Source organism: Prionailurus bengalensis, chromosome C2 (assembly GCF_016509475.1).
Source record: "Prionailurus bengalensis isolate Pbe53 chromosome C2, Fcat_Pben_1.1_paternal_pri, whole genome shotgun sequence".
Lineage (NCBI taxonomy): Eukaryota > Metazoa > Chordata > Mammalia > Carnivora > Felidae > Prionailurus > Prionailurus bengalensis.
This window is the reverse complement of record NC_057350.1, coordinates 67,707,343-67,826,297: the sequence shown is the minus strand read 5'-3', so window position 1 is coordinate 67,826,297 and position 118,955 is coordinate 67,707,343. Positions and strand designations below refer to the sequence as shown.

The window sequence follows — 118,955 nt, the reverse complement described above, 5'->3', positions numbered from 1 at the left end:
ATGGCCCCAGCCCTAATTTCAGCCCCAGTGATGAATGTTGGGTGATGAGGTTACTCACAAAATAGATTCTTTTTTGTATATCTCCATCAGCCAAGAAGCTTTATGGTGCTCTGTGATTAGTTAAAATATATAATCTCTCTTATGTTGTAGTTTACAAACCTTAAAACTGGGGATATTGATAGTACCTCCTTGTTGGGGTTGTTTTAATAATAAAAAAGTAAAGTAATGAGGATATATAAGTTTTTATATGTAAAGCTATTGAAATAATACTTAGTGCATAGTACTGCTTATATAAATTATATCTACCATTTCTAAATTTGTTAATGAAAACATTTTTTTGTGTCATGAAAATTAGCTTTTCATTTTGTAATTGTAAAGTTATATCATAATATTGGATATGTTTTTTTCCAGCTGTATAGCACCATTTCCTCTCAGTTCCTCAAACCAATTGAAAATCACTTTGAGAATTAAGGAATTAAGGAAAACTACCCAGGCTCAACCAAGTACACTTTAAGTAAATTTGAGGAGTGACTTGGAGATCTCACCATTTTCTGTGAGAAAATGTGATTTAAATTCCAAAGCAGATGTGTACCCAGGCATGCACTATCTTCAATTGTTTTTTTTTTTTTTTTAATTTTCCCATGCATTTTTTATTAAGTTTTCTGTGGTTAGGGACATTACTTATATTTCTTTTTATGTTTTTGTGGCTCCTGGCATTATGCTCCATGCCAAGTAGGTACTTTGAAAATAATTATTTATAGCAAGCAGTGAAGACTTTGCAAAAATAATACTTATTAACTTTCTAGTGCCACCTCAACAGACGAGTTTTGAGATCCTGTGGCAGTGTTTGTGGAAGGTGTAGCTAGCATTGACTTGAAAGATTGTTTTATTTGCCTGTTTTATTGAAGGCTGGCCTTGGCATGAAGCCTGATTTTTTTTTTCTTTTCCCAAATTGCTACTCATAATTCTGGTGCTTTATAAAACAATAGCAAGAGCATTTTTTGTCCCAGCAGTCACACATATTCCTTACATGAATTTATTACAGTGAATATGAATATTTTCCCCCATTTGTCCATTTCTGTCCTACAGTGAGCCTAAACAGAGGGGTAGATCCATCTTTTCTTCATTTGGCTTAAGCATGACTACTTTGTCTCTTTTGCCCTCAAGTTCTCAACCTTTCAACTACATAAAGCACTTAACTGTGCCTGAGATACCCTTCCCAATTACATTTCCACATTTTCCTTTTATGTTGACAGCCATACAAATCACTCTTGAATCATGGAGTCATAGTACTGGGCGTTAGAATATTTGTCAGTCTTCTTCACTTGAAGATGAGGAAACTGTAAGGTAACTTACCCAGCATAGTACAGCCTCTTTGTGTTGGAGCCAGAACTGAAGGCTCAGTTCCTGGCTCCCAATTTGGTGCTTGTTCCACTACTTCCTTTCTCATGGACCTGTCCGATTATTGTATCAATCTATGAGAAACTCCTTTTACTTTGACCTGAAATGGTACATCCTTTATACTGATCTTTCCTTTCTTAAAATGTACATATTTTTGAATGGTTATGTGAGGAAAGTAACCTATTTTTCCTTTGAAGAGCTTTTTATCTTATTCAGTAATGCTTTTTTAGTAGAGATACTTTGAAATGTATTCATTTCTCTTGAGTGTCAGTTTTCTTTATCTTAAAATGGCAATGATAATGATACTGATCTTGCAGATTTTGTGAGAATTATAGAGAAATTTGTATAAAGTACATATTGCTCAATAATTATTTCCAACAATATTATCATGATCCTTTGTTCATTTGTATGTATCTTCATGTGCAGTAATTTTCAGTAGGCTGCTGGTGGAGACACACTCTTCTCAGGAGGATGAATCAAAATCTCATGCATGGCAGTGGTGGATACCAATGGTGGGGAGAGTTTGAGAAAACGTTTGGGATTTTAATTGTATATTTGGGGAAAAAAAAAAAAAAAAAAACAACTTTCCCAATAGAAATTACATATCCCTCACAGTCTTCTTGGCTAATGGTGATATACAAAAGATTTGATTTAGGGCATACCACCTTCGGTATACATGTGTGCATACGTTTGGCCACAGATGATAACACGTTTTACATTTCTCTGAAGGTCCTATGGTTCTAAAATGGGAATGTTGCCACAATGTCTGAAATCTCAGTACTTTCTATTTAGTCCTAAAGGTAGTAGCAGAAGCAAGCAGTAGAATCCAAGCTAGTTAGAGCAGAAAGTGTGAGTACGAACAGAAGGACTATGATAGAGGTGGGTTGAGGATTGGTTTGAGAATCTGAAGTGAAAATGATGGGAAGTGTCCAGTGATTGAGGTATTTATAGGTCATGGTGTGTGACCAAGCCAGGGGTTAAGTTGAGTAACTCTGTTATAGATGGCTCTAACTGTTAATTGATTTTTTAAAAGACCTTTTTATTGTAAAATAAAACTCAAGAAGAAAAAAACACACACACCAAAAGACATAGAGCTTGATGAATTATTAGGAGGTAAGCATTCTTATCATAACTGTGAGGTCAAGAAATCTAACTTTGTCAGTCATCTGAGAAACTCCTCCATTTGCTCTCTCCTTCCTTTCACAGTAATCACTTCCTTGTGGTTTCTCTATGGTTTTATCACCCAAATGGGAATCTTTTCCCTCCCTTCCCCCCTTTTTAACTCAGTGTCTCTTAAGTCCTTTCCTTATAATTTTTGTTGAAGAACTTAGACTTTTTGCCTGTGGAGTTTCCCACACTCTGAGAATTTCACTTTCATGGGGCAATTCAGCATATTCCTGTATCCTTTGCATTTTCTACAAATTGGCAGCTGGATCCAGAGGCTTCACCAGACTGAGGTTTGATCTCTTTGTCAAGACTATAGATGGTGATAGAGTCTTTCATCAGAAGGTTCCTATATCTGGTTTTGTTCTTTTTGTTGTTATCAGCTATTGATGTTCCATGTCTACATCCATGAATTCATAAGGAGTTGCAAAATAGTAGACTAAATATTCCAGTTCTACCATTTTGTTTTCATTTGTTAGCTGAAATATTTTATATGGATATGGATCCCCTTATCTACTATTTGGTTCCTGAATGGTAAAGTTCAAACAGAAAAGTCAAGATAAATCCTTGACTTTGTTAGTTTTCAAGATACTTAGTTTACCTGATGAGTTTAATATGAACTTGTGGATTGAAGTATTTTTGGTGGGTTTCAATCCATTGCAATTGATATTCTTCTTAGAAACTCACTTGTTCCTTTGGCCTGTGAGAACCTTCTCAATTTGGATCCTGGGTCCTTTTTTTTCTTGTTGTTTTTTTTTTTGTTTGTTTTTTTAGGAAAAAATGAAATTCACTTTTATTAATGAAGATATCATTGTGTATACTAAATTTACAAAGAAAAATCTATCAAAAACCACATAGAACTAATGGGTACATTTAACAAGGTCACATGATACAAGGTCAATATGGAAGCATAAATTATATTTGTATGTAGAGCAACTATTTGGAAAATAATAGTAAAACAATATTAGAGTAGAATAAAAAATTTAAATACATAGGGATAAATTCAACAAAGTATGTGTAAACCCTGTACTATTAAAATTATAAAAAAAATACTGACAGAAATTTTAAAAGACCATAATAAATCCCTGTTTCTGGATTATAAAACTGGATCACATATTGGTTTTTTTTTTTCCCCCAGGTCCTTTTGACATGACTCTAGTTAGCCTTTGATTGCTTCCTTGCTATTTGTGTGACAAGAGGTTTTAGGCTTATTGTGTACATTTCCTATTTCAGAACAGGAATTAGCCATTTCTCTAAGAAGCTCTCCTACTTAAAAAATTTCTTAATGGAAAATAGTATTGCAAGACCCCAATCTAGCACTAGAGATGTTCATTGCCTCTCAGTTTATCATTATTTTTAAGCCTTTTCAGTGGACAAAGCTAGGAAAATAGATGTACTGAGGTAAAATGCCTTGTAAGTTTATACTGATGCTTTCAACTCAAATCCAAGATCAGTTTTTATCTTGAGGTTCTTAATTTCTTCTGTTTTACACCTGTATTACCTTTGTCACATTGAAAATATGATAGAATTACTACGCCTGTTAATTGCTCAGTTATTGCACTTTAATTCCACATGGTACATGTGGTACTTGTCAAGGAATAATAATACTAATACAGTCACCACTAATGTTGGTTATTGAAAATAGTTCTAAAGGTTTTTTTTTTGTTTTTTTTTTTGCATATATGATTCACATTCTTCCCAGGTTTTCTTCATGGTAGCCCTATATATTGTTAGAGCATGTAATTACTTAATATTATGTTCTCTCCATATCAGTGTTCTACAAATAACTATATATTTAGTGCTTACCACCAGTCTTTATGATGATGTTTCTTTAATCATTTTGGTCATCTCAAGCTTTCTCTTTAGTAGGCGCCTTAGGAAATGTTCGTGGGAAAATTTTTCATGAATTTTCTTGCATGCTTTTAACATTCCCTCTGTGCTTTTTATATCAAAAATGAAGGTCATTTTTGCTGAAAATAAAATCCTTGGCTCACATTTTCTTTCCCTGAATATCTCAAATGTGGAACTCTCAGATATTTTTCCTGGCAAAAACATTATAAAAAGTCTGATATTATTATTATTATTATTATTATTATTATTATTAGACAAGTCACATGATCTTTTGACCTAAATCTTAAAGATTATTTTTAAGTCCATTAGTTTTACTAGAATGTCTTCTTGGTCGTTATGGGTTGATAATCCCTGCTACATGGTAGACTCTTTCAATATGTAGCTTCAAAGTTCAAAATTTAAAATTTCAGTTAAATGCTCTTCAGTTTTAGCTTTTTGTGTCTTTTCTGTAACTTTGGTTACAGAAACTTTGGTTTTCTTCTTCAAGGAATTTGATTGTCCACAGTGCTTATCATCAATCTTTATCACTTTCTTCTGGTTCCCTTTGTATTGATTACCTTTAAAAAATTTTTTAAGAATAAAAAAATTTTATTGGGATGCCTGGGTGGCTCAGTTGGTTAAGCGTCTGGCTCTTGGTTTCAGCTCAGGTCATGATCTTGGGGTCATTAGATCGAGCCCCAAGTCAGGCTCTGCACTGACAGTGTGGAGCCTGCTTGGAAGTCTCTGTCTCTCTTTCTGTATGCCCCTCCCCTACTCACACATGTGCCTCCCCCCACTAAATAAATAATAAACAAACTTAAATAAAAAAATTATTAGGAATAATTTTAGGTTTACTATAGAAAATATGTAGACAGTTTAGAGTCAACTATACTCCTGACAAAGTGAATTTGTCAAAACTAAGAAACCAGTGATGATTCATAACTAACCTCCATACTTTCTTTTAATTTCATTAGTTTCAAAATTAATGTCCTTTTTTCTGTTCCAGGATCAAATTATAGGACATCACATTGTATTTAGTTCATTCCTTTTTCTTTCTTTTTAAAAATTGAGATAAGTGTAGAGTCATATGCACTTGTAATGAAATAATACAGAAAGATCCCTTGTACACTTTGTCTTGTTTCCCTCAAAGTTTAAAATTTTATAAAACTATTGTGTAATATCACAACCAGGATACTAACATTAATACACTCCCACCTTTATATGTGTGTGTGTAAGTTCTATACAACTTTATCACCTATCTAGGTTCACGTATCCACTGCTACGGTTAAGATATCAAATAGTTCCAACACAAGAACACTTTCTGTTGCTTTTTTATAACTTCAGCCACCTCCTGCCTTTCTGCTTCCAAACCCTCCATAAGCATGGGCAACCACTGATCTGTCTTCCATTTCTAAAATTTTGTGACTTCAAAAGTATTATATAGGTGTAGGATTATATAGTATGTAACTTTTGGAAAATTGGCTTTTTTTTCATTCAGCAGGAGATTCATCGAAATTATTGGTTTGTTCCTTTTGATTGCTGTGTAGTGTTCTATGGTATGTATATACCACAGTTTGTTTAACCATTTTCTTGTCAAAGGACTTCTTTGCTGATTACAGTTTGGGGCTCTTACAACTGAAGCTACTATGAACATCCATGTACAGGTTATTGCGTGAATTTAAGATTTCGTTTCTCTGAGACAAATGCCTAAGAGTAAAATTGCTGGGTCATAAGGTAGTTGCATGTTTAGTTTACAGGTAATTTCTTTTTGATTTATAAAATTATCCTTTATCTTAACTTTGTTTTTTCCTTAAGGCATGACTTATGAATGTTCATTTTCCTGGGTATTTTTTGTATGTTTTAGTTTTATCTCATTTTCAAAATGATTTTTAAAACTTTTCAATTATTTCTTGAGTTTCCTCTTCAGTTTTGGGTTTTTCTACTGGGAAGGTAAATTGATAAATATATTTGTTTTAATTTATTTCAAATCGAAGAAAACCTATACATGTGTTCAGCCAAGTTTGCATCATAGAACAACCTATCAAGTTTAATCTTTCTTTTGTAAAAGTAAATATGATACATATCTCTATCATATACTTAACTATTTGTGCTCTGGTGTGCTCTTAGTTGGTGTATAAAAATGTATCAATTATAGTTAGCTATTAATTTTTGTTAACAAAATGTTAATATTGGAAATAGATATTGTCATTGTTATTTTTGAGCTTTATTGAGGTATAATTGACAAAAATGTACATGTCTAAAGTACACAATGTAATATTCTGCTATACATAGACATGTTAAATGATGACCTCAATCAAGCTAATTGAAATATGGAAAGTATCCATCACCTCACATAATTACCATTTTGTGTGTGTAGTGAGAACATTTAAGATGTACTCTGTTAGCAAATTTCAGGTATACAGTACAGTGGGTTTTTTAAAAAATATTTATTTATTTTTGAGAGGGAAAGAGTGAGCAAGCTGAGGAGGGGTCAAGAAAGAGGAAGACAAGATCTGAAGCAGGCCCTGTGCTGACAGCAGAGAGCTCTATGTGGAGGTTCACTTGAACCACCCAGGTGCCCCAATACAGAGTTTTAAAAAAAAATGTTTGTTTATTTTGAGAGAGAGAGGGAGAGAGAGAGAATGAGTGTCAAGCAGGCTCCACGCTCAGCATGGAGCCCAATGTGGGGCTCAATCACACGAATGCAAGGTCATGCCCTGAGCCAATATCAAGAGTTGGATGCTTAATCGACTGAGCCACTCAAGTGCCCCTCAATACAGTGTTATTAACTGTAGTCACCATGCTGTACATTAGATCTCCAGAATTTATTCATTCTGCATAACTGAAAGTTTGTATCCTTTAACAAATATCTCTTTATTTCCCTTACCCACTTTTCCTTGGCAACCACTATTTTACTGTCTGCTTCTACAAGTTTGACTTTTTTAGATTCTGTGCATAAGTGAAATCATGCAATATTTGTCTTTCTGTACCTGGTTTTATTTCACATAGTATAATGTCCTCTAGGTCCATCCATGTTCTTGTAAATGACAGGATTTCATTATTTTTTTAGGGCAGAATGATATATATATATATATACACACACACACACACACACACACACACACACACACACACACACACACCACATTTTCTTTATCTGTTCAGGTGTCGGTAGACACTTAGGTTGATTCTATATTTTAGCTATTTGTGAGTAATGCTGCAATGAACATGGGATTTCAGATATCTCTTTAAGATACTGCTTTCATTTCCTTTGGATATATACCTAAAAGTGGCATTCCTGGGTCATATGGTAGTTCTATTTTTAAATTTTTTGAGGAACCTCCAGACCTTTTTGTGTAATAGCTGTATCAATTAATATTCTTACCAACAGTGTACAAGGGTTTCTTTTTCTCCACATCCTGGCCAACACTTGTTATACATTGTTTTTTTTGAAAATAGCCATTCTAACAGGTATGAGGTGATAGTGTGTGTGTGTGTGTGTGTGTGTGTGTGTGTGTGTGTGTGTGTGTTTAAAATTTAAATTCAAGTTAGTTGACGTATAGTGTAGTATTGGTTTCAGGAGTAGAATTTAGTGATTCATCACCTACATATAACACCTGGTGCTTATCCCAACAAGTGCCCTCCTTAATGCCCATAATCCGTTAAGGTCATCTTCCCATCTGATATTGTGGTTTTAATTTGTATTTCCCTGATGATTATTGGTGTTGAGCATTTTTTTTCATACAACTTGCCCATTTGTATGTCTTCTTTGGAGAAATATCTGGCCAGTTCCGTTGCCCATTTTAAAATCAGATTGTTTCTTGCTATTGAATTGTTTGAATTTCTCACATATATTTTGGATATTAATCCTTTATCAGATGTATGGTTTGCAAATATTTTTTCCTGTTCTGTAGGTTGTCTCTTTATTCTGTTGTTTCCTTTGCTGTGCAGCATTTTGGTTTGATGCAATCTCATTTGTCTATTTTTGCTTTTGTTGTGTGTACTTTTGAGGTCGTATTCAAGAAATTATTGTCAAGACCAATGTTAAGAAGCTTTTCCCCTCTGCTTTCTTCGCTAGTTCTACAGTTTTAGGTCTTGTGTTTAAGTCTTTAATACAGTTTGAGTTGATTTTTGTGTGCAGTATGAGATAGGGTCCAGTTTCATTCTGCATGTGGATACCAGTTTTCTCAGCACCACTATTAAAATAGGGCCTATCCTTTCCCCATTGTGAATTCTTGGCACCTTTTTTGAACATCAGTTCGATGTAAATGTATGGATTTATTCCTGGGCTCTTTATACTGTTCTAGAGGTCTGTATGACTGTTTTCTGCAAGTATCTTAATGTTTCAATTGTTATAGCTTTATGTTCTATTTTGAAAGCAAAAGTGTTATGCCGCCAGCTTTATTCTTGCTCACGATTGCTTTGGCCATTCTAGATCTTTTGTGGTTCCATATGATTTAGATTTTTCTTTTTTTAATTTCTGTGGAAAAAGGCATTGGAATTTTGATAGGCATAGCATTGAATCTGTAGATTGCTTTGAGTGGTATAGGCTTTTAATAATGTTTTTCAAGTCTGTGAACATGGGATACCTTTCCATTTATTTGTGTCTTCTCAGTTCCTTTCATCAATGTCTTATAATTTTCAGTATACAAATCTTTCACATCCTTTGTTAAATTTATTCCTTTTAAAAAATATATATAATTTATTGTCCAGTTGGCTTCCATACAACACCCAGTGCTCATCCCAGCAAGTGCCCTCCTCAATGCCCATCACCCACTTTCCCCTCTCCCCTGCCCCACATCAACCCTCAATTTGTTCTCTGTACTTAAGAGCCTCTTATGGTTTGCCTCCCTCCCTCTCTGTAACTTTTTTTTTCCCTTTCCCTCCCCCATGGTCTTCTGTTAAGTTTCTCAAGATCCTCTTTCGACAATAGCCAAATTATGGAAAGAGCCTAAATGTCCATCAACTGATAAATGGATAAAGAAGATGTGGTTTATATATACAATGTTAAATTTATTCCTAAGTATTTTATTTTTTAAAATGCTATTATAAATGGCTTTATTTTCTTAATTTTGAGGGGATAGTTTGTTGTTGGTACAGAGAAACTTAATTTTTGTATACTGATTTTATATCCTGAAACTTTATTGAATTAGTTTGTTAGTTGTAATAATTTTTAAAAGTTTTTTAAATGTTTTTTTTATTTATTTTTGAGAGAGACAGAGCACTAGAGGGGGAGGGGCAGAGAGAGAGGGAGACCCAGGATCTGAAGCAGGCTCCAGGCTCTGAGCTTTTAGCACAGAGCCCCACACGGGACCCGCTGGAACCCATGAACTGTGAGATCATGACGTGAGCTGAAGTCAGACCCTTAACTGACTGAGCCACCCCAGCACCCTGGTTGTAATAATTTTTTGGTGAAATCTTTAGGGTTTCTTATATGTAAGGCCATGTTATCTGCAAAAAGAAAATTTTGCTGCTTTCTGATTTGGGTGCCTATTATTTCTTTTCCTTGCCTCATTGATCTGGCTAGGACTTCCAGTACTATATTGAATAGATGTGGTGAGAATGGGCATCTTTATCTTCTTTCTGATTTTAGAGGAAATGCTTGTAGCTTTTACCATTGAGTATGATATAACTGTGGGCTTGTATATGGCCTTAATTATACTGAGGTACATTCCTTCTGTACTTACTCGGTTGAGAGTTTTTATCATGAAAGGATGTTGAATTTTTTTAATGCTTATTCTCCATCTATTGAGATGATTTATGTGATATTTATCATTCCTTCTGTTAATTTAGTATATCACATTTATTGATTTGTGGATATTGAACCATCCTTGTATCTTAGGAATAAATCCTACCTGACATGGTGAATGATCCTTTTAATGTGATGTTGAATTGAGTATGCTGGTATTTTGTTGAGGATTATTTCATCTATTTCATCAGGGATACTGGCCTATAATTTCCTTGTTGTGTCCTTGTCTGGATTCAGTATCCAGGTAATACTGTCCTCATAAAATGAATTTGAAAGTGTTTCCTCTCCTTCAGTTTTTTTTAGACTAGTTTGAGAAGGATTAGCATTAATTCTTCTTTCAGCATTTTTTTTAGAGTTTACTAGTGAAGCCATCAAGTTCTGGGCATTTCTTTGTTGAGAGGTTTTTGGGTCAGTCTCTTTATGTTATTGGTTTGTTCAGATTTTGTTTCTCATGATTCATTCTTGGTAAGTTGTATGTTTCTAGGAATTCATCTGTCTTCCAAGTTATCCAATTTTTTTGCATATAGTTATTCATGGTAGTCTCTTAAGATCCCTTATATTACTGTATTCTCAGTTGTAGTGTCTCCTCCTTCACTTATGATTTTATTCATTTGAATGTCTCTTTTCTTAGTCTAGCTAAAGGTTTGTCAATTTTGTTTATCTTTTCAAAAAACCAGTTACATTGAAAAACTTAGTTTTATTGGTGTTTTCTATTGTTTTTTTGAGTCTCCATTTCCTTTATTCCTGCTTTGATAATTATTTATTTCCTTCCTTCTGCTTTCACCTTAGTTTTTCTTTCGCTAGATCCTTGAAGTGTCAAGTTACATTGTTTATTTGTGATCTTTCTTTTTTCTTAATGTAGGAGGCTATCTCCACAAACTTTCCTCTTAAAACTGCTTTTGCTGTGTCTCATTAAGTTTCCATGGATATGCCATGTTTCCATTTTCATTTGTCTCAATATAATTTTTTATTTCCTTTGTGATTTCTTCTTTGACCCATTGATTCAGGAGCATATTGTTTAATTTCCACGTATTTGTGGATTTTCCAGTTTTCTTCTTGCTATTTTTTGCATATTAAAAGTAATTTTATTTCTTCTTTTAATGTTTTTTTTTCTTTAAATTTAATTCCAGTTGGTGATCATACAGTCTTGTATTAGTTTCAGGTGTACAATATGGTGATTCAGCAATTACATACATCACCTGGTGCTCATCACAAGTGCACTCCCTAATCCCCATCACTTATTTAACCCATCTTCCACCATATCCCCTCTGGTAACGATCAGTTCTCTGTAGTTAAGAGTTTGTTTCTTGTTTCTCTCTCTCTTTGATTTTTAGTTTCATACCATTGTCATCAGAAATAATACTCAATATGATTTCAATATTCTTAAATTTGTAAAGACTTATTTTGTGGCCCAATATATGATCTATATCCTAGATAGTGTTCTATGTGCGCTTGAAATGAATGTGTATTTTGCTGCTTTTGTTAATGTTATGTATATGTCTGTAAGGTCCATTTAATTTAATGTGTAGTTCAAGTACATTGTTTTCTTATTGCTTTCTTACGCTTTTATTGCTTTTCTGTCTGGATGACATATCTGTTGTAAGGCAATTGAAGTCTACCACTATTACTGTATTGCTGTCTATTTCTGCCTTCAGTTCTGCGAACATTTGCTTAATATATTTAGCTTTCTGATACTGGGTGTATATATATTTACAAGTATTATATCCTCTTGATGAATTGACCCCTTTATCATTGACCCCTTTACCATTGACCTTTTCTCTGCCTGTCATTACAGTTTTTAATTAAAAGTTTATTTTGTCTTTTATTAGTCACCTTTGCTTTCTTTTGGTTACCATTTGCATGGAATATCTTTTTCCATCTCTTCACTTTCAGTCTCTGTGTAACCTTAGAGCCAAAGTGAGTCTCTTGTATGCAGCATATAGTTGGATTTTGTTTTTAAATCCATTCAGCCACTCCATGTCTTTTGATTGTATAATTTAATCCAATTATATTTAAAGTAATTTTTGAAAGAATTTACTATTGCCATTTTATTAATAGTTTTCTGACTGTTGTGTGGTTCATTTGTTCCTTTCTTCTCTTGCTGCCTTTATGGGTATTTCAATTTCTGACGTATGGCTTTTCATGTCTTACATCATTTTAGTTGATTTAGTAGGTTGTAATTTTGAGTTATTTTGAGCATGACTCTTTGACATGCTTCCATTTTCTGTATGGATATTATTCTGCTATTTTTCTTAAAATGACTTTGTATGGAGACTGTGTTACTTTTCAGGTGCTCATTTTTGTGTTAATTTAATGTTGCTAAACTTTAGAAGGACATTTATTTTGGATAGCCTTTCTAACTTCACAGAGTTCCCTCTTACATTGTTTTCCAATATTGGTTCAAATATGTGGCCATTGGATTTCTGAGATTTCCTGACTCCTTTTCTACTACCCCCAGCTCACTCTTTATCTGGATCTTCCTTTGTTGTCTGTTGACTCAGTTTTGATGCATTTTGGTTCTACTCTTACTAGAGGCCCTGTTCTGAAAGAGAGCCATGACTCTTCAGTTTTGAGAGTTCATGGGACCCAGACTCTTTAGTCATTTTAAATCTTGCAGGCTCCTTGCTCTTATGTGTGTTGGAGTATGGATATACCTCCCTCTTTCAGCTGCTATTCTTTAATTGGCTCAGCACATTTTCCAGTGAATACCCACTGGCTCTTTTGTGGTTCTCTTGGTTTATCTGTCACAGTCTTATAGCTTCTGTATGGCAGCATTATTTTACCTCTTTCCTGTTAAGGTTTTTGGATGGAGAATTAAATATACATAGGACAGATTAACAGGGAAAGCATACAGATTTATTTAGTATAAATTTTAAGTGACACTGGAGCCCTCATAAGGAAATGAAGACTAAAAGAAGCAATTAGAATGGAACACTTATATATTGAGTTGGACAAGGAGCAGTAAATTGTGATAACAGTACAAGGCAAAGGGGTAGTTAATCATGGAAAAGTGACTAGGAAGATAAGGATTCACATACAAGGTTTGTTTGTACAGATTCCTCTTGGCTTCAACTCCCCATCCCTGGAGATAAGAATGTTACTTTCCTTCTAATATAAGGAGGACATCTTCCATATGAGATTTTGTATCTTGCTTTCAGGAAGAAAAAGGACAGGTCAGAGCATCCTTCTTGTACCTGCTATTTTTCAAGTGCCTTTAGCTCAAAATAATCTTTAAGCCAAAGTGACAGATTTTGGGGTGGAACATTCTGTCACTCTTCACTTCCCTTTTCCTCCCACATGGACAACAATGACATGCAGATCTTGGGCTGTTGGTGGTTTATCTATATCCATGTTTATTTTAGAGTTTGTGGGAAACTTTGTCACATTGTTTTTTTGGTAAAGCCTGTATATGGGTTTTTAGTTTTGTTATCTAGTTGCTTTGTCAATTTTTATGTGGGAAATCGGGAAGTTCCCATAATCTGTGCTGTTTGCAATCCCCATTTTTTCAGAGTCCCCATCAGTTGGTTGATTTTGTGTGTGTGTGTTTATTCCTGATGTGGTCTGAAAAATCTGAAGATAAAATGATCCTGTTTGATAGATTAGGTTCTGTTATGACTTTCTTTGATTAGTGCAAATCTATGTGCCTATTAGGCACATAGTTAATGGTGTTCATTTCTTTCACTAATGATTGCTATAGAAAATTCAGTCTTGAGAGTTGAAAACAAAGTTTAGTCTGTGTAATGGTGAGTTGTGATTTTTTTTAACTGACTATAGTTATAAGTCTCACAGCTTGAATGAGTGGTTATATATGGTCCTATATATTTATGTGTGGCCCTATGTTGCCTTTTTAGTAGTTATATATATAGTTATATGTGGTCCTATGTTGCCCTTCTAGGAGTGGTTTTCTTTTTCCTAAAGTTTCATGTACATCTCTTTTCTAAGTGTTATATGCTAGTTTGGTTATCCAAGATAACCTGTTATAGAAACAAAGACCTCACCACTTCTTTTTTAATTAAGGACCATGGTTGCCCTAAACATTATTACTGTTCTAAGTAGAAGAAAACTTTAGGGGTAATTGTTTTTAGTTCAAGTGCTTATTTTGTACAAGAGCTTTTATATTTCTCCCTGCTGAGGCTTTTGAAGGCCAAATAACATTTTATCATTAAACATAAAATTTAGTGTAATTACTTATACTAGTGTTATGCACAGTCCAGTTCTATTTTGATTTTTCCTATCAAAACATTAATATTCTCACTTCTATGGACTAGCAGTTGACACTGATCTGAATGAATGAATGAGTAAATAATAAATAAGGAATGTGTGGGTGTATGTGTATTTATATATTTGTGTGTATTATGTGTATGTATATTATTTTGTGTGTATTATCTATATTTGTCTTTTTCTTCTTTAGTGAGTTTTTTTAGCTTATATCTTTTAAGGAATTATCCCATTTCTTCTATGTTGATGAATTTATGGGCATAGAATTATTTGTACTGTTGCGTTACAATATTTTAATGTATGTTAGATCTGTACTGATGTCTCCTTTTTCATAACTGATATTGATAACTGTGTCTTTATTTATTTATTTTTTTCTTGGTCAGCCTGACTAGAGCATTGTCAATTTTGTTGATCTTTTCAAAGAACAAACTTTTTTTTTTTAAGTTTTTATTTTAATTCTAGTTAGCTAACGTATAGTGTTATATTTATTTCAGGTGTACAATATAGTGATTCAGCAATTCCATACATCAGAGGCACCTGGGTGGCTCAGTCAGTTAAGCATCTGACTCTTGATTTTGGCTCAGGTGATGATTTCACGTTTCATGAGATAGAGCCTTGCATTGGGGTCTGTGCTGTCAGCACAGAGCTTGCTTGGGATTCTCTCTCTTCCTCTTTCTCTGCCCCTCCCCCCTCAAAATAAATAAACAAACATAAAAAGAAAATTCCATATATTACCCGGTACTCATTACAATAAGTGCACTCCTTAATCCCCATCACCTAATTAACCCATCCCCTCACCCACCTCCCTCTGGTAATCATCAGTTTGTTCTCTATAATTAAGAGTCTGTTTCTTTATTTGTCTCTTTTTTCCCCCTTTGCTTATTTGTTTTTTCTTAAATTCTTCATATGAGTGGTATCATATGGTATTTGCCTTTGTTGGACTGACTTATTTCACCTAGGATTATACTCTCTAGTTCCATCCATGTTATTGCAAATGGCAAGATTCTGTTATTTTTTTATGGTGGCATAATATTCTTTTTTGTGTGTATATATATATACATACATACATATACATACATACACATATATATGTATGTATATATATACATATATGTATATATTTATATATACACACATACACATACACACATGTGTATACACATATATATGTATATATGTATGTATATATATACATATATATGTATATATTTATATATGCACACATACCATATCTTCTTTATTCATCAATCTATGGACACAGTTGGGCTGCTTCCATATCATGGCTGTTGTAAATAAACATAGGGGTATGTGTATCCCTTTGAATTAGTTTTTTGTATTCTTTGGGCAAATACCTAGTAGTGCAATTGCTGGATCATATGGTAGTTCTATTTTTAACTTTTTGAGGAACCTCCATACTGTTTTCCAGAGTGGCTACACCAATTTGCATTCTCACCAACAGTGCAAGAGTGTTCCTTTTTCTCCACATCCTTGCCAACACCTGTTGTTTCTTGTGTTGTTGATTTTAGCTATTCTGACAAGTGTGAAGTGATAAACCATTGTGGTTTGATTTGCATTGCCCTTATGGTAAGTGATGATGAACACCTTCTTATGTGTCAGCCATCTCCATGACTTCTTTGAAGAAATGTCTGTTCATGTCTTCTGCCCATAATTTAATTAGGTGATGATTATTTTTTTTAGTGTTGAGTTTTATACTAACCCTTTATAGGATATGTCATTTGCAAATATCTTCTCCCATTCTGCAAGTTGACTTTGCATTTTGTTGATATTTCCTTTGCTGTGCAGAAGCTTTTCATTTTGATATAGTCCCAATAATTTATTTTTGCATTTTCCCCCTTGTCTTAGGAGATATATCTAGAAAAAAGTGCAACAGCCAATGTCAAAGAGGTTACTGCCTGTGTTCTCTTCTAGGATTTTTATGGTTTCATATCTCACATTCAGGTCTTTAATCCATTTTGAATCTATTTTTGTGTAAGGTATAGGAAAGTGATCCAGTTTCTTTCTTTTTGCATGTTGCTGTCCCGCTTTCCTAATGTTTTCCTCTTCCTTATTGAAGAGAGTCTTTTTCCCATTGGATATTCTTTCCTGCTTTGTCAAAGATTAATTGACCATATCGTTGTGGGTTTATTTCTCGGTTTTCTATTCTGTTCCATTGATCTATGGGTCTGTTTTTGTGCCAGTACCATACTGTTTTGATTACCACAGTTTTGTAATATAACTTGAATTTCAGAATTGTGATGCCTACAGCTTTGTTTCTCTTTTTCATGATTGCTTTTGCTATTTGGGGTCTTTGGTGGTTCCATACAAATTGTAGAATTGTTTGTTCTAGTTCTGTGAAAAATGGTGTTGGTATTTGGGGGGGGGGGTTGCATTAAGTCTGTTGATTGCTTTGGGTAGTATAGACATTTTAATAATATTTGTTCTTCCAATCCATGAGCATAGAATGTTTTTCCATTTCTTTGTGTCATTTACAGTTTCTTTCTTCAGTGTTTTATAGTTTTTAGAGTACAATTATTTCTCTTCTTTAGTTAGGTTTATCCCTAGGTATTTAATTATTTTTGGTGCAGTTACAAATGGGATTGTTTTCTTAATTTCTCTTCTGCTTCATTATTGGTGTATAGAAATGCAACAGATTTCTGTACATTGGTTTTGTATCCTGCAGTTTTACTGAATTCATTTATCAGTTCTAGCAGTTTTTGATGGAGTCCTTTGGGTTTTTTATATATAGTATCATGTCATCTGCAAATAATGAAAGTTTCAGTTCTTCCTTACCTATTTGGATGCCTTTTATTTCTTTCTCTTACCTGATTGCTGTGGCCAGGACTTCTATGTTGAATAAAAGCAGTGAGAGTGGACAACCTTCTCTTGTTCCTAACCTTAGAGGAAAATCTCTCAGTTTTTGATGTTGGCTGTGGGTTTTTCATATATGGCTTTTATTATTTTGAGGTATATTCCCTCTACAGCTACTTTGCTGAAGATTTTTATCATGAATTGATATTGTACTTTATCAACTGCCTTTTCTGTATCTATTGAAATGATCTTGTGGTTCTTAACCTTCCTCTTATTGATGTGATTATCACACTGATTGATTTGCAAATATTGAACCATTCTTGTAGCCTAGGAATAAATCCTCCTTGATCATGAATGATTTTTTTAAAATACTAATTTGATTTGCTAGTATTTTGTTGAGGATTTTTAAATCTGTGTTCATCAGGGATACTGACTTGTAGTTCTCTTAAGTGGTGTCTTTATCTGTTTTTGAAATCAGTCTACTACTGGCCTCATAGAATGAATTTGAAAGTTTTCCTCCCTTTGCTATGTTTTTGCAAAATTTTGAGAAGAATAGCTAAATGGTATTCTAGTTTGGTAGAATTCACCTCTGACTTGTTTTGCTGGGAGTTTTTGACTACTGATTCAGTTTCTTTTCTGGTTATTAGTCTGTTCAGATTTTCTATTTCTTGTTTCATTTTTGATAGTTTATGTGTTTCTAGGAATTTATTTCTTCCAGGTTGTCCAGTTTGTTGACATATAGTGTTTCATAATATTCTCTTATAATTGTTTGCATTTCTGTGGTGTTGGTTGTTATTTCTCCTCTCATTTGTGATTTTATTTGAGTCCTTCCTTCCTCTCCCCCCTCCCCCCCCTTTGATAAGTCTGGCTCCTGGTTTCATTGATCTATGCTATTTTTTTAGTTTCCATATCATTTATTTGCTCTAATCTTTATTATTTCCTTCCTTTTGCTGGTTTTAGGTTTTGTTTGTGTTTCTTTTTTTTAGCTCCGTTAGGTATAAGGTTAGGTTGTTTATTTGAAAATTTATTACTTCTTGAGGTAGGTAGGCCCGTATTGCAATTAACTTCCCTCTTAGAACTGCTTTTGCTGCATCCCAAAGCTTTTGGACCATTTTCATTTTCATTTGTTTCCATATACTTTTTTATTTCTTCTTTTGTTTCCTGATTAACACATTCATTGTTTAGTAGCATGTTATTTAAACTCCATGTATTCGTGTTATTTAAACTCCATGTATTTGTGTTCTTTCCAGATTTTTTCTTGTGATTGACTTGTATTTTCATAGCATTGTGTTCAATAACAATGTATGGTATGACTTCAGTTTTCTTGAATTTGTTTAGGCTTATTTTGTGATCTGTTCTGGAGAATGCTCCCTGTGCACTTGAGAAGAATATGTATTTGGGGCACCCAGGTGGCTCAGTCAAGTTAATCGTTCGACTCTTGGTTTCCTTTCAGGTCATAATCTCAGGGTTCATGAGATTGGGTTTCTCTCTCTCCCTTTCTCTCTGCCTCTGCCCCACTCACACTCTCTCTCTCAAAATAAATAAACTTAAAAAAAAAATCTCTTGTTACAGTCTTTGTTTTAAAGTCTGCTTTGTCCCATATAACTATTGGTACTCAAGCTCTCTTTTGACATCCATTTGCATGATAAATATTTCTCCGTGCCCTATTTTCAATCTGCATGTATCTTTAGGTCTGAAATGAGTCTTCTCCTGTAGGCAGCTTACAGATGGCCTTATTTTTTTAAATCTGTTCTGTCACGCTGTGTCTTTTAATTGAAGTGTTTAGTACATTTACATCCAAAGTAATTGTTGATAGGTATGTATTTACTGCCGTTTTATTATTTGTTTTATGGTTGTTCCTGGAGATATTCTCTGATCCTTTCTTGTCTTTATCTCTTTCATAGTTTGCTGATTTTCTTTAGTGATATATTTGGATTTCTTTCTCTTTATACTTTGCATATTTTTTAGTGGTTTTTGATATAAGGGTACCATTAGGTTTGTATATAACCTCTTCTGCAGATAGCAGTCTATGTTACATTCAGCTGATTTTAGTTTGAACTTACTCTTTAAGAATCATCTTTTGGTTTTAGTGATTTTCTGTATTTTTCTATTTTCAATTTTATTAGTCTCTGCTCTAACCTGAATTTTTTTCTGCTTATATTTGTTTTACTTTGCTCTTCTTTTTCTAATTTCCTACAGAAGCAGCACAGGTTGCTGATTTAAATCCCTTTTCCTTTTCTAATATATGCATTTAATGCTATACATTTAAACAAGGATTATATTTAAATTTTAGCAAAACCACATAGGTTATCAGGAAACCCTCCTGAAAGAATGGGGTTCATGAGGGCACATAAAAAGAAAAATTTTGTTACATCACAGGATTTATTTGACAAAGTAGGAGAGAATAATCTTCTGGCAGGGGAAGGAATGTTAGAAGTTCATGTTTGTAAATGAAATTATGATGAAAGAAAATGGATTAAAGGTAACTTATAAGACATTTTTACTTCCCACAAAACAATTATGTATCTGTATTTTATTTAGAAAATGTTAGTGGTGGTTATTTGAGTGCAGTGCAGTTGCCACTGAAAAGAACACTATGTGACTACACTGCACATACTCAAATGCCTTTTTAAAACAATTTTTTTTAATGTTTATTTTATTTTTTTTGAGAGAGAGAGAGAGAGAGAGAGAGAGAGAACATGAATGGGGGAGGGGCAGAGAGAGAGGGAGGACACAGAATCTGAAGCAGTCTCCAGCCTTTGAGCTGTCAGCCCAGAGCCTGACATGGGGCTCGAACTCACTAACCACGAGATCATGACCTGAGCTGAAGTCGGATGCTCTACCCAGGCGCCCCTCAAATGCCTTTTTAAATACATCATCATGCTTTTCACTTATAGATGATATAGTTGCCAGTACAAGAGAAGCCTATGTCCATTTTACTGTTTATGTTTTCTTTTCCTGCAGAAATGCTGAGCCGATTGTCAGGATTAGCCAATGTTGTTTTGCATGAATTATCAGGAGATGACACTGATCAGAATATGAGGGCTTCCCTAGACCCTGTGAGTAGCTCCGTTCTAAATTAAACTGATGAGACATATATTCTGTGTTCTTCTGAGGAAAAGGAAGATAGAAGGTTTTGAGCAGCCTCCATTGTGCTAGGTGGAAGAGAGGATTAAGAAAAATATTGATACTTTATAAATGATCCTTCTCCTATAAGTTTGTAGCCTATAAGCCACAGTGATGGGAGTCAAGTCCTGGATGAGATTGGAAAGATCTTTCTCATTGTCCCCTGAGCCTTGTTTAGTGCTAGCTAGATTGTTTTAACTTCTCCTCAGGTATATATCCTGTTCCCTAGGAAAGGTTTGAATAATAAGTGGCAGTACTAGGGCACCTTTCAGGTTTGAAGATATGTTTGCTATTGTAAATTTATCCACACTTCTCTTATAGTTTGCATTGTATTTTCTGATGGTCACATAAGGAATCAAAAGAAGCCCTTTAGTTTTCTGAAAGACAAGCAGTATTGCCTAGTGGTTGAGAGAATTTTATTCAACTGCTCTCTTAAATTTAAATTTTGGGGTCTTCCACTTGCTAGTTTGTTATCTTTGCTTGCCTTTATTTTTCTCTTTGGTAAAATTAGGATACTCTCATAAATGAGATAATGTTTGTGAAATGCTTCACATTTCTAAAATACTCAATATATTTTCATGGCTATGATGATAATTATTGTCTCAGAGTTAGAAAGATTTCTTAAGTATGGAGGTGAGTTGGGGAAAAGATAAAATGATGTTGCAATGAAGGAACTCTTTTCTCTCGGTGCTAATGTCTTTTCCCTGGTGCATTGGCAACTTTTTGTCTAAATACTAGGCATTACCCCAAGAATCTGACATGGAATTTAACAATAGAACACAAGAGGATGTTCTGGAGCGCCTGGCTTATGCTGAGCAGTTGGTGGTGGAGCTAAAAGAAATCGTTAGACAGAAGGACATTCAACTGCAACAAAAGGATGAAGTTCTACAGGTACCATGGTTTTTCTCCTTTCCTGCCAAGCATTTGATAAAAGACAGACACAACATTCACTTACATTTTTCTTTTCACTTAAGTGATTAGAGAATGTGATTCTTATTTCCCTCATACTGTAAAATGATGCCTATTGAGAATAACTTTTTGTTATGTACTAGGTATGTGATGAATAAACATTTATATACTTACCATCATTGTTCTCTGACAGGAAGAAAGAAAAGCTGCTGATAATAAAATAAAAAAACTAAAACTTCATGCTAAGGCCAAATTAACTTCTTTGAATAAGCACATAGAAGAAATGAAGGCACAAGGAGGGACTGTCCTGCCTACAGAACCTCAGTCAGAGGAGCAACTTTCCAAGGTATGGTGACTGGATACAATACACATTTTCTGAGTGGAAAAGCCTCCCATTATAACAGATCTTCCCTAATCACAAAAATTTATGAAGTTACAACACTAAATGTTGTACTTTCTTATTGAGCTTGCAGTCTAGCTGGGCTCTGGGCCACACACAGATAGAATAAAAGGCCAACAGAAAATATAGAAATGAAATGTGACCTAGGCCTTCAGAGTATTAAAAAGGCTAACAGGAAAAGTATACTGGAGTGAGGAATTTAGATGGGAGAGGCACATACTTTTTGGTGGAATTTCATCTTTGGTTAGAATATTAAACTACATAGTCTGTAAGGTTTCCACCAGCTCTGAATTCTTTTAGTCAGTGACTTGACATAGAATATTCTGTATCTTCATGTGGCCATATATTAGTGGATTAATGTTTCATGCATTGTAACTGAATCAACTAGATTGCCTTGGGCTCCGTGTGAGGGGTGCTTTCTTGGTTTATGACTGTCACCTGTCACCAGCAAAACAATTTAAGATCAGGGTTAGAGGAATAAGGAAAGTGGTGCCTTTTAAGAAAGAGTATTGTCCCAACACATTACTATTGCTTTTCTATATGGTTAAACCCCAGATATTCACATTCAACCAGCCATTTAGTGAACAAGAAACTTCAGTTTTTTGAAGTCTAGCAAGGAGCTTTAGAATATAATGGAGGCCGGCATATCACATGTGCACATTGTAGTTGGCCTAGCCTTAACTCTGCCTAAGAGATCTATTTATTTTTATTTTCTTTTTCTTTTTCTTTTTTTTAAATGTTTTTTTATTTTTGAGAGAGAGAGAGAGACAGAGAGAGACAGAGAGAGACAGAAAGAGACAGAGAGAGACAGAGTGCAAGCAGCCAAGGGGCAGAGAGAGAGGGAGACACAGAATCTGAAGCAGGCTCCAGGCTCTGAGCTGTCAGCACAGAGCCTGATGCGGGGCTTGAACACACAGACCGTGAGTTCATGACCTGAGCTGAAGTCAGAACCTTAACCAACTGAGCCACCCAGGCACCCCATTATTTTCATTTTCTTAATTCCACCTTGTTCAATGTTTTTAGTTTTGGGAAATGAGGTTGTAATTGATTCTCTAGGCACAACCCTTGGGGTCACTGGTTAGCTTCCTAGTACCCTGGTTAGTCTTTTTTCTCTGGATCTAATGCTCAGAAGACATTACTTTTCCATAGCTTTATTTAACTTCTCAAAACTTATTTTAGGAGCTTTTCTTATTCTTCTCAGATTACTTGTTCATCTAGATTCTTTTCTTAGTTCTTGGTTTTTCCTCTGATACTTGTTTCTTCTCATAGTTGTGGTACCAGCCTGTCTCCCCACGTTGCTTTGTTTCTTCTAACTTTCCCTCTACTATGTTGTTAGATTTTTAAGTTATCCATTTTATACTCTGCTTTTTTTTTTTTTTTAAAGGCCTGAGACCACAACTTCATTTCCTTCTTCTGTTAAATAAGAGGGTTGAATTCAAATGATTTCTAAGTTTCAGCAATTAGTTATAGCAGCTTTATACTATTGGATACCCATTTACAGAGCTAGACAGTCTCTGGAAAGTATAGTCGAAGAAATGACAGCAATCCTCAGATGCTTGACAAAGTATTACGTAGAAGAAAGTATAAAATTATCTTGCGTAGTTCTAATAAGCAGACTTGGTTCATTTGAGGGTGGTGAATTCAGTAGGGAGGGAGAGTCTGGTTCAATCTGAGGAAGAACTTTTCGGGGGGAAAAAATAGACTTGAAAGATTTGGATTTCCCTTTACTGGGTCTTGTATGACGTTTTGCCCCTCACTTAACAGCACCTGTGTTTTCCTAAATTCTGTCCTCTGGTTTTTCAAGGCAGTGAGACTATGAATTTTCTATTAAGTTTGAGTCCTGTGTGGTGCTGACTGGTTTTGTCCTCAGACAAAAAAACCATAAAAATGGGAAACTCAGTATCATTCCTTCCAAGTATTGACTCCCTTCCAGTATCTTCCTGCTTTTGGTTGCCCTCTAGCATTTCCAAGTAGCTGTTTTCCTGTATTGTTCAGAGTTGATAGCTGTTATCTGATTGAGGATGAGTCTAGCAAGGAGCTACCTGGCCATACTAAAATGGGAAAACTCTAAGATTCCTTCCTGGTTGATAGGTCAGGTGTTATTTCTTGCTCCCATTTATGAAACTATAATCAAATAGTTATATAGGGCAAGTTAGAACAAAAGATCACATATGTATTAGTTGTAATTATTTTAAATAAATAACTTTATCTCCTGTATTTTCAGCATGATAAGAGTTCTACAGAGGAAGAGATGGAAGTAGAAAAGATAAAACATAAACTCCAGGAGAAGGAAGAACTAATTAGCTGTTTGCAAGCCCAACTTACCCAGGCACAGGCAGAGCAAACTACACAGGTAGGGGTGTTTAGTCACCTCATAATCATTAGGTTAATGAATCACTAAGGCCCAATGGATTATTATACCATAAATACATTTTTCTAGATACCCAACAGATGCTTACCTATGTATCTGTCAATTTTCTTTCTTCTTCCCTTTCCTTCCCTCACCAACTTCCCTTCCTTCCTGCCTAAGTCTAGTAATCAGTGTTTGCCATTCGTGGTTGACATTTGTGGATTCCTATTATGCTTTTTAAAAAAAAAAATTTTAATGTTTATTCACCCTTGACAGAGAGAGAGAGAGAGTGAGAGAGACAGAGCACAAGTGGGGGAGGGGCAGAGAGAGAGGGAGACACAGAATCCGAAGCAGGCTCCAGGCTCTGAGCTGTAGCACAGAGCCTGATGCAGGGCTCGAACTCACAGACCACGAGATCATGACCTGAGCCGAAGTCTGATGCTCAACCAACTGAGCCACCCAGACGCCCCCTATTATGCTTTTTTAATATATGGTTTCACATATTTTTTATTTCAGAAGAGTTTTCTTGAATTATATAGCTTGTAATATTTGGTATGTTTTCTTCTTTAAGAACTTCTATTATCTGTATGTTCCTTCTTTGATTATCTTTAGTATTTGTCACTCTTAGTTCCTTTTTCTTTCTTTCTTCACTGTAACTTTCTTTTTTTTTTCTTACTTCACTTAAGGCATTCTGTTTTGTGTTTGTTTACTTTTGTGTTATTTCTTGTTTAGATTTCTTTTTCTGAAATTTCTAATTTTGATTTATGTTGTTCTTCTGTGTTTTATATAATTTTCTTTATTTTTTAACAACTTTTGAAATACATGGCGGGTTTGGTTTTTTATTTTATTTTATTTTTAACATGTCTCAGTTCTGTTATTATGACGTTTAAGAATATTATTCTGCTCCTTAGTCTTTTTTTTAATAATAACTTTGTATGAAATTTAACCTTGATCCTTTTATGTTCCTTATTTTTGTGTGCAGTTAATTTGTCTAAACTTTTGGAGAGAGGCTTCGTTCAGGAGAACTTTATTTACTGAAGAGACTTTTCTCTCTCTCTCTCTCTCTCTCTCTCTTTTGTGTGTGTGTGTGTGTGTGTGTGTGTGTGTGTGTCTGTCCAAAGATCTGGCAGCTGGATTCAATAGTAATATAATGTAAACCACATGTATAATTTTCAAAATTTTGTAGTGGCTATATTACAAAAGATAAAGAACAGGAAGGTAAAATTAATTTCAAAAATATTTTTCATTTAGTCCAATATATTCAAAATATACATTTGAAATTAATATAGTTATTTTTGTGTATTTTTCTTTTTTTGCACTGTCTGAAATTTGGTGTGTATTTTTACATTATGTCTCAATTTGGGTTACTAAATTCTCATTAGAAATACTTCATCTCTGTGTAGATTTCATAAAATTTCCAATTGAAAAAGTAGATTCATTTTAAGTTGTTCCAGACATACTTAAACGCTCTCCAATAACTGAACTGAGGGCTGAAACATCATTTTTCGTATGATCTGCATAGGTATCAACTGTGACTCATGTTGTCTGCATAAAGGATTCAGATAAACACATTGCAGTGTTACATGAGTATGTAGGAAAAAAATCATTCAAACTGAGTGAATCCACTGACACTGACTAGATGATGTATTTATTGTAATACTAGGAATAGCACGCATACTTCTTACTTGTTTAACAATTCAAGAGTATATGACATGATGCAAAGAACTGAAATACAGTTGAATTTAATGGGAAATAATTTGTACTTTAATTAAAATTAAATTATATTTATAATTAAACTCCTCATTTGCATTAGGCATATTTCAGGCCTTCTGTAGTCACATGTGGCTAGTTGATAATGAATTATACAACATGTGTATAGACCTTTTTCTTCTGTTTCTGTTATCTCTATTCTGCGTAATTTTTATTTCACTCCTAGAAGTTTCTTCTTATTTCCGGTCTGTGTCTTGGAAGGCAGCCCTGAATCTTGGAAGGCAGCCCTGATGAGTCAGTTTTGAGAATTCAGAGAGGCTAGGCTGATCTAGCCTTTTAGTCCTTTTTCCTGTGGATCCCTTACATTTACCCAGTATTGGGGAATGGAAAAGCCCTGCCAATTTAAGCTGCTGTTCTTAGATTGGCCAACTGTGCTTTCCAGTAAGAACTTGTTGGCTATTTGGGGATTTTCCTGTTCTCAAGGCCATTACTGTTGCTCTGTTGCTGCCTTCTTCCTTTGAGTAGGCTCTTAATACCATGCAGGTCTTGTGCCTTCTGGTGGTTTGCTCTGCCTGCTTGTATTTTGGAGTTTGTGGGACTACCTTCCTAATTTCATTGTGAATATTATCTATGGGTTTTTGGTTTTACTATTTAATTGTGCTGTCTGTTTCAATGTGAGGATTCAGAGAAGTTGAAAAATTGCTGCTATTGCTTCTATTTTCCTCTGACAAATAATTCTGATAATTACTTTTTAAAAACCACTACGCACATGTAGTTCACTTTTGTGTTAAGTGGAAATTAGAAGGATATTGGTAGGTATTGGGGCAAATGAGACGGCGAGGTCAAAGAATTAAGCGTGCTAATTCTTTTGTTTAAATAACTATTTTTTTCCTTCTGTCTCTTCCATTTGATAAGCGCTCAACAGAGGTGGAAGAATTTTTAATTATGAAGCAACAGCTCCAAGAGAAGGAAGAACTCATTAGCACTCTGAAAGCCCAGCTCAGCCAGACGCAGGCAGAACAAGCTGCTCAGGTAGGGGGGAAGGTACCTCGTAATGGTTAGAATAAAGAATCATGAAAGTCTAATGGGTTATTACATGACAAGCCAATTCAGACACTTTTTTTTTTTTTTTTTTTAGTTTATTTCTTTTGAGAGAAGGAATGCAAGCAGGGGTGTGGCAGTCCAGGGAGAGAGGGAAAGAGAAAGAATCTCAAGCAGGCTCTGCACTGTCAACACAGAGCCCAACATGGGGCTCAAACTGATGAACCATGAGATCATGATCTGAGCCAAAATCAAAAGTCAGACACCCGACCAACTGAGCCACCCAGGTGCCCCAATTCAAACACTTTTGAAAACCTTAGTATATAAAAGTATAGTAACTAGAATGTTACAGTAGAAATGAGAAGGGTATGGTAGTAGAAAAATAAAAGTGTTACTATAAAAGTGTTACAATAAAAGTGTTGATAAATTTGCCATAACCTAATTGATGGCTGTTTCTAAGTTCTACAGTCCTGTAATTTGGTTTTAATAGCACACAGAAATTCAGTCTTTTATGATTTGGCTTGTGTTGTTTGGAGGGGACTGGTAAGGTAAACAAAAAGAAATACAAATGATTAGGTCCCTTCTTTCCCTATAGTAAAATCTTAATGAGAAGTTAAATTATAATCAGAAGGTTTCTTAGTATATGATGAGGAAGTGGTATAGGTTACATGATTCAATGTTAAAAGGCACTAGTATTTGACATTCTTCATATTTATTTCTGCTACCAGGACCAGACTGTTTGGACTGGCATCCTTCTCTCTGGCTGTTTTTCTAAATTTCCAGCTTGACCACCCAACCCTATATTTTTCCCTTGAGAATGCTTTTGACTCGTGAATTTGTTTTTTCCCTTGAAGTATCTTTGCATAATAGTTAATTTTTTCCATTGGGTGTTTAATTTTTTGATAAATTATAGTATTAACGGTGTTTTCTGTCCATGGATGGTCTGCTGCTATGTATACAGTTAATATTGTATATCCCGAAATCCTCACTTTTACAAAACTATTAGCTTTTATTGTGTCTGTTTTAGGCAGAAGCACTATATATAATGTAGCATAGAGAAATACAAAATATGTATTTTACTGAGTGGCATAAAACATGGAAAGCCAAGAATATAAATATATTATTAACAGATCCATCATAATGCAAACCATTCAGAATGAGTGAATAGCAAGCGTCAACACAAATGGACAGTATTTTGAGAGATGAAAGAGGTTACCATGAGATCCAAGGAAGGTACATGGAAAAATTAGGCAAAACTGTGATGGATAGATATTAATCTCGACAAGATGGGGGAAAGTATTCCATTTGTGAGGAATGGTCTGAGCAAAGTCACAGAGATTAAAAAGGAATATGGTACATTTATAGGAAAGGATACGTAGATGCATTTGGTAATGAAGGACTCCAATGCCTATATACTTGAACACAGGATTCCAGATTCATAGTAATGTCAGAATTAAGATAAAAAAATTACAAAGATTTTTTTCCTACCCAGAAGGAGAGCTGAGATAATTCAAGATGTCATAAATTGAAAAAATTAGCAGTGGTTGAAGGACCAATACAAACTGGGCAAGCTAAGATGTGGTCAGCATACTCAACTACAGATCTTAAGGAAATGAATAAGTAGGCATTCATATGCAGACAACACATGTGCACGTGCGCACACACACACACACACACACACTACAGATCTTAAAGAAATGAGTAAGTAGGCATTCATATGCAGACACACATGTGGACGTGCACACACACATAACTGCAGAACAGAACAAAACAAAAACACTGATGTTAAACAGCTCACAGTCTATTTATTTCCATTTTATTCTGTTAAGAGCCATTTACAAATAAGGGTGATCTAGAAGCTTGCAGGTAATGACACCTGAAAATAGTGGTGTCAGGAAGAGGTGGTAAGAGTTTAGAAATATACCAAGGTCTTTGGTAAAAGCAGTTCCTTGAAGATAAGACAAGTTGATATTCCTGATGAACATGGATGCAAAAATTCTCAATAAAATACTACCAAACTGAATCCAACCAATACATTTAAAAAATCATTCACCACGATCAAATGGGATTTATTCCAGTTGTAGAGAATTTTGAATAAAAGATCCATTAGTTTGAAGTTTGACTTAATAGGGCATGAGATTTTTCACTGAAAGTGTTTGAGCCTGAGTGTGATATTGATGTGCCTAGGACTTAACAGAAACCTAATTTCACTTTGTAGGTTTAATATTCTAATCTCTGCAGAACTTTTAAAAACTATACTTCTTGTATATTTAAACATTTTAGTAGCCATGCAAATATAATTTTTAATCACAATTTGTATTTAGGCTGATTTCTGAATTTGATAAGAGGATTTCTCTTACACTGGAAGTTATTGTCAGGCCTGTCTCTCTTTCAGCATTCTCATCCTTGACATTAAAAATTTAATTTAAAAACTCTATTGTCTATCAGTTCTCAGTGTCTATCTTTGGAGAATAGTGTGTGAGTTTTGTTTGTGCTATATTCGGGGAGTGTAACGTGTATAGTTTCTCTGGTGTGTGTCTTTAGTTGAGTTCCATGCAGCAGGTGGTCCGAGAGAAAGATGCCCGCTTTGAAACACAAGTTCGTCTTCATGAAGATGAGCTTCTTCAGTTAGTAACCCAGGCAGATGTGGAAACAGAGATGCAACAGGTGTGTTGCTAAAACTTAGTAGAATGACTGTCATTTGGTTAACTTTTAATTAAATTTTCTACCTTTGCATACTGCTCTCTACTTGGTCTTAGTGTGCTCCTTAATTGGCTTCTTTTTGGTGATCTTGTCTTCTGTTGCATATTAATTATTTATTTTTTCTTGTCCTTACCTTGCCTTTTATGCCTCTAACCAGGTTGTTGGTACTCAAAAGCTAAATTTAATTGGCAAATGTATGTGGTAGTCAGAAATTGGTTTCTCTTCAGTTTGCCAATTGTAGCTGCATTAAAGACCTGATCCAAAGCTTCAAATCAATGAAGCCAGTTTTAAACTTTCAAAAAATTATAAAGATGTAAAGGAGTGATTTTGAAGTCATAAAGTCTCTTATTAAATCAATTATTCTAAAAAAATTCATTGGGTATATTTTGGAAATTGGCTTCATTGTTTTTAAGTTTATCATCTACTAACTTGAAGGTATTTGTTTTTATTTAGTGTGTAGTGCAGTCTGGTAACTAAAAGTGCTCCAGTGGTATTTCATGGTTGATGCATTTAATTGTTTTTGAGTGAAAACTTCTTCCACGTTCTAAGTAATCCTTCAGAATACACCACTAAATAAAGTTTCAGAATATAGCACTCTTTGAAGTAGTATATTAATATATACATGTATCATTGATTTATTTATCCAACAAATGTGTATCGAGTGCATGTCCTGTGCATGAAGCTAGAAGAGAAATGGTTCTTGCCTGCAGAGAATGTTCTCTTTGGTGAGTGAGATATACATGTACTTATGTTACTTAGGAGTAGGACATTGACTATATAATTTTAGAAGTGGATGTTTAATTTTCTCTAATTATTAAAAAGCCTCCCTAATTCAGGGGCTTGCTTTTGTCTCAGTTTGGTTGTTGTCAGTGTACTGGAGAAGGCAATTTCGGAGATTCTTTTTTGTGCTGGAGGGGGAGCATGGCATGCTGGTGTCCCACTCTTTAATCTGTCATCTCAACATCCAAAAAACAGAAGTACACAAATCTACATAATATTTCGAAAGGTAAGCAGATAATGGTGCTCATTGGTTTAGCACATTGTATCTAAAACATTTCCTTCTCAGAAATTAAGGGTGCTGCAGAGGAAGCTTGAAGAGCATGAGGAAGCCTTATTGGGCCGTGCTCAGGTGGTGGACTTGCTACAACAGGAGCTGACTACTGCCGAAGAGAAAAACCAGGTACTGCCTCGTGATCTTTACTGCCTGTCTTAGGAGTGGAGTATTCATTTCCACTTTAGTTTCCCAGGCAGCACATATAACATCATAAGCCTTCTTTTTAAAGTTTGTTTATTTATTTATATTTTTTTTTAATGTTTATTTATTTTTGAGAAAGAGAGAAAATGGGGGAGGGCAAAGAGAGATAGAGACACAGAATCCAAAGCAGACTCCAGGCTCAGAACTGTCAGCACAGAGCCCATCGCGGGACTTGATCTCATAGACCGCAAGATCATGACCTGAGCCAAAGTAAGACACTCAACTGGCTAAGCCACAACCCGAGCGCCTCTCATTTATTTTTGAGAGATAGAGAGAGCGAGAGAGCATGTACACATGGAGGAATGGAGGAGGGGCAGAGAGAAAGGGAGAGAGAGAGAATCCCAAGCAGGCTTTGTGCTGTCAATGGGGAGCCCAGCTTGGGGCTCTATCTCATGAATCGTGACAGCATGATCTGAGCCAAAATCAAAAGTCAGACGCTTAACCAACTGAGCCACCCAGGCATTCCATAACATCGTAAGCCTTATGAGAATTGGTGCCATTTATTCATTCTTTCAACAAATACCCTGTGCTTACATGGTGGTGATATAACGATGAGCTTACCTTTTGTATCTTTTATTCTTGCTTTTATTTGTATCTTTTATTCTTGCTTTTTCCTTTGTGCTTTTAGGTCTTATGCAATTTTAGGTTTGGTCCTGGGTCTCTAGCCCCATGCTTCACCTATGCTTATTGAATTCACTATGCTTATTGAAATGAAAGAATGAATTTATAGCTCATGAAGCCTAGTTTCTGTAGAATGTCATACTGTCTTCTAGTGAGTTTCCTTTCTGTTAGTTTGCTCCTTTGGTATCTCGAATGGTTCTTGTGCCTGATTTTTACTATCCCTTGTTTGTTTTTGTTGATTTTCTGTTGGCTTGAAATAATCCCACCATGCAGTATTCCCTGAATCTAAAGTGATCAGACAAAGATGTTCTAAAATCTTAAGCTCAAGTATCCCATCCCAGGCTGTAACCCATCCTGTCATTCCCTTTCTCAGGCTGTCTTGACCTTTATTCTCATTGAGATCCTTCGGTCCTTTCACTTTGTTCCTCTGGTATGTTAGTTCTTTCTTGGCCTCTCTCCTTTCCCCATCTGCTGTTGACCCATGTTTGACCATTTGGAATACTCTTTTATCAGACCTTAGGTTCCCTATGTCCTTGTCTTATCACATTCAGGTAGCCAAATCCTAATGTAGAATCGGTGCTATAGTCCAGATTCTCTGCTTATTCATCTGGGTGCTGCGTGCTGCTGGAGAAAGTCAATCATCTTCTTTCTTCTTATTTTTCAACTCTTCTTGAGAAGGACGTCTTGCATAGAAACATGTTCCCAGATCTCCCATCCTAATAAAACCTATATCCTGATCCCGAGGCTCCTCTCACTGTCTTCAGGCAGTTAGGTTCAAATCTCAGTTGTGCCTCTTACTAGATAGTTACTATACAAATAGTTACAACTATGTGACTTTCGGCAAATTTCCCTTTTTCTCTGCTCCTGTTAATACCTAAGTATCTCTCTTATGGCCTCTATCACTTTTGAATTATAATTATCTGGTTAAATGTGACTCCCACTGAACTCTGAGTTCCATGAGGGCAGGAACGACATTCATTCATTCATTCGTTCATTCAATATTTATTGAGCACCAGGTACTCATTGTGACATGCACTATACTTGGTGCTAGAGAACAGTGACGATAAAACAAAGTCCCTTCACTTATTGAACTTATTTTGTAATGGGAGAGACAGAAAATAAAAGATGACGCACAAATAAGTATGTATGAATAGAAACTGTTGAAAGTATCAAGGAGCAAATACAGGGTCTTATGCAATTTTAGGTTTGGTCCTGGGTCTCTAGCCCCATGCTTCACCTAGAACAGGTACTTCACTATGCTTATTGAAATGAAAGAATGAATTTATAGCTCATGAAGCTTTGTCTTTTTTTCTTAGATTCTCTCTCAGCAGTTACAGCAGATGGAAGCTGAGCATAATACTTTAAGGAACACTGTGGAAACAGAAAGACAGGAGTCCAAGATTCTAATGGAAAAGATGCAACTTGAGGTGACGGAGAGAAAATTATCTTTCCATAACCTGCAGGAAGAAATGCATCATCTTCTGGAGCAGCTTGAGCAAGCAAGTCAAGCCCAGGCTGAACTACAGTCCCGGTACAGTGCTTTAGAGCAGAAGCACAAAGCAGAAATGGAAGAGAAGATCTCTCACATTTCGAGTCTTCAGAAGACTGAGCAAGAGCTACATTCTGCCTGTAATGCTCTAAAGGAGGAAAATTCAAAGCTTCTCCAAGATAAGAGTGAACAGGCAGTTCATTCAGCCCAGGCTATTCAACAACTGGAAGGTCAGTATTTGGTTGCTTTTCAGGTCTACTTGGTTAGCACCTGAGTGTCTCCTACTTCAGAATTTCAGGGATATGTTAATGACATCATTTGCTCAAAGCAATTGAATCATTAGCAGAATTACGAAAGACATCTCTTCTGAACTCTGTCATTTTTCCTATCTCTGGCTGAAGTTATAATCTGACTTAATATTATAATTATCATTACAGAAATAAAAACTATTGATAATGATGTGTCATGTATTAAAAAGAATGCTATGTGAGGGGCACCTGGGTGGCGCAGTCGGTTAAGCGTCCGACCTCAGCCAGGTCATGATCTCGCGGTCCGTGAGTTCGAGCCCCACGTCAGGCTCTGGGCTGATGGCTCAGAGCCTGGAGCCTGTTTCCGATTCTGTGTCTCCCTCTCTGTCTGCCCCTCCCCCGTTCATGCTCTGTCTCTCTCTGTCCCAAAAATAAACACTGGAAAAAAAAATTAAAAAAATAAATAAATAAAAAATAAAAGAATGCTATGTGAAACGTGACTGTGATCTGAAAGTTTCAGTAACTGAAATGAGTAGGATTTGTTTTTTGTTTTCTTCAAATTTTTCTTTAAATTTTAGTTAACATACAGTGCAATATTGGTTTCAAGAGTAGAATTCAGTGATTCATCACTTACATACAACACCCAGTGCTCATCATAAGTGCCCTCCTTATACCTATCACCCATCTAGTCCATCTCCCATCCACCTCCCTCTGATAACCCTCAGTTTGTTCTCTGTCTTTAAAGAGTCTCTTTTAGTTTGTTTCCCTCTCTCCATGCCACCCCTCATATGTTCATCTGTTTTGTTTCTTAAATTCCACATATGTGTGAAATCAGATGGTATTTGTCTTTCTCTGACTTATTTCACTAGCATACTACACTCTAGTTCCGTCCACATTGTTGCAAATGGCAAGATTTTGTTCTTTTTGATGGCTGAATAATATTCCATTGTATATATATGCCACATCTTTATCCATTCATCAGTCGATGGACATTTGGGCTCTTTCCATAGTTTGGCTGTTGTTGATAATGCTGCTATAAACACTGGGGTGCATGAATCCCTTCGAATATGATTTTTGTATCCTTTGGGTAAATACCTAGTAGTGCAACTGCTCGATCATAGGGTAGTTCTATTTTTAACTCTTTGAGGAACCTCCGTACTATTTTCCAGAGTGGCTGCACCAGTTTGCATTCCCACCAACAGTGTAAGAGGATTCCCCTTTCTCCACATCCTCATTGACACCTGTTGTTTCTTGTGTTGTTATTTTTACCCAATAACTGAGTAGGATTTGAATTAATTTTTGGGAAACTCAGGCTAGATCTAGGTACATAGGTAGGGAAACTGAATGGTGTGGAATCATCCTTACTTGTAAAGATGGATCTGAATGCTTTTCTTAAAGGTAAAAAGTTCTTTTTAAGGAAAATCTTTATCCTTTAAGAAGGTCTAATGAAAACTTATTTTTTAAAAAAGTTTTATTATTAAAGTAATACATGCTTCTAATTTAATTCGAAGAGATCGGCATACATTTGAAGGAAAGATTTTAGAAAAACTTAAGTTGAAGATCTGTATTGAGGAGTTGAACATTAACCAGAAAGCCTTGAAAGGCATTACATGGGAACAGTGTATTACATGAGCACACTGTCCTCTTAACTGGACCATATTTATATGCAGAGTTGTGCCATATTATCTTGGTGGGACTCATAATGATTCAGTGTAGAGTGAAGAAAATAAAATTTAAAAATACTAAAGGCATTTTCAAGGGGTTAAGGAAAAATGACTTTGTAAAAAATTCTAATCCTGTTTTATTTTACCTTTTAAGGAAGTGGTTTACGGAGATGCCTTTTGGTCCTTCAGAGCATGTGAACAGTTAAAACATGACATTGGCATAATTTTAATTAAGATAACTGGAGTAAGGGGTGCCTGGGTGGCTCAGTCGGTTGAGTGACTGACTTCGGCTCAGGTCATGATCTCATGGTCTGTGACTTTGAGCCCCATGTTGGGCTCTGTGCTGACAGCTCTGAGCCTGGAGCCTGCTTTGGATTCTGCGTCTCCCTCTATCTCTGCCCCTCCCCCACTCATGCTCCGTCTGTCTCAGAAGTAAATAAACATTAAAAGAAATACTTAAAAAAAGATAACTGGAGTAAGCAGCATGTGGTATATCTCTAGAAGATAACAATTTACCAAGTTTCAGACTTGCAGCAGAAATCATTTTTATTTACTTACTTTCCTTTCCTTAGAGCAAGTCAAATTTCTAAGCAGACCAACCTTGCAACAACATGAAGCAGCATCTCAGACTTCTCTCCCAGATGTTTATACTGAGGATACACAGGTAATTAAATGTTTACTTCTTACGAATATGATCTATCTTTGCTATATCTATACTTGAGTGCTCTAATGAGAATTTATTCCATAAAGTAGTATAAACTTTCTGTCTCTTCTGCCTGATAGGATGCTTTTAAAAAAAAAATTATTCATGTATTTTGAGAGAGACAGAGAGGGTGTGAGCAGGGGAAGAGCAGAGAGAAAGGGAGAATCCCAAGCAAGCTCCACACTGTCAGTGCAGAGGCCAATATGGGGCTCAAACTCAAGAAATTGTGAGATCATGACCTGAGCTGAAACCAAGAGTCAGACACTTAACCAACTGAGCCACCCAGACACCCTGATAAGATGCTTTTTTGGAGGTGATTCCATTTGAAAGGAATCATGAAAGCCATTAATTTAGTGTCTCAACAGTGATTAATGAGGAAATAATAGATAATAAGTACCATGATCTCAGGAGCCTTTCTGATTCTAAGGTCTTAGGATTCTGATTTGGAAAGAAATCATTATTTCTGATTTTATAATCCCTTTTTTTTTTTTTTTTTCTGAAATTTATTGACAAATTGGTTTCCATACAACACCCAGTGCTCATCCCAAAAGGTGCCCTCCTCAATACCCATCACCCACCCTCTCCTCCCTCCCACCCCCCATCAACCCTCAGTTTGTTCTCAGTTTTTAACAGTCTCTTATGCTTTGGCTCTCTCCCATTCTAACCTCTTTTTTTTTTTTTTTTTTCCTTCCCCTCCCCCATGGGTTCCTGTTAAGTTTCTCAGGATCCACATAAGAGTGAGACCATATGGTATCTGTCTTTCTCTGTATGGCTTATTTCACTTAGCATCACACTCTCCAGTTCCATCCACGTTGCTACAAAAGGCCATATTTCATTTTTTCTCACTGCCAAGTAATATTCCATTGTGTATATAAACCACAATTTCTTTATCCATTCATCAGTTGATGGACATTTAGGCTCTTTCCATAATTTGGCTATTGTTGAGAGTGCTGCTATGAACATTGGGGTACAAGTGGCCCTATGCATCAGTGCTCCTGTATCCCTTGGATAAATTCCTAGCAGTGCTATTGCTGGGTCATAGGGTAGGTCTATTTTTAATTTTCTGAGGAACCTCCACACTGCTTTCCAGAGCGGCTGCACCAATTTGCATTCCCACCAACAGTGCAAGAGGGTTCCCGTTTCTCCACATCCTCTCCAGCATCTATAGTCTCCTGATTTGTTCATTTTGGCCACTCTGACTGGCGTGAGGTGATACCTGAGTGTGGTTTTGATTTGTATTTCCCTGATAAGGAGCGACGCTGAACATCTTTTCATGTGCCTGTTGGCCATCCGGATGTCTTCTTTAGAGGAGTGTCTATTCATGTTTTCTGCCCATTTCTTCACTGGGTTATTTGTTTTTCGGGTGTGGAGTTTGGTGAGCTCTTTATAGATTTTGGATACTAGCCCTTTGTCCGATATGTCATTTGCGAATATCTTTTCCCATTCCGTTGGTTGCCTTTTAGTTTTGTTGGTTGTTTCCTTTGCTGTGCAGAAGCTTTTTATCTTCATAAGGTCCCAGTAATTCACTTTTGCTTTTAATTCCCTTGCCTTTGGGGATGTGTCGAGTAAGAGATTGCTACGGCTGAGGTCAGAGAGGTCTTTTCCTGCTTTCTCCTCTAAGGTTTTGATGGTTTCCTGTCTCACATTTAGGTCCTTTATCCATTTTGAGTTTATTTTTGTGAATGGTGTGAGAAAGTGGTCTAGTTTCAACCTTCTGCATGTTGCTGTCCAGTTCTCCCAGCACCATTTGTTAAAGAGGCTGTCTTTTTTCCATTGGATGTTCTTTCCTGCTTTGTCAAAGATGAGTTGGCCATACGTTTGTGGGTCTAGTTCTGGGGTTTCTATTCTATTCCATTGGTCTATGTGTCTGTTTTGGTGCCAATACCATGCTGTCTTGATGATGACAGCTTTGTAGTAGAGGCTAAAGTCTGGGATTGTGATGCCTCCTGCTTTGGTCTTCTTCAAAATTCCTTTGGCTATTCGGGGCCTTTTGTGGTTCCATATGAATTTTAGGATTGCTTGTTCTAGTTTCCAGAAGAATGCTGGTGCAATTTTGATTGGGATTGCATTGAATGTGTAGATAGCTTTGGGTAGTATTGACATTTTGACAATATTTATTTTTCCAATCCATGAGCAGGGAATGTCTTTCCATTTCTTTAAATCTTCTTCAATTTCCTTCAGAAGCTTTCTATAGTTTTCAGCATACAGATCCTTTACATCTTTGGTTAGATTTATTCCTAGGTATTTTATGCTTCTTGGTGCAATTGTGAATGGGATCAGTTTCTTTATTTGTCTTTCTGTTGCTTCATTGTTAGTGTATAAGAATGCAACTGATTTCTGTACATTGATTTTGTATCCTGCAACTTTGCTGAATTCCTGTATCAGTTCTAGCAGACTTTTGGTGGAGTCTATCGGATTTTCCATGTATAATATCATGTCATCTGCAAAAAGCGAAAGCTTGACTTCATCTTTGCCAATTTGGATGCCTTTGATTTCCTTTTGTTGTCTGATTGCTGATGCTAGAACTTCCAGCACTATGTTAAACAGCAGCGGTGAGAGTGGGCATCCTTGTCGTGTTCCTGATCTCAGGGAAAAAGCTTTCAGTTTTTCCCCGTTGAGGATGATGTTAGCTGTGGGCTTTTCATAAATGGCTTTTATGATCTTTAAGTATGTTCCTTCTATCCCGACTTTCTCAAGGGTTTTTATTAAGAAAGGGTGCTGGATTTTGTCGAAGGCCTTTTCTGCATCGATTGACAGGATCATATGGTTCTTCTCTCTTTTTTTGTTAATGTGATGTATCACGTTGATTGATTTGCGAATGTTGAACCAGCCCTGCATCCCAGGAATGAATCCCACTTGATCATGGTGAATAATTCTTTTTATATGCCGTTGAATTCGATTTGCTAGTATCTTATTGAGAATTTTTGCATCCATATTCATCAGGGATATTGGCCTGTAGTTCTCTTTTTTTACTGGGTCTCTGTCTGGTTTAGGAATCAAAGTAATACTGGCTTCATAGAATGAGTCTGGAAGTTTTCCTTCCCTTTCTATTTCTTGGAATAGCTTGAGAAGGATAGGTATTATCTCTGCTTTAAACGTCTGGTAGAACTCCCCTGGGAAGCCATCTGGTCCTGGACTCTTATTTGTTGGGAGATTTTTGATAACCGATTCAATTTCTTTGCTGGTTATGGGTCTGTTCAAGCTTTCTATTTCCTCCTGATTGAGTTTTGGAAGCGTGTGGGTGTTCAGGAATTCGTCCATTTCTTCCAGGTTGTCCAATTTGTTGGCATATAAGTTTTCATAGTATTCCCTGATAATTGTTTGTATCTCTGAGGGATTGGTTGTAATCATTCCATTTTCATTCATGATTTTATCTATTTGGGTCATCTCCCTTTTCTTTTTGAGAAGCCTGGCTAGAGGTTTGTCAATTTTGTTTATTTTTTCAAAAAACCAACTCTTGGTTTCGTTGATCTGCTCTACAGTTTTTTTAGTTTCTATATTGTTTATTTCTGCTCTGATCTTTATTATTTCTCTTCTTCTGCTGGGCTTAGGCTGCCTTTGCTGTTCTGCTTCTAGTTCCTTTAGGTGTGCTGTTAGATTTTGTATTTGGGATTTTTCTTGTTTCTTGAGATAGGCCTGGATTGCAATGTATTTTCCTCTCAGGACTGCCTTTGCTGCGTCCCAAAGCGTTTGGATTGTTGTATTTTCATTTTCGTTTGTTTCCATATATTTTTTAATTTCTTCTCTAATTGCCTGGTTGACCCACTCATTCGTTAGTAGGGTGTTCTTTAACCTCCATGCTTTTGGAGGTTTTCCAGACTTTTTTCTGTGGTTGATTTCAAGCTTCATAGCATTGTGGTCTGAAAGTAAGCATGGTATAATTTCAATTCTTGTAAACTTATGAAGGGCTGTTTTGTGACCCAGTATATGATCTATCTTGGAGAATGTTCCATGTGCACTCGAGAAGAAAGTATATTCTGTTGCTTTGGGATGCAGAGTTCTAAATATATCTGTCAAGTCCATCTGATCCAATGTCTCATTCAGGGCCCTTGTTTCTTTATTGACCATGTGTCTAGATGATCTATCCATTTCTGTAAGTGGTGTATTAAAGTCCCCTGCAATTACCACATTCTTATCAATAAGGTTGCTTATGTTTATGAGTAATTGTTTTATATATTTGGGGGCTCCGGTATTCGGTGCATAGACATTGATAATTGTTAGCTCTTCCTGATGGATAGACCCTGTAACTATTATATAATGTCCTTCTTCATCTCTTGTTACAGCCTTTAATTTAAAGTCTAGTTTGTCTGATATAAGTATGGCTACTCCAGCTTTCTTTTGGCTTCCAGTCGCATGATAAATAGTTCTCCATCCCCTCACTCTCAATCTAAAGGTGTCCTCAGGTCTAAAATGAGTCTCTTGTAGACAGCAAATAGATGGGTCTTGTTTTTTTATCCATTCTGATACCCTATGTCTTTTGGTTGGCGCATTTAATCCATTTACATTCAGTGTTATTATAGAAAGATACGGGTTTAGAGTCATTGTGATGTCTGTATGTTTTATGCTTATAGTGATGTCTCTGGGACTTTGTCTCACAGGGTCCCCCTTAGGATCTCTTGTAGGGCTGGTTTAGTGGTGACAAATTCCTTCAGTTTTTGTTTGTTTGGGAAGACCTTTATCTCTCCTTCTATTCTAAATGACAGACTTGCTGGATAAAGGATTCTTGGCTGCATATTTTTTCTGTCTAGCACCCTGAAAATCTCGTGCCAATTCTTTCTGGCCTGCCAAGTTTCAAAAGAGAGATCAGTCACGAGTCTTATAGGTCTCCCTTTATATGTGAGGGCACGTTTACCCCTTGCCGCTTTCAGAATTTTCTCTTTATCCTTGTATTTTTCCAGTTTCACTATGATATGTCGTGCAGAAGATCGATTCAAGTTACGTCTGAAGGGAGTTCTCTGTGCCTCTTGGATTTCAATGCCTTTTTCCTTCCCCAGTTCAGGGAAGTTCTCAGCTATGATTTCTTCAAGTACCCCTTCAGCACCTTTCCCTCTCTCTTCCTCCTCTGGGATACCAATTATGCGTATATTATTTCTTTTTAGTGTATCACTTAATTCTCTAATTTTCCCCTCATACTCCTGGATTTTTTTATCTCTCTTTTTCTCAGCTTCCTCTTTTTCCATAACTTTATCTTCTAGTTCACCTATTCTCTCCTCTGCCTCTTCAAGCCGAGCTGTGGTGGTTTCCATTTTGTTATGCATTTCGTTTAAAGCGTTTTTCAGCTCCTCGTGACTGTTCCTTAGTCCCTTGATCTCTGTAGCAAGAGATTCTCTGCTGTCCTGTATACTGTTTTCAAGCCCAGCGATTAATTTTATGACTATTATTCTAAATTCACTTTCTGTTATATTATTTAAATCCTTTTTGATCAGCTCATTAGCTGTTGTTATTTCCTGGAGATTCTTCTGAGGGGAGTTCTTCCGCTTGGTCATTTTGGATAGTCCCTGGCGTGGTGAGGACCTGCAGGGCACTTCCCCTGTGCTGTGGTGTATAGCTGGAGTTGGTGGGCGGGGCCGCAGTCCGACCTGATGTCTGCCCCCAGCCCACCGCTGGGGCCACAGTCAGACTGGTGTGTGCCTTCTCTTCCCCTCTCCTAGGGGCGGGATTCACTGTGGGGTGGTGTGGCTCGTCTGGGCTACTTGCACCCTGCCAGGCTTGTGATGCTGGGGATCTGGCGTATTAGCTGGGGTGGGTAGGCAAGGTGCTCGGGGGCAGGAGGGGCAGGCTTAGATCGCTTCTCCTTAGGTGATCCACTTCAGGAGGGGCCCTGTGGCAGCGGGAGGGAGTCAGATCCGCTGCCGGAGGTTTGGCTCCGCCGAAGCGCAGAGTTGGGTGTTTGCGCGGAGCGAGCAAGTTCCCTGGCAGGAACCGGTTCCCTTTGGGATTTCGGCTGGGGGATGGGCGGGGGAGATGGCGCTGGCGAGCGCCTTTGTTCCCCACCAAACTGAGCTCTGTTGTCAGGGGGCTCAGCAGCTCTCCCTCCCTTTGTCCTCCAGCCTTCCCGCTTTCTGAGCAGAGCTGTTAATTTATGACCTCCCAGACGCTAAGTCGCGCTTGCTGTCGGAACACAGTCCGCCCGGCCCCTCCGCTTTTGCAAGCCAGACTCGGGGGCTCTGCTTGGCCGGCGAGCTGCCCCTCCGCCCCGGCTCCCTCCCGCCAGTCCGTGGAGCGCGCACCGCCTCGCCGCCCTTCCTACCCTCTTCCCTGGGCCTCTCGTCTGCGTTTGGCTCCGGCGACTCTGTTCTGCTAATCCTCTGGCGGTTTTCTGGGTTATTTAGGCAGGTGTAGATGGAATCTAAGTGATCAGCAGGACGTGCGGTGAGCCCAGCGTCCTCCTAAGCCGCCATCTTGCCGCAACTCCTATAATCCCTTTTATCAGCTGAGAAGTCAATTTTGTTTTTGGTAGACTGAGATTTGATCAGCTTTAGTGTACACAATTTCATCTAACCAGATGTTTAAGTCTATTATAGAAATCATAATGCTCTCATTAAGTAACAGTAGAAACTTTAATTGCCAATTAGCTGTTGATTGGCCCATATATTCTCTTTTCCTTCTGTAAAAATCTCTGTGAGAAGCTAGATTGTAATCATCATAAGGCTGTTACGGAGCATGATTATCAGAACAAGGAGAGTTAGTTTGATGCTCTTAATTGGCTAGTGTCAAGCTGGGTTTAGTGTCCATTTAATGTAATTATTGATACGATTGGATTTAGCGTACCGTTTTTTCTTATTTGGGATTTGATAATTCATTTTTTCTTCTTCCATTGATTTTCCTTCTCACACTCTGGCAGGTGTGTTTGCCCCAAAGTCTGTTTCCTTGTTTTTCAAGATCTCATCCTGAGGCTTTTCTGTCAGTGTTTTACTTGCTCCTTGTAATGCAAACCGGGAACTTCCCTTAGAATAAGTCATAGAATCCTTAAACTCATCTCTTGCCATTTCTTTAAACATTAAGTGAATATTTGGGGCTGAGTAGGCTGTCAAGACTATCAAGGCTCAAAAATTCTACACTTTTATGAAGAATTGTATAGAAATCCCCTTGGCGGAGAAAAACCTGTATAAAACGACAGACAACTAAATGTGTCCTAATGAGATATTTGCCTCACTAGGAAAACAAAACCAATATGGATGCATAAATGAAGCACAAGATAATTTTTATTATCCTTGGAAAAAACAAAAACAGTTATGGCTCTTCTTCTTTTTAAAGATTATATATTAACTTTTGTCCCTGTTCTTCTTTGGGAGTCACTCTTCATGTTTAGTCTCCTACAAGAGAGTGATCTGGTTATCAAGTGGCATTAAGCAAACTTTGTAATGTTACTTATGGACCTGAAAATGTTTTTTCTTGTGCAATAGACTTGAGATTTCTGTCTTTGTAATCCAGTGCCTATTCTTAAATTTGAAAGCCAATGAACTAGAAGTTTGTGTGAAAATTTTTCTATCTTCTGATAAAAAGCATTACTTTAAAGATGAGCTAGGCAAATAAGTAGATGCCATATTTAAAGTATTTTCATGGCTGGAGAACTTTTAGAAGACAAAAATGCCAGAGGCTATCTGGGCATTATGTGAGGGTTTTTCACTGAGAATCATTAATTTGTTGTCTTTCTACATTTTAGGTAGTCACTGAGGAGAATATTGCCTTTTTGCAGAAGAAAGTGGTAGAACTAGAAAATGAAAAGAGAGCTTTGCTCCTTAGTTCTATAGAGCTGGAGGAGCTGAAAGCTGAGAATGGTACGTATAAATGAAAACCATAATTCTCTGTCTTCTCAACCCACATGCTTCTACTTTTATCACTATACATGTATAACATGTAGATTTTCTGATTCGATGACAATGATCTTAGCACAGCTGGTGGTTATTAAAGAAAGGATTAATACACAATGACCAATTAGAGCATCATACCCGTGTTTATGTAATAACATTTTACATTATGGGATGTAAATGCTGCAGGATATCAGTATTTTGGAGTGGTCAAGGGATCTTTTCAGGAGCATGGCTTGAATAGGACCTTAATAAGAGGATGAATTTTTAAAGAGGCAAAATGATGAGAGAAAGGGTATTCCTGGTAATACATTTTGGGGATGAAGTAACAGAGATCAGTGTAAAATAAAGGTCCAAAAGTAGAAAACATTTTGAGTTTTGCTCATGCTATATACTACTTACAACCCTATCCCTTTCGTTTAGTCAGGCTAATTCTTACTCATCTTTCAGACCTCAACTAGGGTACTTCTTTACCAAGTAAAGTTTGTACCATTTCTTTTTATTTTTTTTAATGTTAATTTACTTTTGAGAAAGAGAGAGAGAGAGAGAGAGACAGAGCCTGAGTGGGGGAGGGGCAGAGAGAGAGAGGGAGACACAGAATCTGAAGCAGGCTCCAGGCTCTGAGCTGTCAACAAGGGGCTTGAACTCACGAACTGTGTAATCATAACCTGAGCTGAAGTCGGATGCTTAACCAACTGAGCCACCCAGGTGCCCCAAGTTTGTACCTTTCTTAAACTCTAGAGACAGTATTTCCACCTTAACCATTTTTCAGTTCTACTTAGCTGGGGATTATATATCTGTATTAGACTGTTCCCACCATTGCTAATATATAAAGAACACCACAAATTCAGCTCATTAATCAACCCACTTAGGGCACTTTTTTGAGACTTTATCCATGATGCTTATTTTGCAGTTTTGCAAACAGTGCCTATCACTGTCATGTAGCTCATTATAGTTTAGAGGTGTTACACAAGTTCCATTCTCTTTGCTTTTTCCTGCAAGGATCACTGCCCTTAAGGTTTTCTGTATTAGTTTTTGTGTTTGGTTTTAGGTTACCTTTGCTTTATGTGTCATATTCTATTCAACTCCCCTTTTGCACTTCCGTTTCTACCACTGTACCTCTTCCTCAAATAATCTTGTGAGATGTCTGAACACATTATATACTGTCTCAAATTCATTTGTTTCATGAATTGTCATTCATTCATTTAGCAGATTTCTGTGGTACCTATTCTATGTGCCAAGCAGTAATCTAGTTGCTGTGATAACTTGCCTAACATATTACAGGGGAAGATAGGCCATGAACAGATATATAAATTTTAAAATTTCAGAACATGATAAGTATTAGGATAAAAATAAAATAAAATAGATAACTGCAAGTTTGCCTGTGGGAAGAGGAAAGCAACATTAGAGTCATTAGGGTAGGCCTCTCTGAGAACTTGAAACCTGAATGAAGAAAAGGGGACAGCCATGCAAAAAGGCCAAGCAAGAAGCATTCCAAGCAGAGAAAAAAGCAGTGCAAATACCATGAAATCTGAATAAACTTGATATGTTTGCAGACAGAAATAAAGCCAGTATTTTGGGAGGAGAGTGAGCAAAAAAGGGCCAGTGCAGAAGAAAAGGTTGTAGAATAGGTGGGGTCAACTCATGAGAGCCCATGTAGGTCATGTTAAGACATTTAGATGTAGTATAAAATGCTTTTTTTACCTTTAATATATCTGTCTTAGCTTCTCAGAAAGCGTATAAACTTCTTGGGGGGATGTTAATACTCAGTGTTTTTATCCTCCAAGGTATCAAAATAGAACATGGGGTAGAACTTAGAAGATTGGATTATGATCCCAGCTCTCTGTGAACTCGCTGTAGGTCATGTCATTTCAATGTTTCTTTATATGGTCATTGAGGAGATTAGATAGCTGTGTTCTAGTGCTAAAATTTGATGTCTTTATAAACATACGTGAAAGAACATTGAAGACCTTTAAGTGCTGTATGAATGTAAGATGTATATTATGAACACAGTAGGGTTATGGATAAATCAAGGCAAATTTATTACCCTAGAAGTCCCAAATTGTGCCACAGAAATAGCTGCTACTCTTCACATGCTCTGGTATCCTTCTCCTCTAAAGCCCTCCACTATTTATATACTCATTCAGATTAACTGTCATCACCTAGAACCATTATGTCTTTTTCCCCACCATTCTGTCTTATATCACATCTTCTCTTGCCATTTCTTTTTGATAAAATAAGCCTTTTATCTTCCCAAAACTATTTTGTTTATTTCTTTCCTCTTGGATTATATCATGCATCTCAAATTGCCTCACACACAATCATGTCTCTGTTTTCTCAAACACTCTACATAAATCATCTAAGGATATTTATTTTGTGACTTTCAGAAAAACTGTCTTCTCAGATTACTCTCCTGGAGGCTCAGAATAGAAGTGGAGAGGCAGATAGAGAAGTCAGTGAGGTAAGTGATATGTTCTTAAAATAACCAGAATGTGAACTAGATCAAGAGAAGTTAGCTTCAAACCTAAACATTTCAGCAACTTTCTAATGTTGACAGAGAATTACATTATCTAGAAATGAGGTGTATTTAAGAAAGTTATAATGGTTATTATTTCCCATTTGGTCTCATTTATATCAAAATATTGGATTTTTTTTTTTATTTGTCCTGAACCAGAATACAAGTGTAGTAGCCATTTGTTTGGGATTTGATAATTCATTTCTCATACTGGGTTATTATTTATCTCACCTTCTTTGCCCATCTTGGAAAAGTTTCTCAGTGAGGAGATTAGATAAAATCTCTAGTTCCCCTCCACTAAATTGGCCTAGTTTCATTTAGGATTATATTAAAAAGAGTATTTTTGAAGAATGGTGCTTTTTATAACCTGAAAATTACTATAAGAATGTGTGATTCCTAAATATTCTGTTGTTTTAAGAAGTCAGTGATAGAGTCATAAGTGGCCTTGAAGAATAATGTAACTTCTTAACAGAAGTGTCTGCTTAATTATATTAGAGTTCTTCAGAGAAACAAAATAGGGAGTGTGTATATATGTAGAGAGAGAGATTTATTTTAAGGGAATTAGTTCATGGAATTGTGGGAGCTAGCAAATCCAAAATCTAGAGGGTAGGCCAGCAGGCTAGAGACCGAGGGAAGAGTTACAGTTCGAGTCTAAAGGCAGTCTGGTGGCAGAATTCCCTCTGTTTGGAGGTGGTCAGTCTTTTTTTTTTTTTTTTTTGGTTAAGGCCTCAACTGATTAGATGAGGCCCACTTACATTGTGGAGGGTAATCAAAGCCTACTGATTTAAATGTTTATTTCACCTAAAAAATACCTTCACAGACACATGTAGAATAATTCCAGAATAATGTTTGACCACGTATCTGGGTACTATGCTTTAGCAAAGTTGACAATAAAATTAACCATTATACTTATATTTAGTATTTTTTTATGGGACTGCTGATGTGCTGTTCACAAACTTGGCAAAAAGAAACTAAAATTTGAAAGTTATAGCATTATATATATATAATATATATATATATTATATATAGATATACTGGCATATCTATATATATAGATCCATATATATATATACTGGCAGAGTAAAAATGAGTCGTGTTTGGCCAAGCAGGTGCTTAATGTTTTAAGATGCTTAGCAGTAGTATCTAGTGAAAACAAGATAACTTAGATCAAAAAAGAGGAACAGGTAAGAAAGATGGTAATTTCTTAAGAAAAAGAAAAACAGGGGCTCCTGGGTGGCACAGTCAGTTAAGCGTCTGACTTCAGCTCGGGTCATGATCTCACGGTCCGTGAGTTCATGCCCCATGTTGGGCTCTGTGCTGACACCTCAGAGCCTGGAGCCTGCTTCGGATTCTGTGTCTCCCTCTCTCTCTGCCCCTCCCTGCTCATGCTCTCTCTCTCTCTCTGTCTCAAAAATAAATAAAAACATTAAAAAAAAAAGAAAAAGAAAAACAGTACCAGAAGGGAGAACAGAAAAACAGAGAACAAGGGAAAAGAAAGGGGAAAACACACACACACACACACACACACACACACAAAGAAATTGCAAAAGGAAGGGTGCCTAAGATAATCCTTTGGGGTAAGAGAAAGTGAGTAGAAAAGGTGCATAGAAAGTGTAAGCTCAGCTGAAAGGGAAAGGCTAGTATTAGCAGAAAAAGTAATGAGAGTGGCTGGAAAAAAACAAAGTTCTCTGGTATAACATTGGGTATATATCTTAGGGATAACATTGATTTGTGAAAAATCAATCAATTGATTGAACTTGGTAGATCTCATGGAGAGCAGCAGAGGGTGTGACCAAGGGAAGGAAGAGAGTGAGTGAAGTGGCATGATGGAGAAGAGGAAACAAGTATACTTAGGGCGAGAGAGAGAACAAAAAAGGAATTATATTGAGGTCTTCTGGCAGAAAGTGATGTCTTGACTATATCAGGTCTTTAGTGTATATAGGGATGGATAAATAAGCATGTGACCTGAAGAAATTATAAAAGGAGCTTTTTCCATGTGCTTAAATACTCTGTCCAGTGTTCATCTCCAGAAATTTGATTATGAATAATGCAGACAGCAGAGAATTTTAAATGATTAAAAATAATGCTTATGAAAAATTATAACCTTTCTTGAAATAATAATTTTAAAATGATGAATATTTTTTCTTATTCAATGGCTGAGAATGTTACCAACATAGTAGCTAATATTCATTGGATACTTACTGTGTGCCAGCTTTTGCTAGTAAATGGCAGAGCTAAGATGTGAACTCAGTTGGATTGCAGAGCTTGTACTCTTGGCCACTACATTATTTGACAATCCTATGGGGATTTTTCCCCTCCTATCAAATTGGAATTTTTTTCGGGGGAAAAAAATGGTGCTGTTGGCAAAGGTGGAGATTTCATTGTGTACACTGTCTCCAAACTCAATTTAGTAAAGTTCTAATGAAATTTACCAGGAGATTCACTGATTTTGTTTCTGAGGAAGACAATTATAGAAACAATGTATATGGATTAAGCAGTCTAACACAGCTATCTTTGTAATAATAATGGTTAATATTTTGTCAGACAAGTCTGTAATTTCATACCCACCCCTCAGTAGAACTTCTTTTTGGTTATTTGATTATGGTAGTTTATCTCAACCTACTTGTTTAATAATCCACTTATCTGGTGGTAATGGCTATCTTATGTAATATTTCCCATTTCAACGGATAGTTTAGGAAAAAGGATCTCATAACTTCCTTTTTGGTGTGGGATCAAACAAAATTTAATGCATTTCCTGCTTTTCTTTTTATTTTTAAGCAATTCTCAAGAGAAACAAATAGGAATTTTAATCCAAAGAAAAAGTTTCCCAAATACGGGATATCCAGAGAAGGAGTTCCAGGCTACTATACAGGTCTTATGAATATGGCTTGACCTCAATATAGGATTGACAGGGTACTCTCACACAGAGGTCCAGTTTGGGAAATAATAACTGATTTTAAAAGTATTTAGCAGCTTTATGGAAGGAGGTTTGGACTAGAGATTTTCAGGTTTTGAAAAATGCCTGAAATATGAGTTTTTAGTTAGGCTCTTTCTTATAAGACATCTGATTGAGGCTTTTCCTTTCTTTTTTTAAAAATAGGTCAACATGGTTGATATTACCGGACTCAGCAAGAGTAGCTCTTCTGCTGAGGAGAGTGGACAGGATGTCTTAGACAACACATTTTCTCAGAAACATAAAGAACTGTCCGTTTTATTGCTGGAAATGAAAGAAGCTCAAGAAGAGATTGCGTTTCTTAAGCTGCAGCTCCAGGGGAAAAAGGCCGAGGGAGACGCTGAGGTCCCTGACCAGAAAGAAATGAAGCAGACAGAAAGTGAAGGAATACTTACAGTTAGCATGAAAGTATTGCCTGAAGATACAGGGCAACATTTTCCCCCAATGCCACATGAAGGGAGCAGTCTTCCAACACTTGAAAAAGAAAAGCAGATGAGTACTAAACATCAAAATAGAACATCTGAAGAAATATCTTTAAATGACACTGAAATGGAATTAAAATCAACCAAACAGGATGATGTTGATAAATCCCTTTCTGCTGTACCAGGAATTTGTCAGTGTCACCAGGATGAATTGGAAAGGCTAAAAAGGCAAATTTTGGAGCTCGAGATAAGCTCTCATAAAGCAGAGGAAATCTATGAGGAAAATTTAGATGAGAAAGCTAAAGAAATCAGCAACCTAACCCAGTTGATTGATGAGTTTAGGAAAAATGCCGAAAATACCAACAGTGCATTCACTGCTTTGTCTGAAGAAAGAGACCAACTTCTCTCTCAAGTGAAGGAACTTAGTGTGGTAACGGAACTGAGGGCTCAGGTACAACAAATGGAAGTGAGCCTTGCAGAAGCAGAAAGGCAAAGAAGACTTGACTATGAAAGTCAAACAACTCATCACAACTTGCTTACTGAACAGATCCACAGTCTCAGCATAGAAGCCAAATCTAAAGATGTGAAGATTGAAGTTTTGCAGAATGAACTCGATGGTTTGCAGCTTCAGTTTTCTGAGCAGAGTGCACTGATAAAAAGCCTGCAAAGCCAGCTGGAGAAGAAGGAAAATGAAGTTCTTGAAGGTGCAGAATGTGTAAGGAATATATCAAATAAGATGGAAGAACTTTCTCAGGCTCTTTCACAGAAGGAACTTGAAATAGCAAAAATGGATCAACTCTTATTAGAGAAAAAAAGAGATGTGGAAACCCTCCGACAAACCATCATAGAGAAGGATCAGCAAGTGACGGAAATCAGCTTCAGTATGACTGAGAAAATGGTTCAGCTTAATGAGGAGAAGTTTTCTCTTGGGATTGAAATTAAGACTCTTAAAGAACAGTTGAACTTATTATCCAGGGCTGAAGAGGCAAAAAAAGAGCAGATAGAAGAAGATAAAGAAGTTGTTTCTGGCCTTAAACAGAATTATGATGAGCTGAGCCCAGCAGGGCTCCTAAGTAAAGAAGAACTTCAGCATGAATTAGACCTTGTAAAGAAAGAAAGTGAACAGAGAAAGAGAAAGCTCCAGGCAGCTCTTATTAACAGAAAGGAACTTCTACAGAGAGTGAGTAGATTAGAAGAGGAATTGGCCAAAGTGAAAAATGAATCTACGAAAGAGATCCCACTCAATGAGAGTGAGAAGAGAGAAATGGAAGAAGACAAAGAAAGCAAAGAAGACTCAGAAAAATGTGTGACTGCTAAGTGCCAAGAAATAGAAATTTCTTTAAAACAGATAATATCTGAGAAAGAGGTGGAGCTAGAGCATGTAAGGAAGGATTTAGAAGAGAAGGTAGCAGCTGAAGAAGAGTTACAGGCTGTGATCCAACAGATGAATCAGAACCTGCAAGAGAAGACAAACAAAATAGATTTGCTGCAAGCAGAAATCATTGAAACCAAGCAGTTATCCAAAAGTTAACCACAGGTAACAAGGATGTAGGTGATGGAGACTCAGCAGCACCTGTAAAAGAAACAGTGGCCATCAGTACACCTGGTGTGGGCAGTGGAGAACACTGGAAACCAGAGCTGGAAGAAAAGATGCTGGACCTTGAAAAAGAAAAGGAGCAACTTCAAAAGAAACTACAGGAGGTGTTAACCTCTCGAAAGGCGATTCTACAGAAGGCACAAGAAAAAGAAAGACATCTTAGAGAGGAACTAAAGCAACAGAAGGATGATTATAATCACTTACGAGATCAATTTGATGAGCAGAGGAAGGAAAATGAGGACATCGGAGACCAACTAAGACAACTCCAGATTCAAGTAAAGGAGTCTGTAGACAGAAAATTCCTGAGCATCGACCAGCAGGATCCAGGACCTCCAAATCAAAGTTTAAAAGAACCTTTATTCAAAGCCACAGAGCAGCAACCTGCTCAATCTGTTTCAGAGTCTGGCTTGCTTTCTCCTAGAGATGCAGATGCTCTGCAGAGCAGTATTTCTGTTGTCCAGATTAAGAACCACCTGAAAGAGATAGAGGCCCAGAAAGAGGAGTTGGAATTGAAGATTAGTTCTGTGACAAGTGAGCTTACTAAAAAATCAGAAGAGGTATTTCAGTTACAAGAGCAGATAAATAAACAGGATTTGGAAATCCGGAGCCTGAAGACAGCATCCCATGAGGCTGAAACCCATGCAGAAAGCCTGAGGCAGAAGTTGGAAAGCAGTCAGCTAGAAATTGCTGGATTAGAACATTTAAGAGAATTACAGCCTGAACTAGATGAATTGCAGAAACTCCTAAGCAAAAAGGAAGAAGAAGTTAGATACCTTTCTGGACAGCTTAGTGAGAAAGAAGAGGCGCTTATGAAAGTACAGACAGAGATAATGGAACAAGAGGATTTAATCAAGGCTCTCCATACACAGCTGGAAATGCAAGCCAAAGAACATGATGAGAAGATAAAGCAGTTGCAGGTGGAACTTTGTGAAATGAAGCAAAAACCAGAGGAGACTGGGGAAGAAAGTAGAGCAAAGCAACAAATACAGAGGAAACTGCAAGCTGCTCTTATTTCCCGAAAAGAAGCACTAAAAGAAAACAAAAGTCTCCAAGAGGAATTGTCTTTGGCCAGAGAAACCATTGAACATCTCACTAAGTCTCTGGCAGATGTGGAAAGCCAAGTTTCTGCTCAAAATAAAGAAAAAGATACATTCTTAGGAAAGTTAGCTCTTCTTCAGGAAGAAAGAGACAAGCTCATTACAGAAATGGACAGATCTTTAATGGAAAATCAAAGTCTCAATGGCTCTTGTGAAAGTCTGAAATTAGCTCTGGAGGATCTTACTGAAGACAAGAAAAACTTAGTGAAGGAAATTGAATCTTTGAAATGTTCTAAGATTGCAGAAAGCGCTGAGTGGCAAGAGAAACACAAAGAGTTACAAAAGGAGTATGAAATCCTTCTGCAGTCATATGAGAATGTTAGTAATGAGGCAGAAAGGATTCAGCATGTCGTGGAAACTGTGAGGCAAGAGAAGCAAGAACTGTATGGCAAGTTGAGAAGCACAGAAGCAAACAAGAAAGAGGCAGAAAAGCAATTACAGGAAGCTGAACGGGAAATGGAGGAAATGAAAGAAAAGATGAGAAAGTTTGCTAAATCTAAACAACAGAAAATCCTAGAATTGGAAGAAGAGAATGACCGGCTTAGAGCAGAGGTACATTCTGGAGGAGGTACATCGAATGATGATGTGGAAGCACTTCTTTCTTCCAATTCCAACTTGAAAGAAGAACTGGAAAGGGTCAAAACAGAATATAAAACCCTTTCTAAGGAGTTTGAGGCTTTAATGACTGAGAAGGACTCTCTATGTGAAGAGGTTCGAGATTTAAAGCATCAGGTTGAAGGTACTGTATCCAAACAAGGTAGCCTGGAGGCCACTGAGAAACCTGATAACCAAAGGGATATCTTTGAAGGGACAACACAGTCTGTCCCAGGTGATTCTAATGAACAAAGCTCTCTGAACATGAGCACAAGGCCTGAATATTCAGAATCTGTTCCATCTGAGAACAGTGCCAAGAAGCCTGATGAAAATGAGAATGTCAGTTCACATGATGAAATTAATAACTGCCTGCAGCAGATTGATCAGCTCAAAGAAAAAATTGCTGAATTAGAGGAAGAGAAGCAGAAAGAAAGAGAATTTAACCAGACTTTAGAAAATGAGAGAAGTACCTTACAGAGTCAAATATCAGCAAAGGATGGTGAACTAAAAATACTTCAGGAAGAAATAACTAAAATAAACCTATCAAATCAGCAAATGCAAGAAGAACTTGCCAGAGTTACCAAGCTAAAGGAGACAGCAGAAGAAGAGAAAGATGATTTGGAAGAGAGGCTTATGAATCAATTAGCAGAACTTAATGGAAGCATTGGGAATTACTATCAGGATGTTACAGATGCCCAAATAAAAAATGAGCTACTGGAATCCGAAATGCAGAACCTTAAAAAGTGTGTGAGTGAATTGGAAGAAGAAAAGCAGCAGTTAGTCAAGGAGAAAACTAAGGTGGAATCAGAAATACGAAAGGAATATTTGGAGAAAATACAAGGTGCTCAGAAGGAACCTGGCAATAAAAGCCATGCAAAGGAACTTCAAGAGCTGTTAAAAGAAAAACAACAAGAAGTAAAGCAGCTGCAGAAGGACTGCATCAGGTATCAAGAGAAAATTAGTGCTCTGGAGAGAACTGTAAAGGCCCTAGAGTTTGTTCAAACAGAGTCCCAAAAAGATTTGGAAATAACCAAAGAAAATCTGGCTCAAGCCAATGAACACCGCAAGAAGGCAGAAACAGAATTGGCTAGCTTCAAAGTACTGCTAGATGACACTCAAAGTGAAGCAGCAAGGGTCCTAGCAGATAATCTCAAGTTGAAAAAGGAGCTTCAGTCCAACAAAGAATCAGTTAAAAGCCAAATGAAACAAAAAGATGAAGATCTGGAGCGGAGACTGGAGCAGGTAGAAGAGAAACACCTGAAAGAGAAGAAGAACATGCAAGAGAAACTGGATGCTTTGCGTAGAGAGAAAGTCCACTTAGAAGAGACATTTGGAGAGGTTCAGATTACTTTGAACAAGAAAGACAAGGAAGTTAAGCAACTTCAGGAAAACCTTGATAGTACTGTGGCCCAGCTTGCAGCTTTCACTAAGAGCATGTCTTCCCTCCAGGATGATCGGGACAGGGTGATAGATGAAGCCAAGAAGTGGGAGAGGAAATTCAGTGATGCTATTCAAACAAAAGAAGAAGAAATTAGACTCAAAGAGGAGAATTGCAGTGTTCTAAAGGATCAGCTTAGGCAGATGTCCATCCACATGGAAGAATTGAAGATCAACATTTCAAGGTAAATGGATAAGTTTTATGCTCTTCTAAATGTAACTGAAGGCAAAGAAAGTCACTATTTAAACTATTTCTATTGCCTTTGATATTACAGGACTCATTTTGGCTTAGACTTCTCTAGAAGCTATATTCTCCCTCACTTCTTTTTTTTTTTTTCCAGTGATTTTTGACTAGTATTAAGGTGAAATATCCATGTTTGCTTCTCTTCCCATCTTTCTATTGAGAGATCTCATTGATTTCTCCCTTTTCATTTTCATTTCCACTATCTTTGTCCGGGTTTTTACTGTGGTACTCCCAAATGACTGCTTTAGCTTCCTAAATGATCTCCTCTTTTCTCTTCCCTATATTTCACATTAATTCATACTGCATATACCTGTTAGAGTTCTTTTCCTCTAACACCAATTTTGTATCACTTTTCAAGCTCAGGAACTAACACTTGGTACTCCTCCACTTTTAATAGGATTTTTCTGCTCTGAGACAGGTTTCCTCATGGTCTGTCACACCAAGATAATTCCTTTAAGAAGCTAGACATTAGCTTGTCTTGAGCAAAGTAAAACAAAATAGAAAATATTGCTTTCTAGAGTGTGCAAAGTCATGCCACTAAAATCAGCAACATATTTGGGAGTTTATGACTGAAATACCCTTAGGTACAATATACCTTTAATACAGAGCACTCAATAGAACTAATATCTCTTCATTAAAAGGATGAGCACCTTGAATCATAAATATTGATTCATTTGTAGGTCTGAGTACTTGTTGTATGTGTTCCTTAGGCATCAGGTAGTTTTTCCTTGAAATCTGTAATTAATGACCTCCTCTCTTTTTTTCCAGGCTTGAACATGATAAGCAAATTTGGGAGTCCAAGGCCCAGACAGAGGTCCAGCTTCAACAAAAGGTCTGTGATACTCTGCAAGGGGAAAACAAAGAACTTTTGTCCCAGCTAGAAGAGACTCGGCATCTGTACCACAGTTCTCAGAATGAATTAGCTAAGTTGGAATCAGAACTTAAGATTCTCAGAGACCAGTCGACTGATTTAAATAATTCTTTAGAAAAATGTAAGGAAAAGAAAGAGAATTTGGAAGGGATCATAAAGCAGCAAGAGGCTGACATCCAGAATTGTAAGTTCAGTTATGAACAGCTAGAGACTGATCTTCAGGCCTCCAGACAACTAACTAGTAGGCTGCATGAAGAAATAAGCATGAAGGAGCAGAAGATTATAAGCCTGCTTTCTGCCAAGGAACAGGCAATCCAAGTAGCTGTTGCTGAACTACATCAGCAACATAATAAAGAAATTAAAGAATTGGAAAACCTGTTGTCCCAGGAGGAAGAGGAGAATATTGTCTTAGAAGAGGAGAACAAAAAAGCTGTTGACAAAACCAACCAGCTTATGGAAACACTGAAAACCATCAAGAAGGAAAACTTGCAGCAGAAGGCTCAGTTGAATTCCTTCGTTAAATCCATGTCTTCTCTCCAGGATGACCGAGACCGCATAGTAGGCGACTACCAACAGCTGGAAGAGCGACATCTCTCTGTCATCTTGGAAAAAGATCAACTCATCCAAGAAGCTGCTGCTGAGAATAACAAGCTTAAAGAAGAAATTCGATGTTTGAGAAGTCATATGGATGATCTCAATTCTGAGAATGCCAAATTAGATGCAGAACTGATCCAGTATAGAGAAGACCTGAACCAAGTGATATCAAGAAAGGACTGCCAGCAAAAACAACTACTTGAAGCCCAACTTCAGCAGAATAAGGAGCTAAAAAGTGAATGTGCTAAATTGGAAGGAAAGCTGAAGGAGTCTGAGGAAGCAAAGGAGGATCTGCGGAGGTCCTCACTTGCTCTAGAGGAGGAGAAACAAAGTTTGTCTAGAGAGATTGAGAGCTTGAATGCATCTATATCTCAACTAAAGAAACAGTTGACAGCCTTGCAAGAAGAAGGAACTTTAGGGATATTTCAGGCCCAATTAAAAGTAAAAGAAGAAGAAGTACAGAAGTTAAGTACTACCCTTTCCTCCTCTCAGAAGAGAATTACAGAACTGGAAAAGGAGTTGATTTGTGTTCAGAAGGAAGCTGCCAAGAAAGTGGGTGAAATTGAAGATAAACTGAAGAAAGAATTAAAGCATCTTCACCATGATGCCGGGATAATGCGAAATGAAACAGAAACCGCAGAAGAGAGAGTGGCAGAGCTAGCAAGAGATCTAGTGGAGATGGAACAGAAATTACTCATGGTCACCAAAGAAAATAAAGATCTCACAGCACAAATTCAGTCTTTTGGAAGGTCTATGAACTCCCTACAGAATAGCAGAGATCATGCCAATGAGGAGCTTGATGAACTGAAAAGGAAATACGAGGCCAGTCTTGAGGAGCTGGCACAGCTGAGAGAAGAACAGGGCCTCTTAAGCAGGGAGAGAGATGCTCTTCTTTCTAAAGCTGCCCTTTCAGCGAACTCCACTGAGGATAGCAGCTTGCCTCACCTTGAGAAACTTAACCAACAGCTTTTGTCCAAAGATGAGCAGCTGCTTCACTTGTCCTCACAACTAGAAGATTCTTACAGTCAAGTGCAGTCCTTTTCCAAGGCTATGGCCAGTCTACAGAATGAGAGAGATCACCTGTTGAATGAACTGCAGAAATTCCGCAAGTTGGAGGAGGGGAAGCAGAGGTCTGCGGCCCAGCCTGTGACCAGCCTAGCTGAAGTCCAGAGTTTAAAAAAAGCTATGTCATCACTCCAAAATGACAGAGACCGACTAGTGAGTGTCTGGTTCTCTTTCTGATCTTTGTTTGGGAGTTTTTGAGCCTTTCTTTATAATTTTCGTCTCCATAGAAAAAAAGATAAGCACATTCTTATACATATTATCTGGGAACTCTGAGACAGTATTATCCATCTCACAGATTCTGTGTGGTCTTAGAGAAACACAGACATTACTTAAATTACTTTAAATCTGCCATTCCATTTAAAAACAATTACAGATTTTCTGTGCACAAAACTCTCCGTTGGTTACAAAAGAATGAAGAGATGGAGGCTGTTTTATATATTTTAAACACACACAAATATTTCCAGAATTTGTCATAGTTCAGTGAATGAAGGTATAGGGATCATTCAGTGCCTTCTTACAGTGACAGTTTAGCAATAGGTCATCTGGTAGAATTAAGGGTAGAGAGGATTCAGTTCATCTCATACTTATATATAACTCAACCCTAATTTGTCACAAAAAAGTTAAATGTAAAAAGGGTTAATTTAAATAAGCTTAATACCCAACTTTTTTTCAATCTGAGAGAAAGCTAATGAGGATCTCTAATACTAAAATTTTGCTGCTTTTAGCAGGATCCAGTAGTTTAATCGAGGTCTGTTTTCTTAAAAACTTCCAGGTTATCAAGATTTAGAGGCAAAAATTGGAACTATATGAGCCAAGCCAGGTTCTGCTTTGTGACATTACTGCCTTCACTTTCATGACAGTTCTTGACTCTGTCAAGGCCATGTACTTAGGCCAAATAGGAAATAAACTGAGCTTCAAAAGGTTGGATTTTCCATTTTAAAAAGTGACCAGTGTCCAGAATATGAAAATTCTAGTTTTTAAAATTAGCCTGAGTAAAAAGATCATTTCTCCTACCTGTAAATTTTTTTTTAATGTTTATTTTTGAGAGAGAGAGACAGACAGAGACAGAGACAGAGCATGAGCGGGGGAAGGGGCAGAGAGAGAGGGAGACACAGAATCCAAAGCAGGCTTCAGGCTCTGAGCCGTCAGCACAGAGCCCAATGTGGGGCTCAAACCCATGAACCGTGAGATCATGACCCGAGCTGAAGTCAGATGCCCACCCAGGCACCCCTCCCCTACCTGTAAAGACTTATTCTAATTTTTCTTTTTCTTTGTAGATAATGTGTTCATTCATATTACACTTAATATCTAGCATTTATAGATAATTTTTTCATTTTTGTAATCCAAACAAATCCCTCTTTCCAGCTATTGTTTTGACAGCAATACAATGTGTACATATTTGTTTATATTTTAAAAATAGTTTCAGTTCAGCAGACTTTGTCCTAGGAGCTTAAACTTTTTTCATTGCTTTCAGAATGCAAATGTGAAAGGTTTTCATCAGGACAGTATATACCTCAAAGCTGTAGTTTATAGCACCCAGGACTTGATTATCTTCAAAGTCAAACTCTTTTTCCTGGAAGCTATTATGTTAGATTCTTAATTGACAAGGTTTTGTTTAATGAATTGCTCTACTTATCATAAACACTGGGGACTAAACTTGCTACCTCACAATGCTTTCTATCTCTCAATCCCCATTCCATATTTTTTTCTGCTGGATATTTACAAGCCAAGTCAGCATTTTATAATTTCTACATTTCTATAACTCATAGTAGTATTCTTCTGTTCCCTAAGGCTCATAGCTATCCATGATTTTATTTCATTTAATCATCAAGGTCTGTCACTTTACTCACAGTGGGCCTCAAATATCTTTTTCTTTTCCATCATCGATATCTTAAGATAAGTTCTTAACACTATACACTTAACTGTTGTGATACTGCTTCTTTGAGTTTGTCACCTTTCCAGTATATTTTATATATCATCACTGAATAAATCTTAAGCTCTTCTTTCTTATTACTATACTGCTCAAAAATCTTTAAAAGTTGTATTACTCTAGAATAGGCTTAGGATTCAAACCTCTGGCATTTGACACCCTATATCTTGTTCAGGTCCTTCTTTCCAGCCTTCCTTGTTACTACTCCATTACTCATAATCTTCATTGCAGCCAAACTGAACTCCTCATTATGCAGTAATCATATCTAGTAATTCCACATTACCATCCTCTGAACCAAAATGTTCTCTCAATTTTCCTTTCTTGGGCAAATATTTCCCACTATTTACATCACCCTGGAGCTCAAATTCTCTGGTTGTTATTTCCAAATCACTTAATTGTCTATTACCTTCTGTTTGTACTTCTCTAGTACTTTGATTTGTTCCATATTGTCTTGATGTATATATGTGTATGTGTCTGTGTGTGTTTAATTTCTATACACTTAATATTTCCCTGATTAGATTCTAAACTCTTGGTTAAGTGTCATGTCTTATACTTGTATGTATTTCCTATGATTTTTAGCATGGGGTAATTAATTAACTATATGGTAGATAATCAACATAGTTGGGGATCATTCTCTATTTTTGTGGTTGTTACTGAAAACACTATTTTTTCCATTTTGTAAAACTGTCATGTAGGGGAGTTACGGAAACATTTGAGACTGAGGTCTTTATTTCTGCCATGAATGAATCCTAAAGCCTAGGCAGGGTTATAAATCACATGAAAGCCTGACAGTCTGACTGAGTGATACTACAAATGAGGCCCACTGCAGTCTGCTGAGGTGCTTCAGCATACTTCTTGAATGTGTCATTAACTGTCCATCAACTCTTTTCCCTCATATCTTGTTCTCAGTCTATGTCATGGGCATTGAAGCATATAGTCTCTCAGTCACTGGCTGCATATACGATAGTTATGGGAGCTATCTTAAGTCAACCACTATCAGTTTCAACATTCAGCTGAGGCTAGCAGTTTATCACCTCTTTCTACAACACACTCCTTTTCCCTCAGAACCACTCCAGAAATGATTTAGATCCGAAAGGGATTTAGCTTACTTTGGTTCTCTTCTTTACTTAGTTATTCAAGGGAAGTCTGAGTGTCCTAGTGGCAGAGAATTAGCCCTGAGGATTCTAATACAATGTCACAAACAACTCTGAAAACATTCCATAGTTTTCAGTCTGTCTGAACTTCCTTAGGACTTTCCCGTAATCAAATAAGTACTTAGACAATGTTTACCTAAAGGGTAGAGAGCAAATCTCCAGAGCTGCCTTTATCTATACTCATTTCATTCTTTTTTTTTAAAAATTGTTTTTAGATTCCAGTGTAATTAATGTACAGTGTTACATTAGTTTCAGGTATACAATATAGTGATTCAGCAATTCTATACATTGCTCAGTGCTCATCAGGATAAGTGGACTCCTCGTCCCCTTCATCTATTTCACCCATCTCCCTGCCACCTCCCCTCTGGTAAACATCAGTCTGCTTTTTTGCCTCTTTTTTCCTTTGACTGTTTTCTTTCCTAAATTTCACATATGAGTAAAATCATATGCTTTTGTCTTTCTCTGACTGACTTATTTCACTTAGCATTATACATTCTAGACCCATTCATGTTACACATGGTGAGATTTCATTCCTTTCTGTGACTGTTATTCCATTGTATATAAATACATCTTCTTTATCCACTCATCTATTGATGGACCACTTGGATTCCTTCCATATTTTAGATATTGTGTTATTGCTGCTGTAAACATAGGTATGCATATATCTTTCTGAATTAGCATTTTTGTATTCTTTGGATAAATATCCAGTAGTAGAATTACTGGATCATATTGTAATTCTGTTCTTAATTTTTTGAGGAAATTCCATACTGTTTTCCACAGTAGATGCCATCAGTTTACATTTCTACCAGTAGTGAGTGAGGGTTCCTTTTTCTCCGTATCTTCACCAAAACTTGTTGTTTCTTGTGTTTTTGATTCTAGCCATTCTGACAGGTATCTCATTGTGGTTTTGATTTGCATTTCTCTGATAATTAGTGATGTTGAGCATCTTGTTATGTGTCTGTTGGCCATATGTCTTTTTTTGGAAAAATATCTGTTCACGTCTTCTGCCCTTTTAAAAATTGGATTAAAAGGGGTTTTTTTGTCGTTGTTTTATAAGTTCTTTATATATTTTGTATACTAACCCTTTAGTGGATGTATCATTTACAAATGCCTTCTCTCATTTAGTAGGTTGTCTTTTTTTGTTGATTTTTTCCTTTGTTCTCTAGAAGCTTTTTATTTTGATGTAGTCCCAATAGTTTATATTTGCTTTTGTTTTCCTTGCCTTAGGAGACATAACTAGAAAAAATGTTGCTAGGGCCAAAGAAATTACTGCCTGTGCTCTCTTCTAGGATTTCTATAGTTTCAGGTCTCACAATTAGGTCTTTAATCAATTTTGAATTTTTTTGTGTGTATAGTGTAAGAAAGTGGTCCAGTTTCATTCTTTTGCATGTAGTTGTCCAGTTTCCCCAGCACCATTTGTTTTTTTTTTAATTTTTTTTTTTCAACGTTTTATTTATTTTTGGGACAGAGAGAGACAGAGCATGAACGGGGGAGGGGCAGAGAGAGAGGGAGACACAGAATCAGAAGCAGGCTCCAGGCTCTGAGCCATCAGCCCAGAGCCTGACGCGGGGCTCGAACTCATGGACCGCGAGATCGTGACCTGGCTGAAGTCGGACGCTTAACCGACTGCGCCACCCAGGCGCCCCTCCCCAGCACCATTTGTTGAAGAGACTGTCTTTTTCTTCATTTGTCATAGATTAATTGATTAAATCATAGGTTTACTTCTGGGCTCTATTCTTTCTAATGATCAGTGTGTCTGTTTTTGTGCCAGTACCATAGTGTTTTGATTATTACAGCTTTGTAGTATAGTTTGGAATCTGGGAGAGTGATAGCTCCAATTTTGTTCTTTTTCAAGGTTGGTTTGGCTATTCAGGGTCTTAGTGGTTCCACACAAATTTTAGGATTATTTATTGTAGTTTTGTGAAAAATGCTGTTGGTATTTTGATAGGGATTGCATTTGATTAAGGATTGCTTTGGATAGTATAGACATTTTGACAATATTGGCTCTCCCAGTCCATGAGCATAGAATATCTTTCCATTTTTTTGTGTGTGTGTCATCTTTAATTTCTTTCATCAGTGTTTTTATAGTTTACAGAGTACAGGTCTTTCACCTCTTTGGTGAATTTTATTCCTAGGTATTTCATTATTATTGGTTGCAGTTGTGAGTAGGATTGTTTTATTTATTTCTCTTTCTGTTGCTTCATTAAGTAAATAGAAATGCAACAGATTTCTGTATATCGATTTTTATTCTGTGAACTTACTGAATTAATTTATCAGTTCTAGTAGGTTTTTGGTGGAATCTTTAGGGTTTTCTATATATAGTATCATGTAATCTGCAAATAGTGAAAGTTTTACTTCTTTCTTACCAATTTGGATGCCTTTTATTTCTTTCTCTTAATCTGATTGTTGTGGCTAAGATTTCTAGTACTATGCTGAATAAAAGTGGTGATGGTGAGAAAGGAAATCCTCATGTTGTTCCTGACCTCAGGGGAAAAGCTCTGTTTTTCCCCCATTGAGTATGATGTTAGCTGTGGGTTTTTCATATAAGACCTGTATTATGGTGAGGTATGTTCCTTCTAAACCTGCTTTGCTGATGGTTTTTGTCATGAATGGATGTTGTACCTTGTCAAGTGCTTTTTCTTCAGATATTGAAAAGATCTTATGGTTCTTATCCTTTCTCTTATTGATGTGATGTCTCACATTGATTTATTTGCAAATATTGAACCCTCCGGCATCTCAGGAGTAAATTCTGATTATGGTGAATGATTTTTTAAATATATTGTTGGATTCAGTTTGCTAATATTTTGTTGAGGATTTTTGCATCTATGCTCATCAGAGTAGTTGGCCTGTAGTTCTCTGTTTTAGTGGTGTCTTTATCTGGTTTTGGAATCAGGGTAATGCTAGCCTCATACAGTGAATTCGGAAGCTTTCCTTCCTTTTCTACTTTTTGGAATAGTTTAAGAACAGGGTTAACTCTTCTTTAAATGTTTGGTAGAATTCACCTGTGAAGCTGTCTGGTCCTGGACTTTTTTGTTTGTTGGGAGTTTGTTGATTACTGATTCAGTTTCTTTGCTGGTATTGGTTTGTTCAAATTTTCTGTTTCTTCCTGCTTCAATTTTGGTAGATTGTATGTTTATAGGAATTTATCCATTTTTTCTAGGTTGCCCAATTTGTTAGCATATAATTTTTCATAATATTCTCTTATAATCCTCTGTATTTCTGTGGTGTCGGTCATTTCTTTTTTCATTTCTGAATTTGTTTATTTGAGTTCTCTCCCTCTCTCTCTCTCTTTTATGAATCTCACCAATATTTTAGCAATTTTGTTGATCTTTTCCAGGAACCAGCTCCTGGTTTCATTGATCTCTCCTATTGTATTTTTAGTTTCTATTTTGTTTATTTCTGCTCTTTATTTTATCCTTTCTTCTGCTGGTTTTAGATTTTTTTTGTTATTCTTTTTTTAAGATCCTTTAAATGTAAGGTTAGATTGTTTATTTGAGATTTTTCTTGCTTCTTGAGGTAGGCCTGTTTTGCTATAAACTTCCCTCTTAGAACCACTTTTGCTGCACCCCAAAGATTTTGGATCATTGTATTTTCATTTGTCTTCATGTATTTGTAAGTTTCCTCTTTGATTTCTTGGTTGACTCATTCATTAGTAGCATGTTATATAATCTCTATGTATTTGTGTTCTTTCTAGATTTTTTCCTTGGGGTTGATTTCTAGTTTTATATGTAGCATTGTCAGAAAAGATGCATGATCCCTCTTCACTCATTTTGAATTTGTTGAGACTTGTTTGTGGTCTAACATGATCTATTCTGGAGAATATTTTATGTACACTTGAAAAGAATGTATATTCTGCTGTTTTAGGATGGAATGTTCTGAGTATGTCTGTTAGGTCCATCTGGTCCAGCATGTCATTCAAGCCACTGTTTTCTTGTTGATTTTCTGTTTGGATGGTCTGTCCGATTTCACTGGAGTGTTAAAGTCTCCTACTATTATTGTATTACTACTGATTACTTCCTTTATGTTGTGGGCTTCTGTATTTATTAGGGTGTGCCATGGTGGGTGCATAAATATTTACAATTGCTATATCTTGTTGGATTGTTTCCTTTATGATTATGGAGTGTCCTTCTTTGTCTCTTGTTATTGTATTTACTTTAAAGTCTATTTTGTCTGATGTAAGTATTGCTACCCTAGCTTTCCCTTGAAATCTATTTGCATGATACATGTTTCTCTGTCCCCCTCAATTTTAATCTGCGGGTATCTTTAGGTCTGAAATGAGTCTCTTCTAGACAGCATCTAGATGGGTCTTGATTTTTTATCCATTCTGTCACTGCATGCTTTTTGATTGGAGAGTTTAGTTCATTTACTTATGAGGTAGGTATTGATAGGTGTGTACTTCTTGCAAATTTGTTGCTTGTTTTACAGTTGTTTTTGTAGATCTTTTCTGTTCCTTTCTTGTTCTCTTCTCTCATGGTTTGCTGTCTTTCTTTAGTAATATACTTGGGTTCATTTTATTTTTTTACATATCTATTACCGGTTTCTTGATTTGTGGTTACCATTAGGTTTATATATAACATCTTGTGCATCTAATAGTCTGTATTAAGCTGATGGTCACTTAAGTTTGAACTAATTCTAAAAGTACCAAAATTTTCTCCTCTCCCCTCCATGTTTTAGGTATATAGTGTCATACTTTACATATTTGTATTTGTGAAACCCTTGACTGCTTTTTATAGATGTACTTGATTTTACTGCTTTTGTGCTTCCTACTTTTCTTACTTCTGCTTATGGTCTTTCCTTTCCATTTGAAGAGTCCCCTTTAACATTTCTTGTAAGGCTGGTTTGGTGGTGATATATTCCTTTAAATTTCATTTGTCCTGAAACTCTTTATCTCTCCTTCTATTCTGAATGATAGATAAAGCCTTTCTGGATAGAGTATTGTTTATTGCAGGTTTTTTTCTTTCAGCACTTTGAATATATCATGCCACTCCCCTGTGTCCTGCAAAGTTTCTGCCGAAAAATCAGCTGATAGTTTTATGGGCTTTCTGTTGTATGTATTGTTTTCTTTTCTCTTGCTGCTTTTAAAATTCTCTCTGTATCATTAATTTTTACCATTTTAATTACTGTGTATCTTGGTGTGGACCTCCCTGGGTTGATTTTGTTGGGGGCTGTCTGTGCCTCTGGATCTGGATTTATGTGTCTTCCCCCTGATTAGGGAAATTTTTAGCTATTATTTCTTCAAATAAATTTCCTGCCCCCTTTCTCTCCTTCTTCTGGGATCCATATAATGCAAACGTTATACTTGAAGATATCACTGAGTTTCCTTAATCTATTCTCATTCTTTATTCATTTTTCTTTCTCTTGTTTAGCTTGATTGTTTTCCATTACTCTGTCTTCCAGTTTACTGATCTGTACTTCTCTTTTCTCTATTCTATTTATTCTCTCTAGTGTAGTTTTAATTTCATTTATTGAGTTCTTCCTCTCTGACTGGTTCTTTTTTTGTGTGTGTTTTCTGGTTTTTTGTTGAGAGTCTCACTGAGATCTTCCACTCTTTTCTCAAGTTCAGTGAGTATCTTTCTGACCATTACTTTAAATCCTCTATCAGGCATATGGCTTATCTCCATTTCATTTCTCTCTCTTTGTCCTGTTCTTTCATTTGGGGCATATTCCTCTGATTCCTCAGTTTGCCTAACTCTCCATGTTTGTATCTATGTGTTAGGAACGTCAGCAACATCAAGTCAGCTGTGGCAAGTAGTGGCCTTATCAAGAAGAGATCCTGTGGTGCCCTGTAGTGCAATGTTCCTTGTTCACCAGGACCTGGCATTTCAAGGCGTTTCCTGTGTGTGTTGTGTGCACCCTCATGTTGTGGCTGAGCTGTGTTTGCCTTCAGTGTAGTGATCTACAATGGCTCCTTTTGCCTGTTGTGGGCAGAGTTTGGTCCCTGTGTTGTTAATGGGCCAGTCTGGGGCTGTCTTGGGCTTTAGTTGGGTCAGGCCAGGTGTTTGCCAGAGCTGTGATTACACTGAATTGCAGGGAGCTCTCCCTGTTTTATCCCCTGGTAGGTTTTTGTTAGTGGGTGGGGATTGTAGTCAGACCAGGTGTCTCCTCCCAGCCCATTGCTAAGGCTGCAGTCAACTACTGTGTGGTTATCTTCCCCTCTCCTTTGGACAGGAGTCACTTTGGAGTGGTATTGGCCCCTGTTGGGACTGTTTGCAGAATACCACACCTGTGGTGCCATTTTGGATATACTCCTACTGAGGCCAGGTTGCAGGGGATGAGTCTGCAGAAGAACCCAGGGGTGGGGCACAGCAATCCCAAGTGGAGAGTGTTTGTGCTGCACTGGTTCCTGCAGACATCTGCATATATAGGGTAGGGGTGGGAGGGAAATGGCACCTGCCAGCTCTTTTGTTCTTGGAGAAGTCTCCCAAAGATCCCTGGCCCTCCAGCATACACTCTGAGATTAATAGATAAATTTTCCTGTATACCCCAGGCATTTTTCAAATTGCTGCTTTTATGCTATATCTCAGCAGGGCTATTTGTTGTGCTCTTTATTGGAAAGGACTTAATTTTCTCTTGCCCTCCAGCTCTCCCAGAGCCAAGCTGTTCATCTGTAAAATTCTAGGTGGTAAGCCCCACTGATTGTAAAAACTCCAGATATTAGCTCCCTTTGGTTCTCAAAGTCAGTGTTACGAGGCTTTGTCTTCCCAGTGCAGGTCCCTGTGACTGGGGTGCCTGGTATGGGGTCTGCTCCTCTCCCTTCTCTGTTCTTGTGATGTCCTTCCTTCCCATGGACAGTCTCCTGAGTCAGCTTGGCTCCCGACTGTGTTTCTACCTTTCCTGCCAATTTTTGATGTGGTCTCTTCTGTATGTTTACCTGTGGAGTCTGTTCTGCCAGTCTTTGAGTCATTTTCAGGGTTGTTTACACTGATGTGATTGTTATCTAGTTGTATCCTTGGAACAAGGTGACATTAGGATCCTCTGACTCTGCCATTTTTTCTGGAAGTCCCCTATACTCATTTCATTCTGAAAATGACTTGAAGTAGCATATAAAGATATGAGCAGTTTTTCACGATAATATAATGCAAGTAACTGGGAAGGAAGAGAAGATGAGGATAGGAGAGAAAAAGATTAAACCAGGAGTAAATTTAGTATCCCAAGGAGATGTCACAATATCTTTTTAGAAAGATGGGTCATCAGATTTTTTTTCAGCTTTCTGGCAGCCATCAGAAATAGGGAATTAAAAATCCATATACATGAATTACAATATCCGTGTTTTAGGGAAAAGGAAGAAAGAAAAACTACTTTGTTCAATATAAGAATAGTTTATTGAGACCTGCAAGAAATTTCTTTTGTGTTTCTATAGAGAGGACCGTATGAAATTGTGAAATATCCTTTACTTCTCTACAGTAAATATAATAGTTATTTCATAGGGGTTAAAAAAATTTTTTTAATGTTTATTTATTTTTGAGAGAGAGAGAGAGAGTGCAAGTAGGGGGAGGGTCAGAGAGAGAGGGAGACACAGAATCCGAAGCAGGCTCTAAGCTCTGAGCTGTCAGCACAGAGCCCAACACGGGGCTCAAACCCACAAACGGTGAGATCAGATCTGAAGTCGGACACCCAACCAACTGAGCCACCTACGCTCCCTATTTTATAGGTTTAATTTAGCCATTCCTTGCTGTAACTGCATAGCAAAAGAATTTTGTCTAGTTTCCTAAAGGTACTTATACAAACAGCTAAAATGCAGTCCCAGACACACAGCTTCCTGATGATCTAGTCTATTCCAAGATTAATATTTAGAGTATCTGGATTAGAGGAGTGAATAAAGAATACATTTAGTGCATAAAAATGTTTTTGTTTGAAAACAAAATACTTTTCTTTTTTGTTTAAAAAAAAAAGTTATATGCACATCTATGTCACTAAATTCTGCATATCACTCAGTTCTACGTGTTTGATTAGAAAAACAGCACTCCCAACTCTGATTCTCCTCCTCCCAAGACACTTTGCTTTTAACTCTCTTATTATTTTGGTGTTTTCTCGATATCTAAATATCATGCTGGTAATGCATCTTGAGTTTTAATTCTTTGTATTAGCTATTGACTGTCTTTTATGCTAACGGGGATTTATTTAGGTCTCTTTCCTCTCTCTGCTTCCATGGTACATATGCACATTTTCAGTATACAGCCCATTTTCCATTCTACTGATGTAATTTGCATTCTGGTTAATTCAGTATTCAGTGTTTACATTTTTTTGAAAATTTTTTTTAACGTTTTATTCATTTTTGAGACAGGGAGAGACAGAGCATGAACAGGGGAGGGTCACAGAGAGGGAGACACAGAATCTGAAACAGGCTCCAGGCTCTGAGCTGTCAGCACAGAGCCCGATGCGGGGCTCGAACTCACGGACTGCTAGATCATGACCTGAGCTGAAGTCGGCCACTTAACCAACTGAGCCACCCAGGTGCCCCGGTGTTTACATTTTTATGACTACAAGTAAGAGCTGAGACATGTTACTTTTATTTTCCTCAGCATCTTTTTTCCCCCTTAGAGTTAATAGCTGTATTTTTGTTGTTGTTACTAGTTTTCTTTGTATTTATCAATATAATTTACCTCTAGGTTTACTGCCATTTATCCACATATCCTCTTAAGGTGTTTATTCCTATCAATTTTGCATTTATGAAGAAAATTCTGGAGTTTTTTTTCTCGCTCTTACATGAACCAGTTGCTGTGCACTGCTAGTTTTCATCCTAGGATCTCTCCCTTCACCTGTTTCTTGTATTCGATCTCCTGTTTCTTGTATTCCAGGTCTTCCTTGTCTTGGTTTTGTGTCTTCATTTTGTTGGAAGAAATCATTTGGTAGCTCCCTAAGAAAAGATACAGGGGAGGTAAATTTATTGAAAATGTCTTTTTATCTCTCATACTTGATTGATAGTTTGGCTGGCTATAGAATTCTAGGCTGAAAATAATTCCCCTTCAAAATTGTGAAGACATTGGTCTATTGCCTTTTATATTACATTGTGGTTCAGGAGTCTAATGTTGTTCTGATTGCTGATCCTTTATCTATAATCTATTTCTTTATCTCCTTTTCTTTTTGTCTCTCTCATTTCTTTTTGGAAATGTGTAGAATTTTTAGTCATGTATTCTGAAATTTCATGATAATGTACTTTGATGTGGATCTATTTTTATTCATCATTTTCTCTAGTCCTTTGAATCCAAGAAGTCATACTCATCAATTTTGGGAGATTCTTTTGAATTCGGTTTTACCATTTTCCCCATCCTTTTTCTCTGTTGTCTTTTTTTCTGAAAAGCCTGTTATTTAGATGTAGGACCTTCTGGATTGGCTCTATAATTTTCCTTTCTATTCTTTTTGCTATATTTTGGGAAGACTTTCTCACTTTTATCCTTAGAACCTTATATTGAGGTTTTCATTTTTATGATCATGTTCCTAATTTCTAAGTATTTCTTTTTTTTTTTTCTTTTTCTTGTCACATAGATAGATGTTCTTAACTTATTTCTCCAAGAATAGGGGTGGTAATTTTGTTCTTTGATGTTTTCTTATAATGAATTTTTCTTTATTTTTTATTTCTGCTCTAATGTTTCTAATTTCCAATATTCTCTGTTAAATCTTCAAGTGTATTATATTCTTCCTCCTGCTAATCTCTTCTGAATTACTTTTCTTTTAGTTCTTTTCATCCCAGACTTAATGATATCCATTCTTCAGATGGGGGTTAATCCTTGAATTACTCTTCATGTTTAAGGGTAAGGTCTAAAAAGCTTGTGGATGGGGCTTACCAACTGTGAGGTTGGTGATTGCAGGGTGATCTTGCTGAACTTTTTGTGGGTAGTCCCCATGTTGTATCTTTAGTTCCTCTTGGGCTGGTCAGATTTTCTAGAGAAGACTTCTCATTTCCTGCATGGATGATAAAGGCCTGGGTGCCAGCATTGTCCAAGCTGAGTAGGGGAAAGACTTCAAGCATTCAAAAGGCATACATTGACTCAATCACCCTTGTTTTAGAGCAGTACTTTTCCCTTCAGTTGTGCCTGGTATTTGATGGCCCAGAGATACTTCTTTTACCTTCTCCAAAGAATAACACTCTAGTTGTCTGTTAGAGTTAACAAAAGGTATGGAACTAAGAGGAGTATTTAGGGATGTAATTGTTTTTTAAGCAGCTTTCATCTAATTCTCCTTATTTCAGCCACCACCTTCTACCTACCCCCATCACTATCTTTTCCAGAGGTACCTGGTGCTGTTAATTCCTGAGCCTTTTGAAGATTCTACAGAGTAAGTTCCATTGGTTCTTGGCTTTCCTTACTGCCAGCTTAAGATTTGGCTTTCCCAGATCTGTTAAGTCAGTTACCACTTACGCATCTGCTTTTCAGCTTCCAAAATTAATTTTGTTGTTGCTGACTCCTCTCTTGTTCTTCCTGTTCTTGTGTTTTATGCTTATAAAATGATGCCTTTATTGTACTTTAATGATGTTTCTAAGAGTGGGTGAAAGAGACATGTGTTCAAGGCAGGCACCCTTTTAGCCCAGGTGTGCTGACATTATTTCTTACTACCAAGCTTTTAAAGAGTACTGGGGATAAATAATTTGAAGATATATCTGGAATGTAGGTAGAGATTTTTGTTAATTAAAGGCAAGTCCACCATCATTATATGACCATCATCATTATTACCATCACCGCCATAACCATCACCACTACCACCATTAATTTCGTCAGTTAATTCTCATAATCTAATGAGAAGTGCTATAAGGAAGGTAAGGGAAATTTTATAGGCAAGGGAAATTAAGGCTTAGAGGGTGTGAGGAATGTGCATAGGGTCACATAACCTATGTGGGCGGGATGTTGGACCCTCAAAGCCTAAGTACTCTTATTAATCCCTGGGCCTGGGCATCACTGCCTTCTTTTCATAGTCAACATTAGCTAAGCTAGAGTTAAGGTTGATATCCATGTAATAAAGTTTTAAAGCCTAAGCAGGGCACAGGGCTAAATAGAAAGTCAGTCCATCTTTACATTTCTTGTTCTGGGGAGGTACCACCCATAAAGAAATTGTAGGTCCTCTAGGTCTGTCCTATGTCCAGGTTGTAGATCTAGAATCAACTGGGGACCTCAGGAGCAGGAGGCTGGGGTACAAGTTGCAGGAATGGTCAGGCCCTATAGCCTTGATGGCAGCTCTGTGGGGTGATTCCCACCAGCCTGGCTGCCTATATTTCACCATTTTAGAGATTCATGTTGCAAATATATGTCAGTGAACCTGTTAGGTGCTGATAGTCTGTCGTGGTGTGTGACTGACTTAGCAGGGAGCTGCTGATGACTTACAGCTGGGTGAATGAGATGTGATGAATCACCCTGTTACTTTCCCTTTGGTTAAAGCTGAAGGAATTGAAGAATCTGCAGCAGCAATACTTACAGATTAACCAAGAAATCACTGAGTTACGTCCACTGAAGGCTCAACTTCAGGAGTATCAAGATAAGACAAAAAATTTTCAGATTATGCAAGAAGAGCTAAGGCAGGAAAATCTCTCCTGGCAACATGAGCTGCATCAGCTCAGGTATGATAATCCCTGCTTTTTGACTGTTTTTCTTTTAGTTTTCTTTTTTTTTTTTTAGCTTTTTATTATAAAATATAGTTTTATAAGAAGTTACAAAAATAATACAGAGAGCTCCTGTATACCTTTCACCCAGTTTCCTCTAATGGTAATATCTACTATAGTATACCCAAATTAGGAAATGACATGGGTGTGAGTCATAGACCTTTTTCAGATTTCATCAATTTTATGTTCACTTACATATGTATGTGTGTGGTATGTGTGCATGGTTCTGTGCAACTTTATCATATGTGTAAATAAATGTAATCATCACTGAAAATAGTCACTTCCTCACCCTCCCATGCCAATATCCTACTCTGGCAACCACTAATCTGTTCTCCACCTCTATCATTTTGCCATTTTGAGAATTTTTTAAAAGTTTTTATTTAAATTCCAGTTAGTTAAACATACATCATTTTAAGTGGAATCCTACAGTATGTAACCTTTTGAAATCAGCTTTATTCACATATCATAAATGCCTTTGAGGTCCATCAACATTGTGTATCAATAGTTCATTCTTTTTATTGATGAATAGTATTCCATGGTATGAATATACTGCTTTAACCATTCACACGTGAGTGTTGCTTCTCATTTTTATGTGTTATTAATAAAGCTGCTATAACCATTTGTGTATAGGTTTTTATGTGGAAAATAAGTTTTCATTTCTCTGAGATGTTTGTCCAGGAGTGCAAATGCTAGGTTGTATGGTAAGTGTCTGTTTAGTTTTTTAAGAAATTATAAAACTATATTCCAGAATGACTGTACTATTTTATATTCCTAGCAGCAATATATGAATGATCTAGTTTCAATATTGAATGCTGTATTCTTGTCAGCATTTGATATTGTGACTGTATCGTAGTTTTTTAGTAGATACGCCATGCTATCCCAGTGTGGTTTTAATTTGCATAATGGCTAATAATGTTGAAAATTTTTTTGTTGCTTATTTGACATGCATATGTCCTTTTTAATGAAATGTTTGTTCATGTGTTCTGTCCATTTTTTATTTGGGTTGTTAATTTTTTTTTACTGTTGAGTTTTGAGCGTTCTTTATATGTTTTAGGTACAAGTTCCTTATCAGATACGTGGCTTGCAAATATTTTCTCCTAGTCTGCAGCTTATCTTCTCATTCTTCTCAATGTCTTTTTAATTTTGATGAAATCCAATTTAATGATTATTTTTCTCTATTTGCAAATTCAGTAATTTCAGTTGTTCTAGCTTCATATTCACTGATTCTTGACTTTTTTTCTTCATCACTTCTATTCTGCTGTTGAGCCCATTGAGTTATTAGCTTTTGTTTTGGATATTATATTTTTCAGTTCTAAGATTTCAGTATTCTTTGTATCTTCTATTTCTTTGCTGAGGTTTTCTCTTTTGTTAAGTGAAGTATAATTGACATACAATGTTACATTAGTTTCAGCTGTACAACATAGTGATTCAACAATTATATACATTATGCAGTGCTCACTGTGATAAGTGTAGTTACCATCCGTCACCATACAAAGTTATTACAATATTATTGATTATATTTCCTATGCTGAACTTTTCATTCCTGTGACTTATTTGTTTTATAACTGGTAGTTTCTGCCTCTTAATCCTCTCACCTATTTTGCCATCCCTCCTCCACCCCCTCCCCTCTGGCAATCACTGGTTTGTTCTCTGTATTTATGAGTCCATTTCTTTGTTTGTTGTTTTTCAGATTCCACATATAGGTGAAATCATATGGTGTTTGTCCATTTTCTGTCTGACTTACTTCATTTAGCATAATACCCTCTAGGTCCATCCATGTTGTTGTGAATGACAAAATTTCCTTCTCTTTTTAGTTCAGTAATATTCCTCTGTGTGTGTGTGTGTGTGTGTGTGTGTGTGTGTGTGTGTGTATACCAGATCTTCTTTACCCATTCATCCAGCAATGGACACTTGAGTTGCTTCTATATCTTTGCAGTTGTAAATAATGCTGCAGTAAACATAAGGATGCATATATCTTTTTGAATTAGTGTTTTTGTTTTCTTTTGGAAAATACCCAGAAGTGGAGTTACTGGGTTGTATGGTATTGTATTTTTAATTTTTTGAGGAACCTTTGTACTGTTTCATATAGTGGCTGTACCAGTTTATATTCCCAGTAACAGTACATGAAGTTTCCTTTTTCTCCACATCCTCACCAATACTTAACTATTTCTTGTCTTTATGATAATAGCCATTCTGACTGCTGTGAGGTGATACCCTTATTGTGGTTTTGATTTGCCTTTCTCTGAAGATTATGATGCTGAACATCTTTTCATGTGTCTGTTGCCCATCTGAATATTTTCTTTGGAGAAATGTGAAGCATTCTGTATTTTCATTTGTTTCCAGTGTGTTAGTAATTGCTTGTCTAAGCATTTTTGTGGTGGCTGCTTTAAAATCCTTATATAATTCTATACATTTAATTCAACATCTGTGTCATTTCAGTGTTGTAATCTGTTAATTTTCTTTTCTCAGACAAGTCATAACTTCCCTGGTTCTTAGTATGATGAGTGATTTTCAGTTGTATCTTGAACATCTTGGAGATGATGTGACTCTCAATCTTATTTAAATTCTCTGCTTTAGTAGGCTTCCACTGCTAGATGGAGGGTGCAGCCCAGTGGGCTGTCTACTCAGCCTTCATTGTTACCCCAGGATAAGAGGTGCCTTGATATTGCCAGGAAGAGACAGCTGCCCAGGTTCCCCATTTGTACTTCATTGACACTGCACTTGGTGGGGAGTAGTGCATCAGTATTGTTAGGTGAGAATACAAGTCCAAGGTCCATACATGGACTCCATTGATACCATTGGGGGTGGCAGGTTTTGGAGAGAGGCATTTCATTATCACTGGACAGTGGGGGAAAATATAGGTTCCTCACTCAGTCCCTACTGACATTGCAGGAAGGTGGTTGAATAGGTAGACATCTACTCCTCTTGTTACCCCTGGTCCAGAAGTCCAAAGTCCAAACTTTCTGTTGACCTCTTCTGATACTACCTGCACAGGGACAGGGAACCTGTCTCTGATACTACCTCTGCTTTGTTACCTTGTTATGGGTAGAGGTAGATGTCTAGACCCCCATGTTGTCTACATTGACACTATAGTGGGGTGTAGGTGGGGGCAGTCAGAGTCACCTCTTTTCCACTGGGTAGTGGTGATAGTCCAGGGTACTTTGGCCTTTTCTGACACCACCCAGCAAGGAGGGTGAATTATACCTAGTTATCTCTAGGCAAAGATATAACTCTGCTCTTTCCACTAGGATTTTGTTGATTTGGGGTGGAGGGAAGGTGCTGTGGTTTTTCCATGATGTTCACCTAGAATAGAGTGATTACTGTCTTTAATATTTGCCTCACTAGGCTTTTGGCAAGTGGTCTTTTGGCAAGTGGGAACAAACTTTACTTGGTACTCACTGGTGTTTCTGGATTGTTGGATCCTTCTTCACCCAGTTTGGGATATATAAAATTCAAAAAGAAAAACCAGCAAATTCAATGCTGTGCCATTTCTCATGTCCTGGGGTCCCTAGTTGGTCCAATTTCTTCTCTCCATGTTTCTGGGTCTTCCTGTGTTTGTTTTTATACATAATTCCCAGGGTTTTTATCTATACTTAGTGGGGGAAATAAGGAGATATGCATCCACTCCTGCTTGTCTGTATCCAGAAATCCAAGCCCTTTTCTTTTAAAGATGAATAATAGTGTTATATGGTACTATTAGAGCAGAAAAAAATATAATAAGAGCTGTACTTCTGGCTGGTTTTTAAATTCAGTGTTTCTAACAAATTTGATCCAAAAGGAAAGGTAAAGAAGAAATGCTTAGCAGTATGTAAAAACAAATCCTGTTGTTGCAACCTCACTGTTGGGACTTTATTGCTGTTTCAAATCCAAAACTTTCAAAGTTTGGTACTAAAAGAAGAATCTCCGTGTTGGAAAGTACTGCTAATCATGCAGCACCTGTTTTGTCTCACCTGCTGCTATCGGCAAGTGAATACAGAGAATACAGGTGGAGTCTAGATTCCTATCCAACTTACAGAGGGGCTACCATCGTGGCAGTTAGCAATATAATAAAAGTATTGTTGGAATGGCGCTAAGGCAGCTCTTAATGTGCAGACACAAGAGATTTGTTCCTTCACCGATCCTAGATAACATACATTTTGCTAACGTGGCATTTCAAAATAAACCTTAAGCCAGCTTTACAGAGCTTTGTACAACTTGGTAATTTAAATTTTGCACAGTAAAATTACATCTAAAAGGTTTTCATATTTAACATCTTATTGACTTTTCTTGTAAGTGAACATATATATAACCTATTTCATGGAGTTGATAGCCTCTCCAAATAATAAAAGTACACATTTTTAACCAAATGATGATTGCAAAGGTAAAAAAATTGAATTTTTGCTCTCTGGGAACACAAATTTCTTCTGTTTATTCTTTCTGGAGTTGAATCTCAAGAGAAAAAATGAATTGCTCCGTTTCAGCTTTATCTCCCCCCACTCATTCCCTGCCCAGGGAATAGCTACCCTGAGTTTATTCTGTTAGAGTCTTTTAGAATCAGTGCATTATCAAGAGATCAGGATCTCGGTGTATCTTTTTCCAAATGCATAGTAAAACTGACCTTTGAACTTAGGGATCTCCAAAGATGATTGGAACCATATGGGAAACATCAAGTTGATGCTCCCATATTATCTCCAGGTCACCTGGAACTACAAATATATTAAGTGTCCAGTTACCAGTATAAACTTAAGAGCTGCAAAGCTCTAAAGGCTTATTTTCTGTAGACACCTCTTCCCTTTTAAATTTCCTGAAAGGGCATTCTAAAAGGATACTTTCCTTATAGAGTTGAATCTTAGAGAAGAGAAAAAAATAATTTCTGGTCTGTTGATTTTTTCCCCCCTCATTCTGTCCCCATGTACCTTTCTCTTAGCCTTTCTCTCTTGACCTTCCACAGTTGAGCAATTTTGAAGAAAAGTAAAATTATATCTCAAGTGAATGTGAGTAAATTGGGGGGAGGAAAGGAAGATATTTTACTTCACATTTAGAAGGAAGAAGAAAATGAAGACACAGGTTTGATTCCCTGACTTTAGGACCGGGTTTTTTTAGCTGAATATCTTCAGGGCTCTCTGTCTTTTGCTCTTGATATACTTGGGGGAAATTAGCTTTTCAAATATGAAAAGGCTGGAACATCTTGTTTAAACCTGTTAGCCTCAGGGTTGGCTTATTAGGAGAGCCTGGATTTATACCATAACCTTTCTCTTCCCCTTGTAGCTACTGGTTTGCTCATTCTGCTCTGGTTCCTGTGGTCTCTTACATAAGGGGTAAGTGAGGTATAACCCTGTAATGGCTGAGTTACGTGAATAATCGGCTTTGTTTCTTAGGCCCTATTCTCCTTTGAGCGTCTCTTTCCATGCCATCACCACCTTCCAGAAAAATGGCAGCTTGAAGCTTTTTATGGAAGATTATGGTCTTTCTTCTGCATTATGCTCTTAAATTGTTCTCTCTCATTTTTTCACAAATATCAAAGAAAGTGTTGAAAGTTCCTGTGTCTTTTACATATAGTGACCTTGTAATAAAATTTCATTTTAGTTTCTAAGTTTTGGCTCTGCCTTTTTGAAAAAATTTTGACTGTATTCCAACTCACTTCTTAGCAAAGCAGTATTATTTCATAACAGGTATTTGCCATTTAGAAAAGAAGGGACCATTGTACCTTTTTTCTAAAGTGAAAGACAAAAAAAAAGTCAGATTCAATTCAAACAAAATCTTGTATTATTGGGACAAATAGAGACATGGGCATTATTTAAAGTGAAGAGACACTGAAGAAATTTGATTACAATTCTAATGAGTTCTTCTAGACAGTACAGAGAGAAGTAGAACTAAAGAATATGACAGAGACGCAGTTTTTGCTAGTACTACAAAAAATTAGCTGGGATCAGAAAGAAGCCTTCCTCTTGGCTAAGTTTAGGGAATAAAAATATCAGCAGCTCATATTTGTTGGGTGATTATGATGTGGCAGGCTCTGTGTCTGGTGCATGGCATATAGTGTCTCATTCAATCCTCAGAATAATCTTCAGGAATAGATATGTATTCCCATTTCACCAGTGAAACTCAAAGAGATTAAGAAACTTTACTCAGGGTCTGATGCCTAGTTTATGATAGAGCCAGCATTTGAACCCAGTTCCTGCAAGACTCTACAGTTGTATTTTTGTCGCTATGACATTAGACTGAATCTGGCATTACCTTTCCGAAGAATTACAGTAGTTTCCCATTGCTTATAAAGTAAGCTTTATTTAGCATGCACTCAGTGCCCCACATGATCCAACCTCACTTCTCCATCCTCATTCCTACCCTATCCACTTTACATGCTACTCCACTTCCAAATTCAGTGTGTGTGTGTGTGTGTGTGTGTGTGTGTGTGTGTGTGTTCATTTTTGTGCCTTTTGTTCAGTATGTTCCTGGAACCTGGAATGTTTTTCTATAAAATCATCCTTGGTCTTGCCAGTTGAAATTCTTTTATTAGTTCAGCTTCATCATCTTGCTGTACAGTTCAATTTATAATATAAATTTCAATTTGGTTACATATTTACTACATCTCTACAGCCCATGCTACTGTTTTCAATATGTAATTATTCATCCTTGTCTCACAAATATTTTTTGCCTATGATCATTTCATGTGTTTTGTAGGGTGGAGAAGAGCTCCTGGGAAACCCAGGAGAAGAGAATGAAGGAACAGTACCTTATGGCTATCTCAGATAAAGATCAGCAGCTCAGTCATCTGCAGAATCTTATAAGGGAATTGAGATCTCCTTCCTCCCCTACTGAGGCCCTCAAAGTACAGTACCAAAGACAGGTGAGTAGTTTCAGTGCTGATTGCTACTTAGAGATAACCACCACCCAGGAAGAATCAGCTTCCTGCAAGCCAAGTGCCCATCTACCACTCTTGGACAAGCTGTCTTGTGACCTCCTATGAAGTGGACAGAATTTACTGAGGGAAGGAATTAAGCATGAACAGCATTGGGAGGGAATTTCATCAGTGTTTGTATCCTGGCAGGCATCCCCAGAGACATTGGCATCCCTAGATGGATCACAAAATCTAGTTTATGAGACAGAACTTCTTAGGACTCAGCTCAATGACAGCTTAAAGGAAATTCACCAAAAGGAATTGAGAATTCAGCAACTAAACAGTAAGGTAAGTGTTTCCTACTAGACTTAAATTCAATTTCTTAGTTCCATGACCAGAAGCAAGGTCGTAAGTAGGAACTGATTAAGCCTGAGTTTTAGCTATAGCAATTCTTAGGGCGCAGAAGATTTACCTTTCTTGGAGCCTGGGTTGCTCCTCCCAAAGCACAGATACGGGACCATATCCACTTCCTCATCCTTGGAGTGTCCTTGGGAATGATTGGTGAAATCTATTTAATAAGAATAAAAAAAAAAAAAAAATCCAACTCTTTTAGGAGGGTTGCTCCCCAGCATTCTCTCCCCATCTGTATCCCTTGTTAGTAATATTGAGGTAACTCCCCACAAATCCTCCAACACCTTCCTCTCTGTTTCCCATCAATGTGCATCAGGAAAATGTCTCCAGGAGGAAGCTTTTCAGATGTGATTAGATAGCAGGGATAGAGGTGAGAGGGCTGCTCTTTGTTCCACTCCATTTGTAGGCTTCTTCACTGGTGTCTAACATTCTGGAACTAAAGAAGCCAGATTTTCCCCAAACCCCAGCCATGCCATTCTAGACACTCTAAGGAAGCATGCTGGAGTAGATAGGATGTATTTCTGTAGGGAAGAGCCACTTTGCCATCTGGTCCCTAGAGACAATCTCGCCAAGGCAAGATTTTTTTTTTTTTAATGTTTTTTTAACGTTTATTCAGTTTTGAAAGAGAATGAGACAGAGCATGAACAGGGGAGGGGCAGAGAGAGAGAGGGAGACACAGAATCTGAAGCAGGCTCTAGGCTCCAAGCTGTCAGCACAGAGCCTGACGTGGGGCTAGAACCCACGAACTGTGAGATCATGACCTGAGCTGAAGTCGGATGCCCAATCGACCGAGCCACCCAGGTGCCCCTCGCCAAGGCAAGATTATTCTTGGAAGAAAATTATTCTTGGAAGCCTTTTTACATCTGTGTCTTCTCTCCTCATTCATTCTCTGGCTTCTCTTCCTCCTTGACCTGCCTCTCCTTCCCCATCTTCTTATGAATCATTATATTCCTGTTGCTTTCTGACTTCAAATATTCTCTGGTGGCAACTCCCTAGTTCTGACTTCTTCAGAGGAACCCAGCTAGGTAGTTTATGTTAGAACTAGAAGGGATTTAAGAGGTCATTTAGACTGTAGAGTACAAAGATTGGCTTTGAGGAAAGCTGTGAATGTCCAAAAAGTATATACAAAATGGTGTGTGTGTGTGTGTGTGTGTGTGTGTGTGTGTGTGTAAGTTTCTCATCATGAGAACTCATCAGTTCACCAAGGGATCTATGATCCAAAAATGGTAAAGATTGGTAAGCTGTATTATAGATGAGGAAACTAAGGCCCAGAGGTATTAAGTAATTTACCTTAAGTGTCAGGAGGAGGTCATTCTGAGATAAAGATGATAATAGTATGTGGAAAAGCATAGTACCTAGCTTATGTAGAAGGTAGTTATTAAATGTTAAATTCAACTAATTGACATTGAAGTATCAGGCGCTGATAATGCTATTAACTTTGGCAAACAAATTTGCATTTTAAAAAATAGGTTTGTTGTTCCAAAAGAATGAGTAAAACTATAGGGCTTTTATTGGGGTAGTTGTCTGGGAGTGGTTATTTTTTCTTATAAAGTAAGTGTATTAAATTTATTTATTTTGCAGGGGGCAGTGGTGGAGGGGCAGAGAGAGAGGGAGGGAGGGAGAGACAGAAACCCAAGCAGGCTCCACAGTGTCAGTGCAGAGCTCGATGCAGGACTCAAACTCACGAACCATGACCTGAGCTGAAGTCAAAAGTCAAATGTTCAACCGACTGAGCCACCCAGGCACCCCTGTCTGGGAGTTTTCAAGGGGGCTCCAGAGCAGCTCCTATCCAGTTCCCCTTTTTTCCATAAACTAGATTCCATCTCAACCTTGTTACATTTGCTGTCCTGAAAATCACTCTAAATCACTTTGAGCATTTGTCTTTCTAGGACAGTATTTTAAACAGTGATTCAGGGCTATTAGTAAATAATGAGGTCATTTTAGTGGGTAGCAACTAAAAAATTTTTAATATAAACTTTTTTTAATGTTTATTTTTGAGAGAGACAGAGAGAGAGAGAGAGAGAGAGTGCACATGGGGGAGGGGCAGAGAGAGGGACAGAGGATCCAAAGCAGGCTCCATGCTGACAACAGCTAGCCCAGTGCAGGGCTTGAACTCCCTAACCAAAAGATCATGACCTGAGCTGAAGTCTGACGCTCAACCAACTGAGCCACCTAGGCGCCCCTAATGTTAATGTTTTATTGAGTAAAAATACAAAAAAGCATACAAACCATAAATTCAACATGGCATATTTTCACAAGGTGAAGACACCTGTATAGCCAGCACCCAGATCAACAATCAGAACATACCAGAACCCTAGAAGTCCCTTGTGTCCTTTTCTGTTCACAACCACCCCCTTCTTAGAACTACAGGTGCATGGAATCATATCTTCTCTCTTATGTTGCTTCATTTATTTTGTGAGATTCATCCTGTTGTATATAGTGTGATTTTTCCTTCTCTTGCTGTGCAGTATTGATTGTAGGCTTATACCATAGTTTCTCTGTTCTGCTGTTGAAAGGACTTTTGCGTTTTTCCATTTAGGGCTATTAGAAGCAGTGCAAATAGTGTTTCGTAAAAAAACACAGTAAAAAAGATTGGAAATATGTATGTATTATGTAATATATATAATAAAGGATATATCTTGTTTTGGGAAACTTTAGCTTCAATTATGTATATTTATGTACTGGTTCTGGGTCATAATCACTGTTATGCTTTCTTTAACAACTTTATTGAGATATACTTCATTTACCACTTAAAGAATGAGAAGCACTACTTTGAGTCACTATCATTCTGGGTGAGAAGAGTACTTCCTTTAGAAATCAACTGTAAAGTATCTCTGTCCCTAGTGTCATTCATTCATTCATTCATTCATCAAGCAAATAACTATTATTTGCCTTCTATGGGCCTAGCTGTATGTTAGGATACACAGTAGTCCCTCATGGAGCATATTATCTGATGAGTTTAGAGCCTCACTCTAGATGGGTCCCAGCTACCAAGGAGAATTGCTTCTTGGGCCCTAGGATGGAGCACAGTAGATGGGCTGTCAGCGTAGAATGGCTCCTCTCCAAGCCACTGCCCTAATTCTTTCCATGGATGCTCAGACTTTATACATATAATTCTGCCAGCATGGTTGGATGTTTGTACATAATGCAAACTTAAAAACACAAGAGGAATGATTATTGGTATAATGTAGTCTAGATCATTCCCTCCTGTATCTGTTTTTATAAGTATAGATATGATGAAGTACAATAGCTTATGAGCTAGAACAGAGGTCAGCAAATTCTTCTGTCAAGGCCCAGATGGTAAATACTTTAGGTCTGTAGGCTATGCCGTCTCTGTTACCACTATTCAGCTCTGCAGTTGTGTCACAAAAGCAGCCGCAGGTGGCACATAAATAGAGTGGTCATGTTCCAATAAAACCTTATTTACAAAAAAAGGCAGTAGACCCTGGATCAAAGTTTGTCAATACCTGAGCTATAGGGATCTGTGTCTAATCCTAGAAAGAATAATGCAAACATTAGGAAAAGTGCTCTATATAAGGATGGCTGGCTAATAAGCAATTAGACTTTTTCAGTGAAGAGGGGTTTTGCTTCCAGTGAGTTTTACAAATCGATGTTTTCTCCTTCAGATTTGTGAAGGAAAAATAAAGTGTTGTATTTTTCAATATTGAGAGGTGTTTGTTTGTTTGTTTGTTTTTGTACAGTTTGAACTGTTCACTGTTGCCAGGAAAATTAATTTTTGTTTTTTAGGAGACTATAATACTCTGTCTCAGAACTCAGTAGTTATCATTGTACCCAGTAGTCATGTCTACCCCTGTCTTCAAATTAGTATTGCTTCTCAAACGTTTATATCCTTTTCTTTGCTCACTTGTCATACTCCCCCCAAAAAACCATAACCTGGTTCACTTCCCTTGCTGAACCCGCAGATGGGATGCCATCATGTAGTAGGGAGACCTTAGACTTGGAATCAAGAACCATACTTGAGTCCTGGTCTGTCATCTATTAGCTACATGTTGTTGGGCATGTCACTGATCGTCTCTTGTTTGTCATTTATGAACGGGGACAGAAATCATTCCTCTACCTCTCTCAAATCAGATGATACTTTAAAAAGTACTTGGTTGGGGCGCCTGGGTGACTCAGTCAGTTGAGTGTCCGACTTCAGCTCAGGTCATGATCTCATGGTTCCTGGGTTTAGGCCCTACATTGGGCTCAGTGCTGACAGCTTGGAGCCTGGAGCCTACTTCGGATTCTGTGTCTGTCTCTCTCTCTGCCCCTGCCCCCTTTGTGCTCTCTCAAAAAATAAATAGATATTAAAAAAATTAAATTTAAATTAAATAGATGAAAAATAAAATAGAAAATAAAAAAAATAAAAATTACTTTGTAAACTTGCTTTTCAGAGGTAAGGTTATTTGTTGTGATTTTTATTTTGGCTATGCAAATATTTTTGTTATACCATGTGGATTTCTTATTCTAGTTTTCTGTGAGTGTCAAATGGCCTTCCCATCCAGCCAGAGTATCTCTAGAAAAATTTATCTTCTCTTTGAACATTGAGTCCACTTTTTCACACAAGTACTAACTCAGAATAATTACAAAAGGAATACTCAGGGAAAGATTGAACATGCGTCCAGGTACACTGGTTTCCCTTCACATAATGCATACAGTCCTACAGCAGGGACTTTGGAGAAGTATCTCTGATTATTAATATTTCTAGGTGTTAATCATAACTAAAACTTGAAACCTGACAAGCCTGCAAGTGAGGAATTAGAATTGTAGTTCCAGGGGATTGAATTCAAGTCATCGTAGGAGCTACAGTGGGTAAATTTTTCATTCAATAGAAAAAATAATTTTCTGGTTTTTGACCTGGTAAAAACTGGCGTGGGCTGCTCTGTCAGGTGGTGAGCACCCCTGACACTGGACATGTTCAAGGAAAGACTGAATAACTACCTCTTAGGTAGTAAAGGAAGGTCCTGCTTTGAGTGACTGAAATATTTTCACCTGTGAGAGTCTGTGCTCCCAGTATAGTTTCTTACATGTACATAGAAATTTAGGATTTCTTCTGTGTCTCCCATCTACCACCCATGATAATTTCTTTTTCTACCTTCTTGACAACTTGTAACTCTCTGCAGCATTGAGGAATCTGCCCAGTACTGTGGTTGTGTGAATTTTTAGGTGACAGCTCTATCTCTTATCGACTTTTAAGGATTATAGTCATTTGTGAGTTATTTCATCTTGGACCCAACCTGCTATCTTTCTCCTTTACATACCTGGAATAGTTTGTACTATCAGATTGCTTGTGGGTTTCTGCTTTCTGGTTTCCCAGTCAATGTACTAGGCACCACAAATAGTTTCCTACCACTTCTCCAGAATTATTTTCCTTTTTCAGTTGAAAAATTCTGAGTTTTCTCAGTTTGAAGGAACACACAATGCTCTTGTTACTATTATTGAAATAAAGGTCTTGGATTAAAAAAAATTAGATCCTTGAAACTCCAAGAGTCTTCCTAAGCACTGCTTCTTGTGAAACAGTCCTTCCCCTCTCCACCGTTGCAGTTCTCTCAACTACTCGAAGAGAAAAATACCCTTTCAATACAGCTCGGCGATACCAGTCAGAGTCTTCGTGAGAACCAGCAGCACTACACTGACCTTTTTAATCACTGCGCAGTCTTGGAGAAGCAGGTCCAGGAGCTGCAAGCGGTGAGCTGGAAGGCGGCGAGAGGCTGGGAAAAGTGTTACAAAATTGAGTGCAAATGGGAAAGCATAAAGAGCAGCATGGGAGAGGCTGGTGCCTCAGGCTGAAGATTAATTAGGTTGATGGAAGAGAGGAGAGCATTCGCTGAGATGGGAATAAGGCCTAGAAAAATTAAAGAGTGAAGGGATTAGAAGGACAAAGATCAGTGAGATGGTGGGAGAGAAATCAAAAAGTGAGTGGGAAACTGATGACTGAGGCTTTAACTCTGTCACTAAGACTGTGGATTTGGCTTCAAGAAATAAGAAAGCTGTAGGAAGATTTGGCCCTGAGAAACAAAATAGGTGGGGCTGGTGACACAGCCTAGTGGTGTGTACTGTTGAAGCTGGGAGGTAGTGAGAATTAGCATGGAGATGAATAGGACAGGGAAGGAGGAGAAGGTTTGGGAGTAGTCGAACAATGGAAGGATCAGAGTAGCTTTTGGAAAATCCATGAGCCTCCACTAGAAAAAAAGCAGATTTCAGCGGTAAGCCTTTAAAATTTTAATAAGAGACATTAAAAAATGATTATCTGGGAGAAAATCTAATCAAGAGTTTCAGGTAGGAGATTAATCTCTTAGAGCAGAAGATTCTCACTTCTGACTCTGTACTTGAAGAGAACGACAAGAGGAGTGTTCTTCTCCAGGGTGTCTCATTCTCTCTGGTGCTCAGTGAGTTCTCATTTTGCCCAAGCGGTTTCTTAAGTGCTTTCATCTCTGAATTACTAAACTTATTCTTCTTCTAGGGGCCACTGAATATAGATGTTGCTCCAGGAGCTCCCCAGGAAAAGAATGGAGCTCACAGGAAGAGTGATCCTGAGGAACTGAGGGAGCCACAGCTCAGGTAGGGGAGCAGCCCTCAACCCTGGTGCACACACTAGTGTACAGAAATGGACAGTCATCTAGATGGAACTGGAGCCCAGAGTATGGGCTTAATATGACTTCTTATCAGCCTCACCGGATTGGTGTGAGGATTAAATTGTACCAACTATAATAACAAATTTGTAAAGTTGAAAGTTTGTCAGGCAATAGGAGCACACCTGCGTGCGCGCACGCGCACACACACACACACACACACACACACACCACTAATCCTGTGGTATTCAAATGAAAGATATGCAGTCAATCTCTAAAATCTCTAAGGCATTCTCTGCAACTTATTTCAACAGCTACACTTTTAAAATGTTCTTTTTTTAAAAAAATCTTTTCCCCTTCCTATTTTTTGTTTGTATAAACGTCTATACATTTTCCTGCTTTATAATCTTACGAAGGCTTTGAATCCCTTGTGTCAGCAACTATGTTCTGCACCTACTGATGCTGTTTGATGTCCTTTTATTTTGAAGCTTTTCTGAAGCCCAGCAGCAGCTGTGCAACACTAAACGAGAGATGAGCGAATTGCGGAAGCTGCTGGAAGAAGAACGAGACCAAAGAGTGGCTGCTGAGACTGCCCTTTCTGTGGCTGAGGAGCAGATCCGGCGGTAAAGGACTGAGGGAGATAACCTCTGTTCACTTCTCATCCTTTCTGATTACACTGGGTACACTTCAGTGGCCAGACTTGGGAATAATTAGGATCTAATCCCATCTTGAGATGGGTGCTGCAGTGAAGTTTGGGGTCAAGATAAGCTACATTAGTCTAAGCTTAGCCCTTCCACAGTGTCCTCTTCGGCCCTGATGCAGAATGCAGATGTAGGCAGCTGATCAAGTGCAGCCTGCCTAGGCCCCACACTCTGCCATGTTAGAGCTTCTTTCACATGTACTGTGTAGTGTATGTGGAACTAAGCGCACTTGTTATTTCTTTTTAAAGAAATTTATTTTGAGAAAGAGTGAGTGAGTGGGAGAGGAGCAGAGAGAGGGAGAGAGAGAATCCCAAGCAGGCTCTGTACTGCCAGCATGGAGTCCAATGCAGGGCCCCGAACCCACAAACCGTGAGATCATGACCTGAGTTGAAATCAAGAGTTGGACGCTTAACAAACTGAGCCACCCACGCACCCCCAGTGGACTTGTTATTTAAAAGCAGCCAATGCTGTTTGGTTCACCAATATTTACGAACATTTCATTTTTCCTCGGCCTAGCCTACAGAAGCTGACATACTGACCTGCATAGTGCCAGACTTTGCTGTTCCAGGTCAGGGCTGTCCCTGAAAAGCTTATCATCTGGAGGAACAGACACAGAAGGTGTACTGTGCAGTCAGCCTGACTCTCAGAGGAAAACTGGCATGATGGAGCTAGACTGTACTCACTCAGTTTCTCCTTCCAGACTCACAAATCAGATTAAAATATTCTTTCTTTCCAGGAGAAAATTCGGTCACCTGCAATGAGAGGCCAGGAGTGTTAGACTAATGGACATCCCTTCATATGGAGGAGTGGAGAGTTCCATCCTTCCCACCATGATTAAAAAGTGCATACCTATAGGCAAATGTTTGTTCAAATGTGCTATGTTACCGCAGCTCCTTTGATGCAGTTCATGTTTTTTGAGAAACCATTGAATGGGAAAAGACAGCTTCTTCATTACATAGAGCAGTGCCAGTATTAAATCAGCAAAAAAATGAAGAAGCAGTAGAGGCTGGCAGTTCAGTTTCATTCTAAGAACCTCACAAAAATTTTTCTTGGATGCTTTTGCCTAATTAGCCTTTGGTAAATGAAAAAACAATTTAATGAGTTTCTCTGGTGTATTGGAAAAAAAAATAAACAAAAAACAGACATGAGGTTTAGAGACAAACCTGGGTTTTGAATTCTGGCTTGACCTGTTACTGGCTGTGCCACCATGGACAAGACAACATTACTTTGAAGATAGTAACACCAACCTCTAACCTGAGGATTAAATACATGTACAGCACCCAGTCCAGCATCTGATACATAGTAGGCAATTAATTCCTGGTAGTTATCCTCACCGTTTACTGCTGCTGAAAGAAACCGATCTGCCTGCACACACACTGCTTGTGTAGGGACAGGAACTATAGTAGCAGCCTTTGCTGCAAGTCTGTCATGCTACATCACACAGCAGGATGGCTGGGAAGACTTCACCTCATCAGCTGCTTGTGCTATACACCAAGCCATGTCTCTTTTTTTCCCTCAACACAGGTTGGAGCACAGTGAATGGGACTCTGCACGGTCTCCTATCATTGGCTCCTGTGGCACTCAGGAGCAGGCACTGTTAATAGATCTTACAAGCAGCAGCTGTCGAAGGGTAAGAAGGGGAGAAACTAAGGAGAGGGTACTAAGCTATCAGACAGGGCTGGCTGCATTGAGGGCAAGGAGTCAAGGAAAAGGAAGGTGGAAGTCCAGGCACGGAGTACCTGATGGATCTAAGACTAGAAGGGTATGGAAGGTGAGAGGAACCTAGTGGAGTTGGCCAAGTGACCCTGAAGGAGCTTTCTCTCGGGATACCTCTTTCCTGCAATGTTGGGAGAAGGGAAAGGGACATATCCCTGTAGGGCAAACCTCTCTGACTTCCCAATTTTTCTTTCAGACCCGGAGTGGTGCTGGATGGAAGCGGGTCCTGCGTTCACTCTGTCATTCCCGGACCCGAGTGCCACTGCTAGCAGCCATCTACTTTCTGATGGTTCACGTCCTACTCATTCTGTGTTTCACAGGCCATCTATAAACTGAGTTCTCACCTTTGTGACTACTCCCCTCAGAACTTGGAATTCCCTCATCTCTAACATCCAAACCATCAATTTTGCTAGTGGAACAGTCTTCCCACTTACAGGTCTTCTCTCCAACTCTCCACAGAAAGTGCCTGCACAAACAGAGGTGGATGTCAGCCCAGGGCAGAGCTGCAGGGACCAGCGGGTCTGCTTTCTTCTCCTGCCCGGGGTCGGAACACTTCTGCATAATCTGAGGAGGCCCCACAGTCGGTTGTTGAACCCAGTATTTGTTCAGGTTTTTCAGGGCCCTGATTTTTTGTGGTCCTGTGAAGGATGATGAAGAATGTCTTTCAGCTTAGAAGATGGTTGTAATAAACCTAATAATCTGAAGTCTAGTATCATTTTGATTGATACTTTCTTTGCCTCAGTTACCTTATATTTTCTCCTGCTTCAGAGGGAAGGTGGACCTGCCATTAACAAAGTTTTGGGGAACAGTATCTCATAGAATAGCTGGTTAGGTCTCTTGCAAAATAGGGTGGGAACTGAAGAACTCCCCAGGGTTTCAGTTGACCAATCACAGGGTAGGACACTGACTCCTTCCCTGGTTGTTCAGACATAACTGGAGTTAGATTTGAGGTCCTGGACTATAGGGATAGAATCCTATGTGTGTGCCCTTGATCACATATATACTGAGGTATTAAATGGCCCGTGCCTTTCCTTTCATTGAAAGGAAGAATTGGCTATAGACAGTGGAGATCAGATTCTTGTCATTCCGATGTTGTCTGGATATGCCTTGAGTGTAGACCCTAAAGCAGTATATACTAGGAGCTAATCCTAGGTGAGGCATTGACTCCCTCCAGGGAGATCTGACTGGTCTGATGACCACTCCTAGCCTCTGGTTGTACGAAGCTACTCTGCTGTTGGTGATAGTTAGCCCAGTTTCTCAGCCCATAGTCATCTGCCCTCTGTGGTACCAGAGCTGAGGAAAGTGGAGGGCGAATATAGAGAAGACAAGATATCTAAGTCTAAGCCTGAGAATGGCAGCCAGGATTGAATTCCATTTGTGCCTGTTCCTTGCCTCCCCTTCCCCCACCCTTACCTGCTGGTTAGTTTCTCATTATGCACATGATATGTTCCCTGCCTGCTCTCACCACCCAAAGAAGAGAGAAAACTGGTGGACTGATTGATCTGCTGTGATCCTTTGTTCTTTGGTGACCAAATCTTGGTCATGGCAACCCAGGAACTTTCCTGAACAATTGTAAAATAATAAAATTATTTTCAGAATCAAAACTGGTGGTGGTGTGTACATGTGTATGAATGTATGTAGACACAGGTGCTTATGTACATGTGCTTGCATGCTGGGCAAGGAAGGGTAGATAGGAGACAGAGGGTTGGGCAGCCAGGAGTGGATTCAGGGGTAGTAAGCTCTACCTGTTTAGGCTTCCTTCTCCTTGCAGTAATGGCTGCATGTGTCATTCTGGCCTTAGCCTCTAGACTCCAGGGTGATGAAGCGGAGTGAGGAAATTCATTCTAGTGTTGAACCAAACAAACTGGGCCTTAGGGCCTGAGATTCATGCAGCTCATGCCTGGGCCTGAGAGAATACTTATCTGGGGTATAGTGAAAACATTAGGCCCTTAAGGATCCCTATGAATGGGAGTTGGGGGAAGAGAAATCTAAGAGGGTATAGCAGAATAAGCATTGCTATGTTACAGGTTTTTAAGTTTATTTATTTTGAAAGAGAGTAGGGGAGGAGCAGAGAGGGAGAGAGAGAATCCCAAGCAGGCTGTATGCTGTCAGCATGAAGCCCTATGTGGGGCCCAAACTCCTAAACCATGAGATCATGATCTGAACTGAAGTCAGACGCTTAATCAACAGAACCACCCAGGCACCCCTACTATGTTATTTTTATATTAAGTTGCTGCTTAGGAAAAGCTAACTTAATAATAAAGTACAATGAGTGAATCAAACCAAGATTTTATGGCTTGAAAGTCCATGCTATTTATTTGTGTGCTCCATCTCACTGTCTCTCATCAGAAATGAACTTGGGGGCAACCTGGGTGGCTCAGTCAGTTAAGTGACCGGTTCTTGATTTCGGCTCGGGTCATAATCCTATGGTTTGTGGGATAGAGCTAGAGTGCAGAGCCTACTTGGGATTCTCTCCCTCCCTCTGCCCCTCCTCTGCTCATGCTCACTTTCCCTCTCTCTCCCAAAATAAATAAACTTAAAAAAGAAGAAGAAGAAATGAACTTGAGACTTTGCTAAAGAGTGATAGGGTTAGAACTGTACCTGGATGGTGTGCCACAGTATTTGGTCTGATCATTCCCATTTTTGACACTGAATTAGGATCCCAAATGATCTAAAAGATCTTTTCCCCTTCTACGAATGATCTTTTCCTTGAAATGATTTTGGTGCTGCCATAATAAATAGGTCGTGAAGTAGGAGAAATACACTACCACCACCACCCACCAAACTGACATAGAATTCTTAAGAGTGACTAAGGTCTTATTATTTCTAATGCAGAAATCACCTCCACTATATCTTAGACCACTTTCATCTAGTCTCTGTTTGAGTCTGTTGGGAAACTCAAAACTGAGCAAATCAGGTTAGAACTCCATATCATCAGGGTTAGGAGAGACTAGGTCAGATACAGTAACAAACACCAATTTTTAGTAGCTAAAACAGCAAAGATTACTGTTTAGTCTACTCGTGTTGTCATCGTTCTCAGCTGGGGACCCAGGCTGCCAGAGGAGCCACTGGAGAACTGCACTTTGCCTTGGTGAGCAGGGGGCAGAAAAGCATGGCAAAGCTTGCACTGGTCTTAAAGTCTCCACCAGAAAGTGATGTATTTCACTTCTCACATTTGATTGGCCAAAATCAGTCACCTGAGCAAGTCTGGCTTCAAGAAGGAAAGGAAGGAGGGGCAGCAAATCTTGAACAGTAATACAAAATGCCACAAAAATCTTCCAACATCTGGTAGTAGTATCTAGTTCTTTCAGACTTTTTTCTGCTAGTTAGCTCAGACCCCACTCCCCTAAACAACGTCTGAAACTTTCTCCCTCCATGGCTTGCCTTTCCCGTGACTGATTCTGTTCCATTGTTCAATTGATCAATGCTTATTTGAATATCTGTATGCAAACCCCAGGTTTAAGTGCGAGGGGTAATGTAGAAGTGAGTTTCTTTTTAAATCTTACCCTTCAAAACCCACATAAAAATCACTTTTCTCATTAAACCTTTCTAGATTACTTCACCCCATACCAAATTACTTTTACCACAAATTCCTTTACCATAGTAGATGCAAGTGCTTACCTATTTCAAACATGAATGCTGTTCTACAACATTCTTTTATGTGTTTTCTGTGAATGCTTTGCTTCCTTGACCAGATATAAACTCTGAGAGTAAGAGCAGCATTTCTTATAACTTCTCTGTGACTCTCAAAGCGTTGCAAAAGACAAGGCACGGCGGCATTTTTTTTTTTTTTTTTTAAGTGCCTAAGCAGAAGGAACTGACTTAAACTTCAGGAAGTAGCTGTGAGGACAGGGTGTCAGGAAATGACAGAAAACCTGCTGAATACGGAACTGAAGCAGCAGCTCAGAGTTTCTTGCTCTGAAGTGGCAGTAGAGAGGGGAGCCCAGTGGACGTGAAGAGCTGGGAGCTTAGAGCAGACACTTGGCTACTGGAGGTGGGTACTCTGAGCAGTGGGAAAGTTGGGGAGCACAGGGCAAGAGCTGAATTAAGAGGAACCTACCTGGCTCTTAGTCCTCCATGAGAGATAAAGTCCTTTCTCATAGGCTCTTAGACTTTTATGGCCAGAGGCCTGGGGGTGAGTGATTGTGACTAATGAGCATATGGGGATGGAAACTGAAATGGGGGTCTGGAGCCCAGGGCACATGATGCAGCAGCCACCCAGGACTCTTAGTTTCTGCTGACAGTCTACAACCTTCTCCTAAGGCCTGTTGCTCCTAGGCTCTGAGGCAAGAGGAGGACCACAGGAGATGAAGACAAAGTCTCTGTCCTTAGAGAGCATATGGTCTTTCAAAGAGACAAAACTCACATAGGAGACACTGTGACACAGCAGGAAGTAGTTGCTACTTATACCAGTGCTGAGCACCAGTGCGGATGGAGGCCAAACAATGGTTCGACTAGGGCTAGTTTCTGTGATTGTAGGATCCCAGAATCCCAGAATGTCCAAAATGAAGGGGACTTGATGAATTAGCTACATTAACCTCTTCATTTATTTTCCCCTGGGGAAAATGGAGTATCAAAGATGTTCAGTGATTTACCCAATTAATATTTTTAATTGCCTACTCTGGTACCTGACAAATAAGAACATATTCCATGTTGATTCCCTTACCCCTGTTCCCACAGGGGCTTAGTAAGAGAGCTGGGGTGATCTTCTGGCTGAGGTCCATGTACTTTACTGATGCTGTCAGGCAGCTTCGTGATGAGGCCCTTAATTGTGCCTGCAATCCTGGGCACCATTCCTCACCAAGTTACTCCCCAGTCCCCTACCTCTAATAGCCCCTCTTGGCTTTTCTATTTCTGGCCAGCAGCTTAAGGACACTAATAGTCTCTGCGTCAGAAACTTCCCTTTGTTTTAAAAAATACATGAAGATGGGAGGATTTTGGGTGAGTTAGGCTGAGGCCCCAGAGGAACAGCAGGAAAGAGGAGAGGACCATCAGTCCTCATTGCTTCCTTTTTGATCATGAATATTTCAGAAACTTCTCCTTTCCAGTTTTCTGTATGAAGTCATTTTGTCAAAAAGCAGCCCAGGAGCCAGGACCATAGGCCTTATCTCTTCCATAATTGTTACCCCATAAGGAAAGGCAGAGCTGTTCTGGGCAGGGACTCATCTCACAGTGCAGCTGACTCAGTCACTACTTCTCCAGTGTCCTCTTTGCATCTCTTTAACCACCCTTCCCCCCAAATCCTTGGGCTAGTTTCCAAGGAGGCTATCAAATAGCATGGAGAAAGATGGAGCTTCCAAGAGGAAAGGGAAATCGGAGAGTCTGAGAGACTGTGTGGAGACATTGTGGAGTCCTAGGAGCAGTTTTAAGAGGTCTCATTTAAGAGACAGTGAAGAGTATCGGGAAATACACCAGTGGGATGAGGAGTCCAAGGAAGGATGAACAGGAGAGTTGCTAGTTAGCAAGTAGTAGCAGGGTCAAGAAGTGTCAGTGTCCCCCCAGAGCAGATAAGCATTTGTCAATGGACATACAGAGATCCAAGATCCCACACATACAGAGCAACTTGCTGCTCCTCATGCATAAACTGGCAGAGCCAATGGAAACACTGGGGATGTCACAGAATAACAATTTGGCTCCCCTTCATCCTCATGTTCTCTAACAATTTCTTTATTACTTAATAAAAAAATCTAATAACTCTCAGTGTTCAAAATAAGGGATTTATTATATGCTGTTTGAACCAGTTATCTTCTTTAGAAATATAATTGAACTGTTTTTAAAAATTAAAGAATAGATGATTCATTCCCAGTAAATGATACTTCCTTATGTGTTGTTCAGGGCAGGAATTTCAGCTGACTGCCCTACTGACCTCATGCACCTATTCAGTAGCTGCTCTTAGAATGAACATGGGATAATGACTTGCACTGGGGTTGGAATTTTCTCAGTAGAATTATGCAGGTGGTAGAGAAGAAAGTGTAGGTGTTCACTTTATTAGGGGCTGGCCCAATGCAGCTTTCAACAGCTGTAACAGGAGTCATATGTAGAAACTGAGAGGCATGGTGCTTTAATTTGAAGGGTACCCTAGTACTCCTCACTGATTGCCACTTTAAGCCACTACCCTGCTGCCTTGCAACACAAATGAATGTTCCCAGCAGTTTTGACACCCAGATTATTTAACATTACCTACACCCATGATGGCCTCTCTCCAGACTCAGTAGGCCTAGACCGTGTTAATTTGTCTTGAATAAATCCTCCCCCTGCTCCTCTAACTGAGCAAAAGTGTTTTCCTAAAATTTCCATCTGCTTTGCTTCAGCTTCCATTTTGTTCTAAGAAAAAATAGCAAAACCACTGGACTGCTATAACATTGACTTCAGCATTCTTGTTTTCCCTCTTCTTGATTTTCTCTCCCTAATTCCCATTTTGTCATCCTCAGATGTGGAAGTCTGTAGTAGGGCATGATGTATCTGTTTCTGTGGAGACCCAGGGTGATGATTGGGACACAGACCCTGACTTTGTGGTGAGTTTGGAAATAACTGCGCTTGGAAAAATCAATAAAAGGTGGAGGTGAGGGGACAAGGGAGAGGCACCTGGGCTACTCTGTTATTACTTACCTTTTAGGGGGCTTAGAAAGGACAATCTGGGACTGAAATAGCACTCATGGTAGAACTGACTGGTAGGACAGTTGGCTGTCATGAGTGGGGGTGTGCATGATAGCTGATGTTGAGGATGGAAGGGGACAGGTGTAGAAGAGTTTAACATTGTGATTGACGGGCTATGACAAGCTAGGCAGAAGCTGAGGTGCAGGTTAACCTGGGTCTCCATTGACCTGTGAGCAGGATATAAGCTAGGCCTGTATAATTTGTGGAGATTCAGAAGTTGTAGAAGACCTAACGGGGAAGTGTGGGGGATGCATAGCAGAAAGGGAGGCTTCAGAACCCACCTTAATTTTAACATGGGGGGGCAGGGTGAGGAAAATGTAAAGATCGTGACTGAAGGAAGCAACAGTTTCAGGGGACCTAGAGGGCATGTGTGTCAGCTACATAGCCTCTCTCAATGTGGCACATCTCTTGCCATCACTTATTGCTGATGATGTCTTTTGTAGAATGACATCTCTGAAAAGGAGCAACGGTGGGGAGCCAAGACCATTGAAGGCTCTGGACGTGCAGAACATATCAAGTAGGTGCCAAAAGGATTGGGGAGCAGAAAAAGGGTGTGGGAAGAGCCTGAGGAGAACTTGGACACTCAGGGGAGGGTGAGGGAAGAAGGAAGGAAGGAAGGAGAGAAGGTAGTTAATGTCTACGTGTCTTTGCATTTGTTTTTTCTTGAATCTATCCCTGTGTGTCCCTATGTGTATCATTGTGGGTTTCTGTTTCATGTCTCTCCACTTATCCCCGTAACCTGTATTCTCTCTCTCATTTCTAACAACTATGCTATTTCCCCAAGTGGGTCTATTATAAGGGATTCAGAGATGAGGTGGCTCAAATACTGGTTGAGGTTGTATCACTTTATCTCTCCAACATCTCTCTATCATCTATCTATTCATAGAAATAGAAATGTGTGTCTACAATGTAGGTGACTTCAGATAGACCAAGAAGGATTCAGTGAAAGATCAAGGTAAATAACTCAGAATAGATATTGTAAGAAGAGGACAATATCAGGTCTCATACCTGGCCTGGATGATTTTTAAAATAAAAATTTGTATTTGGCTACTTGACAGAAGCTGGAAACCATGAATGGTAATATGAAGAAATGTGACAGTTAGAAAACCTATTGATTAAAATTATTTTAGTAATAGTGTTTAAGGGTCTTAAAGATGATAACCCAACGTTTTATCAGAAATAAGAGCAAAACAACAAAACAGTCTGATACTGTAAGAGAGAAGGAAGTTACAGACATATCTAAGGGTTTCTGTGGGATATATTGTATATTCATATTGAAAGATTCCCTCTTCTCTTCCATAGATTATTCAGGATCATTTAAACAGGGCTGTCTACTTTGGATGTCAAATATTAGTAGCAGGGTAGACACAATAAACTGCATAACAAGAGCAAAAATAAAAAAGCAAAAATTGGGATGCCTGGATGGCTCAGTTGGTTGAGCATCTGACTCTTGATTTTGGCTCAGGTCATGATCCCAGGGTCATGGGATCAAGCCCCACATTTGGCTCCATGACAAGCATGGAGCCTGCTTAAGATTATCTCTCTGCCCCTCTCACCTGCTCACTCTCTCTCTAAAATAAAAAATTTAAAAAATTTTTTAAAGCAAAAATTAACAATTACAAATAAATTGGCAAAATTAATACAATTTAAAACTCCATTTTAACTCCCCCATACAGAATTTAACAATAGTGTTTTTACCTCTTTTCCCCTAGATTTAAAAAGTGTCAGCAGATGACCACATTGTATAAACAACACACTAGGAAACTTAGCATGTGTTTATATAATTTGATAATATTCAGTAATATGCATCGTTGTTTGATAAGACATAATGATTTATCTCAAGAAACTGTAATGAATATTGTTCTTAAACAAACCAACCAATTCTGGAAGCAGTTGGAAAGATGAAAAAAATGGAACAGGTTCATTCAGGAAGTTTCTTGATGCTCCTTTCCAATCTCATATATCAAAAAAAAAAAAAAAAAAAAAAGATCCTTTTCCTTTACTGAGTAAAGGCTACTCAGCCCTAGTATCCCGAGAACTCTTAAGATGAAGATACCAATATTCTAATACCTTTCCCAACCAGCTTGTCTCATGCATAGTAGGAGCAAAATATTTTAAGGAAGACTGCTAAATCTTTGCCTTGATCTTATAGAAAGAGCTTGAATTTGTTAGGTTCGACTAACAGCTCTGCAGCTACAAGTAATGTGAATTTAGACATATAACCTCTCGGAATCTCAGTTTATTTGTTTATCAAAGGGGAATAATAATAGCTACCCTGCAGAGTATGGTTAAAATTCAAGGGGCTAACATGTATCAACATTCTAGTGCAGTATTTAGCACCTCTTAGCAGCTCAATAATATTTCTCTTCATTTTTAAAAAAAATGTTTATTTATTTTTGAGATAGAGAGCATGAGCTAGGGAGAGGCAGAGAGAGGAGACAGGATCCAAACTGAGCTCTGCCCTGATAGCAGCGAGCCCAATGTGGGGCTCAAACTCACATACCCTGAGCAAAAGCCTGAGCCAGAAGTCAGATGTTCAACCAACTGAGCCACCCAGCCACCCCAATATTTCTTTCTCTTGTTAATATAGTTTATTTTTATTTATTTCTTATTTTCTTTAACGTTTATTTATTATTGAGAGACAGACAGAGACAAAGCGTGAGCAGGGGAGAGGCAGAGAGAGAGGGAGACACAGAATCCGAAGCAGGCTCCAGGCTCTGAGCTGTCAGCGCAAAGCCGAAAGTGGGGCTCAGACTCACAAACCGCGAGCTCATGACCTGAGCCAAAGTCGGATGCTTGACCCACTGAGCCACTGAGGTGCCCCAATATAGATTAGTTTCAATTATATTCTTTCTTCCTAAAAACCTAACATAAACATGTAAAAAAATTAGTCTTTCTTCTTTCTAAGTGCTGTTTACTTGGACTGTTGTGTTGTACAACTCAGTATATCCATTACTCTGTTGACCCTTGGAATTATAAAATGTAGTGACCTTGAATGTTACCTTATTAACCTAACTGGATCTTTTAAGGAAAACGTACATGGTAGAGATATTTACACAAAAACCCACTTCCTTCCCATTCACCCAAGCTACCAAGATGTAAAAGCCCCATCTCTGCTAGTAACTAGCCAGGTGACCTGAACAGGTCACTTTTCCTCTCTGATTCTCAGTTTTCCCACTGGGATCGAAAAGACCTCTAGAGGACCTTCCATTATTAAGTCTCTAATATTCTAGGATTCTCTCTGGCTAACATGGGCTAAGCCAATCTTTAAGGTTAGATGAGAATCACTAAGGGCTTTGGAAAGGAGGAGGAAGTTGGAGAGGAGAACAGTAGCTGCAGAGTTGAGATCACTCAGAGCAGGAAAAGGAAGTGATTGTGGTTCTCACTAATCTCACTACCTTCCCCCACACCATAATCTTTCTTTTTTAAGTCTACCTAAAATATACTTAGTTTGGGGAGTGACTTGGTAATTCCGTGAATAGCTCGAAGGATAATGTCTGTCCCTCATCTATTGTATAGAGAAGCCTGGGCCAGGCAGCTGCAAGCAACCTAGTGTTTCCTAGTAGCTGCCTGATTTTCAAGGTCTCTGGCCCTTTTTTCCATCTTCTTTTTGCCACTCTTGCCCTCTCATGCTCATGTGCCTCTTTACAGTCCATATATCCCGTGTCCACCCCTGGCTGGATGTAAACACTGAGCTGCTTCCTGTCACTATACGTTAGTTATGCCTATTCTAAAATTTTTTTTTTTTTCCTCTTTCAACGTTTATTTTTATTTTTGGGACAGAGAGAGACATAGCATGAACGGGGGAGGGGCAGAGAGAGAGGGAGCCACAGAATCAGAAACAGGCTCCAGGCTCTGAGCCATCAGCCCAGAGCCTGACGCGGGGCTCGAACTCACGGACCGCGAGATCGTGACCTGGCTGAAGTCGGACGCTTAACCGACTGCGCCACCCAGGCGCCCAGTTATGCCTATTCTAAAATTTTATGTAAATGCAGTAATACAAAATATATTCTTTTGTGTCTGTCTTCTTTCACTCAGTATAATTATTTGAGATCTAACTATGGTCTTTGTGTATCAGTCTTTTGTTCCTTTTTACTGTCCAGTGGTTTCCCATTATATGGGTATATCTTAGTTTGGTTTATCCATTACCCTGCTGATGGATATCTGGGTTGTTGGCAATTTGGAACTATTAAAAATAAAGCCGTATGAACATTTGGGTCCCAATATTTTTGTTGACATGTGTTTTTATCTCTCTTGGGAAATATCTTGGAATAAAACTGCTGAGTCATATAATAAGTACGCATTTATTTTTTTAAGAAATTACCAAACTGAAAGGAATTTACCATTTTTTATTCCTACCAATAATGTATGGATTTCAATTGCTCCACATGCTTCTCTACACTTGGTATTGTTAGTATTTTTAATTTTTATCACTCTTGTGGGTATGTGGTCATTTTAATTTGTATTTCTTTGATGCTTAATTTTATTGAGCATCTTGTTATGTGTTATTCATGTATCTTTATATGTCTTCATTTAAAATGTGTGTTCAAGTGGTACCTGTGTGGCTTAGTCAGTTGAATGTACGACTCTTGGTTTCAGCTCGATCATGATCCCAGGGTGGTGGGATTAAGCCCCGTGTTGGGCTCTGGGCTGAGCATGGAGCCTGCTTAAGATTCTCTCTCCCTCTCTCTCACTCTCTCTCTCTCTCTCTCTCTCCCCCCCTCCCCAACTTGTGCTCTCTCTCTAAAATAAAATTTAAGGGGCGCCTGGGTGGCTCAGTCGGTTAGGTGGCCGACTTCGGCTCAGGTCATGATCTCGCGGTCTGTGAGTTCGAGCCCCGCGTCGGGCTCTGTGCTGACAGCTCAGAGCCTGGAGCCTGTTTCGGATTCTGTGTCTCCCTCTCTCTGACCCTCCCCTGTTCATGCTCTGTCTCTCCCTGTCTCAAAAATAAATAAAATGTTAAAATTTTTTTTAAATAAAACAAAATAAAATAAAATAAAACCTTTTTACTATCCCAGGACTTTATATTCCTACATATATTTTAGAATAAATGAGTCAATTCCTACAAAAATGTCTGATCATATTTTGGTTGAAATTGCATTGAATCTATAGATCATTTTAGAGAAAACTGGTATCTTAATGATCTTGAATTTTCCTATCCATGAACATGGACTTATTTATTTCTTCTTCAATTTTTTCAGTAATATTTTTCGATGTTCAGGTCTTGGACATATTTTATTATTAAATTGATGCTAAAATAGTTCATGTGATTTCATGGGATAATAAATAGTATTTATTTTTAACTTTTAATTTTCAAATGTCCATGGCTAGTATAGTCATACTCAGCAATATTGCAGGTTTGGTGTCTGGCCCTCACAATAAAGCAAATATCAGAATAAAGCAAGTAAAATGAGTTTTTTTTATTTCTCAGTGCATATAAAAGTTATGTTCACATTATATTGTGGTCTATTAAGTGTGCAGTAGCATTATGTCTAAAGAAATAATGTGCATACCTTAATTTAAAAGTACTTTGTGGGGTGCCTCGGTGGCCTTGGTTTTGGCTCAGGTCATGACCTCACAGTTTGTGGGTTTGAGCCCTGTATCAGCATGGATTGGGATTCTTTCTCTCCCTCTCTCTCTCTGCCCCTTCCCCGCTCACTCTCTCTCTCTCTCTCTCTCAAAAAAAAAAAACCAACCATTTTTTAAAAATAAAAATACTTTGCTAAAAGATAGTAAGCATCATCTGAACATTCAGTGAGTCATATCTTTTTGCTGGTGGAGGGTCTTACCATGTTGATGGCTTCTGATGGCTTCTGACTGATGGTTGCTAAAGTTGGGGTGACTGTGGCAATTTCTATGGAAAAATTTTCTGTATCAAAATTGGAAGTTTGCTACATTGATTGACTTTTCCTTTCATGAATGATTTTTCTGTAGCATGTGACACTGTTTGATAGCATTTTACCCACAGTAGAGCTTCTTTCAAAATTGGAGTCAATCCTCTAAAACCCGGCTCCTGCTTTATCATGTAAATTTATGTCATATTCTAAGTCCTTTGTTGTCATTTTGACAGTCTTCACAGCATCTACACCAGGAGTAGTTTCCATCTCAAGAAACCGCTTTCTTTGCTCATCCATAAGAAGCAACTTCCCATGCATTCAAGTTGTATCTTGAGATTGCAGCAATTCAGTCACATCTTCAGGCTCCACTTCTGATTCTAGTTCTCTTGCTGTTTCCACCACAACTGCAGTTACTTCCTCCACAGGAGTCTTGAACCCTCAAAGTCATTTATGAGGGTTGAAATCAACTTCCTCAAACTCCTGTTAACCTTGATATTTTGATCTCTCCTTGTGAATTATTGAATGTTCTTAATGCCACCTCTAATGGTGAATCCTTTCCAGAAGGTTTTCAATTTACTTTGCCCAGATCCATCAGAGGAATCACTATCTATGGCATCTATAGTCTTAAAGGATAGATTTCTTAAATACTGTCACAAGACTTGAAAAATGAAATTATTCCTTGACCCATGGGCAGCAGAATGGATGTTGTGTTAGCAGGTTTTGAAAATGACACTAACCATGTGGTCCATCTCCATCAGAGTTCTTGGGGGGGGCCAGGCGCATTGTCAATGAGCAATAATATTTTGAAAGGCATCTCTTTTCTGAGTAGTAGGTCTCAGCAGTGGACTTAAAATATTCAGTAAACCATGTTGTAAACACATGTGCTGTCATCCAGTCTTTGTTGTTCATTTATAGAGCACCAATAGAGTAGATTTAGTGTGATTCTTAAAGGGCCCTGGGATTCTCAGAATGGTAAATGAGCATTGGCTTCAGCTTAAAATCACCAGCTTCCTTAGCCCTTAAGAGAATCAGCCTGTCCATTGAAGCTTTGAAGCCAGGCATTGACTTCTCCTCTTTAGCTATGAAAGTTCTAGATGGCATCTTTCAGTAGAAGGCTGTTTTGTCTACATTGAAAATCTTTTGTTTAGTGTAGCCACCTTCATTAATTATCTTAAGTAGATCTTCTGGATAACTTTCTGCAGCTTCTACGTCAGCATCTATTTTCACCTTGAACTGTTATGTTATGAAGATGGTGTCTTTCCTTAAACCTCAAGAACCAACCACTGCTAGCTTCCAGCTTTTCTTCTGCAGCTTCCTCACCTCTTTCATCCCTCATGGAACTGAAGAAAGTTAGGGCCTTGCACTAGATTAGGCTTTGACTTAAGGGAATGTTGTGGTTGGTTTGATCTTCTATCTAGACCACTAGAACATTCTCCATATCAGCAATAAGTCTGTTTTGCTTTCTTATCATTCATACGTTCACTGGAGTAGCACTTTTAATTTATTTTAAGAACTTTTCCTTTGCAACTGGAAGGTATTATGCTGAGTGAAATAAGTCAGTCAGAGAAGGACAGTTATCATATGTTTTCACTCATGTGGATCTTGAGAAACTGAACAGACCATGGGGGAAGGGAGGGGGGAAAAATAGATACAAACAGAGAGAGGGGGAGGCAAACCACAAGAGATTATTAAATACAGAGAACAAACTAAGGGTGGATGGGGGTGGCAGGTAGGGGAGAGGGAAAATGAGTGATGGACATTGAGTAGGGCACTTGTTGGGATGAGCACTGGGTATTGTATGTAAGCCAATTTGACAGTCAGTTATATACATAAGAAAATTAAAAAAAAGAACTTTTCCTTTGCATTCACAACTTGGCTAACTGTGTGGCATAAGAGACCTACCTGTCTTTGGCCTGTCTTGACTTTTGAAATGCCTTCATCATTAAGCTTAATGATTTCTTTTGAAATGATTTTGAAGCTTTTGATTTAAAGGAGAGATGTGTGACTCTTCTTTCACTTGAACACTTAGATGCCATTGCAGAGTTATTAATTGGCCTGATTTCAAAATTGCTGTGTCTCAGGGAATAAGGAGGCCTAAGGCAAGAAAGAGAGATGGGGAAATGGCTGGTTGGGGGAGCAGTCAGAATACATGCAACATTTATGACATCTCAAAAAACCACTTTCTTTGCTCATCCATAAGAAGCAACTTCCCATCCATTCAAGTTCATGGTGCCCCCAAACCATTATAATAGTAACGTCAAGCAGCACTGATCACAGATCACCATAATCAATATAATAATATTGAAAAACTTTGAAATATTGTGCAAAGTACCAAAATGTGACAGATACATGAAGTGAGCAAATGGTGTAGGAAAAATGGTGCCAATGGACTTGCTCAATATAGTGTTGCCACAAATCTTCAATTTGTTAAAAACACAATATCTGCAAAAGTGTAATAAAGTGGCATGCCCCTAAAATGAGTTATGCCTGTGTGTAGAAATGAAATTGATTTTGATCATGCCCTTTTATCCTGTGAACTTACCAAATGTACTTAATAGTTCCAGTAGTGTATTCTGTAGATTCTTTAGATTTTCTGCATCTATGATCATATCATCTGTGGATAAAATCTTATCTGTGTGACTCATCTCTGTGCTTTTATTATTGTAACAAAAACAAAACACTTGGTTCCCATAAACTGCATCGCTTTATCAAATTCCAAGGTATTTTAAAACTTAAAATAGGTATCTGAGACTTAATGTGTCAAACGTTTCTTAGATATGCTGCTTAGCACATTGGATTGTAACTTTTTCTATCTCTCCCACCTGACCACTATCTCCATATACATTAATAATCTTTGTATCCTCACAGCCTAAAAGTGCCTTATACTCAAAAGTTTAATTAATATTTATTGAGTGAAGTACTAATATGATCAAGGCCTATTTAGAGTGGCTTCAGCTATATTCTAAAGAATTTGATAAGAAGTTGGCCTTTTTTGGCGCCAACATTTTTATTTAAATTGTATTATCTATTGCAATCATCCTCTGATTAGCTTTGCTATCATCCATTAGGTGGAAATTCCTGAATTTCATTTTCAAATCCCCTTTAAAAACTTGTTTTAACAATGATATAGTTATGACCCATGTGGCAATCATTGGACGCATTAAAACTTTGCACATTTTGCTCATTTGAAAGTAATGTTTGGCATCATTTTTGTCATTCTTCATCTGAATATTTTGGTTGGGAAATAACAGTTATTTACATGTTCTTGGAACCAGTAGCTTTTTTGACACAGACATTTCTAAAGTGTCAGTGTTAATGAACTAGCAACACAGGATCTCTGCCTCCACTGCTGCCAGAGGGTTTAGAGCAGGCACGGAACAGATGGTCCTTCCAGCTCTTAGCTTAATTTCATCTGGTTCAAAGCCAGCTTTCTAAAATTAACTATGACTAAAGCTGAGAGGGCTTTAAAAAAAGGCTTTGGTGGGCTTATACTAGAAGGCCACCAGATGGATCTATTCTTCCATGAAAGAAGAGAATTTCTGCTGTGGGATGGCCATTCTAACCTGTAACCAGTGTATCTGGTTTTCCCGAGCTGGTGAAGTCCCAGTAACATCACTGTCTCAATTCCCTAAACCTCTTTTTCTTGCTGCAGGAAGTGAAATTTTTTAATTTAGGGTTCTCTTGTCCAAATGTTTCTAAGAATCCCCAGAAGTGCCTCTATGTGACCAAGTATACATACTGATTGTCCCTTATTGGTGCTAGTGCTGACCTGTCACTTCATATCCTCAGAGCAGACAGATCTGCAGAGGTGCTCTCTACCCTCATAGTGAAGATGAAAGTGAAGTAAGAAGGAGAAGACTTCCTTTTGGTGTTACATTCTCTTAGTGACAGAGGTGTCCCAAATCAAGTTTATTTGGGTCTTCAGGTGTTACAACAATTAGTGATAAGACTGAATTTTGTTAGTTTTTATTAGCTTTTTTTTCATTTCAGTATAGTTGATACATAATGTTACATTCATTTCAGGTGGATAACTTAGTGATTTGACAAGTTTATACATTATGATGTGTTTACCACAAGTATAGCTACCATCTGTCCAGTTACATAGCTATTATAATGTCATTGACTACATTCCTTGTGCTTTGACTATTACTTCTGTGACGTATTTATTCTATAACTGGAACCCTGCATCTTCTACTCTCCTTCTTCCATTTTGCCCATCCCCTCTGGCAACCATCAGTTTGTTCTCTGTATTTATAGGTCTGATTCTGCTTATTGTTTGTTTTATTAGATCTTAGTGTAAGGAATTTCAGATTTGGGGGTGGAGACAAAGGGCATTCATTTTTTACCAAAATATAAACCAAATACTTAACGTATAGATAAATCTCCCAAAGCTACATCTTTCCTAACCGTCGTTAATGACTTCCTAGTATGGCATTGAAAGGTAATATTGCAATTTACTTAACTGTTCTCCAAGTATTAGCCCTATAAATTGTTTCTTAGTTCTTGCTATTATCTTCAGTGTTTCAGTGAATATCGTTAGATATTAAGACTTGCCATATTTAAAATTATTTCCTTGAGGTAGATTCTCAGGACTAGAATGTGGGAATAAAGGGGTATATAAATATTTTTGTACTTCTGGGGAGAGAGTATCTAATGCTAGAAAGCAGACCCATTCAGAAGGAAAATAACTTCCCAGTTACTAGAATATAATTGGTATCACTGTCCTCTAATATTTAAGAACATGAAAAACGGGACAAGTTTCAGAAGTTTATTTAGTGGACAAATTAACAGACTAGAGGAAATATTATTGGCTTGTGGAGAGTTTAAATCAGACTATGGTATATAGGCCACACTAATCTCTTACTCCCAGACCCAGCATTGATATACTTTGGGAGCTCAGGTTATTGCTAAAAATAAAGAACACATCTCAAGACTTCCATTTTTCTGGGAGGGAGAGTTCATTGACTTGTGCTAGATGAGTCTCTGTCATGTGGTTACTTCCAGTATCCACCAGCTGAGGAACAAAGTGTCAGAGGAGCATGATATTCTCAAGAAGAAGGAGATGGACTCAGGGCCCAAAGCATCCCATGGGTATGGAGGTCGGTTTGGGGTGGAGAGAGACCGAATGGACAAGGTGAGTTGAAAGAAAGATGTTTGCTTAAAGATAAAAAATTGATTCATTTGTTGGTATTGTAGTTTAAAACTTATTCAAAGTACAGCATTAATTTGGGCTTTAAAATAGAATGTCCACATACTATTTGTATCATTTTTTTCCTGATTTCAACACATAAATACAGATGGTAGAAAATGTGGTCCAAGAATTTAAAAGGGCTAGCCTGTGGTAGACCCAGCCATGCTGTAACTCCTAGACTGAGGAGACAGGGTCACAATTAGAGAAAGGAAGAATATGTCTTAAAATCATTTACTGTTTTCAAATGTTTGTATAGAATGTTGATATTGCAACTTATTATTATTTTCTTTACTGTGTATTTAGTGTTCTTTGTGTATATATATATTATACCTTATATGATATGTGCATGGGAAAAATATTGATGTGAATTTATTCATTAGATTCCATCAAATACAAATATTTTCCTTTATCCATTAGCTACCACTAAAGTATGGTTAAAAATGCTTGTCTTATTTATTTATTTTTTTAATTAAAAAAAATTTTTTTTAATGTTTATTTATTTTTGAGACAGAGAGAGACAGAGCATGAACGGGGGAGGGTCAGAGAGAGAGGGAGACACAGAATCTGAAGCAGGCTCCAGGCTCTGAGCTGTCAGCACAGGGCCCGACGCAGGGCTCGAACTCACTGACCGTGAGATCATGACCTGAGCCAAAGTCGGACGCTTAACTGACTGAGCCACCCAGGCACCCCTATGTGTTTTAAATCATAGTTTCCATTGACTTTGCTAATCTCAAAGATAGAGATATATTCCTGTAACAACAACAACAAAAAAGATTTTATCTCTAAGGAGGAAAAAATAATTCAATGAAAAGCCTTTAGTGTACCCTCAAGAAGTGTTTTGTTTTGTCATTGTGTAAAGTGAAATGTAGGCATTGTATTCTCCACAAAATTCCTAGGAAACAACTAAAATAGATAAGCATTCATGCATTCTTAAATTCACAAGCAAAGTTGACCTACACAGACCTAAAAATACTGTAAAATGAGTTCCTAGGAGCTCATATACGGCAATGCTTCACATCAATCTCTATATTGATGTTTGTCCCAGCATGAGATTCGAAATACAGGAGAAAGGAAAGCCTTTCTAATTTCTTTGTATTTGGGACTCTGCATTGTTTGGTTTGAAGTACTAGTCAGTTCCCAGATTATTAAAATAGCCATATCTAAATATTAGAAGAGATAAACCTTTCAAAACCAAATAGAAAATAAAACAATAGATGGAATAAAAAGTGAAGGGGCATAGAAAATTTATATGCCCTCTTGGACTACTTACAGTATTGTCTACCAACCCCCTTTGGTGCAGAGTCAGTCACTGTTAAATATCAGGGCTCAGTTGGCACTTCTGAAATGTGATGGTCACACAGAAACTATAATCCAGTTTCTGGCTTAACCACTGTTCTACCTACCTCGAATCTATTATTTTTTATTTATTTTTTAATTTTTTTAATGTTTATTTACTTTTGAGAGAGAGAAACAGAAGCACTTGGCTGTTTTAATGAAATATGCAATCTTGGCTATGGTATAAAGTTAGTCCCCTTTGATCTCTCTTTACTAACTACTTAATTCTATTTTGACCCATAAATCCCTTGTTTTTACCTTTCTTTTTGTTTCTGGCTTAACCACTGTTCTACCTACCTCGAATCTATCCTGATGGTTCCAGCCCATCCTACAGGGGTTTCCTAAGTGATGGGTTCCTAATGTTATTAAAGAAGACTCAGGATGTGTGAGCCTCTAGAAAAAGCAACCTTGCTCTCTCCAGTCATATACTCCTTACATGATACACTGGTGGAGGCTATGAGACAGACCCAGAATGGAATTTCTGGTATTCTTAAATCCCAAACCATATCTGTATCATTTTAATTTTTACAGTCATTTTTGTCTTTCACTCTTTCCATCTGATTTTCTTAGAGTGCCGTGGGCCATGAATATGTTGCTGAGGTGGAGAAGCACTCTTCTCAGACTGATGCTGCCAGAGGCTTTGGAGGCAAATATGGAGTTGAGAAGGACAGGGCAGACAAGGTAAGTATCTCCCTGTGCCACCCAGCTCAAGTCCTGTGGGATTTACCAGCACTCACTGTTGAATGTGGGTCTATGCTTCTCCTATGGAAAGATGGCAGTGGCCTCAGGAGGGTCCATCATGACGATAGCTCCCATAATCTTCTTCGGCAAGTTCCTTTGTGCCACTTTTGGAGGCCACATGCTGAGCTCAATAGTGTTAATATAAATGATACAAAGATTCTGAAACTCTGTTTTGATAAGGAATCAAACATTGATAAGGAAGTCAAACCATTGATTTCTTCATTGTCATGAAGAAAGACAAGGGAAATTCCAAAGCTCCTCTTTTGTTCAAGCATCAAAACCTTATCATTATGCCTTTCAGGAGAATGTGGGAGTCAGCTTAAGTATTATGACCACAGGAGCAAACAATCAAGTAAAACAGCTAATTAGGGTTATAATGCTTTTAGAAGGTAAAGGTTACTTTTCACATGATGTAGCACCAAAACCCTGAAGCCCAGAGGTTTTAAAGACTCCTTTGTGGGGGAAAAAAAAGGTAGTTTTAAAAAGAAAAAGCACAGTAGGATGGAATTTCCCTTCTATCTTGTCTTTTCCTGACCACTCCTTGTTCTTTGTTTCATCTTCTGCCTCCTGGGTCACAAGTTGAATTACCTAAATAGTCAGTATGTCATGTAAACCAAGAAACAATACATAGTAATGGCTCTTGAGATGCAAAATCTAGTCTTGCCTAGAAGACCTATAGGTACTCAGCCAGATGGGGATGTAGCTATGAGTGATGTTAGGTATTGGCCAACATATCCAGTCCTAGAGCAGCAAAGATCCAGGTTCTCCTAGTTGCCTCTCATCCCATCAAAACACATCTCTGGGTTTGGGCTGCCATTTAGGGAAAGAGAAGAGAGGCACAGTACAATCAATTAGGAATAGGATAATATCTCTTACATGTGCGTAGTGCTTTATAGTTTACAAGGCACATTCCTAACTATTATCTCATTTTAGTATCGTGAGAGTTAGGAAGAAAAGCACTAATTTACTGAGTGACACAATGCAAACACTTTACATACCTTGACCCACTTATTACTTACACTGTCCCAAATAAAGAGGGATCATTTCTCCATTTCATACTTGAGGTTAGTAAGGAGGTTTACCTAGTTTCATTTCATATTTGAGGAGACTGAGGCTCAGTAATGTTAAAGGACATGCATAAAGTTAAACAACTAAAAATAGGTCAAGTGGGGTTGGGGGTTGAATCAAGAGCTGATGAGCCCATAACACTCACGTTCATTGCTCTGTAGCACACTGCTGCTCCACCAGCCTGTCAGGTCAGGGTGTCATCTGTTTCTAGGTCAAACTCTCATTCTCAGCCCTAAGCTCCTATAAACTAACCTCTGGCCTGAGCTAGGGGGGAGGTATGTGAGGGAGAGGGAAAACTGTCAGCTCCAGTTCTAATCAATCCTCTCTCCTTTTCTCTGTAGTCGGCAGTTGGCTTTGATTACAAAGGAGAAGTGGAGAAGCATGCATCTCAGAAAGGCAAGGACCCTGTGCTTCAACCTTTGCAACCCAATTGACCTATTCAGCTCAGACTTCACCTCCCAATAGCTGTCATCAACTCCCTTTAGTTCCATGACCCAGTTCCCCACTATTGTATTTATTTTTAAATCCAATCATGTACTTGCTTCTTTCTTCTTTATCTCTTCCTATGAGATTGTTTAGTCCCCTTTTCCATCTGGATTGAAAATAAGGTATTCTATTCCTTTATTTTAGGAAGGTATCCCTAAGTTTTAACTCTCATTTTTTACTTAAGTTTAAAATTAATCACTATCTCATTCTGAGTAACAAAGAAAATGTAGAATAATTTAATTGCATTCCTTCTACATCCTATATTCTTTGTACCAACTGGCCAATTGCTGCCCAGTGTAAGGATTCCATGTGTTTTTAAACCCCCCAAAAATGAATCACTATTATTATTTAGTGAATGCTTATTTATTTTTTATTTATTTTTTAATTTTTTTAATGTTTATTTACTTTTGAGAGAGAGAAACAAGAGTGTGAGTGGAGAGGGACACAAAGAGAGGGAGACACAGAATCCAAAGCAGGCTCCAGGTTCTGAGCTCTCAGCACAGAGCCTGATGCGGGGCTCAAACTCACAAATTGCGAGATCATGACCTGAGCCAAAGTCGGACACTTAACCGACTGAGCCACCCAAGTGCCCCTAGTGAATGCTTATTTAAATTGTCCAACATATTTACCAACTTCCTAGCCCATTCCTGTTTATTATATTTCGCTGTTTCCTCATTGCTTTTATTTCCTTCTTACTAAAGTATATCCTTTGATAATTCTTTCAGTGAGAGCCTATGAAAGAACTCCCAGGTTTTGTCTGAAAAATATATTTTGCTCCATTTCTCATTGTTACTTTTCCTTCATCACTTTGAAGGTATTATTTCATCCTCCTTGGCATCTCTCTTGTGTACTCTAACCATCATTCCTTTGTGTCTCTATTTTTTTCTGTGAGAGGTTTTCCTTTTTTTAAAATTTTTAATGTTTATTTATTCTTGAGAGATAGAGACAGAGTGTGAGCAGTGGAGAGGCAGAGAGAGAAGGAGACACAGAATCTGAAGCAGGCTCCAGGCTCTGAGCTGTCAGCACAGAGCCCAATGCAGGGCTTGAACCCGTGGACTGCAAGACCGTGACCTGGGCCAAAGTCAGATGTTTAACCGACTGAACCACCTAGGTGCCCTGAAAGGTTTTCTTTTTGTCTCTGATATTCTGAAATATCATTAGGATATATCTAAATGTTGGACTTATTTCTCTTTCCTGCATGAGACTATTGTTCCTCTTCAACCTGAGAAATAACTTCAATTATAGAAAATTCTCAGGTTGGTTTCCTTTGGATAGTGGCTCTCCTCTCCTTTATTCTTTCTTCTGGAACCCATATTAGATGCATACTGGAACTTTTCCTTCTCTTTTTAATGTATCTTTCTCTCTCTCTCTCTCTCTCTCTCTCTTTCTTTAAAGCCTTTATTTATTTATTTATTTATTTATTGTTTCAAGTTTTTATTTAAATTTGAGTTGGTTGACATAGAGTGTAATAATGGTTTCAGGAGTAGAATTTAGTGATTCATCACTTATATATAACAGTACTCATCACAAGTGCCCTACTTAATAAATATCACCCATTCAACCCATCCTGCCACTAACACCCCTCCAGAGACCCTCAGTTTGTTCTCCATAGTTAAGAGTCTCTTATGATTTTCCTTCCTCTTTTTTTTCCTTCCCCTATGTTCATCTGTTTTGTTTCTTAAATTCCACATATGAGTGAAATCAAATGGTATTTATCTTTTTCTGACTGACCTATTTCACTTAGCATAATACTCTCTCTAGCTCCATCTACATTGTTGCAAATGGCAAGATTTCATTCCTTTTGATGGCTGAGTAATATTCCCGTGTGTATATGTGTGTGTGTGTGTGTGTGTGTGTGTGTGTGTATACCACATCTGCTTTGTCCATTCATTAGTTGATGGACATTTGGGCTCTTTCCATAATTTGGCTATTGTTGATAATGCTGCTATAAACATCTGGGGGCATGTGTTCCCATTGAATCTGTATTTCTGTATCCTTTGGGTAAATACCTCATAGTGCAATTGCTGGGTCAGAGGGTAGGTTTATTTTTAACTTTTTGAGCAAGATACATAGTGTTTTCCAGAGTGGCTGTACCAGTCTAGATTCCCAACAATAGTGCAAGAGGGTTCACTTTTCTCTCCATCCTTGCCAATACCTGTTGTTTCCTATGTTGTTAATTTTAGCCATTCTGACAGGTGTGAGATGGTATCCCATCATAGGCTTTGTATTTTTATTTTTAACTTTTTAAATGTTTATTTATTTTTGAGAGAGAGAAAGAGAGAGTGAATGAGCAGGAGAGGGCCAGAGAGAGGGAAACAGAGGATCCAAGGCAGGCTCTGACACAGTGAGTGCAGAGCCTGACATGGGGCTTCAACCCACGAACTGTGAGATCAGGACCTGAGCTGAAATCCAGAGTCCAATGCTTAACTGGTTGAGCCACCCAGGTGCCCCTAGACTTTATATTTTTAGAGAAGTTTTAGACTTACAACAAAATTGAGAGGAAGACACAGAGATTTCCCATACACTCCTCCCTCATCACCCCCATACATGTAGCGTCCTCCATTATTAACATCACTCACCACAGTGGTACATTTTTTACCAAGGATGAACCTACATTGACACATCAAAAATCACCCAAAGTCCATCCATAGTTTATCTTAGGGATTACTATTGGTATTGTACTTTCTATGGGTTTGGACAAAGTATAGTAACATGTATGGGTACTTAAAGTTATATACTTCCCTCTAAACAAACTTTTGCTGCATTCCACATGTTCTGTGTGTTTTAATTTTTATTAAGCTAAAAATGTGTGTTCTAATTTCCCTTTTGATTTTTTTCTTTGACCCATGGGTTATTTATAAATGTGTTATTTATTTTCTAGGTATTAGAGAATTTTCTAATTTAACCCTATTGTGTTAAGAGAATATGATGTCTAATATCAACCTTTTTAATGTATTGCAACTTATTGTATAGGCAAGCATATAGTCTATCTTGGTGAATTTTCTATGTGCATAAAAAATAGTATATTATGCAGTTTGGGGATATAATGTTCTGTAAATGTCAATTAGGTCTTGTTAGATGATAATGTTGCACCTTCTATAATTTTAGATTCTTTTTGTCTAAATATTCTATCAATTAATGTGACAGGAATGTTAATATTTTCACCTAGGATCACAGATTTGTCTATTTCTTTCTGTTTCTGTCAGTTTTTGCTTACATATAAATCTGGATTCTGTTAATTGGTTATACCAATATACATATTCCTCATAAATGATGATTTGTTCTCTTGTTATTGTGTTGTAGCTCTCTTATCTCTTATAATGCATTTTCTATTGAAGTCTACTCTGTCTCATATTCCTGCCATCTTTCCAATGCTTTTTCTTTCAGCGGTATATATTTTTCTAGACCAGCATGAAGTTAATTTCTCCTCTTAGAATTCCTGTGTAATATAAGTAGTGTATAACTGGAAATTTGCATTCTACACATTCAGGGTAAGCCTGGAGTTTCCAAGTCCCATAGGTAAAATTTCCCACTACCAAGTGCTGAACAAATGACAACCCCCTTCACCATTTCCCTGGAAAAATAAGTAGAATTTTTCTAGAACGCTTTTACAGAAGCAGGTAGAGTGTCATTTCTTGCTCCCCATTCCCCTGTTCTTGTATAAGAACCCCTGACCCTAGATCCTAATCTCTAGACACTAAATTCGGGGCTTAAAACATCCTTGGGTTTTCTCAGTCCACTCATGATTACTCTCATATCTACTGCTTTGATTCATCTCTTTGTTTCTGGAGCCATGATTTTTTTTTTTTCATTTGAGCTTCACTATTAAAAAAAAAAAAAAGATTGTTGTATTTTAGCAGATATTGCTAAGTGTTTATATAGGAGTAAGAACAGGCTACATTTCATATGTATTTGCCTTTTTTTTTTTGCCTGAAAGTGTCTCTTTACATTCTCTATACTTTCCCCTTCCTTGAAGAAGGGAGAAGATTGAAATGCTCTTCTCATCTTGAGACAAAGTAAAGGTGAAGAGGAAAGGAGGGAACAATGTTGAATTACAGCTTCCAAAAGATGGCTTAGGACACTCTTTGTCTTTAATTCACTTAGATGCTGGCCCATCTTTCTTCCCAGGCCCCTATCCCCCCTGCACCCACTTAACCTGACTTCGCTCTTCCACAGTACCTTCCTTTGGGCTGAGTGGGCTCTCATGACTACTTCTTCCACCACAGATTACTCTCATGGCTTTGGAGGCCGTTATGGGATAGAGAAGGATAAACGGGACAAAGCAGCTCTGGGATATGACTACAAGGGAGAGACAGAGAAACATGAGTCCCAGAGAGGTGAGTTGGGATTGGAGAGGAGGGAGGTCACACAGTAGCCTAGAGCCCTCCTTCCTTCCCTGCTGGAAGCTGACACAGAGGACCCAGAGTACAAAGGTGCAGATGTGCAGTGGTGGTGTAAAGGGTAAGTGTATGTATGTGGGGTGGATGGGGAGAAAACAAGAGGATAGAGAGGAAAGAAGCAAGATTAGGAGCAGGACAGAAGAGGCCAAAGAGAAGGGGTCACTGAGCAAGAGAAAGATAAACAGTCTGGGTGATGACAAGTGAGTGATTTGGCTTTGAGTCTCACAGGCCCCTGTGCCTCACAAAGACAGAGAGGTCTCTCTCCTCCCTGGGAAATATAGGGGATGGCTGGAGGAACCCCCTTATTTTTTTCCCATTTCCTCCCTATATTACTTCCTTTTCTGTCACTTCTCTCTTTTATCTTTCCCTCTTCATATCTATCTCCAATCCATTTTCTTTTAACTGTTTTTCTCCCTATCCTTTTCTTTCTCTTTCCATCCAGGCTTTTCTCTGCCCTCTGATTCTCACTCTTCCTCATCCATCTCTGTTTGCCATATTCCTGTTGTCTGGTCTTTCTTCCATGACTCCCCTACCTATACATTCCTAGCATTTTAACTCCTCTTGTGACTCTCAGACCTTTCTGTCCTGCAGATTATGCCAAGGGCTTTGGTGGTCAGTATGGAATCCAGAAGGACCGAGTGGATAAGGTAAAGCACCAGAACACCAGTGTCTTGAGAAAAGGTCCCTAAACTGCACTTGAAATGCATTGAGATAAGAGAAGCTAAGTGTCCTGAGCTGTTGTCCTACAGTCCCCATTGACTGCTTTCAGCATTTAATGAGCAAGTCTTCCAGAGCCTGAGCTTCAAAAAAAGAGAATGGGGGGAGTCAGAGAAAGAGACAGAAACACAGATAAACTTCAGAGAAAGGTGATGTTTGAAATTTCATTGATTGCTAGACATTGCTTAATTCAATCTATAATCTATTTCTATTCCATGCACACAAGTTCCTCTTCATGCATTGGCTGGGCCCTGCTGCATTCTAGGCAACTGGACTTAGAGGTGTGAGGTTCTAGGTTCTCTGAGCTTTCAAAAAGGGGAGCTGAGCTCACCAGTTTAGAAATTCTTTACCCCTCTCTCTACCACAAAACAATATAGGAATATCCTGTTTAACTATTAGGCACCAAATGGTTAGGGATACCTCCTATAGTGTCCCTAATATCCAATACTGACTTTGGGTTATCACCATTCCCTTCTCCTCCCTCCCTGCATACTGTTCTCTCTACAGAGTGCTGTTGGCTTCAATGAAATGGAGGCTCCAACTACAGCTTATAAAAAGACGACACCCATAGAGGCTGGTGAGTCTTAACAATTCCTTTTCTCTATTTTCCTCAACCACCTCTTCCTTCTCATTCTTTCTTATGCCTAGACTACCCTCTCCATGCCTTTAACTACTTAAACTAGCTGAGGTAGACTTGATCCTGCCTGTATATTCCCAAATTCTCTCTCCTAGAAAAACTGGATTAAGTGGGTAGAGAGATAGAGTGACATTAGGAAGAAACTGTGAGCAGAGAACATAGGAAGGGAGGGTTGGGGAGACATTTGGGAAGAATAAGAAGGATAAGAACTTGGGACTGGGAAGGAGAGGGTGGGTGGTGGCCAGAGGGCATACAGGTTTAAGGAATGTGGATAGGGAAGGATGCTGGTTAGGAAAACAAAGCTTATAATTTAGAAAGGACAAAAGTGTGAGATTCCATGGCTTGGCTATATGGAAATCTAGGCTTCAGGGCTATATTCTCTTCCTAAAACCCACTTGTTCCTCCATCAGTACCTCTTACCTTCCCTCCCATGAGTTCCCTCTCCATCTGCTTTCCACCTGGATATTTAACCAATTCCTTCTCTTCCTTCAAGTGCCATCCCCACCATACCTGATCCAAGACAATCCTAATTCTTCTTGCCTGTGTCTGCAGCTTCTAGTGGTGCTCGTGGGTTGAAGGCAAAATTTGAGTCCATGGCTGAGGAGAAGAGGAAGCGGGAGGAAGAAGAAAAGGCACAGCAGATAGCCAGGCAGCAACAGGAGAGAAAGGCCCTGGTAAAGAAGAGCCATGAGGCTAAGCAGCCAGTAGACACTGTGGGAGAGCCAGAGGTGCCAGCCCCATTGCCCAAGAAAATCTCTTCAGAGGTGAGTGCTTGGTCTTCTGGGGTTCACATCCAAGATTCCTTGCCCAAATAAAGTAAGGATTCCAAATCATTGGTAGAAAATAAGGCACAGTCCTCCCTGGTGTTAGGCAAAGTTGATAACTCCTGTCTCCATCTTCGGGAAGATTTCAGGCTGAGTGATTGGGCCTCATATATACCAAAATGTTAGAGGGAAAAAAAAAATCAAGATTTATATAGACCAAGATTTGCATATTTGGCCATGCAGCCAGTCATTACTACAGGAACAAGAAGGAGCTATCACTTCAGGTTGGAGCCCATCTAGAAGGATGATTGATTTGGATTGGCAGAGACAGGAAGGGAAGTGTAAGAGAGAAGACAGAGGTTTACACACTTACAAGAGAGATGCTTCATTCTTCACAGGCCTGGCCTCCAGCAGGGAGCTGTCCACCATCAGAGCCTGGGCCTGTGAGAACCAGTAGGGAACACCCAGTGCCTACCCTGCCCCTGAGGCAGAATCCCCCAGAGGTGAGTAGAGCCCCAAAGATCCTCTATCCCTTCCCCATCTCCTCATGGGAGGAAAGGTGGGCCATATGAAGTGACCAACCACCCTGGTTTGTCTGGTACTGTCCTGGTCTTAGCACTGAAAACCTTGCATTCTGGGGGCTACCTAGTCCTGGGAAGATCAGGAGAGTTAGTCATCCTAGCCGTGGTATTCTCAAAAATGTGTTTTGCTTCAATCTTTTCCTGGTCATTCGAGGAATCGGACTTGCTTTCCATTTCCTTCTCTTCACACCTTCTACATTCCCCTCCTATCACCTCCTGGTAGATGTTTTGAGTGGGTAGGTATGGGAGGAAGTCAAGGAATAAAGATGGATGAAAGCTTGTGTTCTCTAGGAGAGTCTATTAGGTAGAGGTGAGGACGAGGGTAGAATTGGTAGGATGGTGATGGGTGGGGTCTTAGTACCCCACCCATGGGTGGAAGTTGTTCTGATCCACACTGTCCCTTCTCAGGATGAGGAGCCCCCAGCCCTGCCTCCCAGGACTCTGGAAGGCCTGCAGCTGGAGGAAGAGCCAGTGTATGAAGTAGAGCCTGAGCCTGAGCCTGAGCCTCAGCCTCAGCCTCAGCCCAAGTCTGAGCCTGAGCCTGAGACTGAGCCTGAGACTGAGAATGACTATGAGGATATTGGAGACATGGACAGATGTGAGCAGGATGGTGATCCAGATGGGGACTATGAGGATGTACTCGAACCTGAGAATCCTTCTTTTGCCTCCACTATGGCTGGTGAGTGGGGGGTAGGGGGTGGGAGAAGCAGCTCCTGTATTGGGTCCAGTCCAGGGGAGGGCAAAAGGAAGAGGAATTCCCCCACTACCCAGAAGGACCTGTTTTCCTTCTCCATGTTGGTGAGACCATGTTTATATTTCTCTTCATGCAGAATCATCTGGCTACCCAGCTGGGGCTGGAGCAGGGATCTCAGCCATAGCCCTGTATGATTACCAAGGAGGTAGGTTTGGAGTGGCCTGAGGGGTCTGGTGCCTGGAGGCCCTTACTACAAGAGAGGGAGATGGATTCTGAGGGTCAGGGGAGGACCCAGGATTAGCATCCAGAAGAATAGCACCCTTCTTTCCCTGAAGTTTAAAGTGGGGACAGGAATGGAAGGATTATGGTCTGACCATCCTAACATCCCATCCATTTCCTCCCCAGAGGGAAGTGACGAGATTTCCTTTGATCCTGATGACATCATCACTGACATTGAGATGGTGGATGAGGGCTGGTGGCGGGGACGTTGCCATGGCCACTTTGGACTCTTTCCTGCAAATTATGTCAAGCTCCTCCAGTAACTGGCTCTCCCTGTCTCCTCTACCATGACTTCCCAAGTCCAAAGTGTTTCTGCCTTCACCCCCACCCTATTCTTACTGCAAGTGTCATGAGTTGCCTGAGATTCTAGAGAGACTTTCCTCTCCCTCTCCACTAGGGGTTGGGACAGAGACAGCATGAGGAAGGGGTCTTCTTCCCCTCAGTGTCCTTTCTACCCTAGATGTGCTCACGGACATACATTCATCGTGTGGTCCTGTCTCCTTCCTCATGAATACTCCCTCAAATACCCCAAGTTCTGCCTTCCTCTGTTTGTGAGCTCTGAGCTTCCTGGTTTGCTTACATGGAAAGGTATGTCTAGATTGTCTGATTTGCCTGGCTATACTGTTTGCCCACTTTCCTTTTCTGCAGAGATTTTTTTTAACCTTCTGTCTCCTCAATCTTAAATCAGAAATAAAGTGGGACTGTGGTTCATTTGTATGCTGAGGTAAATAGTACTTTTTATGCAGGCCTCAGTTGCCCTACTCTCATGGCTCCAATTCTCCTTCCCTCTCTCAGGTGTATCCAGAAGACCCCCTCCTGCCATTGCCCACTGCCCTGCACCCTGTATATCAAGGTTAAATCTTCTCCTTAGATTGTACTTAAACCCAACACCAAACAGTTTGGCCTGGAAAATGGCAGTAAGGTGAGGGGCCAGAGGACCAGGAAGTATCCACATTAAGGCAGTTCAACTTGCACTGGCTTTAGCAGTTGTGAGAGGCCAACCACCTTCTTCCTGGGAGTAATGACTGCGTTCTTTAAGGACATGATGATACTTTCTTTTTTTTTAAGTTTACTTATTTTGAGGGAGAGAGAGAGAGCATGGGAGGGGCAGAGAGAGAGAAGGAGAGAGAGAAAATCCCAAGCAGGCTCTGCACTACCAGCACAGAGCCCAATGCAGGGCTTGAACTCATGAACCATGAGCCAAAACCGAGAGTTGGACACTTAACTGACTGAGAACCCAGGCACCCCAGGACATGGTGACTCTTTAGTATATGTGCTGCTGAAGCAAGCACAGGACATGATGATTCTTGAGGAAGAAACACAAATTGGGGAATAGAAAGGAGGAAAAGAGAGATTTGGTCAGCAAAAAAAAAAAAAGACTAATGCTAAAGGAACACAGGCTCTAGTGAGGTATTAAGAGGATTTAGGGTCAGAGACAGTGGCCTCTACTAGGGAAAGTCCAGGCTTCCTTGTAGTTGGGTGACTGAAATCGATGGCCATGTAAGAGGGTAGATAGGGGAAACTCATGACTGTTCTGTGTGGTCCAGAGCCAAGGCTGATAGGAAAAGAGATGAGTACATTTAAACAGCTAATGGTGGGCAAAAAGCAAATCACCAAGCAAATTATGGGGATGAGAAAGAATGAGAGACCTGGGTATGGTGGGTTTTTGTTTGTTTGTTTGTTTGTTTTGGTTTTTTGTTTGTTTTTCCAGCCATTTTTTTCTGAGACATTGGGCTCAGCAAGGTCTAATAGGAGATCCTAGATAAAATCAAAATAAAAGGGATTTGGGGGCAAAGATGAAGAAAGCAGTGGGCCCAAGCAGGAGCTAGGATTAATGACTAAGATCCATAATCGTTCTAGGACTCCATAAAATTGGCGAGCTCCTCATGTGTCGAGAGCACTGCATCCTTCAGGATTGTTCCTTGGTTCTCCTTCAAGACACACACTCCTTTGTTTCCACAATGACCTCTGTGCCAGTGAATCACAGATCTGTCTCTAGACCTAACTTACAAGAATCACTCAGTTAGCTTTCCAGAGTGCAAAACAGCTTTTATTGCCACTTTTAGAGACAGTGGGATTTCCAGCACA

The 118,955-nt window shown here is 38.3% G+C and overlaps 2 protein-coding genes across 2 annotated transcripts; both read left to right on the top strand.

Moving 5' to 3' along the window:
- Positions 1–5,898: 5,898 nt before the first annotated feature.
- GOLGB1 (golgin B1) lies at positions 5,899–89,084 on the top strand. The gene is given in 23 exon segments (XM_043594282.1): positions 5,899–5,951; positions 20,135–20,229; positions 21,035–21,187; positions 21,399–21,551; positions 23,830–23,958; positions 26,581–26,697; positions 29,251–29,373; positions 30,476–30,589; positions 32,602–33,004; positions 35,259–35,350; positions 43,056–43,170; positions 45,588–45,661; positions 48,816–50,592; positions 50,595–54,000; positions 54,828–56,742; positions 71,043–71,221; positions 77,924–78,089; positions 78,291–78,428; positions 84,036–84,179; positions 84,955–85,052; positions 85,552–85,686; positions 87,289–87,394; positions 87,677–89,084. Coding segments are annotated over 22 exon segments (9,765 nt in total). The 5' UTR covers positions 5,899–5,951; positions 20,135–20,136; the 3' UTR covers positions 87,812–89,084.
- Positions 89,085–91,313: 2,229 nt separating this feature from the next.
- HCLS1 (hematopoietic cell-specific Lyn substrate 1) lies at positions 91,314–117,584 on the top strand. The gene is made up of 14 exons (XM_043594284.1): positions 91,314–91,474; positions 93,912–93,995; positions 94,581–94,654; positions 104,979–105,108; positions 107,071–107,181; positions 108,651–108,705; positions 113,022–113,132; positions 113,787–113,842; positions 114,420–114,489; positions 115,102–115,313; positions 115,712–115,816; positions 116,303–116,573; positions 116,725–116,793; positions 116,994–117,584. Exons 2-14 carry the CDS (start codon positions 93,912–93,914, stop codon positions 117,128–117,130), a joined length of 1,485 nt encoding a protein of 494 aa, XP_043450219.1. The 5' UTR covers positions 91,314–91,474; the 3' UTR covers positions 117,131–117,584.
- Positions 117,585–118,955: the final 1,371 nt, after the last annotated feature.

Bases quoted from the DNA above. Each gene is read 5' to 3' on its own strand.
- HCLS1 (XM_043594284.1), top strand. From the start codon at position 93,912: ATGTGGAAGTCTGTAGTAGGGCATGATGTATCTGTTTCTGTGGAGACC. The intron at 114,490-115,101 runs GTGAGTCTTAAC...CTGTGTCTGCAG, and splicing joins GACGACACCCATAGAGGCTG to CTTCTAGTGGTGCTCGTGGG. The intron at 115,817-116,302 runs GTGAGTAGAGCC...GTCCCTTCTCAG, and splicing joins TGAGGCAGAATCCCCCAGAG to GATGAGGAGCCCCCAGCCCT.